At 38.5% G+C, this 141,819-nt stretch overlaps 3 protein-coding genes across 3 annotated transcripts; all 3 read left to right on the top strand.

The window, feature by feature from the left end:
• The first annotated feature begins 22,461 nt into the window (after positions 1–22,461).
• On the top strand, positions 22,462–52,001 carry SRP72 (signal recognition particle 72). The gene is made up of 19 exons (XM_079153770.1): positions 22,462–22,617; positions 24,507–24,627; positions 25,911–26,034; positions 27,519–27,662; positions 27,741–27,852; positions 31,110–31,141; positions 32,901–33,025; positions 33,117–33,174; positions 35,565–35,696; positions 37,974–38,102; positions 38,568–38,640; positions 40,903–40,967; positions 42,222–42,317; positions 43,010–43,113; positions 43,241–43,318; positions 44,237–44,374; positions 47,667–47,704; positions 49,378–49,537; positions 50,344–52,001. Exons 1-19 carry the CDS (start codon positions 22,509–22,511, stop codon positions 50,519–50,521), a joined length of 2,016 nt encoding a protein of 671 aa, XP_079009896.1. The 5' UTR covers positions 22,462–22,508; the 3' UTR covers positions 50,522–52,001.
• A 4,791-nt stretch (positions 52,002–56,792) lies between these two features.
• Positions 56,793–68,552, top strand: ARL9 (ARF like GTPase 9). The gene is made up of 3 exons (XM_079153790.1): positions 56,793–56,916; positions 62,716–62,891; positions 67,785–68,552. The coding sequence occupies exons 1-3, from the start codon at positions 56,901–56,903 to the stop codon at positions 67,962–67,964; spliced, it is 372 nt and encodes a 123-aa protein (XP_079009916.1). The 5' UTR covers positions 56,793–56,900; the 3' UTR covers positions 67,965–68,552.
• Positions 68,553–73,817: 5,265 nt separating this feature from the next.
• Positions 73,818–136,786, top strand: SPMAP2L (sperm microtubule associated protein 2 like). The gene is made up of 11 exons (XM_079153978.1): positions 73,818–74,274; positions 74,335–74,849; positions 82,921–83,170; positions 87,413–87,640; positions 97,869–97,934; positions 100,128–100,256; positions 109,712–109,849; positions 121,675–121,789; positions 132,188–132,319; positions 134,395–134,570; positions 135,653–136,786. The coding sequence occupies exons 1-11, from the start codon at positions 74,138–74,140 to the stop codon at positions 135,765–135,767; spliced, it is 2,001 nt and encodes a 666-aa protein (XP_079010104.1). The 5' UTR covers positions 73,818–74,137; the 3' UTR covers positions 135,768–136,786.
• The last annotated feature ends 5,033 nt before the right edge of the window (positions 136,787–141,819 follow it).

Below are 141,819 nucleotides of genomic sequence, written 5' to 3'. Positions count from 1 at the left end.
TCAGGAGACTGAGGAAGGAAGGTAGCAAATTCAAAGACAGACTCAGCAGGTTAGTGAGGCCCTAAGCAACTTAGTGAGACTCTGTTTAAAAAATAAGGGGGAGCCTGCCTTCCCCCCCAACATTGAGGTTGGACCCTGGCACTGAGCCCCCCTGTACTGAGGTCTGACCTGGCGCTGAGCCCTCCAGTCTGCCCCCACACAGAGGATGGAGGCCGGTAGCTGAGCCTGCCCACCTGCCCCCATACTGCTGAGGGACACTGCAGCTGCCTCTGTGCTGACTCAGTGTACCCTCACTGGGGCTCCCCAGCTTCTTTGGAGGCTGGTGCAGGCATTTTGAATTATTCCTGAGGGCGTGGCCATCATCACTGGAAGGGCGGCTCCCTTCCTGAGACAACTACAGGAGACTGGAGGCCCTTTGACAGGTACATCTATTTACTCACGTACATCCTACACCCTTCCCCATTCTCTTGTTCACAACTAGAAATATTGTAAATAGTAATCAAACTCATCCTGTTCATTACAATAATGTTAAAGTCTTTATAGGGACTATCTGTTTCAGGGCTGCATTTTCTCTATATTGGGTGCTACTGGTATTGATCTCCCCTTCAAAGGAGAGGTAGTGGAAAACTGCAGGATCATAATAAGCCTGCAGGGGAGAAACTTCAGTATCTCTGATCTTCACTGCTAGAGGGGAATATATAGAAACAATATGAAAAAACAGGGGAAGAAAGTGTCCCTAACAAACCAAGATGCTATTGTGATAGAATCCAATGACAGCTTGTTAGTAGAAGTGACAGAAAAAGAGTTTAGAATCTGCATAATTAAAATGATCCATGAAGCAAAAGACAAGATAAGAGAGCAGATGCAGGCAATGCATGACCATTCCAGTAGACAGTTAAAAGAGCAAATGCAAGAAGCAAAAGAACACTTTAATAAAGAGAGAGAGACTTTGAAGGAAAAAAAAAAAAAAACAAATACTTGAAATGAAAGAAATGATAAACAAAATTAAAAACTCAATAGAAAGCATCACCAACAGAATAGATCTCATGGAAGACAAAATCTCAGAAAATAAAGACAAAATATTTAATCTTGAAAATAAAGTTGAACAAACTGAGAAGATGTTAAGAAGTCATGAACAGAACCTCCAAGAATTATGGGATATCATGAAAAGACCGAATTTAAGAATTACTGGGACTGAGGAAGGCACAGAGATAAAACCAAAGGCATGAACAAACTGTTCAACAAAATAAAATCAGAAAATTTCCCAAACCTGAAAAATGAAATGGAAAATCAAATACAAGAGGCTTACAGAACACCAGGTGCACAAAATTACAACAGATCCACATCAAGATACATTATAATGCAAATACCTCACATACAAAATAAAGATAAGATTTTTAAAGGCTGCAAGAGAAAAGCACCAGATTACATATAAGGGGAAACCAAATTGGATATCAGAAGATTTCTCAGCCCAGAATCTAAAAGTAAGAAGGGCCTGGAATAATATATTTCAAGCTCTGAAAGAACATGGATGACAACCAAGAATCCTATACCCAGCAAGACTAACCTTCAGATTTGACAATGAAATAAAATCTTTCCACGATAAACAAAAGTTAAAAGAATTTACAAATATAAAGCCTGCCCTGCAGAACATTCTCAGCAAAATATTTCATGAGGAGGAAGTGAAAAGCAACAATACATGTCAGCATAGGGAGGAACTACACTAAAGGAAAAGTCAATCAAAGGACAAGTAAAAAACCAAAAATAAGCCAAAATGATCAGGAATACAAATCATATCTCAATAACCCTGAATGTCAATGGCCTAAACTCAATAACCAAAAGACATAGACTAGCAGATTGGATTAAAAAGAAAGACCGAACAATATGCTGCCTTCAAGAGACTCATCTCATAGAAAAAGACATCCGCAGACTAAAGGTGAAAGGATGGGGAAAAACATACCATGCACACAGACCCAGTAAAATAGCAGGGGTCTCCATCCTCATATCAGATAACGTGGACTTCAAACCTAAGTTAGTCAGAAGGGATAAAGAAGGACATTTCATATTGCTTAAGGGAAGCATAAAAAAGCAAGACATAACAATTTTAAATATTTATGCCCCAAACAATGGAGCATCTATGTATATCAAACAAACCCTTCTCAATTTTAATAATCAAATAGACCAAAACACATTAATAGTGGGGGACTTTTAACACATCGCTCTCACCACTGGATAGATCCTCCAAACAAAAACTGAACAAAGAAACTATAGAACGGGGCTGGGGATATAGCTCAGTTGGTAGAGTGCTAACCTTGCAAACACAAGGCCCTGGGTTCAATCCCCAGCACCACAAAACAAAACAAAACAAAAACTATAGAACTAAATAATACAATCAATGATATAGACTTAATGGACATTTACAGAGTATTTCATCAATCATCAAATGAATATACTTTCTTCTCAGCAGCTCAGGGATCATTCTCCAAAACAGACCATATACTATGCCAAAAAGAAGCCATTAGTAAATACAAAAAATAGAGATACTACCCTATATCCTATCAGACCATCATGGAATGCAATCAGAAATGAACGATAAAATAACAAAGAAAAACTACTCATATACCTGGAGACTAAATAATATGCTATTGAATGATGCAATGATAACAGAAGACATCAGGGAAGAAATAAAAAAATTCTTAGAGGTAAATGAAAACAATGACACAACATATCAAAATCTCTGGGACACTATGAAAACAGTACTAAGAAGAAAGTTCACTGCATTGAGCTCATACATTAAAAAAACAAAAAGTCAACAACTAAATGATCTAACATTACATCTTAAAGCCCTAGAAAAAGAACAGATCAACACTAAAAATAGTAGAAGACAGGAAATAATTAAAAACCAGAGCTGAAACCAAGGAAACTGAAACAAGAGAAACAATTCAAAAAATTGACAAAACAAAAAGTTGGTTCTTTGAAAAAGTAAACAAAAGTGATAAACCCTTAGCCACACTAAAAAAAAAGGAGAGAGAAAACTCAAATTACTAGAATTCGTGATGAAAAAGAAAAGATCAAGACAGACACCATTGAAATACATAACATAATTAGAAGCTACTTTGAGAATCCATACTCTAACAAAATAGAAAATATTGAAGACATTGACAAAGTTTTAGAGACATATGACCTCCCAAACTGAATCAGGAAGACATACACAATCTAAACAGATCAATTTCAAGCACCAAAATAGAAGAAGCCTATCAACCAAGAAAAGCGGGACCAGATAGATTCTCAGTCAAATTCCACAAGACCTTTAAAGAAGAACTAATACCAATACTCCTTAAAGTAATTCCAGGAAATAGAAAAGGAGGGAACACTTCCAAATTCATTCTATGAGGCTAGTATCACTCTGATACCAAAATCGGACAAAAACACATCAAGGAAAGAAAATTTTAGACCAATATCCCTGATGAACATAGATGCAAAAATCCTTAACAAAATACTGGTAAATTGCATACAAAAAATATATTAAAAAGATAGTGCACCATGATCAAGTGGGGTTTATCTCAGGGATGCAAGGTTGGTTCAACATCCAGAAATCAATAAATATAATTCATCACATCAATAGACTTAAAGAATCACATGATTATTTCAATAGATGCTGAGAAAGCATTTGATAAAATACAGTACCCCTTCATGCTTAAAACACTAGAAAAAATAGGAATAGTAGGAATATACCTCAACATGTAAAGGCTATCTATGCTAAGCCCACATCATTCTTAATGGAGAGAAACTGAAAGCAGTCCCTCTAAAAACTGGAACAAGACAGGGATGTCCTCTTTCACCACTTCTATTCTACATCATCCTTGAAACACTTGCCAGAGCAATTAGACGGACCAAAGAAATTAAAGGGATACAAATAGGAAAAGAAGAACTAAAGCTGTCACTATTTGCTGATGACATGATCCTCTATTTAGAAGATCCAAAAAACTCCACTAGAAAACTTCTAGAACCAATAAACAAATTCAGCAAAGTAGCAGGATATAAAATCAATACACGTAAATCTAATGCATTTCTATTTGTAAGTGATGAATCTCCCATGTTCTTGGATAGGCAGATTTAACACTGTCAAAATGGCCATTCTACCAAAGCCACTATACAGATTCAATGCAATTCCAATTAAAATCCCAATGATATTCCCCATAGAAATAGAGAAATCAACCACGAACTTTATCTGGAAGAACAAGAGACCTCGTATAGCCGAAACAATTCTGAGTAGAAAAAGTGAAACAGGAGATATCACAATACCAGATATTAAACTATACTACAGAGCAGGAGCAACAAAAACAGCATGGTATTGGCACCAAAATAGATAGGCAGACCAACGGTACAGAATAGAAGACACAGAGACAAAACCACATGTGGCAGGCGAAACCCGGGGCCCAGGGTTACGCCACGCATCTAAAGATGGTGACTGGCAGAGAGCAAATGGCGTCCTGATTATGCCTGGAGAAGAGCAGGAAGCGTTTACAATTGGCTGCATGATAATGAGTTCAGCCGCCTAGCACGTGGACAGATATACTTTACATGTATGCTTGAGCGAGTGATCGCTTGACCTTTAACAGGATTGGATGGACATATCTGGTTACAATTGCTTATGCATGAGACTGCTTATATATTGAGGGTGTTATTTGAATAAAGGGAAGCTGCTTCATGAACCTCTGAAGTGTACATGTCTTTCATCCCGCTGGTCGGGTCATAAGAGAAGTGGTTGCGGAGCTGCTTGGAGCAGACGGGCAAAGAAGCGGCGGCTTTCCATAAGTGGTGGCCCGGACCACGATCAAACGAGTATCGGACTGGGAATTGGTGGGCGCTCAGGTATATAAAAGACAGTTTCGCTAGCGTAATTAACGAGAAGGTTCCCCTATTTGATGAAATGGTGACCTTAAGGTTTTAATGGAAGGTCCCCTAGAGAGGGACTATTAACGGAAGATTCTCCTAGACAGAGAATATATTGAAAGGCTGTCCCAAGAGAGAGCAAAGGACATCCCATAATAAATATGTGTAAGTTGCTGTTTGTGTTACCTTTTCTTGTTTGGTTTCTGTTTGTTGTTGTTATAGCGATGTGTACATTAGTTCGTTTTTGTCTGACTTCCAAAAAACCAAAATCTCAAAAACAGTTAAGAGAAGGGGAAAAGATATTAGAAATGTGGAAAAAGAATAATCAATTCAAGCTTCTGAAAGAGAAAGTAGATGTTCAGACTCTGAGGAACAGGAGCAATCTGAGACAGAGCAGGAAAAGAAGTTACCTCAGTGGCATTTAACCCCTACTGCGCCACGCCCTCCGGCGTATAATCCAGATCATCACTCTTTTCCAAGTTGTAAGGGCGCATGTACTTGCTGCACAGGGGAGGCCCCCAGACAGTGGGCTGATGTAGAATCTCGATCAGTGTTCCCAATACTCCCAGTATTTGAAGATCAAAACAATCAGAGATATCATCAAATATTAGATATAAAATTAGTGAAACAATTAAAAGAGGCAGTTATGTCCTATGGAGTACAAGCTGCATTTACCATTTCTTTATTAGAGAATGTTGCAAGTCAAAATCTTACTCTGACTGACTGGGGTAATTTAGCAAAGGCATGTTTATCTGGGGGACAATATCTCATGTGGAAGGTGGCTAACCAGGAGTTATGTTCTGATACTGCCCGCCGCAATGCAGTTGCGGGCAATCCTCAGTGGAATCTAAACATGCTGACAGGCCAAGGACCATATGAAGGGCAAGGTAATCAGATTAATTTCCACCCTGGTGTGTATCAACAAATTAGTGCTGCTGCCACTAAAGCTTGAAGAATGTTTTCAGGTGCTGGCGATCTTCAAGGACAGTTATCTAAAGTTATTCAAGGTCATAATAAGCCCTATGCTGATAATGAGCCCTGTAGACAGATTGATTCAAACAGCAGGACATATATTTGGAGATGTGCACCAGGCAATGCCCTTAGTCAAACAGCTTGCCTATTATGAACAGGCAAATAGATGGTGTAAAGAGGCAATAAGACCTTGGAAAAGCAAAGATCTTGGAGCCTACTTAAAGGCCTGTAGGGATATTAATGAGACTTTTATTCAAGGTCAGGTGATGGCTGCAGCGCTTGCACAGGGTCTTAGAGGTAATACCAATTCCCGCCCAGGCCAACAGTGTTATCAATGTAAACAATTTGGACACATGAAAAAGGACTGCCCCCAAGGTTCTGTGCCAAAACTATGTCCCTGATGTAAAAAGGGGAAACACTGGGCAAGTGACTGTAAATCAACTAGAGACAAAGATGGTAACCCTTTACCTCCAAAAAACGGGAATCAGGGCCCCCGGCCTTGGGGCCCACAAATATATGGGGCTATCCAGTCTGTGCCTTGGACCCATTACCCCTTGACTCCCCAATTAGACAAACAAGAGGAAGCACAGGATTGGACCTCTGTGCTTCTGCCAGAGCAGTATTAACTCCAGAGATGGGAGTACAGCCAATACCTACTTCAGCTGTTGGCCCATTACCTAAAGGAACAGTGGAACTAGTTCTGGGGAAAGAGTTCTGCTTTAAAAGGATTAAGTATTGTCCCTGGAGTTATAGACCCTGATTTTACAGGAGAAATAAAAATCCTTGCTTCTTCACCAAGAGGTGTAGCAATAATAACTCAGGGTGATCACATAGCACAATTGTTGGTCTTACCCAGTTGCTATGATCAATATCCATCAAAAAATATTAGTAGGGGAAATAAAGGGTTAGGTTCTACTGGCCAAAATATGGTCATGTTAACATGGGGTTTAAAAGATAGGCCTATGACAAAGTTAGTGATAGAAGGCAAAAGTTTTGAGGGCTTATTAGATACTGGGGCTGACAAAAGTATTACCAAAATTACAGAATGGCCAAAAGCCTGGCCACTTCAACAGGCAGATCAGACTTTAAGAGGATTGGGTATAGCTTCCAATCCTAACAAGAGTGCAGCCATATTAAAATGGAAGGATAAAGAAGGTCATAGTGGTGTCGTCCAACCTTATGTCCTTGAACATGTCCCAGTAAACTTATGGGGGAGAGATATCATGGAACAGACGGATTTACATCTCACATCCGAGACCCCATTCGGTAATCCAAAAGCTAATCAAATGATGTTAGCCCAAGGACACATATGGGGAAAAGGTCTTGGGAAAAATAGTCAAGGACCTACTTCACCCATTTTAGTTACTCCAAAACAAGATAGAAAGGGATTGGATTTTCATTAGGGGCCACTGAAGCAATTAAAATAACATGGAAATCTGATAAACCTGTCTCGGTCCCTCAGTGGCCCCTCTCAAAAGACAAATTAGAAGCGGCCCAGCAATTGGTTAATGAAAAACTAGAGGCCAGACACATGAAACCATCCACCTCTCCCTTCAACACACCAATATTTATAATAAAAAAGAAATCAGGAAAATGGAGGCTCTTACATGACCTAAGAGCAGTAAATTCTATAATGGAGCCCATGGGACCTATTCAATTAGGATTACCTACTTTATCGACTATCCCAGTTAATTGGCCCTCCATTGTAATTGACATAAAAGATTGTTTCTTTTCCATTCCATTACATCCTTCAGACACCAAAAGGTTCTCATGTTCTGTGCCCTCACTTAATAATAGCTCTCCTAATAAAAGATATGAATGGATAGTTCTCCCGCAAGGCATGGCCAATAGCCCTACCATGTGTCAAATATATGTAGGCAAGGCTTTTGAATCCATATGCCTAGCAAACCCTCAACTTTTAATCTATCATTATATGGATATTTTGCTAGCTCATAAGGAAAAACCTGTCTTAGAGCAATGTTATAATTCCTTACTAAAGTCACTTGAAAGATGGGGCTTACATATTGCCATTAATGAAGTACAAATCACAGACACCAAAAACTTCCTGGGATCTATCATAAATCAAACTATGCTTAAACCCGCAAAAATTACTGTTCAGGTGGATGAGCTCAGAACTTTAAATGATTTTCAAAATCTTTTGGGTGATATTAATTGGATTAGACCTTACCTTCATTTACCCACCTCAAGTTTGGGTCCTCTGTTTGATATTCTTAAAGGTGATTCTGACCCTCTTTGTAAGCGAGTGCTTACCCCTAAGGCTTGAACAGCTCTCAAGCTAGTTCAAACAGCTATGGAAAAGGCTCATCTTGATCGTATTGACCTAACTAAGCCTTTATCATTCATTGTCTTGGCCACAAATAAGTTACCTACAGGAGTGTTTTGGCAAAAGGGTCTTATTCTATGGGTTCATATGAATTATGCCTCTAACAAGGTCTTAGCCTTGCTTACTGAATCTGTGGCAGAATTAATCCTTAAGGCGTTAAAAGTATCCCTTTCCACCTTTGGTATTCAACATGTCACAGGAATTCCCTATAATCCTACTGGACAAAGCATTGTTGAGCGTGCCCATTTAACGCTTAAAAACATGCTTTATAAACAAAAAGGGGGAATAGGGGCATCATACAGATCCCCAAAAGACAAATTGTCTGTTGTCTTGTTCATTTTAAATTTTTAAGATCTTGATTCTGAGGGCCAATCAGCTGCTGACCATCATTCAGAGCCTAACAAAAAGCATCTACCTCAAGTGCTCTGGAAGGACATTCTATCAGGACAATGGAAAGGCCCAGATCTGGTATTAATCTGGACCCGAGGGTCTGTTTGTGTTTTCCCACAGGATGCACAATCGCCAATTTGGGTGCTGGAGAGATTGGTCAAGGCCTCAACAGAGACTGAAAAACAGGAAGGAGATGAGGAGGCTTCTTCTGCTGATGGTGCTGGCGAATTCTCGCCAAATTAATGGAGGAAACTCGCGTGAACTATGGGGGATAGTGAAGATGTGGCCCTATCCTGCACCCCTTACCAACTCCTCTATTCTATATCTTCTTATTTTTACAACATTTGGCCACATTTCTTTTTTTTTTTTTTTATTGTAAACAAATGGGATACATGTTGCCTCTCTGTTTGTACATGGCGCAAAGGCATACCATTTATGTAATCATAAATCCACATACAGTAATGTTGTTTGATTCATTCTGTTATTTTTTCCCTTCCCCCCACCCCTCCCACCCCTCTTTACCCTCTATACAGTACTTTCTTCCTCCATACTTGCCCCCCTCCCTAACCCTAACTCTAACCCTAACATTAACCCTTCCCTCCCCCCTTTATGTGTCATCCTCCACTTATTAGCGATATCATTCGTCCCTTGGCTTTTTGAGATTGGCTTATCTCACTTAGCATGATATTCTCCAATTTCATCCATTTGCCTGCAAATGCCATAATTTTGTCATTCTTTATGACTGAGTAATATTCCATTGTGTATATATACCACAGTTTCTTTATCCACTCATCAATTGAAGGGCATCTAGGTTGGTTCCATAGTCTGGCTATTGTGAATTGAGCAGTTATGAACATTGATGTGGCTGTATCTCTGTAGTATGCTGATTTTAAGTCCTTTGGGTATAGGCCAAGAAGTGGGATAGCTGGGTCAAATGGTGGGTCCATTCCAAGTTTTCTAAGGAATCTCCACACTGCTCTCCAGAGTGGCTGCACTAATTTGCAGCCCCACCAGCAATGTATGAGTGTACCTTTCTCCCCACATCCTCGCCAACACCTGTTGCTTGTATTCTTGATATTCGCCATTCTAATTGGGGTGAGATGGAATCTTAGGGTGGTTTTGATTTGCATTTCTCTTATTACTAGAGATGTTGAACATTTTTTCATATGTTTATTGATTGCTTGCACATCTTCTTCTGTGAAGTGTCTGTTCATTTCCTTAGCCCATTTGTCGATTGGATTATTTGTATTGTTGGTGTAGAGTTTTTTGAGTTCTTTATAGATTCTGGAGATTAGTGCTCTATCTGAAGTATGATTGGCAAAGATATTCTCCCACTCTGTAGGCTCTTTCTTCACATTACTGATAGTTTCCTTTGTTGAGAGAAAGCTTTTTAGTTTGAATCTATCCCAGTTATTGATTCTTGTTTTTATTTCTTGTGCTATGGGAGTCCTGTTGAGGAAGTCTGGTCCTAGGCCGACATGTTGAAGATCGGGACCTACTTTTTCTTCTATAATCTGCAGAGTCTCTGGTCTGATTCTAAGGTCCTTAATCCATTTTGAGTTGAGTTTTTTGCAGGGTGAGAGATATGGGTTTAGTTTCATTCTGTTGCATATGGATTTCCAATTCTCCCAGCACCATTTGTTGAAGAGGCTATCTTTTCTCCATTGCATATTTTTGATTTGGCCACATTTCTGCAGTCCGCTGTTCTATGGGGAAAAGAATGGTTTGGGTTTTTGTCCAGGGGAGGTCTCTTGTGTGTTGTTATCTGTCCTGTGCATATATAAAATGCACATATATCTGTGCAGAAAAACAGCCGTTATTTGCCAAGCTCTCATCGCAATTGATGCTGGCCCATCCCCCCAAGTCTGGTTAAATATGCTGGACCGGTAGCCAATGACGGGTAAGATTAATGGGGAGCTCATACCAACCTAAGACAGGAAATGAGGGCTAGAGCCTCATTGTCCAATGACGGGTAACGATGTTGCTCTGCCGTGGACAACCTAAGACAGGCACGGTCCCTTTTATAAACAGAAAGGGGGAGTTGTGGTGGGTGAAACCCGGAGCCCAGGGTTACGCCACATGCATCTAAAGATGGCGACTGGCAGAGAGCAAATGGCGTCCTGATTATACCTGGAGAACAGCAGGAAGTGTTTACAATTGGCTGTATGATAATGAGTTCAGCCGCCTAGCACATGGACAGATACTTTACATGTGTGCTTGAGCGAGTTATCGCTTAACCTTTAACAGGATTGGATGGACATATCTGGTTACAATTGCTTATGTATGAGACTGCTTATATATTGAGGGTGTTATTTGAATAAAGGGAAGCTGCTTCATGAACCTCTGAAGTGTACGTGTCTCTCATCCCGCTGGTTGGGCTGTAAGAGAAGTGGCTGCGGAGCCGCTTGGAGCAGCCGGGCAAAGAAGCCGTGGTTTTCCGTAAGAGAAGTGGCTGTGGAGCTGCTTGGAGCAGCTGGGCAAAGAAGCGGCACTTTCCATAACCACATAAATACAGTCATTTCATACTAAACAAAGAAGCCAAAAACATACAATGGAGAAAAGATAGCCTGTTCAACAAATGGTGCTGGCAAAACTGGAAATCCATATGCAGTAAAATGAAATTAAACCTATATTTCTCGCCCTGCACAAAACTCAACTCAAAATGGTTCAAAGACATAGGAATTAGACCAGAGACCCTGCATTTAATAGAGGACAAAGTAGGCCCAAATCTTCATCATGTTGGCTTAGGATCAAACTTCCTCAACAAGACTTCCAAACCACAAGAAATCAAAGCAAGAATCAATACATGGGATGGACTCAAACTAAGAAGCTTTTTCTCAGCAAAGGATACAAACAAGAATATCAAGAGACAGCTTATGGAGGAGGAGAAAATCTTTTCTACATGCACTTCAAATAGAGCACGTATCTCCAAAATTTATAAAGAGCTTAACAAAACATTACACCAAAAATACGAAGAACCCAATCAATACATGGGCCAAGGAACTGGACAGACACTTTATAGAAGAAGATATACAGGAATTAATAAATATATGAAAAAGTGTTCAATATCTCTAGTAATTAGAGAAATGCAAATTAAAACAACTCTAAGATTTCATCTTACTCCAATTAGAATGGCTATTATCAGAGATCCAAGATGGCGGACTAGAGGGAGGCTGCGTTCCTTGTTGCTCCACAACGCCGGATTCAAGCAGAGGATATCTGTTTCTCGGTGAGGCAGTTTTTGCTGCTTATCGATCCCCTGCTCTTTACCCCATTTGTCTGCTGTGATCACCTGCAATCTGCCAGCATATCAATGCCTTCTTTGAGAGCAGATTGCTCACTGTCAGGCGTCTATCATCCGCCATTTTCCTGCCTCTCGCCTGTCCATCGACTGACTTACCCCTATCCATCACCCAACACTCGAGGTTCACCTCCCAATCATCCGACAGCTGCCAGCAGATTGACCGCAGACCGCCAGTGGAGAACCAGCTGCCTGCTGCTGCCTGGAAGTTCACTGTTACAGTACCTGCAGGTTTGATTACACATGGCTGCCACCATTTTGAGACAACAGCCAGGCCCTGTAGGACCCCTAGCCGGACTGACTGAATCCCGTCTCCAGGATCCCTCAGCCCGACCAATCACTCCTTGCCTCTGGGGCCCTCACATCAACTGACTGCTCCCTGCCGCCAGGACCCCCAGATCAACTGACTGTGCCCTATCACCGGGAACCCAGACCGACTGATTGCACCCGGCCTCCTGGATCCCACAACCACACCATACACACCTGACTGCCAGGACCACTGCCGGACCAACTGCATCCTGTCTCCAGGACCTCCAGCTGACCACGTCCATCCCTGAGCTGCAGCTCCCATTTGCCAACACATTTGGGAGCCAGAGCAGCCATCTTGGATAATCCTGGAAGCCATAGCTCCGATCTTCGGGTGGGACAAATCCCATCCTGAGACGCCTGCTGGAGGCTTGAAGCTCATTCTCAGGTACCTCTCATACATCAGGCTACTGAACACTGGGAAGTTTCATTAGTATATGACTGTTATACAGTAGATTTTCTTTTTTCTCCTTTTTAAAAAAAAATATTTGTTTTTATTTCTTTACGTTTCTTGCTTTCTTTTCCTTTGATTTACCTGTTCCCTCAGAGTCGCTTTCTCCCTTATTTACATGCTAACATCCGATTTCTTTTGAGTACACTCTCACCCTTCCTATTCTCTAGAACTTCTGTATATTCTTTTATTTTCCCATTAATAGCCATATTCTTCATCCCTCTGCATTCTCTTTGTCTTCCATTAGAAACTGCAGACATTATTGTAAACCTGTTTGTTCTACCAAAGATACCATTTGAACTCATTCTGTTTATTACAACAATTTTGTTATTGTCCCCATAGGGGCTATTTGGTCTAGGATTGCATAGTGTCTAATCTGGACACTGCTAATATTGATCTCCCCTTAAAGAAAGGGTTTTGTAAACCTATAGGGCCACTATAAGCCTATAGGGGGAAATCTGCAATACCCCAGATCTGCACCCCTAGAGGGGAAGATACATGAACAACATGAAAAAACAAGGGAAGAAAATGATCAAACAAATCTAGATTCTATAGTAATAGAATCTAATGACAGTATGGTAGAAGAAATGTTAGGAAAGGACTTCAGATTATACATGATTAAGATGATTCGCAAAGCAAAGGATGAGATAAGAGAGCAAATGCAGGCAATGAATGATAATACCAATAAGCTGACAGAGCACCTGCAGGAAGCAAAAGATCATTTCAACAAAGAGATAGAGATTCTCAAAAAAAAAAAAAAAAAAAAAAACAGAAATCCTTGAAATGAAGGAGACAATAAACCAAATAAAAAACTCAATGGAAAGCATCACCAACACACTAGACCACTTGGAAGACAGAACCTCAGGCAATGAAGACAAAATATTTAATCTTGAAAATAAAGTCGCCCAAACAGAGAAGATAGTAAGAAATCATGAACAGAATCTCCAAGAACTATGGGACATCATGAAAAGACCAAATTTAAGAATTATTCGGATTGAGGAAGGCACAGAGATACAAACCAAAGGAATGAACAACCTATTCAATGAAATAATATCAGAAAATTTCCCAAATCTGAAGTATGAAATGGAAAATCAAATACAAGAGGCTTACAGAAAACCAAATGCACAGAATCACAACAGATCCACACCAAGGCACATTATAATGAAAATGCCTAACATTCAAAATAAAGATAGGATTTTGAAGGCCGCAAGAGAAAAGCATCAGATTACATATAGGGGGAGACCAATACAGATAGCAGCCGACTTCTCAACCCAGACTCTAAAAGCTAGAAGGGCCTGGAACAACATATTTCAAGCTCTGAAAGAACATGGTTGCCAACCAAGAATCCTATACCCAGCAAAACTAACCTTCAGATTTTAAGATGAAATAAAATCCTTCCGTGATAAACAAAAGTTAAAAGAATTTACAAACAGAAAGCCTGCACTACAGAATGTTCTCAACAAAATATTCCATGAGGAGGAAATGAAAAACAACAACGGAGGTCAGCAAAGGGAGGAACTACCCTAGAGAAAAACCACTCAAAGGAGAAACCAAGCCAACTTAAAAACCAAAAATAAGCCAAATGACTGGGAATACAAATCATTTCTCAATAATAACCCTGAACATTAATGGCCTAAACTCCTCAATCAAAAGACATAGACTGGCAGAATGGATTAAAAAGAAAGACCCAACAATATGCTGCCTGCAAGAGACTCATCTCATAGAAAAAGACATCCACAGACTAAAGGTGAAAGGATGGGAAAAAACCTACCACGCACATCGACTCAGTAAAAAAGCGGGGGTTTCCATCCTTATATCAGATAAAGTGGACTTCAAGCCAAAGTTAGTCAGAAGGGATAAAGAAGGACATTTCATACTGCTTAAGGGAACCATAAATCAGGAAGACATAACAATAGTAAATATTTATGCCCCAAACAATGGTGCATCCCTGTACATCAAACAAATCCTTCTCAATTTCAAGAATCACATAGACCACAACACAATAATTCTGGGCGACTTCAATGCACCGCTGTCACCACTAGATAGATCTTCCAAACAAAATCCAACCAAAGAAACCATAGAACTCAATAACACAATCAATAACCTAGACTTAATAGACATATATAGAATATTCCATCCATCAACGAGCGGATACACTTTCTTCTCAGCAGCACATGGAACCTTCTCGAAAATAGACGATATGTTATGCCACAAAGCAGCCCTCAGGAAATGCAAAAAATTAGAGATATTGCCTTGTGTTCTATCAGATCATAATGGACTGAGAGTAGAAATCAATGACAAAGTAAAAAAAGGAAATTACTCCAACACTTGGAGACTAAATAATATGCTATTGAATGAAACATGGATAACAAAAAACATCAGGGAGGAGATTAAAAAATTCTTAGAGGTCAATGAGAATGATGATACAACATATCACAATCTCTGGGACACTATGAAAGCGGTACTAAGAGGAAAATTCATTGCATGGAGCGCATTCCAGAAAAGAATGAAAAGTCAACAATTAAATGACCTAACATTACAGCTCAAAGGCCTAGAAAAAGAAGAACAGAATAACAGCAAAAGTAGTAGAAGACAGGAAATAATTAAAATCAGAGCTGAAATCAATGAAATTGAAACAAAAGAAACTATTCAAAAAATTGACATAACAAAAAGTTGGTTCTTTGAGAAAGTAAACAAAATAGATAAACCCTTAGCCACACTGACAAAGAGAAGGAGAGAGAAGACTTAAATTACTAAAATACATGATGCAAAAGGAAATATCACAACAGACACCTCTGAGATACAGAACATAAGAAGAAGCTACATTGAAAATCTGTATTCCAACAAAATAGAAAGTACCAAAGACATTGACAAATTTCTAGAGACATATGCTCCTCCCAAACTGAACCAGGAGGACATACACAATTTAAACAGATCAATATCAAGCAATGAAATAGAAGAAGCCATTAAAAATCTACCATCCAAGAAAAGCCCAGGACCAGACGGATTCTCAGCCAAGTTCTACAAGACCTTCAAAGAAGAACTCATTCCAATACTTCTCAAAGTATTCCAGGAAATAGAAAAGGAGGGTACCCTACCGAACTCATTCTATGAAGCTAATATCACCCTCCTACCCAAACCAGGAAAAGACACATCAAGGAAAGAAAATTTTAGACCAATATCCTTGATGAATATAGATGCAAAGATCCTTAACAAAATATTGGCAAACCGTATCAAAAAACATATTAAGAAAATTGTGCACCACGATCAAGTGGGGTTCATTCCTGGAAGGCAAGGATGGTTCAACATTCGTAAATCAATAAATGTAATCCATCATATCAATGGACTTAAGGATAAGAATCATATGGTTATTTCAATTGACGCAGAAAAAAGCATTTGACAAAATACAAAACACTAGAAAAAATAGGGATAGTAGGAACATACCTGAACATTGTAAAGGCTATTTATGCTAAGCCCATGGCCAACATCATTCTTAATGGAGAAAAACTGAAACCATTCCCTTTAAAAATGGGAACAAGACAGGGATGCCCTCTCTCACCACTTCTATTCAACATTGTCCTCGAAACTCTAGCCAGAGCAACTAGGCAGACTAAAGAAATTAAAGGGATACGAATAGGAAAAGAGGAACTAAAGCTGTCACTATTTGTGGATGACATGATTCTATACTTAGAGGATCCAAAAACCTCCTCCAGAAAACTTCTAGACCTCATCAATGAATTCAGCAAAATATCAGGCTATAAAATCAACACGCATAAATCTACAGCATTTTTATATGCAAGCAATGAAACAGCTGAAAGGGAAATGAGAAAAACAACCCCATTTGCAATAGCCTCAAAAAAAAAATAAAATAAAATACTTGGGTATCAATCTAACCAAAGAGGTAAAAGATCTCTACAATGAAAACTACAAAACACTGAAGAAAGAAATTAAGGAAGATCTTAGAAGATGGAAAGATCTCCCATGTTCTTGGATAGGCAGAATTAATATTGTCAAAATGGCCATACTACCAAAAGTGCTATACAGATTCAATGCAATTCCAATTAAAATCCCAGTGACGTACCTCATAGAAATAGAGCAAGCGATCATGAAATTCATCTGGAAGAATAAGAAACCCAGAATAGCTAAAGCAATCCTTAGCAGGAAGAATGAAACAGGGGGTATGGCAATACCAGAACTTCAACTATACTACAAAGCAATAGTAACAAAAACGGCATGGTATTGGCACCAAAATAGACAGGTAGATCAATGGTACAGAATAGAGGACACGGACATAAACCCAAATAAATACAATTTTCTCATACTAGACAAAGCTGCCAAAAATATGCAATGGAGAAAAGATAGCCTCTTCAACAAATGGTGCTAGGAAAACTGGAAATCCATATGCAACAGAATGAAACTAAACCCCTACCTCTCACCCTACACAAAACTCAACTCACAATGGATCAAGGACCTTGAAATCAGACCAGAGACCCTGCATCTTATAGAAGAAAAAGTAGGTCCACATCTTCACCTTGTTGGCTTAGGATCAGACTTCCTTAACAGGACTCCCATAGCACAAGAAATAAAAGCAAGAATCAATAACTGGGATAGATTCTAACTAAATAGCTTTCTCTCAGCAAAGGAAACTATCAGCAATGTGAAGAGAGAGCCTACAGAGTGGGAGAATATCTTTACCACTCATACTTCAGATAGAGCACTAATTTCCAGAATATATAAAGAACTCAAAAAACTCTACACCAAGAATACAAATACCCCAATCAACAAATGGGCTAAGGAAATGAACAGACACTTCACAGAAGATGATGTACAAGCAATCAACAGATATATGAAAAAATGTTCAACATCTTTAGTAATAAGAGAAATGCAAATCAAAATTACACTGAGATTCCATCTCACCCCAATTAGAATGGCGAGTATCAAGAACACAAGCAACAATAGGTGTTGGCGAGGATGTGGGGAAAAAGGTACACTCATACATTGCTGATGAGACTGCAAATTAGTGCAGCCACTCTGGAAAGCAGTGTGGAGATTACTTAGAAAACTTGGAATGGACCCACCATTTGACCCAGCTATCCCACTCCTCGGCCTATACCCAAAGGACTTAAAATCAGCATACTACAGAGATACAGCCACATCAATGTTCATAGCGGCTCAATTCACAATAGCCAGACTATGGAACCAACCTAGATGCCCTTCAATTGATGAATGGATAAAGAAACTGTGGTAGATATATACAATGGAATATTACTCAGCTATAAAGAATAATAACATTATGGCATTTGCAGGGAAATGGATGAAATTGGAGAATATCATGTTAAGTGAGATAAGCTAATCTCAAAAATCCAAAAGAGGAATGATCTCACTGATAAGCGGATGATGACACTTAATGGGGGGTGGGAGGGGGATAAGAATGGAGGAAGGAGGGACTGTATAGAGGGAAAAGAGAGGTGGGAGGGGTGGGGGGGAAGGAAAAAAAATAATGGAATGAATCAAACATCATTATGTAAATATATGAATATGCAAATGGTATGCTGTTACTCCATGTACAAACTGAAACAACATGTATCCCATTTGTTTACAATAAAAATAAATTAAAAAAAAAGAATGGCTATTATCAAGAACACAAAGAATAATAGATGTTCGCGTAGATGTGGGGAAAAAGGTAAACTTTTACATTGCTGGTGGAGTTGCAGTTGGTGCAGCCACTCTGGAAAGAATCCTCAAGAAACTTGGAATGGACCCACCTTTTGACCCAGTTATCCCACTCCTTGGTTTATACCTAAAGGACTTAAAATCAGCAAACTTTAGTAACACAGTCACATCAATGTTTATAGCAGCTCAGTTCACAATAGGTAGATTTTGGAACCAACCTAGATACCCTTCAACAGGTGAATGGATAAAGACATTCTGGTATATGTACACAATGGAATACTATTCAGCCATAAAGAATGATAATATTATGGCATTTGCAAATAAATGGATGGAATTGGAGAATATCATGCTAACTGAAAAAGGCCAAGCCCCAAAAACCAAAGGCTGAATGTTTTCCCTGATTAGTGGAGAATGATATATAATGGGGTGGAGGGGTGAGGAGTGAGAGAAGAATGGGGGAACTTTGGATTATATAGAAGGATATCAGAGGGAGCGGGGTATGAAAAACGGTAGAATGAGACAGACATCATTACCCTATGTACATGTATGATTACATGAATGGTGTGAATCTACATCGTGTACAACCATAGAAATGAAATGATGTACCCCATTTGTGTACAATGAATCAAAATGCAGTCTGTAAAAAATTAAAAGATAAATAAAAAATAATTAAAAATAAATAAATTAATTAAAAGGGCTAGGCTGGGGCTCAGTTGATAAAACATTTCTGGAAGAGATTAACATTTGAATAAGTAAACTAAGTAAAAAAGCAACTACTGTTATCAATGTGGATAAGAATAGTCCAAGTCATTGAGGGCCTTAAAAGGAGGAAAGGGAATTTGGTATTGGAGTTGGAAAACTAAGAAATCTAAAATACTGGCTCTTCCCTGGGTCTCTAGTATTCAGGCAGATGGCAGATTATGGGACTTCTCAGCCTCTACAGTTGCTGAGCTAATCCCTTATAATTAATGTATTTCTAAACATCTCCCATATCTGTTTCTGTGGAGAACCCCAACCCTATAACATGGTCAAGACCCTGGAAATGCAACGTTGAACAAGATTTGATTTCTGCCCACAATGAGTCCAGGAGTCTTCCAGGGACAGATAATTTCAAAACATTCTATGAAATACTCAACATGGAATAAGGATAGGGTACTATGAATACACAAAGGAAGATGAACTATCTTGAGTGCAAAAGAAAAAAAGGATACACTGTGAATGAAAAAGAGGGACTCACATTCCTCACAATCTAGTCCCACTTTCTCTTGCTTTTTTCTTCATTTTCTTCATAGAACTTATTACCACCAAGTACAGTATATTTTTGTTTATTTCCTATATTTCCCAACTGGAAAATACATTCTGTCAGTACACTGGGTTGTCTTCTTAATTGATAATTGTATACCTAGCAACTAAAGTAATACATAGCAGTTGCTATATATACAAAAGATACTGAAATACTCAAGTATATAAAAGTGTAAATTCCCAGAGGTATGGAACAGAGACCTACAAATTACCTAATATTAGAGGAGAATAGCATATAAGCAGTGCACAAAATATGCTATAGTTTAGATCTTGGATGTCCTCAAAGGCTCCCATAATAAAGTTATGGCTACCAGCCAACTACTGAAAGGTGGTGGAACCTTCTGAAGGTGGTTCGTGGAAGGAATTAAGGTCCCTGGGGCATGTCCTTGAAGGATGTTGAGACCCTGGTTTTCTCTTTCACTCTCCTCCTCTTCTTCCAGCTACTATGAGGTAAGCAACTTTGCTCCACCCACACATTCCACACTATGAAGTACTGCCTTGCCACAGGCCTAAAAGCAACAGACAACAAAGGGCCAAAATAAATCTTTACTCCTTGTAAGTTGATTATTTCAGGTATTTTGTCACCATGATGGAAAATTGACTAACAGAAAGTAACAAGAGACCTTTGTGGGTTGGACAGATGTTAAGCAGAAGCCAGATCACAAAGGATCATATATGTTAGGCTTCATAGTTTGCAGTTTATCAAGAAGTTAGGAGAGTGGCATCAGATATATTCTAAAAGATATTTCCTTTCTACTGTAACAATGGTGTACTTTGTGCTTTGGATATATCCCTAGTTGCTCTGCCACTGCAACTTATTTTAAAATGGACATGTTTATTTTCCTCTCTTCCTGCTTCTCCCTAATAGCAGGGGAAACATGATTACCTTTCTTCCCCATCCTAGACAGAGTTAATCTGTCCTTGAGTACACACCCATATAGGAATGATGTAATCCAGACTTTGGGGATGGTACAAGAAGATCTCAGAAATGACTATCTCCTAAATTAACAAGTGAATTATAACTCCAACAGAGAACACATGGAAATGCAGCCTTTGAATCACCTCTTTAAAAGTCCTCAGTTCCTGCTGATAAGCGGAATCACAGCCTCTGGGACAGGAGTCCACTGTGTTTTTCCTTTGCTAGCAAAACAATAAACCTTTTTCCTTTTTCTCAAAACCAAGTCCTTGTTATTGGATTGACATCAGAAATAAGAATCAAGCTTTTGGCAACACTACCATGCGAGGAAGACACAACTCAACAGGATAGTTTTGTACCCAAGAGAAAGGGCCTTACCAGCCTCATCAGACACCAAATCTCTTGGTATTTTTAGCTTGGACCTCCCAGCCTCCACAATGAAAGACATAAAGTCATATTTTTGATCACTCTGGTTTAGAAGACTGTCTAAAAAATAGCAAATTAAGCCCACATATGTATACTTTTTGTCACAAAACTCCATTAAAGTAAGAGAAGAAATAGAAATCCAGGACTTCTCAGCCATTTCTAGCATCTACAAGGTGAATCAGATCAGACTTATACTGCTCATTCTTAGATAAAGTCAGTAAGTTATAAAAGCACTACTAAACAGTGACATATGAGAGGGGCATAAACACCTTTGGAGAATCCAATGTAATCTACATTTTCTCTAAAAAATTAACACACAATTTGAGTATATCAAATATCATTTGGGACAAACATCCCTGAAATCTAGATATAATTGGCTTGAAACCTATAATAATTCCAGAGTCAGTGACAGTCCCAAACTCTACTCATAGTTTTTACTAACCCATGAAGATTATACCCACCTATGCCTAGAGCTCACTCTGCTTTTAATGCTACCTTTGCATTGTTACACTGAGCAGACATGAAATGTGTCAGACACCATACAACATAGCCAGTTGCTGTACATACTTGCCCTTAAAACATTCACAGACTAGGTAAGAAATATGAAGCAAATCTCGTTCAGTTTAAAAACTGATTAATCATGTAATCCCAACCTCAGGAGGCTGAAGCAGGAGGGTCACAAGTTCAAAAAGGGCCTCAGTAACTTAGGGAGACCCTGTCTCAAAATAAAAAAGGTTGGGGATGTGGCTCACTGGTTAAGCGCCCCTGGGTTCAATCTTTGGTACAAAATAAAAGTAAGAATACCAAGCAGATAAGGTACTCATAAAAAGTAAGGCGGTGTGTCAGATCCTACCGATACAGTAGTAGAAGCAAAGTAAATAAGGTCTCTATAGACCTTTCAGTGTGAGAGGCCTTAATGATCAGGGCTGGTAAAAGAGCCTGGAGCTGGGGGTGTAGCTCGGTGGTCGAGCAGGCTGAATCCGCACCATACAAAGTCATAGAGACAACAGCTAGAACGTTGCCCAGTCCGCAAGCCCGAAAGCTTCCTCACAGAAGCAACTTTTAACCCAGATACAGTAGGACAAACGAGTTCGCTAGGTTGTCGGAGGAAGAGTGACAGGAATCGTGAAGGACGTGACAGGATGAATGTCTGCAGAGTAGGCCATTCAATCCAATGTTCCTATTATTTACCACTTTATAGACTAATCTCCGGCAGACCGTCGCCGGGCCACACACTCGGCCCACATCTGTCGCCCTATAAATGCACGCGGCTTCGACATGAAACGATTTGGTGAACCCCTTCGAAACCTCCTCGCGGCTCCTGATCTCCTCACTCCAGGTTTACCGAGCCTATGTAGGCGAAATTCTTGCCACGAGACCGGAAGATTACGGTTTCGATCCCTAACACAGGGGTAGCAACACTCCCGACCGAGCGACGCTTAGCAACCACCAACTTCCCCTCTGCTCTGCCCACTGGGGGAGCCTCTTCCGGGGCAGAGGTCACCCCGCCCTTCCCCGCGTCTCCTCCAAGATGGCGAGCGGCGGCAGCGGGGGGGTTTCGGTGCCTGCGCTGTGGAGTGAGGTGAACCGCTTCGGGCAGAACGGCGACTTCACACGCGCTCTCAAGACCGTCAACAAGAGTAAGCGTTGGGGCGGAGGCCGGGGCGGGCCGGAGCCGCCGGGAGGATGCCGCCTGTTTCCGGCGCGCGCGACCACCTCTGGGTAGACGCGCGCAGCCAGAGACCCTGGCGTTCTTCTGGCTCTGACCCAACGACTGGGGGGTGCGGGTCGCAGCCTCTTTGCGGCAACTGGGCAACACGGGGGTCCGGGGTTGCTTAGAGCCACGTGTACTTCCCCCTGCGCGACTCGAGGGAGGGATTTAAAGAGACCGCCGCTCCTGGAGCCTCTTTCGAACTGTTTTATTTGACTCCTCTGTTGCCTTATTTCGAAAACACTCCACTTTTCATTTTGCTCTTCCTCTTGAACTGAGGAATCAAGTGTTGTTCAGGGAGCTTGATCTCTTGGGTCTGGGCCGGGGAAGGAACCTGCCTGGGACACGTAATTGACAAGCTGGTGCTGACAAGGTGGAAGCTGTACGGATTCGACAGGAGTAGGGCTGCTCTTCAGGTCATTCCCACATAGAATCTCACCAGTGTCATTTGACCAGAAAATGGGTATGCGAAAGCACCAACATTTGAAATAATCTCGGAAGAAAAGTTTGGCTTCCCCGCACCCCGCCCCCCACCTCCACCAAAGTGATCATTTCAAATTTTTCAGCCTTCATTGTGAGTGACTCATTACATTTTATCCTCTACTACTTAACTATAGTATAGTATTGAAAGTATATTTTAATGCTTTCAGTCGTCCTCTCTTATCTGCCGAAGCTGCAACTTGTATATGTTAGGTTTTGAAATGTAGTTACAAAAACCATTTAGCTGTGCAGAGCAGGGGTAACAAAAGGTGTGGGAGTTAACATAATTTAATAACAAATAATTTGCCACAGCCTATTGCTGAGTTGTTGTGAAAAGTAATGATAAATGCCCACTATGCACTTTTGGTGATTTCAGATATTGAAGAAAATATCTACCTAGTTATTTGATTCCTAAACTTAATTAACCTTTGGCTAGGCTCACTACTAATACTGTACACTAAGTAGCAGTGTAGTAAGTGTTTTGCAGAAATTCTTTAATCACAAAGGCTGTTTGCAGAATATATTAACTACTAGAAATTCCTTTGATCTTAGATTGAAAATTGGACTCCTCTAGTTGCCCAGGAATGAGGGCAATTACCATCCTGGCTGTTTTGACACTGAACACTGGCATTAAATCTTGGTCACCTGAGTCCTTCTTTCTATTTCTTTTTGGTCACCTAGGTTGAAAAGGAAAATCTTGAATGTTTTTCAGAAATTTTGCCAACAAGATAAATTGTGTTCATGTAGTACTTTATAATTTGTAAGATTTTTCCAGACTATCGTCATTTCATGTTTTTTTGTTTGTTTTGTTTTGTTTGTATTGGGGATTGGACCCAGGGGTGCTTTACCACTGAACTACATTCCCAGCCCTTTTTATTTTTTATTTTGAGTCAGGGTCTTCCTAACTTGTTGAGACTGGCCTTGAACTTACCATCCTCCTGCCTCATCCTCCAAAATCACTGGAATTTAGAGGCATGAGCCATCATGCTGGGCTCATTTCATGTTCTTGATAACCTTGTAAAATAAGTTATGTTCTCATGCTTATTCTGTATATCAGAAAACCAGATTTGGTTATTAAATTATTTTTCCAAGACTTCAAGACACCTAGGGTTAGCAGGCCCAGTGGCTCATGCCTGTAATACCAACAGCTCAGGAGACTTAGGCAGGAGGATCAAAAGTTCAAAGCCAGCTCCAACTTAGTGAGGCCCTAAGCAACTTAGCGAGACCCTGCTTCAAAATAAAAAAGGGCTAGGGATGTTGCTCAGTAGTTAAGTGCTCCTGAGTTTAATCTGCGGTAACCCCCATCCCCAAAATGACTTTCTTTAAATTGTTCTCCAGTACTGCAGATCAATAAGGATGATGTAACTGCTTTGCACTGTAAAGTCGTCTGCCTTATCCAGAATGGAAGTTTCAAAGAAGCCTTGAATGTCATCAATACTCATACCAAAGTGTTAGCCAAGTAAGTGATTCAGTTAGTTGTATAGTTATTAGAAACACTTTTAATAGACATTTAATCTCTTCCTTTTGAATCAGTAAGAAAGAGGTAAACTGTAGAAGGATGTGGAACATAAACATAAAATAGGAACAACAACTTAGAAGTTAAAAAAAAAATGATACAGAAGACAGAATATGTAGGATAAGGATGTTTAACTCTAGAGTAGATAAGCATCAGAGTTGACAGAGGTTGTTAGGATGGTATGACAGTCTTAGCCAGACCTCTGTGCCTAACTTTGTTGAGAATTATTTAGTAGCATATGTTTTTAGGTTAAGATCTTTTAGTGTCATAGTTCTTTAATAGTGTTTAGACTGTGTAGCAGGGGTGGTTTTTTGTTGTTGTTGTTTTTGTCTTTTCCTTTATTTCATTTATTGTTTCACAAAATGTGAATTTATATTATGAATTGTTACTGTAATTTGACTTTTATTAGTCATGCTTAGCTCTCAAAAGAAGTATGTATTGAAATTAAGTTTGTAGCATATTTATTCATTAATGGAATAATGGTTTCTGAGATGCAGAATTGTATTTAGTACACCTCCTTTTATAGGAGGAGGGGGGTAAGAATTTATTTATATATTTGCTGTATTCGTGAAAACAAATACTAGAAGGAGAAACAATGAATAATAATCACTTATAGAGGATAAGAAGGAATAGGTTACATTTGGATAACAGTGGAAGTAAAACCTCAATGTATACTTTTTGTTTTTGTACTTGTGCCATATAAATGCATTGCAGATTAAAAACTAGTTCTAACAGTTTTTTAAAAATAAAAGGGGTTCAGTTTTCTACTGGTAAATATGTTTATCCTAAATTCAGAATTTTGAATATTGACTATTTTTGTGAGATAGAGAAATTTTCCAAAAAGTTTGTTGGTAAGTAAGTAAAAGATACTGCCATTTGCTTTGATAAATAATATTTGAGAAATTTCTTAAGTATCCCATTTAAATATTAACAATTGTCTTTGTGTCTAAGACATTTGGTTTTTTAGCTGGTTCATGATTAGCTTCTTAATTGTTAGTGTCAGGAGGCCAACAACACTGTTAATATCAGAAAAGAAAGAGGCTAGGGAAATGGATGTAATATTTTCATAGCCTATGATTTTTTGAACAAGTCACTAATCTTTAAAATTTCTTATCTTTTGCTGTTGGGATTAAATAAATTAACATATATCAAGGGTTTAGAGCAGTGTCTGGCATATAAGGAGTGCTTTTCATTGTTAGGTAATAATCAGATTTTTTTTTCTTTAGTAACTCTCTGTCCTTTGAGAAGGCATACTGTGAGTACAGGCTGAACAGAATTGAGAATGCCTTGAAGACAATAGAAAGTGCCAACCAGCAGACAGACAAATTAAAGGAGCTTTATGGACAAGTGGTAATTACTGCTTTAAAACACCTGTTGACAGTCATTCTGGGTGAGCATGACTACCTGTAGCATGGAGCAAGGATGAGGAAACCCAGCCCATCCTGATGCTCCACAAAACTGGCCACCAAACCAGTTCTTGAGGTTTGAACATATTCCCTCTTCTTGATCTTTGTTTGAATAGTTATATGTAGTGTTCAGTGAACAAAGGACTCCCCCTGGGTAATTAGAAAATTCAGGAAAATGAAAGAACTATTTCATGAAAATTGAACTTCTTAGTTAGAAGAATAAAGGCCAGTGAGCTTGTATGCTCACACAAATTTGAAACAATATTTCTTGCAAGTATTTAATTGGCATTTTATTCTAAAAAGAAAATAATGATAGAGAAGAATTTAGGTGACTATATCTCCCCTCCTAAAAAATATTTTATTCATGAAAATATTTTCCCAGAATTTTGAGACATTGAGTCTTTTTTATTTTAAGATAAGGTTTCTTTCTTTCTTTCTTTCTTCATTCATTCATTTATATGTGGTGCTGAGGATCAAACCCAGGGCCTCACACTTATCAGGCAAGTGCTCTACCACTGAGCCACAACCCCAGCTCAAGACATTATGTCTTAATATAAAATAGGGCTACTAATGATGAGAGGGCTTCATAAACTGAATAAATGGTAAATTCTAATGATAGATGAAGGGCACTAATCTCTGTTACACATGGTGAACTGATTGACCCAGAGTGACATTTGTTATTGTCCTTTAAAAAAAACTTGAACTGGATGCAGAGGCAGGTGTAATCCCACCTGCTTGGGAGGCTGAAGCAGGAAGATTGTAAGTTTTAGGCCAGCCTGGGTAACTTGGTGAAACCCTGTCTCAAAAAGAGCTGGGGTTGTAGCTTAGTGATAGTGTGTTGTCCTTCCATGTGGGAGGCCCTAATGTGCAAAAACAAAACAAAACAAAACAAAACAAAAACTTGAGTGAAATAGGCAAGGAATTATGTTTTGGATATTTGAGACAACTGTATAATAACTAGTTTCTGAGAAACAGAAAATGAAGATTGTACATAGTGAATTCTAGGAAATTCTAAGTCTTTCTGTTAACATTTTATTTTGTTTACAGGGACTTAGCAATCATTTTGTATTGTGGAAAAATGTTTTCATTGTAGTTCAGATTCAGGTAACAGGATAGACTTCTATAGAAAGATTTCCTTTCACAACCCATTTAGACCCTTAACTAATTTCAAAAAGAAAAGTAAAGAAAATTACTTTTCTAAATTTTAATCATGCCTATTAATCTAATATAGTAAAGGTTCATTGCTAGTAGTTTTTTGAAAGTGTTAACAGTAGACAAAACTGATATAAAAATTATAAGAGATGATTGATTGCCTTATTATACTTAATTAGGTTTCCTACTTAGTGGTTCCAAAAAGCATTAGTATGTTGTTAAAGATATGATGTTATATTAGTTTCCTCTGACGTTTTCCCTTTTTTTTTCCTTCAGCTATACCGTTTGGAACGTTATGATGAATGCTTAGCTGTGTATAGAGATCTTGTCCGAAACTCTCAAGATGACTATGATGAGGAGAGGAAAACAAACCTTTCAGCAGTGGTTGCAGCTCAAAGCAATTGGGAAAAAGTGGTTCCAGTGAGTTCCCTTGTATACTCATATAGCCATAAATAGCATTCATGTCTAGTGTTTGACTGGTATTTTGCTCCACAACAGGAGAACTTGGGCCTCCAAGAAGGCACACATGAACTGTGCTACAATGCTGCATGTGCCCTGATAGGACAAGGCCAACTGAACCAGGCAATGAAAATCCTACAAAAAGCTGAAGGTTGGAAGTTTCTTAATGTTATCTGTAAATATAATGTGAATCTAACTTTGTAGAGTGTTAACAAAATGTTGTGTTTGTTGTTTGTGAAATTATTAAATGGAAGTTACTGAGGCATCAGCATTTTAAGATCTTCTGACCTTTTGGTAGTTGTTTTTTTTTTTTTTTTTTTTTTTTTTTGCGGTGCTGGGGATTAAATCCAGGGCAAGCACTCTACCAACTGAGCTATGTCCCCAGCCCTGTTTTTTTTTTTTTTTAATTGTTAAGGTACCAATTTTCCCCAAGTCAGTCTTCAGGTTTAATGCAATTTCAGTCAAAATGCAAACAGTGGAGATTCACAGGCTAATTATAAAATTTACATAGAAATGCAAAGGGCAAAGTATAGCCTGGGAAAAGAGGGAAGAAGAAAAAAGCTGATTGACTTGAACTGCCAGAAGACTGTTCAGTGTAATTATAAAAAACTGTAAATTAGGGAAATATTTGTATTTGTATAAATAAATGGACTAATAGACAAGAATACAGAGTCCAAAAACAAAACCAAACATAACACCATCTGATTCATGACAAAGGAGACAAAACAGTATCATTTGAAAAGATTACTATTTTCTATAAAAAGTGGTGGATATAGGGGAAAGGACTATGATTAGACTCCACACTATTTTACCAACATGAAAACATACTCTTATCAAATTTCCCCTTCTCTATTAGTGACCATCGTGAAAATCATGAATCTTGACCTTTACTTTAGTCCATACCTGTTTTTGTTTTTTATTTACTAGTGATTGAACCCAGGAATGCTCTACCATTGAGCTATATCCTCAGCCCTTTTTAGTTTTTATTGAGACATGTTCTTGTAAAGTTATCACGGCTGGTCTCAAATTTGCTATCCTCCTGACTCAGCCACCGGAATAGCTAGAATTATTAAGTAGGCATGTGCAACCACATCCAGCTGGCTGCCTCTTTTTGACCATGTTTCTGTTTCTGTCTAATCCTTAAATCAGTCCACTCATTCATTTTTCTTCCAATTTCCCTCCCTACCTCCTCCTCTCTCTGTCTTTCTTTCCCTCTGTACTGGAGATTGAACCTAAGGCCTCACTCATGCTAGGCAAGCACTCTACCTCTGAGCAACATCCCCAGTCCTTTTTAATTTGAAGCAGGGTCTTTCTTGCTAAATTGTTCATACTAGCTTTGCATTTGTCCTGCCTCACCCTCCCAAGTACCTGGGATTGTAGGCATGTATCACTGTGCCTGGCTCCATTTACCTAGTTTCTGTTTTGTTTTATTACTAGGAATTGAACCTGGAACGCTTTACCACTGAGTGATATCCCCAGCCCTTTTTTTTTTTTTTTTTTTTAAACCAGGTCTCGCTAAGTGGCTGAGACTGACCTCTAATTTGATAATTTGATATCATCTTTACTCAGCCTCTCAAGTTGCTGTGTTATAGGAGCGTGCCACCATAACTGGCCATTTGTCCATTTTTAGTCATACTAGACCTTAAAGTCTCAACTTTGAGGAGTAGGATTTTAAGCAAATTTCTGTGGATATTAAATGTAAACTAACTGACTTAATTTCAAGCATTTACAACAGTACATGGCATTTGATAAAAACTAGATACTGGTTATTATTGTTATACTAGTAATACTAGTTATTATTTCTACTCAAGTAGGTAGTAATATGGTCTGCTTTTGTGTGTGCATGCACATACATATATTACATTTACGTATTACAGCACCACTGAAGCATATTTTAACTCCATTTACTGTGTTTATGTATATGATATTTATGTATTTTGAAGCTTTTTTATATATATTAATGCATCATAATTATATATAACAGTGGGGTTCATTTTGACATATTCACAAATGTATGTAACATGGTTTGCTCCATTTCAATCCCCAGTACTTCCTCTTTCCCCATTCTCCTCCCTCCCCATTACCTGCTCTTTCTCCTTTATTGGTCTTCCATTTATTTATTTTTTTAATTAAAATTTTTTTTAAATTTTTCATTTATTTATTTTCTTTGGTACTGAGGTTTGAACCCAGAGGTGCTTAACCACTGAGCCACATTCGCAGCCCATTTTTACATTTTATTTAGGAACAGGGTCTCATTAAGTTGCTGAGTGCCTTGCTATGTTGCTGAGGCTGGCTTTGAACTCACCATCCTCCTGCCTCAGCCTCCCAAGCCACTGGGATTATAGGCATGCAACCACTGTACAATGGCCTATTTTTTACTTTTTTAAATTGATGCATTATAGTTATATATAAAATTGAAATGAATTATGATATATATTAATTCCTGCACATACCATAATTTGCTTTACTACTGAGCTACATCTCCATCCCCCCCCCCTTTTTTTTTTTTTTGAGACAGAATCCTGCTAAGTTACTTAGGGGCTCACTAAGTTGCTGAGGCTGTCCTCAGACTTGGAATCCTCCTGCCTCTCCCTCCCAAGTTGCTGGGCATGCCCACTGTGCCTGCCTCATGAAGATTTTAATTAAGAAAAATAGGCTGGGGGAGTAAGTCAGAAGTAGAACATGAACTTAGCATGCACAGAACCCTATGTTGAGTTTCTAGCACCAAAACAAAAATAAAAGAGGAAAAAAAATTTTATTATAATAGAGCTATGTCTGATCTCAATTCCTGAAACATTTAGATTTTTCTTCTGTACACATTTTGCCTAAAAGCCAGAAAATTGATGTTATGGGGACTTCAGTGAATGGGGAAAAGGAAGAAAAGGTAAAATGGAGTCTGTTTTTACTATTAAATGTTAAAGGCTAAAATAAGAGCAGCTGGGCATGGTGACACACACACCTGTAATCCAGAGCCTCAGAAGGCTGAGGTAGGAGGATTGCAAGTTCAAGGCCAGCCTTGGCCACTTAGTGAGACCTGGTCTCAAAACAAAAAATAAAAAGGACTGGGGATGTAGGTCAGTGGTAGAACACCCTTGGGTTCAACCCCCAGTAGGATTATTGTCTTCATTTTTATGCTTTCCTATAATCGATGTTTTGCAATTAATATTTATTACATTTACATGTTTTTAAAATACCCTTTAAAAACCTTTTAGTGTAGATACTACAGAGGAAAAACAGTGCCAAAGAACTAATCAAGGATCAATAACACTTACATAGAATATTTGATGATTTTACATTTGCTTGTTATTATATTGAAATATTCTGCTCAGTAATTTAGTTCTTTTTGAAATGGTAAAGGAAATGGGAATTACCCAGCAAGACTAATTTTAAAACAATTTTTTCCTATAGATCTTTGCCGACGTTCTTTTTCAGAAGACTCTGTAAGTATTCTGTTAAACCCAAATTTTACACTTCTGACATAATTACTAGAATGTTTCATTGTATTATTTACCAACTTTTTGAAATAGATGATGAATTTATTAGTCACTTGATCAGTTATTTGACAGTCTAGAGCGATAAATTACAATACAAAAATTTGTACTTACCATAGCATTTTATTTTAAATTCATATAAATATAAAATAAAATTCATTCTCTTAGTTGAGGATATGGGACTAAAGTTTTTTGAATATAGATTTGCTCATAGCAATTTGATGCATATTTCTTACATAATCCAATATTCCTTGTTCCACTTTTTTTCTTTTTTAAATGCAACAATATCATTTTTTTCCCCACTTTTTTCTTTTCAGGGCCTAGGACCAAACCCAGGGTCTTGTGCATGCTAGCAAGTGCTCTGTCATTGAACTAAATCCCCAGCCCCAAGTGCAACAATGTCTTAATCCATTAAGTCCCAAGTTTCAATTTTGCAGATATTTCAATGAAATTGTCACAGGGGCATTGAAGTAGGTTGGAAATCATAATCTAGAGATTATACACATTAGTATTGCTAATAATATAATTTATTACAATATAAAGTAATTATAGCATAGTCATCATGATATAATTTCCCATAATAAAAGTTCATTATATATTTTTAACCTGATTATATAATTGTATCATAATTTACATGCTATATTTAAATTTTTATAGGTGTCCTACTTATTGGATGGTGAATGAAATAGGTTAAGGAGAGTTGAGAAGCAGTTTCATTACAGAGATATTATAGATGTTAAACTTTTTTTTTATATACATATTTTGTTTTAGTTGTAGGTGGACACATACCTTTATTTTATTTATTGTGGTGCTGAGGATTGAACCCAGGGCCTCACACATGCTAGGTGAGCGCTCTACCACTGAGCCACAGCCTCAGCCCAAGTTTTTTTTTTTAATCTCTGATTTTGACTCATAACTAATCAGAAAGTAATTTCTTTAGGAACTACCTTTAGCAGATCTTTCTGAGCTTTCTACACAGTTTACATTTTTGAAGCAAGCCTCTTTTTTTATTCATAGTTTTTATTTTAATATTTGTTTTATCATTTTCTTATCAAGTACAACTGACAAAATGTGCTTGGGCTCACCAGGTTACAACCACAGTGCTAGGTTGGCAAAGTAGAGTAGCTTTTTTCTTAGCTTTCAGTATTGGTTATTCATGAATACCAGTCAGCATTTCTGGAAGGATTGGATTATATGGGTTAATCAAGAGCATCAGTTAAGAGAACTACCTACATTTTTATAGAATTAGTTCAATTACAGAATTATGTTAAATACATAATTGGTTTCAGCTTTTGAAGTTCTTTATAGAGTATTAATTAGAATTTTGTAATTTTTGGCTTAGAGTTATAAAAGAATTGACAGCATTTTTTAAATTATATTTTTAAACTTTAGGAATATTGTATAAAGTTTGTATAATCTACATGCTGCTTTTTACATTGTTTTTTAAATCTTGGACTTCAGAGGAAAATAAGAATCAATACATGGTACTCCTGTTTGTTGTCATTTTCTTTCAGAATCTTTTTGCCATGTTTCCTTAAAAACTTTTAGTGACAATTCTATATTTTAGAAAACTGACCCTCAGGGAAAATTCCTGAAATCATGTCATCTTGAGGATTGTAAATCTTTCATATGTTTGAGTTGGTTGGTAAAATATGTGGATCAGTTTGCAAAATTTACAGAAAAAAAAGAAGTTTCTTCTCCTGCTTAGGATGGGACTGAGGAAGACCCACAGGCAGAACTGGCCATTATTCATGGTCAGATGGCCTATATTCTGCAGCTTCAGGGTCGTACAGAGGAGGCTTTGCAACTTTACAATCAGATAATAAAACTAAAGTAAGTGAGTTAAAAATGAATTATCCTTTATAGGGGATAAGGCTTCTCTTTAAAGGTTTGTTCAGTTTTAACTATTGCTTATCGTTCACAGGCCAACTGATGTGGGATTGTTAGCTGTAATTGCAAATAACATCATTACCATTAATAAGGTATGGAATATCCATGATTTTCCTACATATTTATTTTACACTGAGAGCAGATTACACTAGCTTTATTCTAGGATAAGTGTTATTTCTTCCATGACAGAAAAAATTCCAGGTGTAGCAGATCACAGCCAAGTGTATTTAACCCTTATAATGTTAATGTTTCTGTAGTGTATGACTTTCAGCTCCCCTTCTCCCAATTTATGATAATCTGGAAAATCTCTTTTTGTTAGAGATATAAATTATTTGGACTTTTAACTTTAAGTACATGCATGTTTTATGTGATTTCTTCATATACTGAGGTATACTGAGTTTTAGTGCATAAGTCGTCTCCTAGCCGTCATTCTGGAAGGGGATAAGGTGTGGGCATATGCTTCGTCTTTTCACCCTCCCATCCTGTGCAAAATATTACAAGTGCATTTGAATATATGTAGTCTTAAGAGTACTGTGCTAATGAAATGAATCACCACTTGGAACATTATTTTAATGGGAAACCATTCAAGTTCAGATTTCAAATCCAAGTCAGTAGAAAAATAGGAGTATCTAACATTTGGTTTCCCTTGCTATGTGATTTTCCAAAGGGCATCTTATTTCATCATCATAGTGGTGTTTTTAGGTGGTAGTCCTTATCTCCAATTTATAGGATTTTAAGCTGGAGCCAATAAAAATTTTAAAAGAACATGGCCAGTAAGAGGTAGAATTTGGTTTTAGATTCCAGTCTCTGATCCCAAGCCTTGTCTCTTCTGCTCCTTTATGGTACCTCTCTCCTCAGCAAAATTACTGAGCGTCCCTAAATGTGAGATGGTGGCATTAAAGGGAGTTATTGACATGGCTTAGGTTTCCAAACATTGGTGCTGGCATTTGAATCTTGGCAGAAATACATAACTGCCTATGTTTATGAATTTTGAAATGCTTCTCAGGTTTTATCTGACATATATGATTTTGGAGAGAAAAGTATGTGAAATACTAAATACATATTCTCCATCTAAATGTAATTTATACATTGAACTTTTTTCAGTTTTCAGATACTTATTTGATTTTTTTTCCCGAAATAATAAGTCTTAATCATTTTGTACATCATTCTGATGTTTTTAAAAAGTTATGCATGTTTGCATGTTTGAATTCCTGGGTTTTTTTTTTTTTTTTTTTTGGTACTATGGATAACTGAACCCAGGGATGTTTCATCGCTGAGCTACATCATGCCCATACCTTTGGTTTTTTTTTTTTTTGAGACAGGGTCTAATTTGCTAAGGATTTTGGAAGTTGCTAAGGCTGGATGCTGGGACCAAGTTGCTCCCACCACACTATGCCTTGACTATATACTTTATAACTGCCATATTTGGTGAAAGGAAAGATCTCTGGGTTGGCAAATTTGAGTTGACTCTAAAGAAGGAATGTAGTTTAAAGATTAAGCAACAGAATAAGCTTATTACTTGTAAAGAAAATTTATGATTTGTGGGTAAAAAGAAAACAGAAGAGGATAGATATGTGTTGGGTAGTAAAAAACAAATAGGTTAGATTAACTGTTAAGGTATGGGAGGCCTTGACAATTCAGGTGTTTGAATAATTAAGTGAATACTGTGACAGTGTTTAAGGAAAGTCTAGCAGTGGCATGCATGAGGAATTGCATTATAAACATAGTAATACAAGAGAACCAACTAGAAAATATGGTTTATTTGGGGGGTGGTGGTGTTTTGCTATGTTGCTTAGACTAGCCTCAAACTCCTGGACTGAAGTGATCCTACTTCAGGCTCCTAAATAGTGGGACTAGATGTGCACTAATGCGCATTTTGAAACTTCATCATGAGAAAGAGTAAAATTTGTTTTGGATTTATTCTTTGCTTTTAGTCTTTATCGTATAATAACTTAGTTTTAAAAGCACAGTTGTATCACCAACTTGCAAGTAAATACACTTACTTACAAAGCACTATTTGCAGATAAATACATTGTGTTACAAAGCTGGAATAGTACACACTCAGGTGCTCAGTTCAATTTAATTTTTTTACTCAAAACAAGCACATAATAGTGGAGGGGAAAAAAACAATCTTATTCTTCCCATCAAAGCAGTTCACTTCCTACTTAGAACCATTTATGTGTAAATAAGAATCTTCCTCTTTGAAGGCTCTAAAAGGAATGGAGCTAGATTGTGGAATAAATACATGTTTACTGGTAAGTTTGAATTGTAGAGATTTTTTTATCTTGGGTTCTTGGTTCACAGATGTAGACAAAATCTCTGAACCAAGAACCCAAGATAAATTTGGCTGCCCAACCAGATAACTACTTCTAAGCTTTCTTAGTGTATTTATATAAAACAATGAAAGAGGAGTAAGGCCTTGAAGTGTTAAAAGACTTGAAGTTGGAGATTCTATTAATGGTGGATATACTTTTTTTGTCAGGACCAAAATGTCTTTGACTCCAAGAAGAAGGTGAAATTAACCAATGCAGAAGGAGTAGAGTTTAAGCTTTCTAAGAAACAACTGCAGGCTATAGAATTTAACAAAGCTTTACTTGCTATGTACACAAACCAGGTAGGTTTCTGGTTCCCTAATTGAACCTTTTGTAATGTAGTATGTGAGGTATACAGGTATATTAGTCTAAACTGTTTATATTTTTGTTTATATTTTTTACTTATTTTCTTCTTCACTATGTCATATGTCCTAGATTTGTTTCTTAAGTCATTTACCCAGTTCTTTTTAAGGATGTGGGGTTAATAGCTTTTAAGGGGAAAACAGCATTAACACCTTTAAATGAGGTGACTTTCTCATTATTTTATTGCTAAGTTCTCTGAATTAAAACACTCATCAAAGATGCCAGTCATGATTACAGATTTTAGATTCATCTTTCATTTTAATTTTGCATAATCATAGATTATAAATCTAACTTTTAATTTTTTTCTTTTTTTGTACATTATAGTTGTACATAATGATGGAATTTGTTGATATATATTTGTACATGCATGCAATCTACAATATAATTTGACCAACATCCTCCTCCTTCACAGCCTCTCTAGCATTTATTATTATTTGTATTCTTGACTGCCATTCTAATTGAAGTGAGATGAAATCTCAGTAGTTTCAATTTGCATTGCTAATGATGTTGAATGTTTTTTCATATATTTGTTGGCCATTCGTGGGGTTTTTTTTTTTTTGAAGAAGTGTCTTTAATTCATTTGCTCATTTATTCAATGGGTTGACACTTTTGATGTTTTTTGAGTTCTTTATATATTCTAGATGTTAATCCCCTGTCAGATGAATAGCTAGCAAAGGTTTTCTCCCATTCTGTAGGTTCTCTTTTCACATTCTTAGTCATTTCCTTTGCTGTGCAGAAGCATTTTAACTTGACACCATCCCATTTATTAACTCTTGGCATTATTTCTTTAGGGGATTCTATTGAGAAAATAGTTGCCTCTGCCTATATACTACATTTTCTTTTAGGAGTTATATAGTTTCTGGACTAATTCTTGGGTCTTTGGTCCATTTTGAGTTGATTTTTGTGCAGGATGAGAGATAAGGGTCTATCTTGTTTCATTCTTCTGTATATGGATAACCAGTTTTCCCAGCACCATTTGTTTAGAAGGCTGTCTTTCTCCATTGTATATTCTTGGCACCTTTGTCAAGAAATAAATGACTATACATGTGTGGTTTTGTTTCTGGTGGTGTCTTCTATTCTGTACCATTGTTCTAAGTGCCTGTTTTTATGCAGTGTTACTATAGCACTGTGGTATAATTTTTGAAGTTTGGTATTGTAATGCCTTAAGCATTGCTCTTTTGGCTTAGAATTGCTTTGACTATTCTGGGTCTTTTGTTCTTCCAAACGAATTTAAGGACTATTTTATCTTGTTCTGTGGAGAATGTCATTGGTATTTTGATGCATTTTGCATTGACTCTCTATATTGCTTTTGGTGGTATGACCACTTTAACAATATTAATTCTGCCTATCCATTAACGTGGGAGTCTTTCCATCTTTTGAGGTTTTCAGTTTCTTTCTTCAGTGTTCTGTAGTTTTCATTGTGGAAGTCTTTCACTTCCTTGGTTAGATGTATTCTTAGGGTTTTTTGTTGTCGTTTGTTTTTGTTTTTGAGGCTATTGTATATAGTATTGTCCTGTTTTCTCAGCAGATTCATTGTTGGTATATGGGAAAGCTATTGATTTTTGTATGTTGATTTTGTCTCCTGATACTTTGCTGAATTTATTAGCTCTAAAATTTATTCGATGGAGTTTTTTGAATCTTCTAAGTATAGGCCATTCTAACTGTAATATGCATTCTAACTAAATTTTGAGTTCATACTCCTAGAGCACAAGGTTTTGGTGGGACAGTGAAAGGCAGTAATAACAACTGAATCAAGTTATTCTTAATACTTTAGTAAGAAATACTTGTGTTTTGTGGTTTTGAAGCAAATACTTACACTTGAGACGTTGTTTTAAATGAAATTTTGGAATTTATGCATTCAAATGAATGTGTAGAAGTTTTGCTTTACAGGCTTTTTGGAACACAAATTCAGTAAATGGAAACCTCTTTTTCTTACAATAGAAAATTGAGAATAGATGCTATAAATTTATTTTTTTTACCTTACAGTTCTTCACCCTAATTTTTATTTGTTCTTTTTAGATACGCATGACAGTAGAGTATATTTTGACATTATACATATGCGGAGTATATTGTGTTCTAATTAGGATCCCATTTGTGGTTGTACATGATGTGGAGATTCACTGTGGTATATTCTTATCTTCCTCTTTTCTTTTTGGTTCTTTAGTACTTCTTTTACCATATTGTTTTTTGTGGGGGGTGGGTGGCATGTCTTCTAGGCAGAACAATGTCGCAAAATATCTGCTAGTTTACAGTCCCAAAGTCCTGCACATCTCCTGCCTGTGTTAATCCAAGCTGCCCAGCTCTGCCGTGAAAAGCAGCATACAAAAGCAATAGAGCTACTTCAGGTAAAGACATCATACTTGAATTTCTAAAGAGGTATCAGACAGTTACAGCCTTGTTTCGTAATAACAGTAATAACCTACAAGCTTTTAAGTTTGTTGGGAAAACTAATAGAAAATGTACCACCAGATAAATTCCATGGCCACCTTGATTAATTATGTTACAGCTTTGTTTTATATAAGTTTGCAGAACATGGGTAACTCTGTTTTAGTAATATATTCTTGTTTTAGTAATATATTCTTCAGTGAATTCTATTCTAAACTTCAATCGTTAGTTTTGTTTTTGAGACAGAGACTTGCTAACATGCCCATGCTAACCTCAGCCTCCTGAATAGCTGGGATTACATGCATTCACCACTATGCGTGGCTTCCAGATTTAAAAATCTTAAGTAGCTGAGATAAGTAATTGTAGTATCTGCAGTTGTATAAAATAAATGTGATTTTTTTCCCTCCCAATTAAAATAATTTTAGGAATTTTCAGATCAGCATCCAGAAAATGCAGCTGAAATTAAGCTGACCATGGCACAATTGAAAATTTCCCAAGGTATTAATATTTGATTTATATTTTTTACATAGTAGTAAAGTATAATTATTGTTTCAAACATGAGGCTAGATTTGTGATCACTAACAGATTTAGTAGTGAGGAAGTTGGCCCTTTCAGTTATTCCTCAGTTGTTAGAATGAGTCTCAGTCTGGGCCTTGAAGGTCAGTAGAAGCAAAGTATACCTTTGTTCCAAAGATTTTAATACTTACTCATATTTTCTGATTATACTTATTCATATTTATATCTATAACTGGTAATACTGTGTGAAATGAGAAAGGGATTATTTTGCATTGTTCTTTCCAGTATTATTTAGTTTCGCCCTTTATCATTCATTTATATTTTGTCACTCATAGGATTTAATGAGAACTGATGTGTTTGATTCTTAACAGAAATTATCAGTGTTTTTGTCTTGTGATTTTGGTCCAACCTTGAGTGATTAAATAGAATTACGTTGGCTAGCATTCTAGCCACTGGCCACATGAAGCTATTACCTTTAGAGCAATCAAAATTATGTGAAATTTAAGATTTAGTTCCTCAGTTGGGCTAACCACACTTGGGAAAACTTAGTAGCCACATGCAACTAGTAACTGCTGTGTTGGATAGCACAAATGAAAGAATTTTCTTTTCTTTCTTTCTTTTTTTGGTACCAGGGATTGAGCCCAGAGGCATTTAACCACTGAGCCACATTCCCAGCCCTTTTTTATATTTTATTTAGAGACAGGGTCTCAATGAGTTGCTTAGGTCCTTGCTAAGTTGCTGAGGCTGGCTTTGAACTTGAGATCCTCCCAAGCCACTGCGATTACAGGCGTGTGCCACTGTACTTGGCTTGAAAGGACATTTTCATCATTATAAAAAACTTCCACCCACCCAAAAAAAAAAGAATGGGGCTTTGGGCTGGGGTTGTGGCAAATGGTAGAGCACTTGCCTAGCATACGTGAGGCTCTGGGTTCGACCTCAGCACCACATAAAAATAAAATAAAGGTGTCCACCTACAACTAAACAAAATATTTAAAAAAAAAATTGTACAGCTCTGGTTCTCAACAAGGGTGGTAAATGGTCAAAAAAAAAAATCTTATATATTACAATGACTGAAATGAAAATTTCATGAATTGGGGAGTTGGCAATTAAGAAAAAAATGTTCAGAAAGTCTTTTAAATGAGGCAGTAATGAAAATAGGATTGAGAAATATTGCTTATTTTCCTGTTAACCCTCACATTTCCTTATTTTCCCACTGTCTTTTTTTTTCTTTCTTTCTTTCTTTTTCTCACTCTTTTATTCTTTTCCTTGACACCCCCACCCCCCTTTTTTTGGTACCAGATATTGAACCTGGGGCACTTAACACTGAGCCACATCCCCAGCCCTTTAGAATTTTTTAAAATTTGTGATAGGTCTCAGTTACTTAGGTCCTTACCAAGTTGCTGAGGCTGACTTTGAACTCAGCAATCCTCCTAACTCAGCCTCCCGTGTTACTAGGATTACAGGTGCGCGCCATCACACCTGTCTCCTTGCCCTCCCTTTATCTTTTTTCCTTATCTGTTTTAGTGTCTGTGGGGGGGTTGGTTTGGTTTGGGTTTGGATTTCTTTTTTGGAGACAAGGTCTTGCTATGTTGCCTAAGCTGACCTTAAACTCTTAGATTCAAGAAATCTTCCTGCTATAGCTGCCTCAGCCTTCTTGAGTAGCTGGAACTACAGGTGCACCTGCCACCACTCCTGACTGCCTGGTTTTTGTTGATTTTTACAAAGATTGTTTATTATTCTGAAATTACCAGGCAAGGGTCTGTTGTGATTTTTTGTTTTGTTTCGTTTTTTGTTTTTATTTAAAATGGTTGAAGTTAGCAATGAGTGGAAAATCAGAATTTTATCACCACAGATTTTTCACTGCATTTACATCTATATTAACATAGCAAGGCCTTTAGGGAAGGATTCATCTACTACCACCTTCAAGTTACAGAGTGATAAAGGAGAAGTAGAACTGAAACAGACTGGGAGTTAAGACTTCTTTTCTGGTAGCAACTCTGCCATTAACTTTGTAAGCTTAAGCAAGTGTATTATTTCTTTGAAAGTCAGTTTCCTTATCTGTAAAATTAACAGAGATAGTGTACTAACCCCAAGACTCTAAAGCTTGTATACTTAGAAATATTACAAAATAAGATTATGATTTTTTTCCTAAGTAAAAGTGATGGTAGGAAGTAACATTTCTTTTATTTTTTCCACAATATGCTTTCTTCACTGCAATACTGATTTTGTTTTTAATCTTCTAAGGTAATATTTCCAAAGCATGTTTAATATTGAGAAGCATAGAGGAGTTAAAGCATAAACCAGGCATGGTGAGTTTGTAATTAAAATATTCTAAGACTGAGAAGTTAGTGAAATCAGTAGTCCATTTGTATGTTTGATGTTTATTTGTATTTACTTTAATTTCTACTAATTTTCTCATGTATATTTATAAGGTAGGAATAGTAGAATAATAACAGTTATTTATTTGGTATACATTTAATTTCATTTTTTTGTTCTGCATTTTGTTAGTTTACTATTCAGTCAAATGTGCTAGGCACTATTAGGCCTTACATTATTGATGAAAGCCAACCTCAGATAATCTCAGACCTATTATAGGGAATTGTTTATCATATCACTTTGAGTTAAGATAATTTAGTAATAGTGGCCAACAAATTTAGCTTTTAGTTTTTTTGTTATTCAACAGCACAGGTTTAGATCAATAATATAGCTGGGAAAGCATCTGTTTCATAGTAAAGACGTTTTGTGGTGATAGGATGCACAATGTACTATTGAACAGACTGTTTTACTCATGTTTGTATTTTCTGTTTTCAGTTAGTTCTTGATAAATATGTAGTAATAACAGTGTCTTGATTCATATTTTAAGAATTACTCTGCATTTCATATTAGAATCAAATAGAGATATGGCTGGAAATAAAATGTTTCTAATATTTAATATCTGATCTTCTTTTACTTTTCCTGAAATTTGTCCATTTCATTTAGGTTGTTCAATTTATTGCCATAGAAGTTATGTATAATATTTATTTTCCTCTTAATATCTGTAGTACCTTCCTCATTCCTGAAACTGGCTATTCATGTCTTTTTTCTGGCCAGTTTATCATTTCTTTCTTTCTTTTTTTTTTTTTTTTCTTTATTTTACTTATTTGTTTTTATGTGGTGCTGAGCATTGAACCCAATGCCTTTTACATGCTAGGCAAGCGCTCTACCACTGAACTACAACTTCACAGCACCTGATGTTTCTTAAAGATACAACTTTTTGTCTCTGTTTCTTTTCTTATCTATCTTTATTTCCTACTGCTCCTCCTCTTGCCCCTCCCCTTCTACTCTAGCCATGTGGGCCTCCTTCCTGTCCCTTAAGCATACTGGACAAGCTTTTCACTAGCTTTATGCACCTGGGGGTTCAGCCACACTAATGTATACCTGGCTGATCACACTTGAATGTCTAGTGGTGTCTTGCGTGTAAATGTGTCTAAACACTTCTCACCTTCTGAACTTAGCAAATTATTTGTGAGCTGGCACTGCTTTAGAAGAAAGGTATTCATTAATTTATACCTTTGACTATATAGGTATCTGCATTAGTGACCATGTACAGCCATGAGGAAGATATTGATAGTGCCATTGAGGTCTTCACCCAAGCCATCCAGTGGTATCAAAACCATCAGGTAACTAAGGAATAAATGACATGTTTTAGATAAATAATCGTTTGTATTTTTTTGAAGCTTCTTCTTGTGTGTGTAGGTGTCGTTTTTTTTTCTTTTTTTTTTTTTCATAATCCAAAGAAATAAGAATTTTAGAAGCACGTGGTTGCATATAGTAGAGCTCATTTTAAGTGACTAGAGAGCCCATGGATGGTAGAAATTACTGGAGCAATAGTATGTGGAATAATCGTTTATCATGGGTCCTTCTAATACAAGCATCTTGAGTTTTTCCAATATGGGTCTCTGCATGGGCAGTATCACACTAATGCCATTTATATTGTTATCGCTATTAGTGGTGGAGAAACATCAGTATTCTGGGAAATATTACATTAATGGTTGAGAACTATGGTGGCATATCTTTAGGATTTGATTTTAAGAGAATGTTTTTAGTCATAGACAACCTAAATAGAACTGGATTTTGTAATTGCTTCATGCATGGTGATTACTTATGCTGATTTGTCTACCCTCGTGTGTGTGTGTGTATGCGTGTGTGTGAGTGTGTGAGATATTGTTGTTTCAGGCATTCAGTAAAATTTAGGGTGAGGAATTTAATGGATAGGTCCATTTTAAAGGTTTAATAAATATAACTTCATTGACTTACTAGATATTTGGCTTAACTTTTTTTTTTTTTTTTTTTTTTTAAATTGAATCTGTAGCCCAAATCTCCTGCTCATTTGTCATTGATAAGAGAAGCTGCAAACTTCAAACTCAAATATGGGCGGAAGAAGGAGGCAATTAGTGACCTAGAACAGCTATGGAAGTAAGCTCTAAAAGGTGGAGATGTAGAAATCCACATTTTGTTTCTGTTATTGATAAGAGGGAGTTATTTTCCATCTTTGTGTACTTTCTTAGTTTATAAACTGTTCAGTGACTATTTCTTCTTTCAGACAAAATCCAAAAGATATTCATACGCTGGCGCAGCTTATTTCTGCTTACTCACTTGTAGATCCAGAGAAAGCTAAAGTGTATCCTTTTGATTGTTGTTCCAGACAGCTCCCCATAGAGCACTAGAGCCAGAGTTTTGCCCAGGTATTTTTCTGTTGTAAATTTCAACTAATAATCAGAACTCTCTTCTAAGTGATAAAGGGAAAAATTAGAATTATTGATCAGTGTGATTGGAAAATGCAGTGGTGGATCCACCTTGGGATCATGAGCTCCAAAAGCAGAAATGAAGTCAACAAGGTGCAACCCTATATTTCTCTAGGTTTAAGTGCAGCTGCACATAATAGTGAGTGAGTGAATGAATGAATAATGAAAAGATAGTATATTTTATGTGGATAGTTGAGCATGAATTGTGAACTATTAGTCTGAAACAATTACTATTGATAAGAGGATTTTATGTCCTGATTAAGTTTAGATCATACATACTACACTAATCAGGGTGTGTTCCAAAAACTGACGTAGGGTGGTAGATATTAAGTCAAAGCCTTTGCAGTGAAAAAAACCTATGTTTTATAAGCTTGACTTTTTTTTTTTAATTTATACATGACAGTAGAATGTATTTTGACATATTATACATATATGGAGTATAGCCTCCCATTTTTGTGGTTGTACATGATGTGGAGTTTCACTGGTTATGTATTCATATATGAACATAGGAAAGTTATGTCTGATTCATTCTACTATCTGACTTGATAGTTGTCTTGAAATTACCTTGGACTTCATCTCCATGTTAAGGAATAGATGATTAGATCTTGATTCTTCTTTCAGAACACATACTTTATAATTGACATAACTTGCTGATTTGTTACTCTGTAGAAGATTTTAGAACATTTTTGCTTCTGATAAGGGCATCAGGAAAAGACAGTCTCTTTTTCTAGTGGCAGAAATATATTGATAGACATGTGTGCATGTTTTGTTCCTGAACTCCTATACCATCCCAGTCTTAGTAAACACTTGCCCTCATCAGATAGTATGTCTCTAAAAGTAGATGTCGAGGCTCTTGAAAATTCTCCTGGTGCTACGTATATTCGGAAGAAAGGTGGAAAAGTTACTGGAGATAGTCAACCAAAGGAACAAGGGTAATGTTTTTCTAATTAAAAACATTTCTAAAAATATTCTGTAATGCTGATTTTAAATTCTTTATAAAGAATGAAAACTATATCATAAAAATGCCATGTAAATAAAGCTTAAATCCCCTTTATTTCTTTTCTTTCTCTTCCCTTGTGCCCAGCTCTTACTCCTTATTTCCACCCTGGTTCCTCCATCTCAGAACTGATCACTGATACCTTTTTGTGTATCTTTCCAAATATTTTTCTTTGTGTTTATACATACAGGTGGATTACAAGTATTTTCTTTAAATTGGTTTACTTTTTTGTTTTTTCCAGAATTATTTTGTTTTCAGATTTTCTTACATTTAATTTAAAAAGCCTTAGAAGATCTTTTGATGTATTAAATGTAGACATATTTTATTCTTTTTACTTAAAATATTCCACTGGAGGCTGGATTTGTGGCTGAGTGGCAGAGCACTTGCCTAGCATATGTGAGGCACTGGGTTTGAGTCTCAGCACCATGTATAAATAAATAAAATACAGATCCACTGACAACTAAAAAAAAATATTTAAAAAAAATTCCATTGACTGGACACAATCTACTTTATTTACGTGTAAATTACTGATGTGCATTTAGTACATCATTTAGCATACTGAACCAAAATTCAGATTTTCTGGGTGGTGGGGTACCAGGGATTGAACTCAGGGACACTTAACCACTGAGCCACATCTCCAGCCCTGTTTTGTATTTATTTAGAGACAGGGTCTTACTGAGTTGGTTAGTACCTCGCTTTTGCTGAGGCTGGTGGTGAACTTGTGATCCTCCTGTGTCAGCTTTCCCAGCTGCTGGGATTACAGGCGTGTGCTACCATACTCGGCCAGATGGTTTATTTTACTGATTGGGAGGAAAGATGGCCAACTTCATTTACTTAAAGGAATTCACGGGCTGGGGAGATAGCTCAGCTGGTAAAGTGCTTGCCTCGCAAGCACAGGACCCTGAGTTCGATCCCCAGTACCGCAAAAAAAAAAAAAAAAAAAAAGGAACTCACAGTCTAATTCTCCTTTGTTACCATCTTAACACAGGTAGTAGAAACAGAGTAAAATGTTTGATTCAGAATGAATAAAGCATGAAAGATACCAAACACTTCTCCAATTTTGTGACTTTCATAATTTTTTATTATCTTCCCTCTTTTAAAATGCCTTTTGAAATTTTTTCCTCATAAAAAACAAATTCAGGGCTGGGGATAAACGTTAGTGGTAGAGCAGTTGTCTAGTATGCATCGGTTTGATCCCCACCACTGCACACACACACACACACACACACACAAGAAAAAGCAAGAATATATGATTAATATGATTGACTTCTTTCATTATAAAACTGTATTAAAAAAAGCATTATCATCCTTATAATAATTTTTTAAAACTGAAATAGGAATTAAAGCCTCAAAAATGTTACATTATTCCGAGTTCCATTTCATCCTATTTTTAAGATTTACCAGAAACCCCAAAATAAAATAAATTGAAACTAGGTCTTAAGTGGATTTTCAAATAACATGTTTAAATATTTTCAATATTTTTTTCGCTATGCAAACAGAGTTGGGTAATTACTACTAAGAATACACAGTTTTTATCTAAAACTTTAGTTTTATTTTCTCAAATAATCGGGATATACATTGACTTTTAAACTTTAAAATTTCAGCATAGTATTTTCATTAGGCATTACATTATTTATCTTACGCTCAACTTTTGAATGCAAAAGTGTAGTTTTTTTTGAAGCTACACTATGAATGTATATGCTAAGCATTGAACAAAAATAAAGTCAGACCAAATATATTTAAACAATAATTGCAATCAAAAGTTGTGTGTGCTATGATGTATGGGATTTAAAGGAGCATGCCACAGGGAGTAGCTCTTCCTTGGGATGATGGCGAGTTAGGAGCAGCTTCATGAAGGCACCATTTGTGCTGATTCCAAGGATGATAAGATGGGCAGAGTGTGAGCAAAGGCAGAGGTGTAAGAAATGAAAGAGAACCTTTGAGAAACGGTATGTATGCCCTTGCAGAATTTAGGATATTATTTCAGTCAGGGTGAGAGGTGAAATATTAAAGTATGGTACTACACATTGCATTTATTATTATTTATACTGAAAAGACTTCCATAATTGAATGACTCATAGAATGAATTGGCAGGAATTGTTGCTGTCTCATCTTTTCAGTTTACTGTTTCATAGTTCTCACAGAAATATATCACTTGTGAATACATACAGGTTTTTTAATTTCATCTTCCTCTTTTCATTGTAGCTTTCAGTTTTAATTATTTTGAAGTGTGCTTAACAGAGGTTTTATTTACTTTTTTAAAGTTAATAGATTCACATGGTTCAAAAGATAGGACTTGGGGTGTAGCTCAGTGGTAGAACACTTGCTTGGCATGCAGCAGGCCCTGGGTTCAATCACTAACACTGGAAAAAAAAAAAGGGGTGGGGGGAGAGAAAGCAATGAAGATTAAGAAAGTGCAGAGTGAGTAAAAATCTTCCTTCTGTCCCTGTTCATCCTTCTCCTTCCCAGGGCCATGACCAGGGTAACTTGTTTTGAATATCCTTCCAGAGATAGTCTCTGCAGGTATTTAAATGTTCTGGCAAAGAGCTTATTGATTCTCTAAGTCTTCCCAAATGTAAGGTTACTTACCAAGAGGTGTTGCAGATTTTCATGTTTGTGCAAATTTTTACCTGTTACATTTTTGGTACTACTCAGATACTATTTAGAAGATAGTACAGAAAAGAAAGGTAAAGCCAGATGCTGTGGTACATGCCTATAATCCTAGTGACTTGGGAGGCTGAGGCAGGAGGATTTCAAGTTCGAGATCAGCCTCAGCAACTTCGTGAGACCCTGTCTCAAAAAATAAGAAGGAATGGGAATGTGGCTCAATGTTTAAGCACTCCTGGGTTTAATCCCTGGCATACACACACAAAAAAATTATTTCAACATAATTGGTGTCTGTTTTCTGAAAACATTTATTATCTGTCTTTTCTAAACTATCTTCCAGAAGTTATACTGTCTGAAATGTGATTGAATTTAACCTGAATTAATATTCCAGCTTGTTTGTTAGTTTTCGTGAACTGGTACCAAGTCTTAAAAATTATGAGGGCTGGGGTGTAGCTCAGTGATACTCAGAGCCCTTGTCTAGTATGCCTAAGGCTCTGGGTTCAATCCCCAGCACTGCAAATAAATAAATATGATTAAGTGCCCAGCTTCCTCTTTTGCACATACTTATGTCCATAAATATTTTAGCACAGTGATGGTAATGATTTTTCTTCTCATTTTAGACAGGGAGATTTGAAAAAGAAGAAGAAGAAAAAGAAGGGTAAGCTTTTCAAGAATAAAAAACAAAACAAAACAAAAAAACCTTTAGATTCTTTTCTACAAGATAAAAAAATTTGAGTTTATCCCTAAATAGAACTTTGTGGACAAACGTGCTGCCCTCACCTCTGGTATTTTTGAATACTGACTTTTGTCTCAACTATATCTACAGTTTAATTTTATTAATTTAAAAGAGTATAACTGAAGTTGGATTGTCTAAACTCAGATTGTTGCCATAGTCTTTTTTCATTGTGACTGGGAACTTAACTGCCTGAGTTTTTTGTTTATTTTTTATAAGAAGCAAAACTGTTTTGCCAGGTTCCAAAATTTTTTGATAGTATTTTTTTCACCTATTTTTCCTTCTAATGTTTTTATGACCATTTTAGTAGAAAGGGTACACAAGCTAATGTTTGCATTCAGTCTACTATCTTTAATTTGAAGTTTTATTTATTTATTTTTTTTGTCATAGTACTTGGAAATGGATAAAATTCAGTAATTACTTCTTTTATGTATTATTACCAAAAGGAAACAACTGATAACATAGGTAGAAATAATATGCAATATCACTTTCTTTTCTATTTTTGTGATTTCCAGATGAACATTTTTTGAAACTTGCAAAATGGTAGTACTTATTCTAAAAACAAAGTGAACAAACAACAAAAAAAGCCAGTGATGATATATTTGTCTAATATTATAGAGTGTCATAAAGAGTGGAAAATTCTCTGCTACAAATGTGTAATCCCAGAGATGATTACTTAACTTTTTTTGTATACTGAAATATACATATAATTACACACTTACATGCTTAATGAACAGTTTTATAAAAGGAGTATGAACATAATATTATGATAATTTGTTTCATTTCTCTACACCAAATTGTGAAGAATGTTTTTCCAAATTATTAAATACATTTGTGCCTCATTTTTAACTCTTTTGTATAGCTTACTATAGTATAGATATGATTTATTTAATCTTTCTCACTGATCAACAATTAAGTTATTTTGCTATATTAACATTAAAGAGAGTATTCTTGTATAACTTTGTGGCTCATGGACTTGTGCAGGATAAATTTCTTGGAGTCTATAAATGATGGGTGTTGTCAAATTAAATTGTTCTCCATAAAGGCTAAACCATTATATACTTCTGCCAGTAGTGGGTGAGTGTTTGTGATCATTTCACCAAAACCAGGTGTTACTGCCTTTAACATGTTAGTCCAATAAGTTTTGTTACCCTTCCCATTTTTAATTAGTAAGATTGAGCATCTCTTTATATGATTAATGATTTTCATTTTCCTGGCCTACCCTAATGATAACTACCCATTTTTTCTTGAGTGATTTGCCTATTGATTAGCAAGAGCTCTTTCTATATAAAGGATGTTAATATACTGTTTTATAGAATATAAATTTTTTCTATTTTTCTTAAAAAATATATTCTTACCAAACTTTAAAAACTTTATATAGATAAAGCTGTGAAATCTCTTTTTTTAATAGCCTCTGGATTTTATATTATGCTTAGAAATGAGGCCTTTTCCTTTGCTAGATCATACAAATAAAACTTTCTCAGACCAATTTCAGTTGTAGTGTTATTTATTCCCAGGCATAGATATACATTGTATAAACACACTGTCTTGAAACTATTATGGGCATATCCCTCATTTCTTTATTACTTGTTACACAGGAAAACTACCTAAGAATTATGACCCAAAAGTTACCCCAGATCCAGAAAGATGGCTACCAATGCGAGAACGTTCTTACTATAGAGGAAGAAAAAAGGGTAAAAAGAAGGATCAGATTGGAAAAGGGACCCAGGGAGCAACTGCAGGGGCCTCATCTGAACTGTAAGTCATGGCTCCATAGTAGAAGTCACTCTGAACATAGGCTGTTGGGCTGGGGATATAGCTCAGTTGTTACAGTGCTTGGCTCCCTTTGTACAAGGCTCTGGGTTCAATCCCCAGCACCACAAAAAAAAAAAAAAAAAAAAAAGTAAGGAAATAAAGAACATAGGTTGTTTTTAGATTGATTCAAAGATATTAGTGAGAGTTCTTTAGTATATTTTAAGTATGAGAAGTATACAGTCATATATCCTTGATAAATGTTTACAATATATAAAAGAAAATATAGTTCTGGTTTGAATATGTTATGAATACTAAGACTTTGATTATATTATAAAAATTAAATATTTCTTGTTTCAAAAGGAAACTATACTGAATCATTTAACTCTATAGATAAACTAGAAAGATTAAAGATCAAAAATGTTATTTATACGTAGAATTGTAGGTTATTTTTTAAGTTTATGAAAATGGGCAGGTATGATATATTTTTCTTTAGTTATGTGACAGTAAAAATGTTGTTTAAAGCCAGGTATGGGGGTGCCTATCTGTAATCCCAGCTACTTGGGAGGCTGAGGCAGGAGAATTGTAAGTTCAAGGTCAGGCTGGACTATTTAGTGAGAATCTGTTCCAAAAGGTTGGGTAGTTAGACCATCAGTGGGTTCAATCCCTAGTACTTCTAAAAAGAAAAGAAAAAGGATAAACAAGTGGAAAATGTGTGGAAAATTGTTAGATATAGAAAGTAAAACACTTGTATATACCCTTTTCCTTTGTTGAATTTATGAATGACCAAAATATTTCTGGTCTGATTTCAGGGATGCCAGTAAAACTGTGAGCAGCCCACCCACCTCCCCAAGACCTGGCAGTGCAGCAACAGTCTCTGCCTCTACAAGTAACATCATACCCCCAAGACACCAGAAACCTGCAGGGGCTCCGGCAACAAAAAAGAAACAGCAACAGAAAAAGAAGAAAGGAGGAAAAGGTGGCTGGTGATAGAATGTCCTTGTTGCAGGCTGTTTTTAAATCAGTCTCAGTGATATATACTAGGAACATAATAAAGGTAACACAGCAAGAAGCACAGAACTGCTCCCTCTTATATCTACATATTTTCATAAAATAATTTCTTCTGCATCAAATAGGAAAACACCTTTCTCAAACTGCCTAGTCAGGTTTGGCCATTTGTACTGCCTATGTTTGCACAGGTTATAAGGACTGGAGATGATCGGGCATTTACCACCTTGATATCTGTTGCACCCTTTATCTTTGCTGATTTGACCTTTTTTCCATTTCACAAATAAGTCATGTTATCTAAGGTTTCCCAGGATTTAAACAGAAACTGTTTCTTCTGTTTCTACTAGAGTATGAAGGCACTTATTGCTATTCAGGTCCCACTTTAAATTATGTCTTAGGTGGCCTTAGGAGGCCGAAAGTGGAATCTTCTGAGCATTCCAGGTATTCAGTTAGAAATATCATGTGATAAGAAAGGGACCTTAGCAAAACACTAGTGTTCTTCACTTAATTAAATGAGTGACCACAGAGAGTAAATGTTTTAAATAATTTTAACCATAAATTCTGTCATGTGATACTGGAATATGGGATAGTTTTCATATATGTATATGGCTCCTTCGTGCCCCTTATTTCCATTCTCAGATTATGTTAATGTTGATTTAGCACCACTTGGTCGTATCTCAAGAATATATCAGTGTTGCAAGAAACGTGTCTTTGTGTTCTGAGGTCAGATGGGTTTGGACTTTCTTAATCAGGAAGATTAATAGCCCCTATCAAGAACATAAAACATTGACTTCATTACGTAGACAGGAAATCAATACCAAGCAGTATTAAGATCTAACAGGACTGTTTGGCCCAATTAGTAGATACTCTGTGATGACTTCGCTTTCGTTAGAGGTTTTGACCATTCATTACCTTTCTCTAAGTAATGAAGTATTTTATAATCAGTTTGTGGTGTGAATGTTGCTCTTGTCTTTCCTTGCTCACAAGCCACTTTCACGTTCAACAGCTGTGAGACACTCGTTGGGGTGCCTCCCCTTGTTTAATTTTTTTTTTATGCTGCCCAAGTATCATTTATTTTAGCCTTGTATTTCCTTGTGATCAGATTACTCTGTCCTTGTTAATAAAAGTGCTGGTGTGTTAGACTGAACATATCTACTGAAACTTCCTTGAAGAATTTCTAAAAAGGCTTTCCGTCTTTGAAAGATAAGAAATGGAGTGCTGCCTTTCTCTTTAACATCAGAATCTGCAGTGATATCTAAACATGAGGTCTTAAAATAAGAATGATTTACTGTGTTATACTTTTGAGCTAAACGGAGAATATTTTCTTGGTAAGACTGCCAGATATTTATTCCTTCTGAATATATACCACATTGTAGGAATGATTGTTAGTAAATCTCTTAATTAGCATTCCATTAAATTTCTGTGGTTAAAGATAATCATTTTTTTTTTTTTTTTTTTTTTTGGTTAACTAAGCAACAGAATCTTGGTGAAAATTATCCATCTTTGAAAATTTTGACCTAAGGCACAACAGTGAAATTTACAGTTCTCTTCTTTAGTCATTGTTATTGGCAGCCATTGGTATTAGTCATTGCTAAGCAACTGAAATTTCAGTTCAAATAAATAAGTTATTGTCAAATGAAGTGTAAACACCATCTACCTTGACTTCTTGGTAATTATTTCCTCTTTTGGACAGGCCTTTATCCAGTGACATATATACTTTGTATATACATGTGTGTATGTGTACATTTATAAAAACCAATGTGGATACATCCATTCACTGTGGCACATTTTAAAATAAAATATTCTAGCAGTGACCATTCTCGCATCTAAGAATTTTCTTTTCAAACAAAGTATCTAAAATTATCTCCTGCCCCTGCCAGCAAAGCCAGAAAACAAATCTAATGGGATTGAGGGAACCTAGTTTAAACTCCACTGAATATTTATCATGTTGGGTATGGGTATAAACCCACAGCATTTGAAGTTTTTAATCCTCTTTTTAAAGAAAACTCTGAACAGCTAACCTTAAAAATCATTGCATCACTCAAGCGTTTTGGAACTTGCTATTTATTCATTGTTCCTTACAAGCCTATCTGAAATTGATCTGATGAAGAAAAATCAGTTAATGGCATGTGTAAACTAATTTTTAACTAATCAGTTGGTAGTGCTGGGGATGGAATCCAAGGCCTCCTACATACTAAGCAGTTGCCTTACAGCCCCCACATCATCTCTGAAAGTTCCATCGGAGTAGATTAAACTATTTTGCCGAGATCGGGCTTTGATACCTGGACCTTGCAAGCAGCCCGGGTCCTGGCAGGGTACTTAATTTCCGGAGATTTTTTCTTTTTCTTTTTTTAATCTAAACGCAACCGAAATTTGAGACACACTGCTGTCTTTAACCAACAACCCTGGGTAGCAAGCAGCCTTTAGACTTGATTAGTGGAGTTTACTCGGACTGGGGGTGGGGGCGGGGGGATACACAACTAGCTTTCCTGGCTTTGGTTGTGATCTGAGGGAGGACGATGTCGCTGCAGACGTCCTCAGGGTTGAGGATGCAGGCTTGGGGTTGAAGCTGGAGATGTCAGCGGCTAAGATCGCTCTGGATCCTACTTACGTGGAGAAGTTTCTGAGGCACCCTGCCCAGCCCCGGGAAATCGCGCCATTGTGCACCCTCCCGGGCAAGTGGCACTTAGGTACGTTTTTCTGGCAGCGACGATTCGCCCCATCGCTCTCCCAACTCTTGGTTGGTATCTCTGGGTTCCTCTGGGCTGGGCTCGATCCACCGGCTAGAACCCCGGCCCTTTTCAACTCCATTCCGGGTCCCTCCTCTGGACCCCCGGGCTAGGCGAATCAACTGCCAGCCGCCCTGGGCAGGCCCACTAGTGCTAAGTGCCAGGCCGCAGGCTGTGCGCGTTGGGACTAGCTGCGGCCACGGTGACCACGCGTGTGGCCTACGCCTTGTGGACCTACGTCTCCGCCCTGCACCCCCTGAGGGGGCCACACCTGCCGGGATCAGAGGCTGCAACTCCTGCGCGCGGGCGCGCAGACGAAAGGAAGCGAATAGACAGGGAGGGTGGAAATGGAGAACATGAAGAAAGGGAAGGCTAAGGAGGTGGCGAAGGAGAAAATTAAGGGGAAAGGTAAAGAAGAGAGAAGGAAAGTGGTGGAGAAGGGGAAAGAGAAAGGAAAGGAAGACTGTAGAAGAAAAGATAAAGAGCAGGAAAAGAAGAAAGTTCAAGGGAAAGAGACAGCGAGCGAGAAGAAGCAATTTAAAGGAAAACCAGAGATAGAGAAGAGCAGCAGCACCTCGACAGCCATCCCTCTGGAGCCACCGGTTGAAAACCAGGTACTTGGGACCCTGGCCTCCAAGGCCATTGTCGGCTCTCAGACCCCGGCACAGGCTCTGTTACGTCCGAGCCCCGCAGACCTGCGCAGCAGGGAACTGGGTCTCAACAGGGTTTGAAGATGGGAGGGATCGTGCCAAGTGACAAACGTCCCATTGCCCTCCCCTTCTCCCCTGCCCATCTTCACCCCTGTGCCCTGCCCTGTGTCTTAATCGATTCTAGTGTTAAGGGACCAGAGATCTTGACTGGTCTTCACGACGACACAGGGAAGGACCTTTTGCTTCTGTTAGGCATTCAACACTGAGCTCCCAGACCATCTGCCGACACAGATACCAGTCCCGGACCCTTCGTGTGCTCAGGCTCTTTAAGCTGAATATATTATTTGTCTGGAGCGGCAGGGTTCCTGAATTTATGCAGGATGTGTTTGGGGGCTCCCTGGCTGTTTTCTGTAAGGCACTGTGGTTACTGCTTGCAGACCACCAGCGCTCAGAATGGAAGGTCACAAATTTTTAACTGAGAGGTGTGGGAACCCAGGTATTGTGAGAGTCAGCTTGATGGCCTCTATGTTTCTGGGTCTCCTTGGGTCCAGAGCCACTTTTTGGTTCTGAACAGTTTTAATTATTAACGGAAATTTGATATTTTGGTAAAACACAGACTACATATATCTATATACATGGCTAAAGGATTAACTTTTGTCCAAGAACGATGGTGTTTGGGATCACAATTTGCATCTGAACTCTTGATTTATAACTATCTCAGCTTTCCCTAGATGGTGATAAACACAAGGAAGCCTACGATTTATTTTTTAAAATTAATTTCTTTTCGGTGCTGAAGATTGAACCTCAAACTTCAGTTATATGCTCTTGTCACTGAGCTATATCCCCAACCCAAAGTTTGTATTTTAGGCTGAAAATATAAACAAAATTTGTAAAACATTAGTGAGTGCAGAATTTCTAGATAGAATGGGCCTAGGGGTAGCAATGTGGTTGGAAAAGGAGTAGGGAACTATTTTTAACTCCCAATGTTTCAAGGACCTAGTATGCCATTATTTTAGGAATTACTAAGAAAGAAAACAATGCTGCCAACCAAAATATGACATACCATAGATTTTAAAGACATCCTATTTTCAGAGATGTTAAAATGTGGGTGGGGGAATGTGCCTCTTAGAATTAATAAAGTATGTTGGGGTAACGTGAGTGAGGCCCCCAGTGGAGATGGTGGGGGAACACAATCCATGTCCTGCAGCCATTTCTTGGTGCTGCTATTGCTTTAAAGCATGCAATTTTAAAACATTTAATGAAGACTCCTTTGTGCATTGTCCCTCTTCCTTACCCTAGCACTTTCTCAGAATGGCATTTTAACATGTGAATGTAGATGGAGAGAATAGGAAAGGACATATGTAAGAATGGAGATAGGAGAGATCCATGAAATTACCATTCATATTTGGAGCCATCAAGAATTCACTCTAGGGGCTGGGGCTGTAGCTCAGTGGTAGCCTAGCTGGTGAGAGGCACTGGGTTCCATCCTCAGCACCACATAAAAATAAGTAACTAAAATACTGTGTCTATATATATATATATATATATATATATATATGTATAATTTTTTTTTTTTTTTTAAGAATTCACTTTACCAAAAATGTATGGCCTTTAAAAATCATACCCTTTACTCAAATACCTATTGGGGCAGAACTTAAAATGTCTTACTTTCACATAGATCTTTTTTTTAAAAATAGAGGTGGCTACAGACATTCTAATACTGTTTAAGATCACTTTTTTTTTCCTTCTAGAAATTTAGTCTAAGTCTAATGTCAACATTTGGTGTTCAAGCAGAATGAACATAAGATTATTGTTATTTCTAAACCAGTGTCATTAACAACAATCGCTAGTATTTTATGTATTAAGCTGTTTAGAAATAGAATGGAATTCCTCTGAGCATTCTGGCTGCATTGTTGCTCATTTATTACTCTTTAGTGTTTGCACAGTAGAGTCTGTATCTCTGAGCACTCTTTTTTTTTTTTTTTTTTTTTTTTTCCTGAGCACTCTTAACTCTTAACAGCTTGTCCTTCTGATCCCTCAGTCAAGGGCAATGAAAATTAAGGCTGGCATGTTTATAGAATGCTTCCAGTAGTTTACTTCCAGTTCACCAGGTTTTAACATTGGGTTTTAAAATACTCATTTATTATTGGAAATGTTTTAACAATTTCTATAATCTTAGCCTTTTCATTTAATCATGAGACTTAAAAAATATACATTAAAAATATAAGAGGGGGAAACTTACCCTAACATTTTATAATCAATATCTACTTGTGAAGAAAACATAGATTAATAATAATATGAGACCTTAAATGCTTGCATGCTGAGTGGTACAGTAGTTGTGTAGTAGTTGTGTGCACCATGGAAGTCCCAAGACCCCGAAAAACAAACCAAATTCCGGTACAGTTTCCAAAGGACGTGAACAAGAATTCTGGAAATCAACCTGTAGCACCTTCCATAAATACTAGGGTGTGTGTGTGTGTGTGTGTGTGTGTGTGTGTGTGTGTGTCTATGTGTCTGTGTGTCTGTGTATGAGAGAGAGAGAGAGAGAGAGAGAGAGAGAGAGAGAGAGAGAGAGAGAGAGAGAGAGAGAGAGAGAGACTGACCAGGAGCTGGGGGATGGAGAAAGTGTATGAGATTAATAGTCACATAAGTAGTAATGGCTAATTAGAAAACTTTAGGTGATTGGTGGTTTGGTTTAGACCTATAAAATGTGAAGTTTGCTCTTTGGTGATGCCATGATTATTATTAGGTCCTAACACAGGCAGGCACATTATCAGAAGTCTGAAAACAAGGTCCTGGTGGAGTAGGTTTATTGATTTATCTTTTGTTTCACAGGAGAAAAATAAGCAGATCCTAGTGCTAGGACTGGATGGCGCAGGGAAAACCAGCATCCTCCACTCTCTAGCTTTAAACAGAGTCCAGCATAGCAAAGAACCCACCCAAGGTTTCAATGCAGTTTGCATCGACACTGAAGACAACCAAATGGAGTTCCTGGAGAGTAAGCTCTGTTTCCTCATTAGTTATCAGATAGCATTTTCTTTTATCTTAAGCCAGATGTGGTGTTAATGACTGGATTTTTGTGATGCTGGATCAGATTTACACAAACTTTTGGATGCATGCGTGGTTTAATACTGAGGTGCCCTGGGGAAGGAGTTAGGAATCACTTTCTGCTTTTTAAAATTTTCTTCTTTTACTCAGTGATGCAGACAAAGGGGAGTTTAAGGAAGGCTTTAGCATGACCTCCTAAAATCTATAATCAGCCTCCCTCTTCCCACACTACTGCAAATAAACATGCAGCCTAAGTAAGTACAGTGTGCTTCTTTCTCTGCAAGTGCAATTATAGACAATCCCCAAACCTCTTCTTCCAACTAGATGGCAGTCCCAAAGTCCCTACTGTGTACCAATTCTGGAGTCATCACCTTGCTAAATGTTGCTGTGCCCCAAAGTTGGGTCAGGTCCCTTGTCTTCTTTCTCTCCCTGTTTTACCACTGAGCTATATTCCAAGACCTTTTTATTTTGAGATAGGATTTTCTTAAGTAGCTGAGGGCCTTGTGGTCTTCCTGCCTTAGCCTCCCGAGTTGCTGGGATTACAGGCATGCACCACTAACTATGCCTGGCCCTCTTGTCTTTTCTTACGCTCTCTCCTTTGGATGACTTGATCCATCTTCATGGCACTTAATACTATCTATATGCTAATGACCCTCAAAATTGACCTGTCTAGCCCAAACATATCCAATTGTCTCCTGACATCTCTATTTGAACATCTAATTTACCTCTCAAACAATGTGGTTAAAAAAAAAAAAAAATGCTTGATTTATCCCCTATCTGTTCCTTTACCTAGAATCTACTGACCAATAAGTGACTCCTCAACCATCAAGTTTCTCAAGGCAGAACCTGGGAGTCACCCTTGATTCCTCCTTCTCTATCTTTGCCTTCAGTCCACAAGTGAAACATTTTGAGTTTTTCTATCTCCAAAGCATAACTAGAATTTATCAGTGACATCTTTTCCCACTGCCTACATGAGTCAAAACCTCTCTCACAGATTCCTCAGATTCCTGCAGTCATCTTTTTATTTTTGCTTTCGTCCATTTGTGAAGAGCAATATTTTAACACATGTATTTAAGAAAACACTTGCTAACTTAAAACTCTTCATTGAATTATCTGGGTGCAGTGGTGCATACCTGTAATCCTAGGAACTGGGGAGACAGAGGCAGGAAGATTGCAAATTCCAGGTCAGCCTCAGCAACTTAATGAGGCCCTAAGCAAGTTAGTGAAACACTCTCAAAATAAGAAACACACACACACACACACACACACACACACACACAATGGGTTGTGGGGCAGAGCTGAGGATGTAGGTGACTAAGTGGTCCTGGGTTCATTCTTTTTTTTTTTTTTTTTTGCGGTGCTGGGGATTGAACCCAGGGCCTAGTGCTTGCAAGGCAAGCACTCTACTGACTGAGCTATCTCCCCAGCCCCCTGGGTTCATTCTTGAATGTCAACAACAACAAAACAAACCAGAAAACAAAAAACAACCAAAAACACCCCAAACCTTCAAACGATAGATCCATCCATTTTTAAATAACTCATGGTTCAGAGATAAATCATTATGGAAATTTAAAAATAATCAGAACAAGTGATTGCTAAAAAGAACAATGACAAAATCTATTGGTTAAAACTTTCATGCCAAGAAAATGATGCATTTAAAGAAATTTATTATCTTAAATGCTTATAGCTGAAAAAATACAACTTAAAACTTATAAGTTAAATATACAATGTAGATTAGATAAGAACAACAGACTAAAATCAAAGAGGATAGAAGGAAAGAGATTATAAAGAAACCAATTAATTACAAAGATACAGTAGTAAAGAGAAGAAAGGTCAGAAGTTAGTTCTTTGAAAGATAAACAAAATAGACACTCTTCTGATGAAATTTATCAAGGAAAAACTAGAAAGCACAACTGATGTCTTATATGAAAAAAAGATGTCAAGAGTATATTTGCATTAGTGCTAATAAACGTATATATTTCAAAAACAGATTCAAGAAGAAATAAAACTATTGGCCAAATTATATTGCTATATTGTATACATGTATGAATATGTAAAAATAAATCACACCATTATGTACAACTACAGAGCATCAATAAAAATGTGGAAGATAAGAAAAAATAAGATGCCGAATAATTTCAAAAATTTAAAGATATGAAATCACTAGCTGAAACTCACTCTATAATGAAAACACCAGATCAGTTGATTTTATAGGTGAGCTCTACCAATCTTAATCTTCCATAAATTCTCCTACCCAATAGGAAAAAAAAACAGTAGTCTTTCCTACAGTGAAGTCACTATAACCAAAGCCAGGCTAAGAAGTATAAGAAAAGGAAATTCATTAGCATAGATGCAGAAATTTGGGGAAAAAAAATGTAGTAAACCAAAATCCAGTTAGTATATGAAAGAAACAATGTATCATGACCAAGCCCTGCTTTTTCAGAAACAAAAAGTAACTTTAACCTTTGAAAAAAATCTATGAATGTCATTTGCTACATTGTTAACTAGATAAATATATATGATCACCTCAATAAAAGAAAAAAATTACAAAATTCAATTGTTTATGATTTTAAAATTCTTTTTTAAAATTAAAAAAAATTTTAATTAAAAAAATTTTTATTTTATTTGTTCTAATTAGTTGTACATGGCACTAGAATGCATTTATCCATTTTGATAGATCATACATAAATGGAGTATAATCTCTCATTACTGATTATACATATTGCAGGATCACATTGGTCAAGCAGTCATACATGTACATGAGGTAATAATGTCTGTTTCACTCTACTATGGTTCTTTCCCCCATACCCCTACCCCTCCCTTCACTCCCCTCTACCTAATTTAAAGTAACTATTCTTCCCTATCCGCTGGCCACTCTTATTGTGAATTAGCTTCCACATATCAGAGAAAACATTCAGCCTTTGGTTTTGGGGGCTTGGCTTAAAAATTCTTAATAAGCTAAAAATAAATGACAATTCCTTAAACCACCAAAACTTCAGAACACAGGATTCCTCAACATAAAGTATTAGAAGTATTGCCCCTTGAAAATCAGGTCAAAGGAGCATTTTCATTCAACATAACAGAAGGTCCAAGTCAGTTCAACAAAAAGAAAAGGCATTAGGATGAGAAAGGAAGAAATAAAATAGATCTTGTTTATGAATGATGTAATTTTCTTTAAAGGAAACCTAAAAGACCCTTCAAATTACTTTAAAAAGTCAATTACGTTTCTGTTAGCTAGCAACATGAAGAAAATATGATTTTTCTTTTTTCTGGTTGAACCTAGGGGTGCTTTACCAAAGAGCTACATCCCCAGTCTTATTTATTTATTTTTATTTTGAGACAGGGTCTTGTTTAGTTGCTTAGGGCCTTGCTAAGTGGTTGAGACTGACCTCAAACTTGCCTCCTCCTGCTGGGAGGATTCCCCAGTTGCTGGGATTGTAGGCATGTCCTACTGTGTATGGCTTAGAAAATATGATTTTAAAGAAGATACATTTTCAATAGCAACAAACATAATTTATGTATATATATATAAAGAGAGAGAGACACTTTGCAGATGTCATTTTAAAACATTGAAAGAAGATCTAAATAAATGAAGACATAGTTTTCATTGATAGGAAGTCAGTACATAAAAAAGATGTTAATTCTTCCCCAAATTGATGTTTAGAAATAATTCAATTCCAATCAGAATCCCAGTAAGACTTTTTAAGAGTTTGAAAAGCTACAACTAAAACTTACATGGAAGTATAAAGGTACAAGAAAAGCTGGGCACTCTTGAAGAAGTGAGTAAGAAGGGTAGCCTTCTTCTGTCAAATATCAAATCTTACTATAAAACTTTAAAATTAACATTGTGTGGTATTGGCATAGGAATGAGCAAAGTGACCAAATGTACAGAGCAGAGTCCTCTGGGGAAAAGAGAGGCTGTTTTACAAGTGGTGCTGGGACAACACGGGGGGAAAAAGTGAAACTGGTTTCCAGCCTCTTTATATACATATGTATACATCAAGTTCAGATGGATAAAATTCCAGTGTAAAAAGCTTTGTGAAGAAAATAGAGAATATCTATGTCTCCATGGTAAAGATGCAGAATACAAAACAGGATATAAAAAGCAATAACAATGAAGAAAGAAGAGTAAATTAAACTACATTAAAATTGAGAACTTCTGCTCAACTTTTTTAAGATGCCACAAAATGAGAGAAATACATGCAACACATATAACCAATAAATGAACAGTATCCAAAAAATATTAAGAACTCTTATGAAAAAATTAAGACAAATAAAAAACATTTCATATGAAACAAATTAGAAGTAAACATGAAAAAAAGGTTTAATGATCATTAAGCAAAGGAATTTAAATTTGGCGCACACACACACACACACACACACACACACACAATCTGATAAAACCAGGTTTTGAAGAGAATGTAGATCCAAAGGAAATTTACTGATTATTGGTGGAATATAAATCATAACCAGCCACTTTAGAAAACAGTGTCACATAGTTGGCCTTCCTTTCACATAAACCCATACCAGGAGACAAATACTAAAGTGTTTACAGCAGCATTGTTTATGGTAACAAGAAGTGAGGAATAATCCTAGGGTCCATGGACATTTAAATTGTGTTAAAGTCATATGAATTGCTTAGAAGTTTCAAAATTTTAACAAATGAAAACCACAAAATACTTAGAAGAATGACTAGCCTAGATAGATGCAAAAGAAAACAAGTGAAAGGCAAATCCTTTCCTAGTAGTGTTTAAAATGACTTTTGTTACGTTCCTGTTACAGATATCTGGAATAGTTTTCTATCAAGGGCTACATAGTAAATAATTTGGGCTCTGTGGACCACATGGTCTCTGTTGTAACCACTAAACTGCCATTGTGGTGTAAGAGTTGCCACAGACAATATGTAAACTAAAACATGTTGTGTTCTAATAAAATTATTTGTGGGTATTAGAATCTAAATTTGATAGAATATTCATAGTCATAATATTTTTTCAAAAGTTTGCATTTTTTTCAAACTTTTTTTTTTTTACATTTTAATGTGTTAAAAAAAAAAAAAAAACCTTTTTAACTTGTGAGCTTTACAAAAATAGGTGGTTGGCTAGATTTGTACATCCAGCCATAGTTTGCCAGCCCCTATCCTAGGAGAAATATAAAAGCTAAATTCATTATGTATATTATCATTACCAAAAAGTTTCCTATAGGAAGAATCAGTAGACTGAAATTCTCTAATCTAAAGGCATTTTTATCCTAAGAAAAGTATTCCTGAATACCTTAAGATCATATTCCCTAACAATGCAGTATTAAAAAGAGAAATTAGTTCTGGGATTCTGACAAAGGAAGAGAATTATGCAAGTTGAGGGTAGCCAACGAATTCAGTCCATTTAAAAATTATTTTAGAGTGACATGAGCTTTAACCTACCACCTTTAACTATTTTGGTAGTGTACTCCCATTGATGAACTTAGTGGCTGGTGAGTCTGCTATGTATATCAGGATCAGGAGACATTCCCTGTAATATTTACTATCTGCACACTGATCCTTTCTGATTCCAGAATGAATGATCCTCTTATGAAGGGTAGTCATTCCTAATGACTAACTGTTTCCTGGTAGTATCTCTCTGATTGCACTCAGAATTGGGTACCCTCTTACAAGTGGAATTTTATTAGAACACCTATCCAGGGTGCCCTGCCTGCCTCTTGGTGGATGCTCATGTGATTTGTTGGTGCTTTCTTCCTCTACTGTTCTCTGTAGTTGGCGGCAGTGAGCCTTTCCGTTCCTCCTGGGAAATGTACCTGTCCAAGGGATTGTTGCTGATCTTTGTGGTGGATTCAGCAGATCACAATCGCTTACCTGAAGCCAAAAAATACCTTCACCAACTAACAGAAGCAAATCCAATCCTTCCTCTGGTTGTGTTTGCACACAAACAGGTAAAAATCTGTGCAAATATAAATCATGCTCAATACATTTCTTATTAACATGAGAAATGTCCATTTTTAATAGCTAGATATTCAGCAACATGCTGTATATTCAACTTGATTTATTAGATCTCCTGGTTTATAAACTGCTTGAGGTAATGAGTGTTATTAATCTTTGTGAGACTTGAAGTACCTAAGTATACTGCTTTGTGCATAGTAGGAATTTAACAAAGGTATATTGAACTTATTTCAATAACCATATTAATGGTTGAATTGAGCACAATATTTGAATGGCTTCTATGTATAAAGAAATAGTTTTGTTTCAGAACAATTAAATTGACCTGAATTTATTTCACATGCACATTCAAAATATTCCATGGGGAAATTGGAATGTAAAATGGTGTAGCTGCTTTGGAAAATAATATTGTGGCTCCTCAAAAAATAGAGTTCCCATATGATGTGGCAATCCCACTTCTGGGCATATACCCCAAATAATTGAAATGGGTACTCAAATAGCTATTTACATACCCATCTTCATAGCAGCATTCTTTACAGTAACAAGAAGGAGGAAGCAACCCCAGAGCCCATCCAATGATGAATGGATAAACAAAAGGTGGTACACACATACAATGGAATATTATTTGGCCTAAAAAGGGAAGGCAATTCTGACATATCACAACACAAAGATGAACCTTTAGGACATCATGCTACATGAAATAAGCCAGGCACAGAAGGACAAGTATTGAAAATTCGGCTTATTGAGGCTCCTAGTAAAGTCAGATCCACTAAGATACAAGGTAGAATGGTGGTTGCTCAAAGCTATGAGAGGGAGGAATGGGGAATTATTTGGTACTCACAGAGTTTCAGTTTAGCAAGATTAAGAGTTTGGGCGATGGATGGTGGCGATGGTCACACACCAATGTGAATGTCTGGTTGACCTTTCCTTTAGTGTAGTTCCTCCCTTTGCTGATTTTCATTGTTTTCTTTTTCATTTTCTCCTCATGGAATATTTTTCTGAGAATGTTCTGTAGTGCAAGCTTTCTAGTTGTGAATTCTTTAACTTTTGCTTATCATGGAAGGTTTTTATTTCATCTTCAAGTCTGAAGTTTAATTTTGCTGGGTATAAAATTTTTGGTTAGCATCCATTTTCTTTCAGAACTTGATATGTGTTATTCCAGGACCTCCTGGCATTGAGGGTCTGGGTTGAGAAATCAGCTGAGATTCGAATTGGTTTCTCCCTATATGTAATTTGAGTTTTTTCTCTTATAGTCTTTAAAATTCTATCCTTATTCTGTATGCTGGTAATTCTCTTTATAATGTGTCTTGGTGTGGGTCTGCTGTAATTTTGTAATTTAGGGTCCTGTAAGCCTCTTGTAGTTGATTTTCCATTTCATTCTTTAGATTTGGGAAGTTTTTTGATATTACATCATTGAAAAGACTGCGCATTCCTTTGGTTTGTATCTCCATGCCTTTGTCTATTCTGATAAATCTTAAATTTGATCTTTTCATGTTATCCCATATTTCTTGGAAGTTCCGTTCATGACTTCTTACAATCTTCTCTGTGTGGTCAACTTCATTTTCAAGAGTATATATTTTGTCTTCATTGTAAGAGGTTCTGTCTTCCAAGTGGTCTAGTCTGTTGGTCATACTTTCCATTGAATTTTTAATTTGGTTTATTGTTTTCTTCATTTTGAGAATTTCTGCTTGATTTCTTTTTATAATCTCTACCTCTTTATTGAAGTATTCTTTCACTTTCCCTATTTTCTCTTCAATACCATCCTTTATTTTGAAGATCAATCTAACTATGTATTTTCTAAACTCCTTCTCTGACATTTCTTCTACTGTGTTGTCTATGGATTCTGTTGTTGGAATATCTTGGCTTGTTCAAGACACTTTGTTCCCTTGCTTTTTGGTTGTGTGTCTTCTCATTTAACTGTATGGAGCTGAGGCAATACAGATTCTACCCTGTAGTCTTTTAGTGTCCCCAGTACCTCAGGCTTCCAGTACCTCACAATTCGGAGATTGGGAGGTCCTAGGTCAAGGCGTTGTTCCTGTTGAGGACCCTCTTCCTGGTTTGTATATGGTCACCTTCTTGCTGTATCTTCACATGGCAGAGAGTGAAGACTTCTATTTTTAATTTATTAATACTTTCTTCTGTGATTTGTGTCTCTTCATCAAATTAAATAAACAAAGTCATTCATTGTCACATTTATAATTTTTGTTGGGTCTTAATTAGAAAAGGCTTGTATATTCTAGTTTGTGTTAGTTAGCTTTTCATCATTGTGACCAAAACACCTAACATGAACAATTAGATGAGGAAAAGTTTATTTTGGGCTTTAAGTTTCAGAGGTTCAGTTCATGGTCATCTGAGCTCTGGAATCAAGGAAAAGTAACACCTCACAGTAGAAGGGCACGGCTGAGGAATGCTGCTCAGTTCATGACAACCAAGAAGTAGAGGGAGCAAGTGAGGAGCCAGGGGCAAGATATAGTCCAAGGTCACCCCTCCAGTGACCTATTTCCATAGCCACCCCCACCAGCCTACAGTTACCAACCAGTAGTCCATTTAAATTATTAATAAATCAAATGGATTAATCCATTAATGAGGTTACAGCTCTCATAAGCTAATTATTTCATCTCTAAACATTCCTGCATTGCCTAACACATGAGCTTTTTGAGGGACACTTCGTATCCAAATCATAACAAGTTCAATTTATCTTTTTTTATATTCTTTGGCCAAAATATTTAGTCTATTATTTTAGCTGACTAAGATCAAGTTATTATGTAAAGGTTTTCAAAGAAATCATCTTTATCTTTACTCTGTACATTATTAGCTCTATTAAGGCCCAATTATATAAGTGTGGAATAAACCCTGTATTTTTATACCTTATGTGTTATATCATGATAAGGAGCCCCTCCTCCCACCCACCACCCTTCTCTTCCTATTTTTTCTACTCCAATTCCATTAGTGAACTTATTTAATCTGGGACATCACCCACATGTTACTGGAGTCATTAAAACCGTTACAAAAATTATTATAAGATGATGGACCAAATAAATTCAGGTTTCAAACAAGTCAATGATATATTGTGACTACCAGCACTCAGAGGGTAACCACTTCCAACCAGTTACTAATTGCAGCACATCATGGAAAGCCTTCCAGCCTCCCTGTGGTGGAATTTGATAGGTTTATATTGGTATAGGAAGAAAGAGACTCAGTAGTGGATTATTTTTAGAGCTGTAAAACTGTTCTCCTGGTCAGGTGCAGTGGCACCCACTGTCATTCCAGCTCCTCAGGAGGCTGAGGCAGGAGGATTGCTTGAACCCAGGAATTTGAGACCAGTCTGGGCAACATAGTGAGACCCCCATCTCAAACAAACAAACAAACAAACAAACAAACAAACAAACAAACAAACAAGCAAACAAATAAAACAATACTCTGAAGCTTAAGAAAATGCTGTGAAATAGCAAAAAGCCAATTGCAAATGCAGTTTTAGAAGTGAAAATGCCAAAATTTTTGCAAAATACTGAAAAACAATAGGTGATCCAATATTTATTAAAGGAAAAATCAGAGGCCTTTTGTCTAAATACTTCTGGATGCATGAGAGGCAGAGGAGTATGTTTGGGTCTTGCCATTTTGACTCTAGAAGTTTGATTCTGGCATGCAGCATAAGTCCAGGTGGCTCTCCCTAAGGGTTTCTGTCCCTGCTGCATCTCTTCGCCTCTCTGCCTGCTCTTGGCCTCCCTCTCCTACCATTCTTGTTCTCAATCCGCTCCCACCCTGGTCTCTTGTCTGTCTCCCTCTACCTCCCAAAGTTTGATCCAAAATTATTGTTCAGTGGAAATATTGACCAGAAAAGAAAGTTCACAATGGCTAAAATCAGAAATATATGATATGAACAAGAAATAACTAATGAATCAAATTCCTTTTGATAAATGTAAATTTGTTTTAACTGATCTTGTTGAAAGTAATCTTTTTTTTTTAAATTGTAAACAAATGGGGTACAACTTCTTTCTCTGGTTGTACATGAAGTAGAGGTATACCACTTGTGTAGTCATACATTTACATAGGGTAATGGTATTTGATTCATTCTGTTATTTTTTCCTTCCCCCATACTCCTCCCACCCCTCTTTTCCCTCTATACAGTTCCTCCTTCCTTCATTCTTGCCTCTCTCCCACCCCGCAGAAAGTAATCTTGAATTAAAAATAGTGATGGGGCTGGGGATATAGCTCAGTTGGTAGAGTGCTTGCCTCACATGCACAAGGCCCTGGGTTCAATTCCTAGCATCATTAAAAAAAAAAAAAATAGCAATGGCTCTGTTTAGAAAATAAAGTATTAGGTATTAGATTGGCTTAGCTTCATTCCAGAAAATACTTTGATAACACATAAATGCTGGCATAATCTGGGCACAGCAGTGTACATCTGAAATCCCAGCAACTCAAGAGGCTGAGGCAGGAGGATCTCAAGTTCGAGGCTAGCCTCAGCACCTTGGTGAGGTCATAAGCAACTGAATCAGATCCTGTCTCAAAATAAAATAAAAAGGGCTGGGAATATGACTCAGTGGTAAAGTGCCTCTGGGTTCAATCCCCAGTACCACTCCGCACACCCAGCACTGACATAATTCTGGTGAAAATATTTATATTCAAACATCTACTGGTATCATCACAATTAGGGCCACAATATCCTCTGTATTAAAATGGGGAAGTTGGGGTTGGGGATATAGCTCAGTTGGTAGAGTGCTTCCCTTGCAAGAATGAGGCCCTGGGTTCAACCCCCAGCACCGCAAAAGGAAAAAAAAAAAAAAATGGGGAAGTCATTGAGAGCAATAAATAAAAATAAGTCTATATATTCCAAAGGATTACAAAATAACTGACTTTTTCCTATTCTTTTTCCATTCTGGCTGAAGGATCTCGAAGCAGCCTATCACATTACAGATATCCACGAAGCTTTAGGGTTATCTGAGGTGGGAAATGACAGAAAGCTGTTCTTGTTTGGAACTCAAGTGACCACGAATGGCTCAGAGATACCGTCTACCATGCAAGATGCCAAAGACCTGATTGCACATCTGGCTGCAGACGTGCCATAGCAGGACGAGGCCCACTGTGTGACTCCACGTTAAATGTCATCAGGGAATGTTGAATGGCAGGCTTGAAGTCAAAGGTTTCCACTTTCAATTAAAAAATAAGACATTTCCTGTTTTCTCAATGCATGGCATATATACAAAGATAATGCTAATTCATTACAGAGTATCTAAGTATTTAGACTTTGAACTTTAAACACATTTGTAGCTGGGTGTGGTGGTGCACAACTGTAATCCCAGTAACTTGGGAGGATGAAAGAGAGGATCTCAAGTTTGAGGCCAGTCTGCCTGTCTCAAAATAAAAAATAAAAAAGGGCTGGAGTTCAGTGGTAAAACACCCCTGGATTCAACCCACAATACTGAAAACAGCCAACCAAACAAAAAATGTATTTTATTTTATTTTTTGGAACCAAGGATTGAACCCAGGGGTGATTAACCACTGAGTTACATCCCCAGTCCTTTTTATTTCTTATTTTGAGACAGGGTCTCACTAAGTTGCTTAGGACCTTGCTAAGTTGCTGAGGCTTCCTTTGAATTTGTGATCCTCTTACCTCAGCCTCCTGAGCTGCTGGAATTACAGGCGTGCGCCACTGCACCCAGCTAATTGCTGGGGATCGAACCCAGGGCCCTGTGCTTACAAGGCAAGTACTTTACCAACTGAGCTATCTCCCCAGCCCTGAATGTATTTTAAAAACAGTGTATTTGAAATGAATTAGAATTTATTTTTGCAGTGCTGGGGTTTGAACCCAGGGCCTTGGATATGCTAAGTACATGATCTTCCACTGAGCTCCACCCCCACTCCTGGAATTAGGATATTTAATCAACAAAAGTAAAGTGAATGTTAGTACATTTTCATCCCACTTGTGATTTTTAGTGATATTGTTTCTATTAAAAGATTTTAACAAGCTTCCTGTTCTCAAGTAAAAATCAATGTGTCTTTCTTTTAAGTGGATCCATTAACACTGTGGGATAGAATTACAGGATAGTAGAATGAGGAAAGTGAGCACTTTCAAATCCACAGAGAAATAGAAATCAACCACTTTTAGAAAGTTACGGAACACTTGTCTCTAGGAGCCGTCATACTAAGTGAGGAATATTGTAGGGATTTGCTTTTAAAATTCTTGACATTTTGCTTTTGTACATAGATACACTTCACTAGAAATGTTTATATACTGATAATGATATTTACCTACAGACATAATGTAAATTCAACTTTCAACTATAGTGCTTTGCCTTGATTTAAAAAAAAAATTTTTTTTGAAAGTGGACTTGTGTAAATTCTACATTTTACATTTTTGGAATCTGAGCCAAAGAACCAAATATGATGAAGATGATTAACCCCTCTCAATGTTAGCACAAAACTGTCTCTATCAAACTTGAGGTTACAATGGAACGTAACCCAACCTAGGCATTTGTGTACAAACATGAGTGCACAATGATTGCCTATGAGGGGCGAGGAGTGGGTGTGGGCGACTTCAAGGTGTCTTGCCTTCTTCACCGTCAGTGCTGCCACGTCCTGTTTGTCCTGATCCCATCACCACTGCCACTCAGATAGCTAATGAGGAAACTTTTGTTTGGCCTATGGAAGTGGGACCACACATTGATTTAGGATTTGGGAATTTTAGCTTCTTTTCCAAGGCTTTTTTTTTTAACAAATGGACTCCTGACACATCCCTTAATCATCTTGGTCTTCTCCCTGTAAACAGATGTAGCCCAGTGTAGACGACTTCCAGCCCTGAGCTCGCATTCTGTGCTATGCTCTTCCCTGTGCGTTCTAATGGGGTCAGGGGCCTACATGGTTCCTTGATGCCTTTTTCAAAGGTGATTCCAAAAGCCTTCAGGATGAGGGATAATAGGTCTGTTCTTCCTTGTTCAGTCTTGTTTTTTGTTTTTCTCACATTCTGATCTTATTTTCTGCATTTTTTTTTTTTTTTTTTTTGGGGTGGTGCTGGGGATTGAACACAGGACCTCACACATGCTAGACAAGTGCTTTACCACTGAGCCACATCCCCAGCCCCTTATTTTCTGCATTTTGACAACAAATGCTATTGCTAAAAAACAAAAAACAAAAAACAAAAAGCAAACAAACAAACAAAAAACCTGGGATTTTCCTCTCAGGGAACAGTTAAGTACTAATGTGGCGGTCATTGCATGATGCTAGGGATGAGTAAAGCAGGGACCCTGCACTTGAGATGCTCTCAGGCTAGCAATGCAGGTACATGTCACAGGAGTTTTTGATGGAAATGCCACTCATCCAGGACAGATAGGTGTGATGTCAAAGAGGCTGCCTGGCCTCTTGAGGCCTCATGAGGGGGCAGTTAATACTTTGGAGTACTTAAGACATCTGGTGTTTGTTGTCTATCTTCTGGACTTAGATGCCATAGGTTTAGTTACTGCATCAAAAGTGACTTGCTGGGCTGGGGTTGTGGCTTGGTGGAAGAGCACTTGCCTAGCATGTGTGAGGTGCTGGGTTCAATTCTCAGTATCACATAAATAAGTAAATAAACATATTGTGTCCACCTACAACTAAAAATATTTTTTTAAGAAGTGATTTGGCCTTTTCATTTATTTAGACTGTCAATATTTATTAAGCACCAACTAAATGCCAGGACACTCTCAGTTAAAAAAGATGGAAATTCAACTCAAATTTGTGTGTGCCCCAAAGAGGGGGAGATTTGGGGAGATTGTTCATACTGAGAAACCTGAGCATGGGTAGATTAAGGGCTTCAGAGATAGCAAGAGTGTCTTTCCATCTCCTAGTCCTGCTAACCTCTGCCTGGATTAATTCTCAGACTCTCGTTACCCTCACCAAGGTAGCAAGATGGTTGTTGTTGACACCAAGCCTACACTATTCTTATAGACCATGATCTCAGGGTAGTATGGACCCTCTTTCAACAACCCTACAGCAAATCTCATGGAGGGGCACTGATTGACTCTGCTGAGGTCACATCTTTATACTCGAACCAATTCCTGTGGCCAGATTGGCAGAGTAGGAAGGAAGATTTGTCCCCTCAAACCATATGGAATCAGTGTCCCCATAGAAAGGAGGTGTTCTGCTTTTAGAAGAAGAGGGAAGGGAGGCTAGGCAGGAAAATAACAGACATAATGACAGTTGTCCATAGTCATTCACTGTACCTGGTACTAGAGTACTTTAATATGGGCTGGACATGTTCTTGAATAGACAGAATTAATATTGTCAAAATGGCCATAGTATCAAAAGCAATATACAGATTTAATGCAATTCCCATCAAAATACCAAAGACATTCTTCACATAACTGTATAATTTTATCAAAACAAACCCAAATATTATATATAATTATAATGCTCTAATAAAAATTAGTAGTTAAATTTTAATTTTTAAAATCCTAACAGCTGAAATCTGTGTTATTGAAAATATTTTATTATGTTCACTAATAAGATTGTACACATACAAAAAATTAATAAGAGCTGGAAAGACTCTTTGAGTGGGTAATATTTAAACTGAACCTTACAGGATAGAAAACAGCCAGTATGTGAAGAGTGGTGAGACGTGAACTCCAGACAGCAGAACAGGTATAGGAAGAGACTAAAATGGAAAAAAGTTTGATGATTAGGAGAAGAACAGGGAGGTTGGAATGTACAGAGCAAGGGCATAATGGCCTGAAGTAGACTAGAGAGAAAAAAGGACCAGACTGTGGGACCACTTATAGTACAAACATGTCTTTTCTCTTTCTCTAAATGGTTTGGAATGTCATGATCGGAACTGGGCAAAGTAGAAGTCAGAAGACAAATTGGGAGGCTATTGGAGAATTCAGACATGAGGGTGGGCTGGACTGGGATAGTAACTGAATATGGAGAGAAAGGGATGCATTAAAGACATGTATTCGCAGAATTAACTAGAGTTGCTGGTATATGGGGAGAAGGTGATAGAAAAGGAGAATCAAGACTGATTTCTGAATTTTTCTCAGGAAAGACATTAGTCAGATTCATGTGATTCATGTGTATAAAATCAGAGTGCCAATATATAACTGTGAAGTGGACCAGATTTCCTTCTGTGTGATCATTACTAATCTCTCTCAGTAAACAGACTCCCTTGGAAGCTGGGTGATGCCAGAAAGTTGACTTTGAAGGAATCTTTTGATGTATAGTGGTGTCAGACCACACATCCATCTCAAGAAGACCTGAAGTACAGGATGTAACAGTTTCTGTCTGTTGGCTTAGGTCCATTCCCCTCTGCATTTTTTCTGGGGAGGGGGTTGTTGAAGGAGGTGCTGGGATTTGAACACAGGACCTCCACATGAACAAGCCCTCTGCTACTAAGCTATAACCCCAGGCCCTATCCTCTGCAATTTTTTTTTTCTTTCTTTTTTTTTTTTTTTTTTTTTTTTGCGGTGCTGGGGATCGAACCCAGGGCTTTGGACTTGCAATGCAAGCACTCTACCGACTGAGCTATCTCCCCAGCCCGCCTCTGCAGTTTTTGATGGGTACAGTATCTTTGACTCTCTTCTTGTACATTCATGTTTGACTGAAACCCCTTTTCAAAATGTTTCTGATTTATATGTTCTTTGGCTATTTAAAGACATTTTTTTTTTTAGTGGTGAACAACTTTTACTGATTTAGGGGCCATCAAGCTTTTAAAAAAAATTTGGTTTTAGTTGTCAATGAAGCTTTATTTTACTTATTTATTTATATGTGGTACCATTCTGCTTTTAAAGGTGAGTTTATATAATTCTTTCCTGACCATTTACAGGTTGAGTTAAAAACTCCCTGATGATAGCTTTAATTCTCTTTTTTTTTCCCCCCAAAGTTTCAGGGGGTATTTCTCAAATTTCATACAATTCTGCACTGTATCAAAATGTGTCTGAAGGAGCAGATTTCCTGATTTGCATATGCAAGACTATAATGAATCTCCTAGTTCCAGTCTAGATAACATTCTCAATCCAAACTGTGAATCTAGATGCGTTTCACAAGTATAAGACAAAGTCTACCCAAAGAGTATCTAGTAATGTACAAAACAGAATCCTTAGTTTACTATGTATTTTGGCAGATTATTTGTTCCTTAACACCTCTAATCCCTTCCCTTGAAAATAAACACATTACTGAATCTCCACCGTTTCCACTCTTCTTTCCTACACCATCATGAAATTGAAGACTAAAAGCAGTCCTCAAAATTAAGACAAGCCCAGGCCACTGCCTCCCCGGCCCCCCAGGGGCAGGGGCAGTGCCAAAAACAAGATTACAAAAATTGTGGTGTACTGGATTTAAAGGATGTCATACTTGCTGGGCACAGTGGCACACACCCTATAATCTCAGCAGCACCAAAGGCTGATGCATGAGGATAGCAAGTTCAAAGCCAGCCTCAAGGAATTTGGTGGAGGCCCTAAGCAGCATAGCAAGACCCTGTTTCAAAATAAAAAAAAAAGGCTGAAGGTGTGGCTCAATGGTTAAGTGGCCCTGGGTTCAATCCCTGGTACGTATATATGTGTGTACACACACACACACACTATATATATATATATATATATTTTAAGTCATATATATCACACTTAACAAATTAATGTACACACAGAGCACACAGTTGTGTTCTTCACAAGATAATTTAAAAAATAATGATTTGTAGCACCCATAAATAGATCGTGTGCCCTATAATGGGACACAAGTTGCAGGATTTTTAAACCTGTCAGTGTTTCCTGGCGACGGCTTGTAGAAATTCGTCTGGAGATAAAATGAAAAATCTTTCTCGAATGTTAGGCAAATGTCATACTCCCATCTCCCTCTCCCCACAATCCTTATTCTGACTGATGCGCATTTACCAGAAACTGTCTTAGTGATTGAGGGTCTTAAATATTGCCACTTTCTTGCCTCTTTGTACAGAGGAACCTCTGAAATCTACCGATCCCCCCCTGCTGAGTAGCGCCGCAACTAGACTGGCAGCCGACAGTCCTACGCCAGGGCCTGTGCAAGCGAGAGCATCAGCTCGGGATCTGGCCTGGGTCCCTGAGAACAATTCCTCTGGATGCTCTGGCTGCGCGACGCGAGGCCGGAGGTCCCCATGGCAACCCGAGCACGCGTGGGGAGTCCGGGAGGGGCGGGGCTAAATCGGTCTGGGGCGGGGCGCGGGCGGCCCTCCTTCCAGCTCAGTCTCCGCCAAGACCTTGAACTTGGCTTGGGCCGCCCGCGGCGAGGGGGTTTCTGAACAATGGAGGGCCAAGAGTTTTCAGGTTCATCCGTGTTGTCTGAGGTGACGCAGGACACGACGGAAATGTCCGCTTGCTCCGAAGCCTTCCAGAAACCCTTAGTGCTCAGGATTCTCGATTTGCAGAGCGATATTAAGGAGTCAGAGGAGGAGACCAGGGAGGAGGAGGAGGAGAACAGGGAGGAGGAGGAGGAGAACAGGGAGGAGGAGGAGGAGGAGCCGGAGGAGGCTCATCAGCAAAACCAGCAAGACTGGGACGATGGAGACGCCGAGGACGAGGACGGCGGGGACGCCGAGGAGTACAGGGACGACGAGGACGACGAATATGAGGAGGACGACGAGTATGAGGAGGACGACGAGTATGAGGAATCCGAAGAACCCTTTGAGCCTATCGAACCAAACAAGTACCGCAAAGCCTCCGGGCCCCACAAATCTTACGGACTCCGCAAACTCTATGAGGACGACACACTCCTCGGGGGCCAGGAATCCTACACATCCTCCGAGCCCCAGGAGCGGGGTGCACGTCACAAGCTCCTTGGGTCACCTGAACAGCACAAGATCCGCAAGGCCAGTGAACCCCAGCCCCACCAGCGCAGCCAACCCCGCAAGCCCCACGGGGCCAAGGAGTTAAGGTTGCTTCCCAAAAGCTCGGTGATGTTCTCCCCATCTGTGATCACCAGATGCCCGCCACGGTTTCGGGCCTTATCCCAGAATGGTAGGTGTTGTCCCCCACAACCCTGCAACCTCGCCCATCTAGAACTGGAAGTATAGGGTCAAGGTTTGCATGTGACGATTTGCAGTGTTTTAAAGGTACTTAACTCTTGTGTCATCTGCTGTTCTGCAGTCACCTCTGTACACTTCAAGGGATTCTGATGGGAAATTGACATCTTGACAATGACAAACTCTCTTCTTCCTCCCCTTCCACCTGACGAACCTTTAGCTCTTCTTGAAGACCTGCTGTTACCCTCTTTTGAAGCCCTTCTTAATGCTCTTCTGCAGTTAGTCATTCCATCCCTTTGGTTTGTCCTTTGAACATTCCCTTTTATTGCACTTAAGACCTTAGATTACATCATGTCTGTTACTGTCCAACTAAAGGTAGGGACCTTGGAAGGGAGGATATTTTTGTCAGTGTTTGGCACAGGCTGCCAGTGAAGAAATAAAATATTCTCAGAGCAAATATTCCAAGAGTGCGCCGAAGGGCCCACTAACTCTTCACTCTTCCCCAAGTTCCAAAGGTATTGGGGCTGATGGGATTGGGACAAACATCCTTGCTCAGGAGCTGGTTTTGGTTGTGCATGCTTGTAATCCCAGCAACACAGAAGACTAAGGCAGGAGGTATGGCAAATTAGAGGCCAGTCTCAGCAAGGTGAAGAGATCCTGTCTCAAAATAAAAAGGGCTGGGGACGTTGTTCTATGATAGAGCGCCTCTGGGTTTAATCCCCAGTACCGCCCTCCCAAATCCTTGCTCTGACCACATCAGTTCACTTATAATCCTTCACAGATGATTCATCCCAAATAATTTCTCATCCACATTGGACCTCCAATTCCTTGACTGACCTTTTTTTTTTTTTTTTTTTTTGTTGGGGTTTGTGGGGGAAAGATACTGGGGATTTAAACCCAGGGATAATTTACCACTGAGCTACATCCCCAGCCCTTTTTATTTGCATGCAAGACATGCAAATAAATATTTTGAGACAGGGTCTCACGAAGTTGCTTAGGGTCTTGCTACAATGCTGAGGCTGACTTTGAATGTGTGATCTTTCTGTCTCAGCTCCCAAATCATTGGGACTGCAGGTGTGCACCATCATGCCCAGCTAACTAACCAGTTTTTATCCCATATTCTCTTTGATTCCTCCTTACCCAGCCTCAATTTTACGGTCCATTACTGCAGTTGCTCTTGCAACTCTTCTACCACTCCATGGGCTCTTCTGCGGTCTGCCATATTTCTCAACCCTGGTTAAACCAGCCATCCATCTACTCTCTTCCTACACCTTGTAGTTACTCTTACTATACAAATTTGCATAATCATGCTGATTGGTTTTATTTCAACTTCATTACCACAAGTCTCAACTGGTCATATGGTACTTCCTAGCAAACTCCATTTACCTAGTAAGTTAGTTTTCCCAGTCTCTGAGATGATGACTAAATACCTTTTTTACTCTCCTTTGACCTTCACTCCTTTGACCCTCATCCAGTTACAGACTTTGCCTCATATTTTATCAAGAAAATAGAAGCAGGGCTGGGGAGATAGCTCAGTTGGTAGAGTGCTTGCATTGCAAGCACAAGGCCCTGGGTTCGATCCCCAGCACTGAAAAAAAAAAAAAAAAAAAAAATAGAAGCAATCAATTGTGAACTTATTTTCTTACCATTAATCTATTGCCTTACCCACATCTGATTAATGGAATCTGCTTTTTCATTTTTTGTGCCTTTTGTTTGTTGCTTGTTTTGGGACTGGGGATTCAATCCATGGTGCTTTACCACTGAGCAACATCCCCAGTCCTTTCTTGTTTTTTATTTTGAAACAGGTTCTCTCTAAATTGCTGAGGCCAGCCTCAAACTAGGGCTTCTCCTGTCTCAGCCCCCTGAGTTGCTGGGATTACAGGCTGTGCTCCCAAACCAGCCTTGTGCCTTGTTTTATGAGAAGCAAAGTCCTCTATTTGTGCTTTAGGTTTCACTCTTGTCTCCTGAAGAACTTTGTTCCTACAATTATCCCCTCTCCCTGCAGCATCACTTTGTACCTTTTTAATGAGTCTGTCTTATGAACATACTCATGTACTATAGAATCTCTTATCTTCAAATAACTCCTGACCCCATGTCGTCCTCAGACCTCTTCTTCCCCCACCATCACCATCGTTTTCCTCTTCTTCCTGCAGAACTTGTCAAAGGAGTTGTCTGTGTTCACCGACTCCCTTTCCTCACCTCCCGTTCTCTCCTCAGCTGTCACCTGGTTGGGCCTCTTTCTTCTCTACTTTACTGAAACTGCTCTGGTTTACTGCCACCCCTGCCATTGCACATGGAGATTTCAGGATCCCCACAGATGATCCACTTGGCGCCTCCATTCTGACATCCTCACGTGGAATGATCTTGGCTCTCTGCCCATCTCAGCACCCCCCACTCTATCCCTTGTCAATTGCTGTACCATTTCCAGAACCTCTATCATGAGCACTGTAACCTCCAACCATGTCCTGTCTTTCCAGCTCAGTGGTTGGAGGTCTAACGTATTGATTCTACTCCTCTCTATCTATCACTGCCTTGCATTCTCCTGTCTCTCCTCACCTTCTCTTCGGTGGCTCACCAGTGCAGTTACCCACTTGTCCTTAACTCCTTCACCTGTCTCTCTGTCATTTGTGCTTGGTTAAGTTTAACTCGTGCCTACACTTGCAAAACAGACCAAGACAAGAGAAAGGCAAACAACTATGTGGACTGATCTTTAAATTCATGACCTTGAACTTCAAGTGGGCTCTCACTGCTGCCTGACAATCATATTTCACTTCCTCTGTCAATTCATTTTCAAATGTCCCAGAAATCATGGTCAGTGGTGATGTCCCTCAAACTTCCTATATCCCTTACTCTTCTTAATCTTAGCTGATGACTTTGCTTCCCCCACCCCATTGAGAATAGAAGAAATCACCATATCTTTTCACCTTGCAATCTACTAAACTACCAGCACCAATATACATAATCTACCTTTTCTCCTGTTAATCATGGATGAATTGTCCTTTCTTCTATTAAAGGCCATTCCCTCATCTCAGATGTTGAATCTTGTCCCATCTAACTTCTTTAAGTTCTTTGCTTTTAAAACTAGCTCCTTTCTCTCTCCTACATCACTATATCCTCTTCTCTCCTAGATTATTTCCATCACAAACATGCACAATAATTACTTAAAAAAAAAGAAATAGGAACTGGGGCCCAGTGGTTAAGCACTTGCCTAGCAGGTACCTAGTGCTGTGTTCAATCCTTAGCATGGCAGAAAAGCAAAACAAAAGGTAAACACACGCACACATCCCTTCCATTAACCCCGTGCCCCTTCAGGTACCACTCTGTTTCTTTACTTTCCTTTACAGGAAAAATTACTCAAAATAATTGCAGTAGTCATTATCTCCACACCCTCTTTTTCCATACCCTTGAGAGTCACTTAAATTAAACTTTCTAAATTCTACAACTTTTCCCCAGTTCTGGGGTGTTGAATTCAGGGACACTTTACTACTGAACTACATCCCCAGCCTTTTTTATTTTTTCTTTTGAGACAAGGTCTAAGTTGCTGAGGCTGGCTTTGAACTTTCGATCCTCCTTCCTTAGCCTCCCAAGTCAGTGGGATCACAGTTGTGTGCCACTGTACCCAGCTTAAATTAAGCTTTCATCCCCTCCACTTATCTGAAGTTGCTTTTATTGAGGTCACAATGACCTCTGCCTTGTCAGAGCTAAAGACTCATTCTTCATCCTCATCATCCTCATTTGGCAGCTTCTTGTCTCAGAACTCTGATGATCTCCTGGGATATCCTGGGGTATCCCAGGAGATACCAGAACTTCCATTCTCCTACCACATGGATTGTTTCTGACTCATTTTCTTTTGCTGAATTCTTCTTTTCCTGGTCTTTAGGTTGAATGACTGATGGCTTAATCTACTCAGATTCTTCTAGAACTTTTCTTTATTCTATGGGTGATGTCATTAGTTCCATAACCTTAATTATATTCTGGTAACTTCCCATATTATCTCTAACCTCAGTTTCTTCTCTGAACTCCAGAGTTTTCTAATCAATTTATCTATTTAGCATCTCTGCCCAAATATCTACTAGGAGCATAAAACTTAATGTTTTCAAAACTTTGACCCATATTTTCTCTTATTCCCTGCTTCCAAACCATTAGCAAATCCTAACTTTGAGTTATATTCTGATTCTATTTCTTTTTCTTTTTTGTACTCTGTATTGAACCCAGGGTGCTTAATCACTGAGCCATGTTCCCAGTCCTTTAAATTTTTTTTAGTGGTAGATGGACACAATACCTTTATTTTATTTACTTGTTTTTACGTGGTGCTGAGGATCGAACCCAGTGCCCCACACATGCTAGGTGAGCACCCTACCACTGAGCCACAACCCCAGCCCCAGTCCCCATGTTGCTTAGGGCCTTGCTAGGTTGCTTAGGCTCGGTTTGAATTTGTCATCTTCCTGCCTCAGCCTCCTGAGCCACTGGGGCTCTCTGACTGCTTCTTAACATTGAAAATGTCATCATCGTTACAGGCCTTCATCGCTTGCCTAATCCACTGCAGCCGGGCTCTTGCTTCTTCTCTTGCCCACCCTTCAGTTCATTGTACAGGAGTCACTTAGAAATGTAGATTAAAAGCAGCCGTGCTACTCTCAGCCCTCCAGATAGGGTTCCCCTATCATGTAGTATGTAATCAGAAGTCCTTAGCAAGGCCACACTGCAGTGGTTTCCCTCCTGAAGTTTTTTACCGACAAGATCGAGATGGAGACTGTTTAGTCTTAAGTATACAGAACCTAGAGTATTAAATCTGGATTCATAAGAAATCAGGGAAATGATTTGAAAGAATCTCAGGTAAGAATGTAAAGAAAAAAAATCAAACCAAGTTTTTTTTTTAATTTAAAACTTAATTTATTTATTTATTTATTTTTTTCACATTAAATGTTTATTTGAGGTCAAGGGAACATGATAATACCTTTTTGCCCGTGTGAATTTGGACAAATTGAGAGATAGATACACACACACAATGAATGAATAAATGCATTTGCTATTACTTGTACCTTGTTACCATGAACCTAGGCACTGGGACAATGCAGTCATAAAATTTGACCTTTTAGAAAAGATGAATTTATCCTTAATTGCTGTCTTTCCATGGTCCAACATGGAGAGTAATGTTTTGTTACTTACACATTTATAGAAGATAAGCACCACCCAGTTCATGAATTAATGATTGGTACTATTGTCACTACCTGTCCAGAAAGACAAGGAATGAGATCAATGTCACCATATTGGAGGTCTCTTCACGTGGAAATGTAAAGCAAAATAAATGCCATTTGTCCTCTAAATCTGTAGTTCAGTCAGGATTTCTCATTTTATTTCATGCAAATACTTTACAAATCTTAGTGGAAAAATCTTATTTTTTTATAAACAAAAAAATTGGTAAATTTGAACATGTTAAAGTCAAGAACCTTTTCATCAAAAGATAACCTCAATTTTGTCATTTTAAAAATGAGTTTAATAATACCTAACTTCTAGAGTTCTGGTAAAATGAAATAAAAACAGTACAGATCCTAGCACTTAGAAATAATGAATGATAACTACTATTCTCAAATAACAAGGGTACTATTTATCAAACATCCTGAGTAATATGACAAGATATACTTAAACCAGGCAAGGCATATGATATATTTAATATCATGGTAAGAATTTCAAGAGAAAGATGATAATGGATGCACACAATCAGAGACCTGTGGTCAGACATTTAACTTACTGAGTATCCACACCAGTCTTCATGGTAGGGGCTGATTAATTTGCATCAACAGTCACGACATTTTAGCCACAATTGAATCACGCGAAATCCTCATAAATTTATCTGTATAAAACTTTAAAAAATTTGTAAGACATGCACAGTGTTCAAATGCTAAAACAACATAAAAAGACATGCAAGGAAATGTCTCACCCCTGCTCTGTGCCCTCTGAAGCCCTTCCTCGTCTTTTACAGTAACCCCTAGTTTCTGTGTTTCTTTATAAATATGCAAGAAAATACCCGGCTGGGCTCAGTGGTGATGTAATCCCAGCAACTCGAGAGGCTGAGGCAGGAGGATCATGAGTTCAAAGCCAACTTCAGTAACTTAGCAACTCAGTGAGACCCTGTCTCTAAATAAAATACAGAAAGAGCTGGGAATGTGGCCCAGTGGTTAAACACCCCGGGGTTCAATCTTCAGTACCAAAAGACAAACCCCAAAAAAACTGTACCAGCATGCGCGTCGCTCCTTTTCTTAGTGAGGGTGCTGTGCCTCACTCTTCCACTGGACAATACATCTTTCCTCTCCAGGACATATGGGGGTTTCCTTGTTTGTTTAAAACCACAGATGCATCGTGTTCCATTATTTAACCTCTTGTTGGTTGCTTTTAGGACCTTATTATTACAATGTCAACAGAGAAACTTGTGCATGTCATTTAGTGCACATGCAGGTGTACCTGTAGAATTCCCAGAAGTGGGTGCTGGGGGTAAATGTGGTTCCAAGTTTGGTTTAGGGAAATTGCCCTCTGTGGGAGTTGATTCTCCTTGTCTGCCCAATAGCAAATGGAAGTGTCTTTGTCCCGATAGCCTCAACATTGTAGAATATGGTTCAACTTTTGACTTTTTGAAAGTATGATAGATGAAAATCCGGTATGTCAATTAAGTTGTAATTTGCATTTATCTTATAGGAGTAATATTCAGCATCTTTTTTTGATGTATATTTTCATGTCCTTTGCTTGTTTTTCTTTTGGCTTAATAGTTTTTATTTTTTTTTAAATCTTATTTACAGGGAGATTAGCCCTTTGGGAAATGTGTGACAAAATTTTTCAGTTTGCTGATGTTCTCTTTGTTTTTTGATTGTTTATTTTGTTTCACCATAAAAACATTTTTGTAATAAAATTTGTCCATCATATCTTTAATGGCTTCTGTACTGAATCATAATTAAGAAGCGTTTTTTTTTTTTCTACCTCTAGGTTATGAAGGACTTGATCCATGTGTTTTCTTTTGTAATCCTTTAAAAAACTATTATTTAAATCTTTGGTCCATTTGGAGTGTATCCGGTGTATGGTGTGAATTATAAATCCTGTGTTCTCAGGGGCTGTCCAGTGGCCTGAGCCATCTTCCCACAGATGAACCAGATGAAAGTGAACATGAAAAATAGATTTGAAGTTAAAGGACAAAAAGTGACATCTGTGGAAAGTTAGGGGTGTGAGAGGAGGCATAACAGCCTTTTTCATAATAGGTAGTGTGGCAATATGGTGTTTTCGAGCACTAGTTGTACAGAAGGCTCAGTCTTGTTGCTTAACGATGTGAAAGGGCTCATCCTCTTTCTACCTCTGCCGTCTCACCCCTCTCCCATACTCTCTTTTTCACATGACCCTGAGCTAAGGTGCTAAAGCAGCAGCACCAGGTAGGGAGCTGTGCCTAGGAGAGGAGCACGCAAGAGTGAACGGTGGCAACAGACCCTGCCCTGCCATTTCAAAGAAAGTCCCATTGTTGGTTTGTAAGGTGATGCCTACTATATAACAGGACTGCACAACAGTGCACCTAGAACCTAGTAAGTGCAGGAATCTTACTTCAGAGCCTTTAAAAAGTAATCTAAGGCTGGGCGCTGCACACACCTGTAATCCCAGCATCTCCGGAGACCGAGGCAGGATGATTGCTAGTTCATAGCCAGACTCAGCAATTTAGCGAGGTCCTAGGCAACTTAGTGAGACCCTGTCTCAGATAGATGATAGGTAGATAGATAGATAGAGCTGGGGATTGGCTCACTGGTTAAACGCATCTGGATTTAATCTTGGGTACCAAAAAAAAAAAAAAAAAAAAAAAAAAAGAAAAAGAAAAAAAAAGTAATGTAGATTTTATTGACGTATCTTCAAGGTAATTAATACCTTCCATCACAGAACCAAACCTGCTAAAATCTTAAGATACTTCACTTCCCAAGTTTCTCGTCATCATGACAGCTACTCCCCCTTTCAAATACCTGCCTGATTTCTATCAAGCCGCAACCTACCTCTCCCTAAGCTCTTTGGCCTCCTGGCCCAGATGTGTTCTTTTTTTCTAGAGGTCCTCTTGCCTTTTCTCTGTGGCCCAGCTGTGCCCCGTTCGGCACTCAGACGCAGCCTTCTTAGAGGCAGGGAGGAGAGCAGGCTGGAGAATCGCTTTGATATTTCGCCCTCGGGTGGTGGAATGGTTTGCTTTGCAACGCAGAGCAAGGTCCCCATCCGGGAAGGACAGCTTTTGAATCCTGCTTTCGTCCAGCAGAGGGCAGCCTTCTCCACAGGTGACTCGGAGCCCGGGGTGGCCAGCCTACCGTTAGGCGCAGAAGGCAGGGGGCCCAACAGGGTTTGGGTGATACAGAATAAAATTCAAACACTGAAAAGAAAATCAGACAGCCATAATGTTCTGGTGGTCTCTGTAGGGCGATGCTCTTAATCATCTTGCTCCAAATTCTTCAGTGACTTCTTCCTATTGCTTGATGCTGTTGGAAAGAGCATGGAGCCAGGAGGCAGGACGCTTGGAATTTACTTTTTGTTTTGTCCTAGCTGGTTGTCTGTTTCCTTCTAAGAACTGAGGTGGGTAGACTAGCCAATCGCTCTGGATACCTTTAGTTTTAAGAGTGTGTACGTTGATACCACTACCCACTTTGACACAGTGAGATAATACGGAAGTGGGATTAGTGTATATTCTTGTGCATAAGGAGATTACATTTTTTTTTTTTTTTTTTGCCAATTCATCTATAACTGTTGTGGTTTGGATATGAGGTGTTCCCCATCAATTCCTGTGTTAATGCAGGAATATTCGGGGGTGAAATGATTAGATTATGGGAACTGTAACCTAATTAGCGCATCCTATTTGAATGGACTGGGTGGTAACTGTAGGCAGGTGGGCATGGCTGGAGGAGGTGGTCACTGGGGGCGAACCCAGATGGTTGTCCTGCCCTGCAGGCCCTTCCCCCACCTTGTTTCCTCGCCATTAGGAGGGAGGGAGCAGCACCCCTCAGGACTGTCCCTTTCACCATGATATTCTGAAATCATGAGCCAGAATAAATTCTAAATTGTTCTTGTAGGGTATTTCAGTCGCAGTGAGGAAAAGCTGTCTAACACAAATATATACATGTTTAGGAATAAAGCCCAAATAGGCAAATGTGTATTTTTATAGTTGCATTAATCTAGTTATACATATAAAATTAAGATGACATGTTAAGTGGTTAAATCTAGAAATATTTTTTATTTCTAATGTCATCTCATGAAAAAGTTTTTTTACCTCATATTTGATATCATTAGTGTCAGTATTTGAATAATTTAACACTATTTTTTGGGGGGGGTACCAGGGATTGAACTCAGGGGCACTCAACGACTGAGTCACATCCCCAGACCTATTTTGTATTTTATTTAGAGACAGGGTCTCATTGAGTTGCTTAGCACCTCACTGTTGGTGAGGCTGGCTTTGAATATGCTATCCTCCTGCCTCAGCCTCCCAAGCCACTGGGATTACAGGCGTGTGTCACCATGTCTGGCAGTTTAACACATTTTTTTCAGGGCACATCATTTTTATTTCTAAGTTATTTGAAGCAGAAAACGTAAAAAAAAATTATTATGGAAAATGTCAAACATATACAAAGTCGAGACTGTCATAACAAACCTCTGTGTACTCATCACCAGTTTCAATGATTATTACATTTTTTTGAATCTTGTTTTATCTAGGTAATTCCCTGCACCCATCCTTCCAGACTTTGGGGACAATCCTATAGGATAAATTTATTTTAAAGAGGATGATGACACATAATGGGGGGTGGGAGGGGGGCAAGAATGGAGGAAGGAGGGACTGTATAGAGGAGAAAGAGGGGTGGGAGGGGTGGGAGGAAGGAAAAAATAACAGAATGAATCAAACACCATTACCCTATGTAAATGTATGATTACACTAATGGTATGCCTTTACTTCATGTACAAACAGAAAAAACATGTATCCCATTTATTTACAATAAAAATAAATTAAAAAAAATAAAAAAATAAAAATCACTATGGGAGAAAAGGAAGTAAATATCAGAATGAAGAACCATAGGAAATAAATATCATAAATTTTCCATAACATGCAACTCAGGATAGGTTAAAGCAAAGGACTGGGGGCAATAGTTGGGCATTTTAACACTCACTGGAGAAAAGTATGTAGTGGTGCCTACCTCACTAACTCCTACTAGCTCAGAATGTGAAGTAGCACCCAAGGCATGGAAAAAAAAAAAAAAAAAAGAAAAACCGAAAATTAAGATGATGCTGTAGAGACTATACCTACATCCATTTATCAATTCAAATCTTGATAGATCTATATGTATTCCTCTATATCTATTTGTTCCTTTTTTAAGGAAAATATTTCTGAAATAAATATCATTATAAATTCATATTGTAAGGGCGAGCTCTAAACAGAATGCTCTTGCCAAAATACTTTGCAAACTTTGCTTGCTTTCATTTCCTATCAATAATAATAGGTTATCATTCTGTACTTTTGCATAAAATATCTTTATCATTTGTTTAGTTTTGTTCTGTTTGCTTCCATTTGAAGTCCCAATATAATAAAAATGAAAGCGAATAAGCATTTACCTGATGATCAGGAAATAACTCAATCAGTTAGGTATTTTTCATATTTATTGGCTATTGGCATGTCTGGTGTATTTGTGACTTTGCTCTTCAGGAAATAACTAGAATACTACTCATTCTTGTTTATATGTGAATTGTTTTATTAAAATGTATGTCATAAAACATGACAAATTAAGAATGGTCACTCATCTAATGTAACAATTTTTTTTGCAATATAAGAATGTTATTGATTGCTTTTTGGTTAATTCATGGATTTTTAATATTATACTTTAAAGTCTCTTACTTAAACCTGTGATTAAATACAGACGCACACACACAAAAACAAAAAGAAAAATATTTTAAAGAAAATAATAGGGTCTGGGATTGTGGCTCAGTGGTAGATTGCTTGCCTAGCATGTGTGAGGCACTGGGTTCAATCCTCAGTACCACATAAAAATAAATAAAGGTATTAAAAAAGTAAGCCTGATCTGTTGCATTAAAAAAAAAAAAGAAAATAATAGACACCATGTCATTTCACCCATAAATACCTCAGTGTGCATCTCTAACTGCTTAACATTTCAGAAAAATGATTACTATGACATTATTACACTGAACAAAATTTACAAATTTTCTCTAAAACCAGGTAATACTTACTAAATAATTAAGCTTCCCTAAATGTATCACAGTTGATTTGTTTGAAGAGGACTCAAACAAGAGCCACACAGTGCACTTGAGAGTTAGGGTCTTCATCTGTTATTCTTTATCACTCACCCTTACACTCTCTTTTCAAAGTGCTATTTCTTAGAAAAATTGGATAAAATATCCTATATTCTGAATTTTTTTTGTGATGTCTTGAACTTTCCAATTTCTTGCAAACCATGGTTATAGATGAAGAGGCTTGCTTGGATTCAGAGTAAATTATTTTTTTCAAGAATTTTTGGTGGTTGGTTGTGTGTGCTTCTTCCAGCCTTGTCTTGGGAGTTAGGCACACGAAGTCTGGTTCTCTTCCTGCTGGGGAATCTAAGACGATAAGTGGGTTCAGGTGAGATCAGCCTGATCCCGCCATCCACCTTTCCCCTGGCAGTTTCAGTCGTGGTTCATTGCCTAGATACTGCTATTTTCTTAGGAGCAACTCAGGGCCCTTTTGCACCTGTGCTTGATGCTGTTACTGGAAATCATGCTGCAAGTCACCCATTCACATAATGCCACCGTAGGAGCTTAAAGAAAAAAATTGCCCTGGAGGTGCCCTAGAGTAAAGGTTTACTATGTATCATCTCATGTTCTTGATTGATTTGTGTTCACATTTTGCTTTTAATAATAGTGTTTAAAGCTTGTTTAGAGTAGCACCCAACATGATTATAAGACCATATCCCCAAGAATAATGAAAAAATCTATTTTAAAATTTTCACCTCTTCCCCTCCACTTTATTTCATTTTATTTTTTCATTTTTTATATTCCTCCTCCATTTTACAATGCTGATTTTGACAGGGAGAACACTGTAATGACCCCATTCCTGCATTGATTGAAATTGTTTCAGGCTAATGTATTTTCCTTGACCAGTTTTTACTGGAAAAATAAAAAATTGAGAAAGTGCCTCATAGATGGGTTCTTATTAGAACTTGCACTTAAGGTAACCTCTGCTTTTTCTGAAGAATAATTGTTTGGAGGGAAATCTTGCCTTATTTTCAGTCACTTATGTAAGTTACTGGAAACAGTCTTGTTTTAACTTGGTTTCATGAAACACATACCAAGAGCAAATTTTGAAATAGGAAACAAAGACGTTTCTGTTCTCCTTTCCTTGATCAAGTCTTATAATTTATTTTATGCCTTGTGTAACATCTGTAAGAGCTCAGGAGAAATTTCTTTAAGATTTCAATGTTTGACACAGTGCATGGTGCTGGCCTCTGGCCTGGCCCAGCCTCGCTGCCACCCTCGCCCTCAGCCCTTCGCAGGCTCCTCACCTCTCTGGATCTGCTCCTGCAGAGCCGTCCCAGTGGCAGGGAGCCGGGACCTCCATCACCCGGAGATGTTAGCAGAGATTGTGAAGCATCTGCACCCCTGGCTCCTGGACCTGCACAGCCACATGCCCACCTGCAACAGGGATCAGACACTCAGCGCCCAAACTGCGCCTGTGTGTGTCCAAGACACACACAAGGTGGTGGCCAACATGCCTGAGGTCCGAGACCTGTCCTGTGCACACTCCAGGAAAAGGTGGAGGACTTGGGAGGTGGCCACACAGACTTAGGCCGCACGGTGGGCAAATCGTACACTCTGAGAGTCTTCTGGTCTCACGTTTGCAAGAGGTCAGATAATCTACAAGAGACAAAAACCAAGAAATAAATGGTGACGAATCCCCTGTTCCTTCTCCTTGCTCCAAACCCCATCGTCTTATTACAGTGGTCCCCATTTTATCTGTGGGGATATGTTCCAAGTCGGTCCCGGACACCTGAAACCATTCACTGTACCGAACCCTATGTACATTGTTTTTTCCTAAGTGTTAATATCTATGATAGTTTTTTAAAAAATATAGGGGCTGGGGAGATAGCTCAGTCGGTCGAGTGCTTGCCTTGTAAGCATAAGGCCCTGGGTTCGATCCTCAGCACCCCCCCCCAAAAAAAAAAATTAGGCACAGTAAGAGATTATGAACAACAGTGAATATTAACAATGTTCTTAATTGTTACATTGATCAATCATAACATTACTGTAATGAAAATTATTTGAAACTTATAATTTGTTACTTGCAGATGTTCCATTCAATGGTTTGGGGGCTTTAGTTGACCAGACCCCCTGAAAAACAGAGTGGAGACTACTGAATTAAGAAAAGTATTTCTGCTTTCAGTGGTTGAATGCTCAGATCAATGGTGCTGGGTTTTGTTACACATTCCTCATTTTATTTCATCTTCCATTCCCTTCTATTTTTCTGCTTCTCTCCTTGAATTTTTCATCTTAGAGTTTTCCTACTGTAGTATAATTGTGTGTGTTTATGTAAGCAACATCAAATGGGGTGTGGGTATAAACAAAGAACCCAATGAAAATGCATTTGAGTACCATGGAGAGCTGGCCAGTCCCTGCTCTGAATCACACCATGATGTATAGTCTTCAGGCTGTGCTTAGCTAGTCCTGAGCAGAAGTTTGCCATGAGTTACTACATTTTGAGAACAAATGCTGAGGTCGAACGACTCTACACCTTGTTTGTACAAGTAAACAATCACCACCTGAACAGCACAAACTGATAAATTAATTGTGCTAATGGAAATGACCACCGGGCTGCGGATATAGCTCAGTTGGTAGAGTGCTTGCCTTGCATGCACAAGGCCCTGGGTTGAATCCCCAGCACCGCAAAAAAAAAAAAAAAAAAAAAAAAAAAAAAAGGAAAATGGCCACCTATGAACTTACTGAATTACTCAGAAGCACATGGATGCATGGGTGTATGAAATTTGTATCTGAAATAACCAGGTCCATCAGTTTATCAGACACACCAAACCTGAAAAAACAGTGACCCCTTCACCCAAGGCCCTTAAAAAGAGGAGCACCCCGAGACTGGGCATGGTGGCACTCTGCCCTGTCACTTGGTCACTCCCAGGAAAATTGTTACCTGGACAAACTTCTGAATCTCCGTCCTCAGGCTTCAGTAGAGCCCGGTTTCTCCTCCCTGTGATGACCGTGCAGAGCCAATCCAAGCTGACATCTCAAGTCCACACTCTGAAACTGCCTTCCAGAACCTGCCTAGAATAAGCTCCTGTTCTTCAGTTCCTAATCTTATCTGACCACCTATGGTGACTCTTCACATTGTATCTGCTCTCTGCCTTTGAACTCCCTTAGTTCAAATTCCTAGCCTTTCTGTAACCTGTGTATGTAATTGTGTAAAGTGTGATGTGCGACTTGAGTGTTAGAGATAGTAGTAGTTAAGATTGGAATAAAAGAAACTTGTTTGCCTGGCTTATGACTATAGGGTGACCTACTAATATTCAGTGAACTGCTATCACCAAAAGTGGTGTAACCTGTGAATTCATTGTTATTCAATAAATTCTGACATGGTGGAAAGACAGAAACACATTTGATCTATGTTAATGGCATAGCTCATGCACATGACAAGTATGTTTATAATTGGTTTTACATTTCAATGATATTTATCTTTATCTTTGGAAACCTTAGGGGAAATGCTTCCTAAGCAATTATTTTATGGTCAATTTAAATGTGTTTTTTTAATCTGCAGAAATTTAAACAGAATCTTCTAATTTTTAGAATTATTAATAGCTACCCTTTATTGTATATTTATCACATTTGGGGAACTATGCAGAGTGCTTTACATTTATTATTTATTATTTTCACATAACAACCTTGTGAGGCAAGAACCTACTTTATACATGAATTACAGAGAATGGGAGAAAAGTTGCTCAGGATCAGAGGTTAGAGCTAGGATTTGGTTTTAGGTAGTCTGATTCCAGAGACAGTGATTTAGCCATTAAGTAACATGATGATGGTCCCCAAACTTTTCTGCTTCAAAAAACGCTGATGCCTGCATCCCACCTCCAGACATTGCAATTTAACTGGTCTTGGATGTGGCTTAGGACCTGACCTTTCAGATGATTCTAATCCAGAGATAAGTTTGGAAACAATATAACATGGCTCTGCTTAGGACATTAGCTAACATTGGCCATCTGAGATCTATTCAATCCTACCACTTAGTGAGACACCAGAAAAAAGTCTTTTCTAAAGAGTGAAAGCTATAGGGGAGACGTTCTGTCAAGAAAGGCCAATAGGAGGGAGTGTTATTCATTCATATTTTCAGCATTTTTTTTTTTAATAATAGAGATTGAACCCCAGGGTGCTTTACCTCTGAGCTACATTCCCACTCTTTTAATTTATTTGAGACCCGGTCTTGCTAAATTGCTGAGTCTGGCCTCTAATTTGCAATCCTCCCACCTCAGCCTTCTGAGTTGCTGGGATTACAGACATGTGCCACCATGCTCAGTTATTATTGTTGGTATTTATAGATAGTATCATACTGACTCTTACTTGTGTATATAAAGCTGAAAACCAGAGTTAATTCATCCATGAAAAATCCATGGAACAAATGCTGTAACTTTCACGGACGTCAGCATAACAGCACAGACTATTCCCTCTTTTTCTGAGCCAATTTAGACTTAAAAAGTAGAGTGATAGAAAACACTTTTTTTGTCCCAAGTTTTTCACCTATCTCCTGTAAGTTGCAAACTCCCTGACAAGATGGGCATATCTTTTTCTTTTGTCTCCTGTCCACACTCACTTCAAGCTTGCACATAGGGGTCAAATCCACAGTTGGTTGAACAGTTGTTTTCTACAGCACTCTATGAAAGCCACTGATGCACTGAGGTTCTAACTAATACTTGCAACTACCATTCACCAGCTATACATAAGGTGCTTAGGTGTGGATGTCTATGTGTGTGTGCATTTGTATATGTATATGTAATTTATATGTGTGTGTGTGTGTGTATGTAATTTTTACAGACTTATCATCCTCCAATCTGAGAGAGGGAAACTGAATCTCTGAGAAATTAATCTGATCAGATTGTACAATTGAGTAAGTAACAAAACTGGGGTTTGATCCATGTCTATCTGATGCTGTAGAGCACCTGTTTAGCCGGTCAGTGTCACAAACTGTAATCCCAGCTGCTCGGGAGACTGAGGCAGGAGGATCAGAAGTTCCAGGCCAGCCTGCAGCTTTGTGAGACGCTGAGTCAAAATAAAAATTTAAAAAGGGGGCTGAGGATATCGCGAAGTGGTTGAGCACTCCTGGGTTCACTCCCCAGTACCATAAAAAAATAGAACTGCATGCCTGTAATCCCTGCTGCTTGGGAAGCTGAGGCAGGGGGATCATGAATTGAAAGCCAGCCTCAGCAACTCAGTGAGGCCCTAAGCAACTCATCAAGACCCTGTCTCTAAAATATATATATAAAATAAATACATATAATATATATATATATATATATATATATATATATCTCTATAAATGGTAAAGTACCCTGGGTTCAATCCCTGGTACAAAAAAAAAAAAAAAGAATCTGAAAGCACCTGCTTTACTTTACCCAAAACACTCCAGCAAGTACAAAATGTTATTTCAGAATTCTCAGATGTGATGAAAAACTCCCAAATTCTAGGTGGGACAATCTGTCATTTTGTGATGAAAAACTCCTAAATTCTAGGTGGGACAATCTGTCATTTTGAAGCCTATTATGATAAGACTTTGGGTACCTTGGCCTTATGATGGCCTCACATTAAAACAAACAAACGAACAAACAGACCTTCTAAACATGAATTTCTATTTGCTTAACCATTTCTTTGACTTTGGACCTCTCAGGTTTGCCCATTTCCCACTGTCAAAGACACCATGCTGAACAGTTTTGTGCATGAATCTTTGCTCACACATGAAATTACTTCCTTAGGGTACATTTCCAGAAATAAAATTAGGGGCTGGGGAGATAGCTCAGTTGGTAGAGTGCTTGCCTTGCAAGCACAAAGCCCTGGGTTCGATCCCCAGCACTGCAAAAAAAAAAAAAAAAAAAATTAGATTAAGAAATACAAATACTGCTGATTCATACTACCAATTTGTTTTTCATGAAGTGTGCTCATTTAAACGTTTACCAGCAGTGTACAAGAGTACTCATATCATCTTACCCTTCCAGAATCATTACCCTTTGCAATGAAATTTTGCTAATTTAAATTTTTTTCATTTTCATTGTTTTGATTATAAGAAATTTTTTTAAATGTTTATTAGCCCTTCATATATCTTCATATGTGTCTTTCAGTTTTGGTAACTCTTTAGTGTTATTAGTCTCTTATTAGTCTATGCTCTCATACTCTTTGAATACTAGTACTACTAAGGCTTTACCATTTTTGCTGCCAAATATTTCCCCAAACTTTTGTTTCCTCTTTAAGTTTAATTTAAAAAATTTTTAGACATTGATTGTTTTATTCATTTATTTATATGTGGTGCTGAGAATTCAACCCAGTGCCTCACACATACTAGGCAAGTGCTATACCACTGAGCCACAACCCCAGCCCCAGTTTTAATTTTTGACACACAGAAGTTTCAAGTTTTAAATATTTTAACGTGTTTTTCTATCTTTTGTCAGTTTTAACCCTAGATGATTAAAACCCAGTGATTAAGTAGATGCTCTCCTGTTTTTTCCCCTCTAGTTTGGCTTTCTAAAGAGTATTTAAAGTCTGATTTATGCAGGATTTATTGTGGTACGTGGTGTGACATATTTAACTTGGCCAATTCCTTAAGAAGTTACTTTTCCTAGCTCCTTCGTCTTTTGATTTGTGATGCTATGTTTATCATATCTTTGATTCCCATTGAACCTAATTTTCGCTTTTATTTCTTTTACCAGACCCTGCTGCCTGTGACTTTGTAAAGAAATGGTAAGAGTGTGGCTCTAGTACTACTCTCACACACCTTGACAGGTGGGTTGGCCAAGCAGGGCCGACTCCTTGGGCATTCCAAGTGGAAGTCTGTCTTGAGGTTCCGGAAAGGAGATTCCTGTGGTGTCCTTTTGTCACAGCCCCTTTCCAACCTCAGCTCCCATGGAACAGGAAAGAAGGATATGAAGTAAGAAGTGAAGTGGGACTGGCAACAGTGTCACACACCTGTGATCTCAGTTACTCTGGAGGCTGAGGCCAGCCTGCGGCTTTGCAAGACCCTGTCTCAATATAAAAATTAAAAAGGGGGGCTGGGAATATGGCTCAGTGGTTGAGCAACCCAGGGCCTTGTGCATGCGAGGCAAGCACTCTACCAACTGTTCTATATCCCCAGCCCACTTTTTAAAAAAATATATATATATATTTTAGTTGCAGGAGGACACAATACCTTTATTTTATTTTTATGTGGTGCTGAGGATTGAACCCAGAGTCTCACATGTGCTAGACCCACACTGACCCACAACTCCAATCCCCGAGTTTTTATACTTAAAAAAAGATTGCAAAAAGAGTGGTTAAGATTTTTTTTTTTTTTTTTTTTTTGCTTTTACTATTTCTAACAGCTTCTTGCTTTTGCTTTATTCATTAATTTGGGGTCAATTATTTGAAGAAATTGTTTTATCTCTGTTATCTGCCCACTTATCCCCTAAGCAATTCTTCTTCCCTATATAAATGTGCTAGGTCTAATTAGTTATAAAGAAGATATTTTCAAAATATAAGCAAGATAGGATAAGAGCATTCTAACTGAGAGAGAGAGAGAGAGAGAGAGAGAGCAAGCTATTAGAGTGCCCCAGTAGCAGAGACCTGAAATCTTTTCTGTAATTGTTGCTCTACAAACAAACCAAAGTAAAAATTAAAACAACAGCAACAACAACAAAAACCCACACAACAATAACAACTTCCTTAGCTATTGGCAAGCCATAGGAGACTAATTATCAGTGAAGAAAGGGGACAGCAATGTAATAATCTTCATTAAAAAACACTGTGAGGTAATGTAGTTCCCAAGAGAGGAGGGAAACCTATGTTAGTGAGATCACTCTCAATTGAAATAACAACCCAATTTAAATGTCTACAGGAACAAACTAGGACACTGTCAATAGTTTTGCACAAAAGGTTGCATTAAAAAAACAAAAAACACAACAACAACAACAACAACAACACAAGTGTTGGGGATATAACTCAGTTGGTAGAATGCTTGCCCATCATGCACAAGACCTTGGGTTCAATGCTGAGCACCACAAAAAACAACAACTCTTATTTTGCTGGTGAAAAGAAGGTGGCAGGGGAAATCTTGGCCCAGGGATGATGACTGAAGTCTGAAGCTAAATTGCTTTAAAAGTTGAATATATAATAAGATGTTTTGTCTGTAACTCTGACTTTCTGCTCCCTTGAGCCTCCCTGGAAAGTTGCCCCAGACTCTCGCAGCAGGGATTATTTGGTACCTGCATGGCAAAACCTCCCTTCTGTTGAATGAGGTCATGAATGTTCTTTCTGGCAATGAACAGTATCTTTGTTGTTTCTAGATAAATATAACCAGGCATGGATAGGAGGTTGCATTCTATCAGTTACATAACAGATGCTAAATTTTTCACAATCAAAGAATCTTTTGGAATAATTGCCCACAACCATGATCACAGGTTTTGAAAGATTTTTTATTGATGTTGCTCACAGAACAAATATTCATTAATTTAAAAAAATTAAGGACACATATAAGTGTTAACAGAGACTGCTGTCTGTATGAAGTAACATGGAGAGGATAAAATTCAGAAACAAATTTGGTATTCTGGATAGCCTTCTGCAGTCTCTTTGTGGATGAGGTGGATTCCTTTTGATTTTTTGAAATAATATGACGATTCTAGACTCCCATTATTCCCTTCATAGATCCCCTAAGGATTTGGGAACTTCAAGCTAAGAAACCTTAAATTGAGGTCCTAAGAGACCTATGTGCAGAAAGGTTAGTTGGAATAGAAAAGGGGGAAGTCAGAAGAGTTCAGAGAATGACATTGGTAAGAAAGGACCCGAGCAACTGGGGTGGAGGTGGTACATCATTTTTACTACCTCCTGATTTGTATTTGATTTAGCAACATCTTGGATCAATAAAACAATGTAAACTATCTTAATTATATCACTTTATATGGTTGAAAGTTCCATGATTTTCCCTTATAGAACACTTAACAAAGTTCATATTTCAAATAATTAAATACCAGTTCACTTCAATCCAATCAGCATTTACTAAATACAAGGTATTGTGCATGTGAGAAGGGAAAAAGAAGCAACATTTATGGTTAGAATATGCAATTTGAGGTGGATAAAATTATTCTCCAATATTTTTTTTTTTTCACACTGACCTCCTTTCGTCTTTTGAACACGTAGGAATGTTTTGCTCCAGGACATTTAAGCTTCCTCTTACCTCTGGGATGGAATAATTTTTCTCTGAAAACTCTGTATAGTCATTCATCACTCAACAGCAATTTCACTCTTCACCCTCTTGGACCACCCTACTGAAACTGCAACCCTCTTCACCACATACTCCCTATCCTCCTAACCAGCTTTATTTTTCCTTGTACTTCTTATTGTCATGCAACATAATAGATATTTACTTTATTTCATGGATTGTCTCTCTGCCCTGACTTGAGGACAAGGATTTTTGTCTATTTTATCACCAGTGTACAACTAGCCCTAGAACACTACTGGGTTCATGGTAAATACTGTAACATTTCTTGAATGAATAAAACTCAAAGAATGAAGTATTCACCCAAGGATAAGAAAATGACATAAGGGGAATCCAAACACAGAGAGGGGGGGGAGTTCCTTCTGGTTTTCTATAACACAGCAGATTAACTATTAGTTAAAACAATCTATGATGTATTTCAAAATGATCACAATATATGAAATTCCCAACACTTAAAATGATTAACATTTGGAGAGATAGAAATATTTAGTACCCTGATTCGATAATTACTCATTTTATGTGTACACCAAAGTACCACAGTATACCCCATAAAGATGTATAGCTATTATGTCAATAAAAAATAATAAAAAAGAAAATGGTACTTTTTGTTTAAATGAAACCCAGAATCTCCAAGGTTTGGGAGAATTGCTGGACTGATCCCATGTCCCTGAGATTTGTCATTGTCACCATCCTGCTGGCCTCTAGGGGATGCTCCACAGTTAAGATTATGGACTGGTTTATACAGTAGTAGCCAAGACAAGGCTGTAAAAGGATGAAATAAGTCTGCTGTCTGCCGAGTAGCACCACAAGTTAAACACTGAGTGATTTGGAAATAGATAATCTAGTTAGCGGAGTTTAGCTTGCTCTGCAGCTGGATGACTCAGTTTTGTGAATGTGCAACCGTGGGAGTTGCTATTACTCCCCCCTTGACTCCTCCCACTTTCTGAAAGGAGGTTGGTGGTATATCAAACGACTTTCAATAAGGAGGCATTTCTTCACGTAAGGGTTTGCATGAGCTATGTCATCAACCAAATCCCATGTGACCGCAAGGCCAGGGTTTATTCTAACATGGAGAGTTTGCAGCCTACGACAGAGCTCAGGCAAGTGTTAGAGATCTTTTTCATCAACTGTCCATCAAAGCTCTTCCCTGGGCTAATTCACCTGGCCTCTTTCCTTACCCACGGATTAAACTTCTCAGGTGTGGGAGTGACATCAATTCGAGAGATTTGGGGAAGAGAACTGAACCCTTCTGAGACCTGTCCCTGTGACCTATTACAGTGGGGATGTCTGTGATCTGCCTTCCATCACACAGCCAGCTTAGCCCCTACAGCAGGTAGCCTGAAGTTCTGGGACACACATTCACTTCAGGGATGTCAGGGATCCAAACTATTCATATAATTTCACGTAATTTTTATCAATAATAGTGATAGTATTTTTATTCTGTGACCAAATCCTGTGCCTATTTTTCATTTAGCTCCTAATTGTGGTGGATAAAAAGGATTTTGTTATTGGGCCCTTCAAACTCTAACCAAGTATATAAATAATTATAATATGAACTTCAGTAACATGGGAGGTATATTAGTCTGTTTTAGTTAGGCAATGCTGCAGTAATGAACAAGATTCAAAACTCTCCATGGCTTAACATTAACACAATAGAAATTTATTTCTCCCTTGGGCTGTGGTCATGGAACTGGTTGGTCCTCCTCTACTTTGCTAACTAGAATACATGGCTTCCAGGGTCACTGTAAGAGGGAAAGAGAGAGTTGAGGAGTCACACTGGCTCCTAAGTGCATTACTCTGGAAGTGATACCCAATACTTCTGCTAAAGTTAGACATGAGTAGTTACATGACCCCAAAAAACTGCACAGCAGGTGGGAAATGTATGGAAACATATAGATACTTGGAGAACCCAAACTTACTCTGCCACAGGTGGAGTAAGAATGATCAGGAAGGTTAAAAGAACAGAGTGGGGGGTTGGGCTGAGGCTCAGTGGTAGAACGCTTGCCTAGCATGTGTGAGGCACTGGTTTCAAACCTCAGCACCGCATAGAAAAATAAAATAAGTTATAAAAAAATTTTTAAAAAGCAGAGTGGGGCTTGAAGAGGGTTGAGTGGCACTGAGTGTATTTTGCCCATTTCATAGTTTTGCCAAAGGCAGACATCCTGTTTATCTATACAATCTCTTCACAATCCAGGGCTACCAAGCCATCTACAAATTAACTTAATATGCTAGTTGCAGTTTTTTTTTTTTTCCATTAACAAGTATGCATTTTACCTAGGGTCTTCTGGAGCCAGTCGGCACTTTGTTATATTGCATATTCATTGTCTTTATTTTATTATGTACTATATTAATGATTCTACAAGTGAGAATCTTGAGCCCACAGTAGTTTGGGGTCCTTCTGCACCCCTCAAATCATCTCAAGTGTAGCATCATTTCCCCTCCCTCCACAGACAGAATTTCTTTGAGTAGGATTCATCTAACGTAACCATATTTCTTAGGTGTTCTCTTTAATCAGCTGGTATTTGTTAGTTTTTTTTCTAGAAAGAGAATCCAAGGTCTTTCTGAGCCTAAAAGACAATGGGGAACCCCAGACAGGTAAGACAATATTCTCTGGTCTGGTTTGCTGTGTTTGAGTTTGTTACATCAAGTAGATAAGAATGATCCTCGTCTGCCATTAGTGGATCCTGCGACTGGATCCATTGAGCCAACACTGTCATCTTGGTTGATTCAGCACATGACATGGCAGGCTAACCCTTGGCTGGTGATTCTCAATTTATCTGAACTTTGGGATCACCTGAGGAGCTTTAATACTGGCTGCTGCTTTGATAGCATCCCCAGAAGTGCTGATTGAATTGGTCAGGGGTAAAGCTTTGGGAGGGTTAAAAGCTCTCCAGGTGATTCTACTAATCAGAACATTTTGAGACCCACTGCCCAGGGTGTGGCTGCATGCTCCTTTGAAACTCTTGTGTCCATCCTGCAGATTCACCTCTGCAGCCTGTACCACCCAGTCCTGCTGTCTCCAAGCCTCTGCCTAGAGCACACCTGTTCTCTGGGTCTCCAGCAGGCTGAACCCTCAGTCCTTCCCTGCTTGGCCTAGGAATCCTCTCTTTCTTCTCTGGCTCCTGAATAAAACCCGAAACAGAAGTTATATTTACAGAAAAATGGAGCAGGTAGTATAGGGAGTACCCAGGTTTACCCCAGCTTCCCCTGTTATTCATATCTCACATTAATGTGGTACAGTTGTTACAATTGATGAGCCAGTATTGATACATTATTGTTAACTAAAATCCATAGTTTCTGTTGGGTTCACTATTGGTGTTGTATGTGTCCATGGGTTTTGACAAACGCATAGTGTCATGGATCCACATTTACAGTATCATACAGAATGTTCCACTGCCCTTAACTCCCCTGGGCCCCGCTCAGTCATTCTTTTTCCTTCCTCCCCAGTCTCAGAACCCCTGGCAACCACTGATCTATTTAGGTCTGTGTAGTTTTCTCTTCTTTCCCACTGCAGCCCCCCTTTGTCTGGCCCTGGCCTCTGAGGTCTGAATTTCTGCCGTTGGCCTCACGCTGTCCCGGTGGTCATTCTCTCCCCTCCAATATCTGCTGCATGTCACCATCAGGTGAATCCCCAGCTTTCACCATGCATTCATTCATCAAACCTTTATTGAGAATCTCTGATGGGTAGCAATCAACTACTCAAGAGAAAAGCTCCAAGACCTGAAGACATGAGCCGGAAGAATAGGTAGGCTGGGGAGGCGGACCTCTTAGCCACAGCCGAGGAGGGCGGTGCATGCCACAGCAGAGTGTAGGGATTGGGGGTATGAATATTTCTAAAATGACTCTGGATAATGTTTCCAAGTCAGAGAAAAAATTATATAAAAAAGTACATAAAGTTTGGGGTGGGGGAGAAACCGTTTCTCTAATACTTTTAAAGGAGTGAATTCAGTTAGTTGGCAAATTCAGATTTTTTGGTTTTTGTTCTTTTTGGTGCTGCTGGCGATTGAAACCAGGGCCTCACATATGCTAGGCAAGCACTCAAATTCTGAGCCACACCCCAGTGCAAATTCAGTTCTGGGCAAAGCCCGATTACTGAGAGACCAGATCATCTAGGCCGCCTTCTGCTGTCCTTACCCAACCTAGCAGTGTTCCTTCCTGGCTTCCCTGCAGGACTTTCCACATGCACCTGAACACTCCTAGTTCAAGACAGGATTATTCCCAATCCCACCACAGAACATGCTTCATTTATGGAAGTCTGTGCCCTTCAGCTTTCTTCTGTGAAGCATTTTCAGCTCAATTCTACACAGATTTCTCTCTCTTCCTCCTTCATGCCTACTTCACAGGCTAAGTGAACTGATGTCTGTACAGCACTCAGTACAGTTCCAGGCCCACAGTAAATATCACACAAATGGTAGCCATTAACATTATTCTGTTACTATTTTCTGCCCACCTTTGTCCAAATGGGAGCACAGTGTAGATGGTTGGCACGTCCCTTTGCTGCCTACCTGATTGTAACTTACACTATTGATTCCCAGGTGGCAGGAACAGAACTATCTTCTCTCTAATAGGTTCCTTTTGGATCACCACTTTCAAGACAGTGGACAAAATTGCCTTATTTTATTCTTATTTCAATGTCCATAGTTTCTTTCTGATGACTGGAAATTGTAAAGCTCTGTTATAGTGATAGTTCTGGAAATGAAGACTTGTCAAGAGCTATGTCTAAGATGTCCATTCTCAGTGAATTATTTATTTATTTTTTTACCATTTTGTCTTTGTATATTTTAACAGAAAACTATTTTGGGGAAATCAAGATCCTATTTGCCCTATTTCCGAGAGTGCTTTGAAGGCTCAGCTAACCAAAAGACTTAAAGACCTTGCTCATCCCAAGCAAGTCTCCCAGCACTATGTACCTAACAGGTGGGTGTTTGTGTTATGAGATTCCTTCGTCAGGACTCCTTCGAGAAAATGAACATAGAACCCAGGCCTTTCACCCCAGAGTCCTAGATTGTTCAATCTACAGTCAAAATTTTTTGAGGCTTAGGGAAGCTCTGTCTGTTCCAATCTCATACAACAGTCAAACTTTACCAGAGCAAGATCCAGACTTGTATTATATTTCATAATGCTTTGGCTTATGAGGATTTTTTAAAATAAAATAAGAATATTATAAATTTTTTTTTTCAGTGGTGGCTATCAAACCCTGGACCTTGCACATGCCAGTCAAGGTCTCTACCACTGAGCTACATCTCCAGCCCCAAGAACGTCAAAGTATCTTGATGAATTCTATAGAAGCCATTGGTTTTTCAAGTTAGGATCCCTAATTTTAGTATTAAAGACATATTAGAAGTTGAAGGTACATCCAAAATCACCTGTTAAGGCTCCCTCAGAAGAGGACAGGCCACTCCCTTCTCTGAGTTCTCACCTTGGCTTGGGAGGTGTGCTCTGTCCACAAAGCACTTCCATCTTCCTGTCCTCTCAACGTCCTTGGTGGGTTCCTCTTTCTCCACTGCCATTTCCCAGTGGGCTTCTTTCTCCTTCTGCTCTAAAGACTCCCCAAGATGAGATTGTCCTGTTATATGGATTTTGTTTCTAATTGTGTGGTGATGACCTCCAAATCTTCAACACCTCTCTCTTATCTCAGATGTCCTGGGTTCCTCTGGGGGACCTCCCACTTAGCATGTTTGATACAGGACGGGACTCCTTTTTTATTTTTATTTTTATTTTTTTTTTAGAGTAGAAAGTAAGAAGCTTTATTAAAGAAAAGTAAAAGCAGACTCTCCCTGGTGGAAGAAGGGGACCCAAAGGCGGAATCCATCGGATTGAGCAAATCTTGTCCTTTTTATAGGTTTTATTCTCCCATTCTTTCCCCCTTATCTCTTTCCTTCCCACCTATGGGATTAGGCCCAGTTTTGCATAAAGTGAGAAGCATGGGCAGGGGGAGGGCCAAGGTGATTCAGGCAGGTAAGGGTCCAGGGGGCATTCATTAGCATCTCCTTGCCTGTAGTCCCCAATCAATAGACTCTGCAGGTCCTTGACATTCCATTCTCCCAGGACGGTTTCCAACATCCAGAGGCAGATGGATTTCATGGCCTCCATTTCCTCGATCTGACCCGATCCCGATTTTTACACTAACTGCCTATCCCCAATTCTGGCTTCATTCCCCACTCTAGTTTTAGGAACTCCTTACTGCTGTAAGGAAAGGGGGTGATGACTGCTCTGGCTGCTTTGAGCTGGAAGCGGGCAGCATGGGACAAGCCATTTGGAGTTCCCATTTAGAAATCAGGTCGATCGAGGGGTCCATGGTTAGAAGTCTGGTTGAGAAGTAATAGGCTGGAGGGTCATTTGAGAGATGGGCAATCTATAAGAGAAACAAGAAGTTATGAATACTGGGATAAGATTAATGCAACAGTAAATGCCACAGCATAGGAACATGCCAATGAGTATGATGGTGATGACAGAGACTAATAATGTTTTTCACCAGGAGGTACCAGAGAACCAGGAGCTAAGAATTTGTTCCCATGATAAGTCTAGGGAGGATATGGCCTCTATCTGAGTTGTGGGTCCTTCCAAAAGTAAAGCCTGATATTTTAGAAGGCAACTGTCTGAAAGCCATAGTCTTCCTTTTGTGTTTAAAATTCCTGAGAGATCATGGGAAGTGTAGACAATAAGGTCTCTTCCAGGGTGATTTTGATTGCCTCACTGACTAGTAGAGCTACCGCTGCAATTACTCTCAAACAGTGGGGCCATCTCGAGACACCACGTCAAGTTCCGTGCTGAGATAGGATAGTGGCTGTTGAACAGGTCCATTCTTTTGTGTTATCACTCCTAAGGCTATTCTTCCTCTTTCAATGAAAAACAGGTTAAATTTCCCTTCAGTAGGTAAACTAAGGGCAGGGTCTCTCTTAATGTCTTAAAGGCTTTAATATGTTCTGGTTCCCGTATTAGGGTGGTTGCTCCTTGATGTAAAGTTTCTTTCAGAAGGCTGTAAAGAGGCTTAGCTAATTCCAGGATTCCTTTTTTAATGGAATCTTGGTTGAATTAGATACTTGTTTCAGAATGACATTTATAGGGTGCAATCATTGGTGTAATTGTTTGCTTTCAAAAGTTTTATTCAAGAATATGAACTCAAGGTAGGTGTGGTGGGGCACGCCTGTAATCCTGGCGACTCAGGAAGCTGAGGCAGGAGGATGGCAAGTTTGAGGTTAGCCTGGTCATCTTAGTGAGATCCTGATTCAAGATAATGTTACAGAGGGTTCAGGATGTAGTTCAATGGTGGAACACTCACCTAACTTGTATAAGACCCTGGGTTCAATTCTGAGTGCTGCAAAAAAAAATTTTTTTTCAAGTTTATTCAAATTTTTTAATGGAAATTACTTTGTCTGAACAAGAGAATTCCAGTTGTACATTTTAAATTTCATCTTCCTTCTTGAAAATAATGAATAATCCTTGCCTGTATGATGATGTCTTAACCATAGTTTTGTATTATTTATTTTTAAAATTTTGTTTATTTTTTTATCATTACTTTTGGTGATGATACAATTTAATTCAGCACATGTGTGTATCATGTTTTGCTTCATATTGTTTTGTACCTTTGTTATACTTAATCTCCTGTTATATGAATAGATACATTTTTTAAAAGGCAACAAAAATCTCCTTTAGGCCTATAATTCAGATAAATTGTTTATATTTTGTTATATTTTCTTCTAGTCTTTTTTGCTATGCATATATGTGCATTTTATAAATAGTCTGTAAAAGTTTTTGAGAAAATCAATGTATAATTTATATAGTGATTTTTTAATACTTAATTTTTTTTTTTGCTGATCATTTGGGTTAGAGGTTGATCTATTTTTGGTTTCATAGATTTTTCTCTATTATTTTACTGTTTTCTATTTCATTTATTTCTTCTCTGCTCTTTATTATTTTCTTCTGCTTACTTTAGATTTCATTTGCTTTTCTTTTCCCAGTTTCTTAAACTGGAAACTGAAATCATTAACTTGAGACATTTCCTTCTTTCTAATAGTTATTTAGTCTATGTATTTTCCTCTGGTAAGTGTTGCCTTAGCTGAATTTCATAAATGTTGATATGTTGTGTCTTCATTTTCATTAAGTTTAAAATACTTTTTTTTTTTTTTTGGTACCAGGGATTGAACTCAAGGGCATTTATCACTGAGCCACATCCCTGGCCCATTTTGTATTTTATTTAGAGACAGGGTCTCACTGAGTTGCTTAAGGCACACTAAGTTGCTGAAGCTGACTTTCTCAAAGTTCTTTAAATTTTAAAATTTTAGGTTTTTTATTGAAGATTATATTTCCCATCCCCACTCCACCCCTCCCCTCACTCCCCTCTGCACAATCCAAAGTTCCTTCATTCTTCCCTACCCACTCCCCACTATGGATCAGCATCTACTTATCAGAGAAAATATTTGGCCTTTGGTTTTTTAGGACTAACTTATTTTGCTTAGCATGATATTCTCTAGTTCCATCCGTTTACCCGCAAATGCCACAATTTCATTCTTCTTTCGGGCTGAGTAATACTCCATTGTGTATATATACATTTTCTTTATCCATTCATCTGTTGAAGGGCATCTAAGTTGGTTCCATAGTTTAGCTATTGTGAATTGAGCTGCTATAAACATTGATGTGGCTGTGTCACTGTAGTATGCTGATTTTAAGTTCGTTGGTTATAAACCAAGGAGTGGGATAGCTAGGTCAAATGGTGGTTCCATTCTAAGTTTTCTGAGGAATCACCACACTGCTTTCCAAAGTGGTTGCACCAATCTGCAGTCCCACCAACAATGTATGAGTGTACATTTTTCCCCACATCCTTGCCAATGTTTATTATTGCTTGTATTCTTGATAATAGTCATTCTGACTGGAGTGAGATGAAATCTTAGAATAATTTTGATTTGCATTTCTCTGATTGTAAGAGATGACGAACATTTTTTCATGTTTGTTGATTGTATTTCTTTTTCTGTGAGGTGTCTGTTCAGTTCTTTAGCCCATTTATTGGTTAGGTTATTTGTTTTTTTGGTATTAAGTTTTTTGAGTTCTTTATATATCTAAGACTGGCTTTGAACTTGTGATCCTCCTGCCTTAGCCTCCTGAGCTGCTATGATTATAAGCATGTGCACCCTGCCCAGCTTCAAAATACATTTTAATACCTCTTTTGATGTCATGTTTGAATCACAAATATTAAATATATATTGTTTAATTTCCAAAATATGTGGGGAATTCTACAAATTTTTTTGTTATTGATTTTTAATGTAATTCCATTGGGATTAGAGAACATACTCTGGATAATTTCAATCTTTCACAATTATGGAGACTGTTTCATGTCCCAGAATGTGCTCTAAAATAGTTTGAGTACACTTGAAATGGTTTTCCTGTTATTGGGTGAAGTGTTCTATAAATATTACTCAGCTCAACTGAGTTGATAATGTTGTTCAAGACTATATCCTTACTGATCTTCTGTTTATTTAATTATTCGATCAATATTTCAGGTGGTGTTTTAAAACCTGTGATCATAACTGTGGATTGTCTCTCCTTGCAGTTCTAAAAGTTTTTACTTTATTACTAGAAGAATAAAAATTTAAACCTATGTCCTCTTGATGAATTGACTTCTTTATTGTTATGAGTTGAACCTCTTTATCATTGGCAAAGTACGCTTTGCTCTGAAATCTATTTTGGTATTAATATAATTATGCCAGCTTTCTTTTTTTCTTTTTTTCTTTTTACAGACTGCATTTTGATTCATTGTACACAAATGGGGTACATCTTTTCGTTTCTATGGTTGTGCATGATGTAGATTTCACACCATTCATGTAATCATACATGTACATAGGGTAATGATGTCTGTCTCAGTCCACCATTTTTCATATCCCCGCCCCCTCCTCCCTCTCATTTCCCCTCTACGTAATCTAACGTTTTCACGAGTGTTAGCATGACATATTTTTAAATCCTTTTACTTTTAACTTATTTGTATCTTTATATTAAAAGTGCATTTATTATAGGTAGCCTATAGTTGAGTCTTGTTTTTTTTTTTATCCAATTTAATAATCTGTCTTTTAATTGAGGTGTTTAGATCTTTTACATTTAATGTGATTATTGACATATTTAGAGTCACTAGCATTTATTTTCTATTTATTTCACCTGTTTTTTTCCCTTTTCCCTCTTTCTTGTTGTCTTATGAATTAATTGTTATGTTTATTCCATTTTATCTTCTTTTTGGCTTATTCACTAACTTTTAAAATTTTTATTTTGGAGACAGGGTCTTGTCGGTTGCCCAGGCTGTTCTTGAACTCCTGGGCTCAAGTCATCCTCCCGTCTGTCTTCTTAGGAGCTGGGAGCACACAGTCACAGTTTCATACTCAGCTCACAGCTTTCAATTTTTGTTTTATAGGTGACTTCAGGATTTACAGTACACATCTTTAACTTTGCGTGGGACTTGCCGTACACATCTTCGTGTTACACCACTTTGTGTAGTATGGTATATCTCCACTTCCTCATTTCTGGCTTTTGTGCTATTTGCATCATGTATTTTACTCTACTTTGTCTTATAAATCCCACAATGCATTTTTATTATTTTTTCTTTAAACAAGCAATTCTCTTTTAAAGATATTTTGAAAAATAAGAAAAGGTATTTTATATTTACCCACATTCTTACCATTTCCCATACTCTACGTTCTTTTGTGTGAATCTAGATTTTATCTGGTATCATTTATGTGCTTTAGAAAACTTCCCTTAATGTTTCTTATAGGGCAAATCAGCTACTGATGAATTCTTTCAGCTTTTGAATGTCTGAAAAATTCTTTATTTCACTTTCATTTTGAGCTGAATTTCTACTGGTCATAAAATTGTATATTAATAGATTCTGCCTCACTGTCTCCAGTTGTTTTTGTTGAGACATCGTTATTCTTCTTTATTTTTTTATTTTTTTAATTCATTGTACACAAATGGGGTACAGCTATTGTTCCTCTGGTTGTACATGGAGTAGAGTCACACCATTTACATAATCATACATAGGGTAATGATGTTTGTCTCATTCTATTATTTTTCCTTCCCCCAACCCCCTCTCCACCCCTCATTTTCCTTAATACAATCCATCTTTCCTCCATTCTTGTCTCCCTCCCACCCCATTATGCATCATCTTCCACTTATCAGAGAAATCATTTGGCCTTTTTTTTTTTTTTTTTGAGATTGGCTTATTTCACTTAGCATGATATTCTCTAACTCCATCCATTTACCTGCAAATGCCATACATAATGGAATATTATTCAGTCATAAAGAAGAATAAAATTATGCCATTTTCAGGTAAATGGATGGGATTATTCTTCTTTTGTCTGTTTGTTTCTTTGCCTGTATGGAAGTCTTTACCTACAAGTGGTTTGATGCACTGATATGGATTAATTGGGTGGTAACTGTAGGCAGGTAGGGAGTGGCTGGAGAAGGTAGGTCACTGGGGGTGTGCCTCGGGGTATGTATTTTGTCCTTGGTTGCCATTTTCCTTTGTCATGTCCCTCTGCCATGATGTTCTGCCTCATCTTGGGTCCAGAGCTATGGAATTGGCTAACCATGGACTGAACCTCGGCAGCAAATAGCCAAAATACAATTGTTCTCATCAGGTATTTTGGTCACAGTGATGCAGAGCTGACTAACACACTAAGTCTCCACTCCTCACACACCTTCCTGGGAAGCCTCTATATCTATTGCATGACTGATGCTTTCAGAGCTCTTGCAACAGTGTCTCTCACCACCCCAGCCTCAAGCTCCAAGAGAACTGTGATTGTCACAGTCTTTACTCTTTCCCTAGCACCTAACACCATGACGGGTGATCAATGAGAACTTTCTGAATATGTAAACAAGGGGAAAAAGACAAAAATTATTCTAAAATATTACCCATTACCATCTCTGAATGTGTGTACTCTTTCTTTCAAGAAATAAAAAAATTTTATTTTAAAAAATTCTATTTAAAAAATTTTGAAATTTGTTCTTTTTAGTTATACATGTTAGTAGAATGTATTTTGACATATTATACATACATGGAGTATAACTTCCCATTCTTGTGGTTGTACATGATGTGGAGTTATGTGGAGTTATGCTGACCATGTATTCATATATGAACATAGGAAAATTATGTCAAATTCATTCTGTTTCCTTTTCCCATCCTTCTCCCTTCCCTTCATTTGCTTTTGTCTAACCCAATGAACTTTTACTCTTTCCTCCCCTCCCTTACTGTGTGTTAGCATCTGCATATCAGAGAGAACATTCAGCTTTTGGAATTAGGTTATTTTACTTAGCATGATAGTCTTCAGTTCATCCTTTTACCAGCAAATGTCATAATTTCATTCTTCTTTATGGCTGAGTAATATTCCACTGTGTATATATACCACATTAAAATTTTCTGTTATAAAACAAACATGGTGGCACTTGCTTGTAATCCAAGCAACTTGGAAAGTGGAGGCAGGAGGAGTCCAAGTTCTAGCTCAGCCTGGGAAACTCAGTGAGGCCCTCTCTCAAAATGAAAAAAAAGATGAAACTTTTTGGTAGTTTTTTGGTAGAGATGAAATTCAGTGGTAGTAGCCCTGGGTTTAATCCCCAGTATCTATCTATCTATCTATCTATCTATCTATCTATCTATCTATCTATCTATCTATATCTATTTATCTATCTATCTATCTATCTATCTATCTATCTATCTATCTATGTGAATATATTTATATGATATAATTATATACAAGTATTATTTATTTCTTTTTTCAATGAGAAAAATACAGCATATTTTATATTAAAATAATATTTGAGTACCTGCTACATTGATGGCATCGTAAGACCTGGGCTTGTGGAAAATTATAGGAGGAGGACAAATACACAAACTGCACTTTATTAATATGCAATAATATAATAATTGGAGAAAAGATATTAATATTAAAATCAATCACAATTTGATTAATGAAGTCATGTTTGAATAGTGCTTATAAATGATCAGATGAGTTTACTGATCTAATCTCCACAGTGGCATAACGTGTGTTATTTCCCCCGTTTCCTAAGGCACCCTGCACTTCTAGTTGTTGGCAGCATAAGGCATAAGTAACATGATCAGTGGCATCTGGTGTTTGCCATTCCCCACGGGCAGAATGTTGAGTGATTGAGTTTGTGTCTCTTTTTATTTTACTATATTTTTTTTCTCTCTCACCCACTGTCTGGACTTCTACCCTTTGCCCTGCTCTCCAAGAGCATCTTGCCTCTGTGCTGCTCATTGGCCGCCTACTCACCTCTTCTTTCTAATCGCTGCGGTCCCCTTACCCGAATCTAGTCTGTTGGAGGTGACCCATTTTTCAAAACCACCTCTTCCTTCTGTTTCTCTGATTCCCAAACTGAACTGTTATTTCTGCCCCCAGATAACCCAGGTCAGGGCTGGAAGCTCCTTGCCTGCTTGAGCTCACCCGTGTGTGTGGCCTGGGGGCTGGGAGTCCAGACAGATGCATGGTGGGGTGGGCCCACCTCAAGCCTGGAGAGTCACCAGAAAGGAGATACAGGCTGACAGAGACTGAGGCTCACAGCAGCAACCGGCATGTTAACTCATGTTAACACACCTCTGCAGTGCCACCTCTGCTTCTTTGAGACACTCACAGAAACAGGTCCTTGTCCCTCTGCCCACTCTTCTGTCTGCCAGTTGCTGCTGTGAGCCTCAGTCTCTGTCAGCCTGTATCTCCTTTCTGGTGACTCTCCAGGCTTGAGGTGGGCCCACCCCACCATGCATCTGTCTGGACTCCCAGCCCCCAGGCCACACACACGGGTGAGCTCAAGCAGGCAAGGAGCTTCCAGCCCTGACCTGGGTTATCTGGGGGCAGAAATAACAGTTCAGTTTGGGAATCAGAGAAACAGAAGGAAGAGGTGGTTTTGAAAAATGGGTCACCTCCAACAGACTAGATTCGGGTAAGGGGACCGCAGCGATTAGAAAGAAGAGGTGAGTAGGCGGCCAATGAGCAGCACAGAGGCAAGATGCTCTTGGAGAGCAGGGCAAAGGGTAGAAGTCCAGACAGTGGGTGAGAGAGAAAAAAAATATAGTAAAATAAAATGAGACACAAACTCAATCACTCAACATTCTGCCCGTGGGGAATGGCAAACACCAGATGCTACTGATCATGTTAACATGAGTTAACACACGGTCGGAAAGAGTCAGGACCACTTCCTTTTTCACTGGTGATATATTTTGATTAAGAAAAGACAAAATGTCAGGGATAATAAGAATGATATTATTATTTATCCTAACTAATGTCATACCTGCTCTTCTAGGTCTGGGGATCAAAGTTGGAAAATCCTGTGATGATTTGAATTCATGCCTGTTTCACTCATTTCTCTTCTACAACTTGCAGGGCCCAGTATTACTACAGTTGTGGAAGAGAGTCTGTAATTTGGACGATACCTCATTCTGCATTGTTAATCCAGCCGTCTAAAAGGATCCAGAGTCTGGCACAGCCCAACAGATTCAAAAGACTGCCTCTACTAAGTCGGTAGAGTATCTTGAGAATCTCCATAAATCCCGATCTAATCTGGTTAAGTGTCACAATACTGTTGTTCTAATTTTAGCATGTGCAATTTCATGAGCTAAAAGTCCATTTGTTTTCCGGAGTGTCAGGTAAAAAAGCCAAATATTTGCAAAAACTATAGCTAATCAGAAGATCATTATCAATAATTACATTTGACTCAAATTGTGGTGAAGCTAAAATTCACATTAGACCTTATCATTGTTTTAATTTTCTTTAAATTGTTAGCCAATTAAAAGGAAATTTCTCAGTGCTTGTGTGTTTGCCTAGCATTCATGAGGCCCTGGGTTTTGTCCTCCAGCACCACACAATCAGAAAAAAAACAAAAGGGAAATCAGCAAATGAACATCACAGGCTTTTGCAATTTGTAGAACTTGATGTTCTTTTATATCTCACCTCTTCCTTCTTTTTCTCTGATTCCCAAACTGAACTGTTATTTCTGCCCCCAGATAACCCAGTGACTTGGCAGATGCTTTTGCTTTGAATGCTGAATTTCTCCTTCTCCTTAAAAGACAGCTTAGGTGCTGCCTTCCCCAGGCAAGCTGATTGTGATATAGTTGTTGGAAAAGTGACTTTGACATGAGGTTGTGTTAGTGAATAGGTTCAGTGTACAGATGTGGGGAGGCAACATTGCTACTGGGTGGTTAGGACACACTGGGTCTATGTAACCAGTGTGAACACTATGCCTTAAGAAGGTGGCAATCCATTTGAGACTGTTCAGAAGGAGGTAAATGAAACGTTCAGGTTTCTGGAAATTGTTACATGAAAAATAGTTAAGAAAAATGACATGTTTAGCTTAGAGAAGAGACCAAGGAAGCAGTGACAGCTCTGTTCAAATGTGTAAAAGGTTGGCATCTGAAAGAAGAAGAATAGGAAGAAGGGGAGGAAGGAAAATTAATTTAATCAATCCTAGTACAAGAAGTAAAAGAAGGCATTTACTGCAGATGTCAGCTAAGTATAGAAAAATCTTTCTGAATAGCTTTCCAGGAATGGAAATTGGAGTGGGGCAGGGTGGGGGAAGAGTGTTCTCTAGCCAGCCTCTTACTATATCTTCAAGTTTGTTAGAATTGTATGAAAGGAATCAAAGTAAGTACTTAGTGAAGATACAGGGATATCCAAAAATAAAGGTACTGCTACACAATCGTAGGCTCTGGGCACTAGAGAGGCTGATTGGCTAGAATGCTCACCAGCAGACTTGAGTAGGCAGAAGAAATAATCAGCAAATTTGAAGAGAGTTCATTTGAGGTGATCAGTTCTGAGCAACAGAGAAGAATGGAGTAAAATGAATAGAGGCTCAGAGACTTCTCACCCAGACTTGCACGGGGAGGGAATAAGTAAACCACACGGAGATGTGGGTCGGCTGGAAATAAAAGACTGAAAAAATAGTATTGAGATACAACTAGAGAAGTGAAAAGTTGTACCCCATTTGTGTACAGCAAATCCAAATGCATTCTATAAAAATAAAGGTTAAATAAATAAATAAATTTATAAAAAAATTGAGAAATAAATACAAAGACACTAGAAATATAGTTAAAGCGAGGGCTCGACAGGTGGAAAAGACCTGATGGGTCTGATCCTAACAAAGAGAAGAGGCAAATGCTTTATTTATCATGAAACACATCAAGGGGGATTTATTGTGAGAAAAACTTTTTCAAGAAAAACAAGAAGCCAGAGGCTGTGGGGAACTTGGCCTGATCGAGACTTATCACTTGTGCAGTGATTCTTCCTCCCCCAGGCAGCCGGTGCCTCAAGGCTATTTGGGTGCACTGGTATCTCTTTCCACCCCCAGGGAGTTGCATTTGAACCTAGGGCTGTCTGAGCCGATAAATTCCATGGTAGCACAGAATTCTCTTTGAGCAGGAGGTTGCCAAGGCAATGGAGCAGTCTCAGATCGGTGAGATGACACCGAGAGTTCTCAGAGGGGCTCACCTCTGTTTAGAGATGGCTCAGACAAGCACACAATTCATCATGGCTCTCAACAGAGACTTGTGGGACACCATCATGAGGATCAACAGACAAACAAGGGGACTCTTACAAAGAGAGGAGAGGAATAAAGGGCCAGAATGAATATACGAAGAAATAATGGCCCCAGACACACCAAATTTGAAGAAAAACTTTTACCACCCAAGAAATTCAACAAACTCCAAAGAGGAAAAACTTGAGAGCCACAGCTTGCCACATCATAACCAAACTCAAAAGGCAAAGAAAGCCAGAGTCTTGAAACCAGCCAGAGAGAAGCAAGTCATCACATACAAAGGATCTACAATAAGGTTAACGAATGATTTCTCATCAGAAATGATGGTGGCTGGAAGGCAGTGGGTGGCAGTTAAAGCAGTGAATGAAAAAGACTATCAGCCAAGGATGCTCTGTCCAGCAGAACTACCTTCAAAAACGAAGGAGAAATGAATGAAAACTTAATTGATTGGGAATTAATTACCAGTAGACTTGCTACATAAGAAATATTAGAGTCCCCGAAGTATCTTTTCAGACACTAGACAATAACTTGAATTTACATGAAGAAATAAGAGGTGCCAATAAAATTAATTATGTAGGTAAATATAAAAGACAAAATAATATACTTTTTGTTTGTAACTTCTTATTTTCCTCCATGATTTAAAAGAGAGCTGCTTAGAACAATAATTATAGTCCTATGTTGGTAGACATACAGTATATTTTAGAAAAACACAAAGGAGCAGGTGGAGGATAAGCAGACTTGGTCAGGAAGCAAAACATTTTTTATATGTTGTTGGATTTGGTTTGTTAGTATTTTTTTGTGTGTATTCTTTTTTTTTTTCCCCCCTGCAGTGCTGGGAATTGAACCCAGGGCCTTGTGTTTGTGAAGCAAGCACTCTACCAACTGAGCTATATCCCCAGCCTGGTTTGTTAGTATTTTGACGTGAACTGCTGCATGTAGATTTGAATTTGGTTTGCTGGTGTTTTGATGTGGATCTCTGTGTGTATATTCACAAGAGATATAACAAAAAAGATCTCAAATCATAATCTCACCTTTTCACCTTAAGAAATTACAAAAAAACCCAAGTTAACTCAAAACACAAAGAAGGAAGGAAATAGGAGACAACAGCCAGGCCCTGTAGGACCCCTGGCCGGACTGACTGACCGAGTCCCGTCTCCAAGATCCCTCAGCCCGACCGATCACTCCCTGCCTCTGGGGCCCTCACATCAACTGACTGCTCCCTGCCGCCAGGACCCCCAGACCAACTGACTGTGCCCTATCACCAGGAACCCAGACCAACTGATTGCACCTGGCCTCCTGGATCCCCAAACCACACCAAACACACCCGACCTCCAGAACCACTGCCAGACCAATTGCATCCTGTCTCCAGGACCTCCAGCTGACCACGTCCATCCCTGAGCTGCAGCTCCCCATTTGCCAACACATTTGGGAGCCAGAGCAGCCATCTTGGATAATCCTGGAAGCCGTAGCTCCGATCTTCGGGTGGGGCAAATCCCATCCTGAGATGCCTGCTGGAGGCTTGAAACTCATTGTCAGGTACCTCTCATACATCAGGCTGCTGAACATTGGGAGGTTTCATTAGTATATGACTGTTATACAGTAGATTTTCTTTTTTCTCCTTTTTTAAAAAAATTTTAAGTTTTTATTTCTTTACGTTTCTTGCTTTCTTTTCCTTCTGTTCCCTCAGAGTCGCTTTCTCCCTTATTTACATGCTAACATCCGATTTCTTTTTTTTTTTTTTTTTAAAACAAATTTTTAAAATTTAATCAGCTTATAAGACAAGGTCTAAAAATTAAAGAGTACTATCTGGATGGATGGTTAGGTTTCTTAATGCAGTTTTCAAAATTGCTGTTTTTTTTTTTTTTTTTCCTTCCTCTTTCTGTTGCAGGCCTTCTGTCCTACCTTATGTGCACCAGAATTCAGGACAAATAGCATAGCGTTACATGGTAAAGCTTCTGGCTTTGCTGAGGAGAGGGAAAATCAGGAGCAGCAGAAAGAGCCTGGTTCCCCCCCCCCCCCTTTCTTCCATTATATCACAAGGATGCATGCAGAGTCAGGGCTCTGCTGGATGCACAGTGTGGGTTTGCATTTCCATGCAGGTCCTTGAAGCATGACAGCCTGCATTCTTCACTGGGCCCACATGACAAAGTACCCTGGTCAGTATGGAAGAGCAAGGGATGCTTGCCCCACAGTCTGTTTGAAATGCAGCCCTTCATAGGTCTTGTCTGGAAACATCAGTGGCTCAGCTTCTGGAGACATTGGGATACATGAGATGTTGTCATGCAGTGCTGGAGAATGGAAGTCCATATTTCCATAGGAAGCAGGGTTTGGCACAGTCCCACTGCCATCCAACACTGAGGAAAGGGCTCCTTCAGGTCCTATCCAGGCCATACTAAGTGAGCCTGAGATTCACATGCTGTCTCTTCTGGAATGGAGGTCAGAGTTTGGTGTTGGCTCACGTGCTGCTGCCTGCGCCTGGCAGGACCAGAGGTGGTTTACAGCTGCATACACGGTGGTAAATGGACATTCATCAGTCAGAGCAAGGTGTGTCCCATAATGGCAATCCACCTGTCAAGGGCTTGCATCCTTCCGACTGCTCGCCACTTCACCTTCCCCTTGACAAAGCTGGCCATGTTGTCTTTATTATCAAACACAAACAGAGTACGGAGGAGATTCCATCCCAGCCAGTTCCAGTGCTGGTTGATTTCCTCTAATGTAGCACCGCTGAGGCCGCCGTCCCCTTGCTGTGCCCGCAGCACCGCCCTAGAGCTTCAGGGCGTCCTTCAGCAGCACCTCGTCAGGCTTGTTTCCCTTTCTTCTGGGGCCCCGCTTCACGTCGCCGGGGCCAAGGCCGCACGTGACCCAGCTCGCCCGGGAGGAGGCGGCGACAGCGGCTGCGCAGGAAACGCAGACCCGCGGTGCCCAGCCCCGATTTCTTTTGATTACACTCTCACCCTTTCTATTTTCTAGAACTTCTGTATATTCTTTTATTATCCCATTAACAGCCATATTCTTCATCCCTCTGCATCCTCTTTGTCCTCCATTAGAAACTGCAGACACTATTGTAAACCTGTTTGTTTTACCGAAGATAACATTTGAACACATTTTGTTTATTACAACAATTTTGTTATTGTCCCCATAGGGGCTATTTGGTCTAGGATTGCATAGTGTCTGATTTGGGCACTGCTAATATTGATCTCCCCTTAAAGAAAGGGTTTTGTAAACCTATAGGGCCACTATAAGCCTATAGGGGGAAATCTGCAATACCCCAGATCTGCAGCGCTAGAGGGGAAGATACATGAACAACATGAAAAAACAAGGGAAGAAAATGATCCAAACAAATCTAGATTCAATAGTAATAGAATCCAATGACAGTATGGTAGAAGAAATGTCAGAAAAGGACTTCAGATTATACATGATTAAGATGATTCGTGAAGCAAAGGATGAGATAAGAGAGCAAATGCAGGCAATGAATGATAATACCAATAAGCTGAAAGAGCACCAGGAAGCAAAAGATCATTTCAACAAAGAGATAGAGATTCTCAAAAAAACCAAACAGAAATCCTTGAAATGAAGGAGACAATAAACCAAATTAAAAACTCAATGGAAAGCATCACCAACAGACTAGACCACTTGGAAGACAAAACCTCAGACAATGAAGACAAAATATTTAATCTTGAAAATAAAGTTGCCCAAACAGAGAAGATGGTAAGAAATCATGAACAGAATCTCCAAGAATTATGGGACATCATGAAAAGACCAAATTTAAGAACTACTGGGATTGAGGAAGGCACAGAGATACAAACCAAAGGAATGAACAACCTATTCAATGAAATAATATCAGAAAATTTCCCAAACCTGAAGGATGAAATGGAAAATCAAATACAAGAGGCTTACAGAACACCAAATGCACAGAATCACAACTGATCCACACCAAGGCACTTTATAATGAAAATGCCTAACATTCAAAATAAAGATAGGATTTTGAAGGCCGCGAAAGAAAAGCATCAGATTATATATAGGGGGAGACCAATACAGATAGCAGCAGACTTCTCAACCCAGACTCTAAAAGCTAGAAGGGCCTGGAACAACATATTTCAAGCTCTGAAAGAACATGGCTGCCAACCAAGAATCCTATACCCAGCAAAACTAACCTTCAGATTTGAAGATGAAATAAAATCCTTCCATGATAAACAAAAGTTAAAAGAATTTACAAATAGAAAGCCTGCACTACAGAATGTTCTCAACAAAATATTCCAAGAGGAGGAAATGAAAAACAACAACGGAGGTCAGCAAAGGGAGGAACTACCCTAGAGAAAAATCACTCAAAGGAGAAACCAAGCCAACTTAAAAACCAAAAACAAGCCAAATGACTGGGAATACAAATCATTTCTCAATAATAACCCTGAACATTAGTGGCCTAAACTCATCAATCAAAAGACATAGACTGGCAGAATGGATTAAAAAGAAAGATCCAACAATATGCTGCCTGCAAGGCTCATCTCATAGAAAAAGACACCCATAGACTAAAGGTGAAAGGATGGGAAAAAACCTACCACGCACATGGACTCAGTAAAAAAGCGGGGGTTTCCATCTTTATATCAGATAAAGTGGACTTCAAGCCAAAGTTAGTCAGAAGGGATAAAGAAGGACATTTCATACTGCTTAAGGGAACCATAAATCAGGAAGACATAACGATAGTAAATATTTATGCCCCAAACAATGGTGCATCCCTGTATATCAAACAAATCCTTCTCAATTTCAAGAATCACATAGACCACAACACAATAATTCTGGGTGACTTTAATGCACCGCTGTCACCACTAGATAGATCTTCCAAACAAAATCCAACAAAGAAACCATAGAACTCAATAACACAATCAATAACCTAGACTTAATAGACATATACAGAATATTCCATCCATCAACGAGCAGATACACTTTCTTCTCAGCAGCACATAGAACCTTCTCAAAAATAGACCATGTGTTATGCCACAAAGCAGCCCTTAGGAAATGCAAAAAAATAGAGATACTGCCTTGTGTTCTATCTGATCATAATGGACTGAGAGTAGAAATCAATGACAAAGTAAAAAAAGGAAATTACTCCAACACTTGGAGACTAAATAATATGGTATTGAATGAAACATGGATAACAAAAAACATCAGGGAGGAGATTAAAAAATTCTTAGAGGTCAATGAGAATGATGATACAACATATCACAATCTCTGGGACACTATGAAAGCGGTACTAAGAGGAAAATTCATTGCATGGAGCGCATTCCAGAAAAGAATGAAAAGTCAACAATTAAATGACCTAACATTACAGCTCAAAGGCCTAGAAAAAGAAGAACAGAATAACAGCAAAAGTAGTAGAAGACAGGAAATAATTAAAATCAGAGCTGAAATCAATGAAATTGAAACAAAAGAAACTATTCAAAAAATTGACATAACAAAAAGTTGGTTCTTTGAGAAAGTAAACAAAATAGATAAACCCTTAGCCCACTGACAAAGAGAAGGAGAGAGAAGACTCAAATTACTAAAATACATGATGCAAAAGGAAATATCACAACAGACACCACTGAGATACAGAACATAATGAGAAGCTACTTTGAAAATCTGTATTCCAACAAAATATAAAGTACCAAAGACATGGACAAATTTCTAGAGACATATGCTCCTCCCAAACTGAACCAGGAGGACATACACGATTTAAACAGATCAATATCAAGCAATGAAATAGAAGAAGCCATTAAAAATCTACCATCCAAGAAAAGCCCAGGACCAGACGGATTCTCAGCCAAGTTCTACAAGACCTTCAAAGAAGAACTCATTCCAATACTTCTCAAAGTATTCCAGGAAATAGAAAAGGAGGGTACCCTACCGAACTCATTCTATGAAGCTAATATCACCCTCATACCCAAACCAGGAAAAGACACATCAAGGAAAGAAAATTTTAGACCAATATCCTTGATGAATATAGATGCAAAGATCCTTAACAAAATATTGGCAAACTGTATCCAAAAACATATTAAGAAAATTGTGCACCACGATCAAGTGGGGTTCATTCCTGGAAGGCAAGGATGGTTCAACATTCGTAAATCAATAAACGTAATCCATCATATCAATACACTTAAGGATAAGAATCATATAGTTATTTCAATTGATGCAGAAAAAGCATTTGACAATATACAACACCCCTTCATGCTGAAAACACTAGAAAAAATAGGGATAGTAGGAACATACCTGAACATTGTAATGGCTGTTTATGCTAAGCCCATGGCCAACATCATTCTTAATGGAGAAAAACTGAAACCATTCCCTTTAAAAACAGGAACAAGACAGGGATGTCCTCTTTCACGACTTCTATTCAACATTGTCCTCGAAACTCTAGCCAGAGCAATTAGGCAGACTAAAGAAAGGGATACAAATAGGAAAAGAGGAACTAAAGCTGTCACTATTTGTGGATGACATGATTCTATACTTAGAGGATCCAAAAACCTCCTCCAGAAAACTTCTAGACCTCATCAATGAATTCAGCAAACTAGCAGGCTATAAAATCAACACGCATAAATCTACAGCATTTTTATACACAAGCGATGAAACAGCTGAAAGGGAAATGAGGAAAACAACTCCATTTGCAATAGCCTCAAAAAAAAAAATAAAATAAAATACTTGGGTATCAATCTAACCAAAGAGGTAAAAGATCTCTACAATGAAAACTACAAAACACTGAAGAAAGAAATTAAGGAAGACCTTAGAAGATGGAAAGATCTCCCATGTTCTTGGATAGGCAGAATTAATATTGTCAAAATGGCCATACTACCAAAAGAGCTATACAGATTCAATGCAATTCCAATTAAAATCCCAATGACGTACCTCACAGAAATAGAGCAAGCAATCATGAAATTCATCTGGAAGAATAAGAAACCCAGAATAGCTAAAGCAATCCTTAGCAGGAAGAATGAAACAGGGGGTATGGCAATACCAGAACTTCAACTATACTACAAAGCAATAGTAACAAAAACAGCATGGTATTGGCACCAAAATAGACAGGTAGATCAATGGTACAGAATAGAGGACACAGACACAAACCCAAATAAATACAATTTTCTCATACTAGACAAAGGTGCCAAAAATATGCAATGGAGAAAAGATAGCCTCTTCAACAAATGGTGCTGGGAAAACTGGAAATCCATATGCAACAGAATGAAACTAAACCCCTATCTCTCACCCTGCACAAAACTCAACTCACAATGGATCAAGGACCTTGAAATCAGACCAGAGACCCTGCATCTTATAGAAGAAAAGTAGGGTCCACATCTTCACCTTGTTGGCTTAGGATCAGACTTCCTTAACAGGACTCCCATAGCACAAGAAATAAAAGCAAGAATCAATAACTGGGATAGATTCAAACTAAATAGCTTTCTCTCAGCAAAGGAAACTATCAGCAATGTGAAGAGAGAGCCTACAGAGTGGGAGAATATCTTTACCACTCATACTTCAGATAGAGCACTAATTTCCAGAATATATAAAGAACTCAAAAAACTCTACACCAAGAATACAAATAACCCAATCAACAAATGGGCTAAGGAAATGAACAGACACTTCACAGAAGAAGATGTACAAGCAATCAACAGATATATGAAAAAATGTTCAACATCTCTAGTAATAAGAGAAATGCAAATCAAAACTACACTAAAATTCCATCTCACCCCAATTAGAATGGCAATTATCAAGAATGCAAGCAACAATAGGTATTGGAGAGGATGTGGGGAAAAAGGTACACTCATACATTGCTGGTGGGACTGCAAATTAGTGCAGCCACTCTGGAAAGCAGTGTGGAGATTCCTTAGAAAACTTGGAATGGGCCTACCATTTGACCCAGCTATCCCACTCCTTGGCCTATACCCAAAGGTCTTAAAATCAGCATACTACAGAGATACAGCCACATCAATGTTCATAGCGGCTCAATTCACAATAGCCAGACTATGGAACCAACTTAGATGCCCTTCAATTGATGAATGGATAAAGAAACTGTGGTATATATATACAATGGAATATTACTCAGCTATAAAGAATAATAAAATTATGGCATTTGAAGGGAAATGGATGAAATTGGAGAATATCATGTTAAGTGAGACAAGCCAATCTCAAAAATCCGAAAGAGGAATGATCTCACTGATAAGCGGATGATGACACTTAATGGGGGGTGGGAGGGGGATAGGAATGGAGGAAGGAGGGACTGTATAGAGGGAAAAGAGAGGTGGGAGGGGTGGGGGGGGAAGGAAAAAAAATAATGGAATGAATCAACATCATTACTCTATTAAATATATGAATATGCAAACGGTATGCTGTTACTCCATGTACAAACTGAAACAACATGTATCCCATTTGTTTACAATAAAAATAAATAAAAAAAAAACAAAAAAAAGGGAGGGAAATAATAAAGGTGGAAATCAATGAAACAGAGATTAGAAAACCAGAAAATGACAAACCCTCCAAAGTTGATTCTTTGGAAACTGACAAAATTGACAAGCCCTTGGCTAGGTTAATCAACACAAAAAAGAGAGAACCAAGTTAGTAAATCAGGGGAAAAAATAGGAAACCTTTCTAAGGGGTCATTTATAAGGAGTTATTACTCCTGACCTTATAGAAATAAAGATTATAAGGGATTACTATGAACAATTAAGGCCAACAATTAGTCTAGATGAAATGACATATTCCTAGAAAGACAAACTATTAAAAATGTTTCAAGAAAAAATAGGAAATCTCAAGAGACCCATAATAAGTAAAGGGAATCCAATTAATAGTTTCAAAAAACCTCCCTATAAAGAACAGCTCAGGAAGAGTAATTTCATTACATGCAAGTGAATCATTGGTGAATTTTATTACATGTTTGAGAAGAATTAACCTCAAATTCTTCTGCTAATTCCAAAAAGAAGGATACTTCCCACTCATTCTATTTGATTTGTATCATCCTGATACAAAAAGCAGAAAAGAGCTTTTTATATTTTAAAAACCAATATTTCTTGTGAATATACACACACAGATCCACACCAAAACACCAGCAAACCAAATCCAAATGTACATGCAATAATTCACATCAATATATTAGCAAATCAAATCCAATAATATATAAAAATATTGTACTTCCTGACTGAGATGGTTAACAATGATAAAACCAATAAAATCAATGTAATACACCTAATTAGTAGAAGAAAAAAAATCTGCATGATCATCTCAGTACACCCAGCAGAAGTGTTTGACAGCATTTTACACACTTTCATAATAAAAATGCTCTATAAACTAGGCACAGAAGGGAACTTACTCAACTTGATAAAGGGCATCTACAAAAATACCTCAGGAAACACAATTGATGGTGAAATACTTTCTCCCTAAGATTAGAACAATACAAGATTGTGAGTTTTCACTATTTCTATTTAATATCATAACAGAAATTCAGATTTTGTTTTATATACACAAACCCACTCACATATTACATATCACAAGATAAAATGTACTTATTGTGGATTATAGTAAATAAATTTTGATAAACACCAATCTGTTTGAAAAAGCACTAATGATTATAGGAAAAGATCTTCCTAAGATGGAAATAGTATGCATAATTGATTGGAAGTTGATTGTAGCAATGACAAATTCAATTATTGTCCCCCATATTCAATATATATGACTTTTTGTGTGTGTGTGTGGTGCTAGGATTAAACCCAGGACCTTGTACATGCAAAACAAGCACTGTACCAACTAAGTTATATCCCCAGCCCTGTATATGACATTTTATATTTCCATTTGCATATAGGCCTCTCAGTGATAATGTAGTAAGAAGTTCTCTTCAAGTGCCTGATCCTTCACCCCGGATTTTACGACTGTCAATTGCCAAAAGCGTAGATCCTAATTATGTTCCTCCAAAAAATGTAAGTGGCCTATGTGAAAGAACCAGTTCTTGATTGACTTTATAACGTAGTACTCTTTTAAGTCTGGGTGTGTATTTTTCTTTTCTTCCTTTTTACTGCTCCTCTCAATAAGTGAATGTTTCTAACCCTCCTATACTTAATATATTGGTCAGGAGTGGATCAGAGAAGCAGAACCATGAGTGATGTGGATAAGGGGTTTATTACAGAGATGAAGCATTAGACAATTGTGGAGCCAGTGGCAAAGTCTATGGAAGGCTGATATGGCATCTAGGACTTGGTCCTGGTAATAGATCTAGAAGCAATGAGAGGTGGTAGAGATAGGTATGTGGCTCCCTGGAAGGTATCTGGGCAATGGGAGTCTAACCTCCTCAGGGGTGGAAGGGCTGATTCTAAAGGTAAGGAAGGTTCAACAGCATTTAGGGGCTTAAAGTCTCCAGCTTCCTTGGAAACTACTCCTATGTCCCCATTTCAATTTTCAAGCTCCTAGTCCCTCCCAATCACTGACCCAACTTTAACATAGGATCTGTGCAGGATTTGCATTTGAACTCATCTCCCCACAGAATTAGATTTTTGCTTTTCAGAATTTTCTGCCCTCTGACAATAGAAGATAAGGGTTTTTATTTTTTTTTTTTTAGGGAAAACACAGCAACTTTCTGCTCCCTTATCAGAACTTTCAGGTGGGAATTCAAAGGCCTGAGCTGATCTTATCTTTTCTCAATTTCTCCAGTGTACTTACAAACAACCAGCCAACCTCATTGTTCTTCTTTATTCCATGACAGTGTTCTTTGACAGCAACTGCTGATCATCCAAAGCCTTTGTTTCTGTTTTGCTACTGCATGTCATGAGCTACCTGTGGGGATTTTTTTAGACCACTAACAATGGGCTCATTAATGCCTCTAAATCTAATCAGCTCAGAAAACAAATCTCAGATAATCTTGAACCCATATAGATAATCTTTCCTTTGGTATGAAGCAGCAACCATTTCAGGTTGTTGACCATACCAAACACCCTAAACTTAGTGGCATAAAAGCATCAATTTTATTATGCTCAAGGATTTTATGAATGAGAGATTCTAACAGGGAAATAAGTAATGTTTGTCTCAGCTTCTCAACTGGAAATCTTGGAAAATTACTTAGGTGTCTGAAGAAGTAAGGGGCTGGTATCATCTGGAGGTTCCTTCATGTTTTCGTCAATTTAAGGCTCTATAACCTAATACCATAGTCTGGGTACTTGAACAGAAGATATTTATTTCTCACAGTTATGGTGGTTGGGAAGCCCAACCAGCAGATTCTGTTCTTGGTGAGGGCCTATTTCCTAGCTTGTAGATGGCTGCCATATTGTTGTGTGCTCACACGACCCCTTTGAAAATTGGGGTGTGTGTGGCAGGGGAGAGGTAAAAAGATAGAGAATACTCTGGTCTCTTTTCTTGTAAGAACACTAATCCCTTTATGTAGGTTCCCTGCTCATGACCTCATCTTACCTTAATTACCTTCCAAAGACCCCAGCTGCTAATTTCAACACAGTAGAGATCAGGCCTTCAACATAAGAATTTTGGAGAGGCATGAACATTCAGTCTATAACCACACGCATGAGTGCTGTCTAGGCTGGTAATGACTTGAGTCTAGACTCAGTTGATAATGTGTACAGAGCACCTTCCCAAGCCCTCTCCACGTGGCAAAGACCTCTCTGGACTTGGCAGCCATGTTCTGAGAAATATGCTAAATTGGAGTGCCCTGAAGGTGAGCATTCCAAGAGAATAGGAGGCAGCTATCTGGTTTTTGATGACTTGCCTTTGGAAGTCATGTGTCACCACAATTATACTCTGTTGATTGATGCAGGTATGTGTGGTCTGGCTGGTTTCAGGGGGTGGGAATGCAAACCCTACTTCCCAATGAGAGAAGTGTCAAAGAATTTATAGGCACTAAAAAAAAAGCCCCTGCCACACCCAATGATGTGAGTCTTTTGGTATCCTTGAGCATATTCCTAGTGAATAGTCTTATGTTTTAAATTTCAAATTTAAAAATCAAATTTTCTTAGACTTTCAGGTTTTGCTTATATATTTTATTATATTTATAATTCAAGCAGTTTCAATAATTAATTTTAAGATCCCAAAAAAATGTTTGGTTATGTTTCCAAACCTAGTTAATAAAATCCTTCAAACAATTTAAACTACACTTATAAATATATTACATTTGATTGATTTTCAGGTACTTCACTCATCTACATTAGCAAACAAAATCTTCTGAAATACTAAAGCAATACTTTAAAATTTATCCTATTAAGTTTATAAACATGGCAAAGCTCAAGTTATTTTTTAATATTTTAAGAATAAACAAAGTTAAGATTTTAATTTAATGTCACAATTCTAAATTGATTAGTCAGTTATACATTTCTAATGGCAGTTATAAATTTTTCACTCTCTTAAACATCCACCTGGTTTTTATTTTATATACATATAGTTTTATTGTAATAATATTAAACTTATTGAAAAGTTGTAAAAATTCACATTTTGTTCCCTTTCCTTTATCATTCTCTCTCCTCCATGTGTGTTGTGAATAATTTTTCCCCTGAATAATTTTTGAGACAAGCTAGTTCATAAGGGTATATGATATCCCCTTTTCCCTAAATATATCAGTGCTAAGTTTCTAAAAACAAGGACATTGTATTATTTAACCACAGAATAAAAGCTTTATCAAAATCAGGAAATTTAGTATTGATACAAAAGTACTGTATCTACCCTATGATCCATGTTCAAATTCATCATCTGTCACACATACTTATTCTTAACAAAGTGTTAATTTCATGATTTGATTCCCTTAGGGTTTTTTTTTTTTTTTTTTTACAGTTAATTATTAATCTTCCTCAAGTTTAACAATAATACATGCTCACAAGGGAAGTCAAGGTACTTTCACAGGTGCCTGAGGTCACTTGCCACCAGAGACTTTGGATGGATGAACTGGAGGAAGTCTTCCTACTTCAATGGCTGGTCATGTTGAGTCCCTTCTTATAGTACATTTTTTGGAGCCTGCACAACTTAAAAACCAGCTATAGCTCAGTGGTAGAGTGCTCGCCATGTGTTCAATCCCAGTACTACAAAACAAACAAAACAAAAACCAATCAAAACTTAAAAATGAGTCACTCTCACGGCTCACTTAGTCCACATGTGTGATTCTCTGACTGCTTTCTGAGGTCTGCAGCTCCTACCTAGATGCATCAACCTGTTGGGAATTTTTAGATTTTTAACTTTTGAGAGACTTTGACTCTTCAGACTCATATTTCCTATCTGGCAGATGCCTTTGAGTACAATGCACTTGAACTCTGGCTATCCCACTTGGCTTTGTCTTACTTGCTGTCCTAGTTCATAAGGTCATTCTACTTCCCATTCTCCCCATCTTCCTCAGTCTCTGTTTTCCTAGAATAAAAATTCTAGAACTAAAATCACTGGGTCAAGAAAGTGCATGAACGTTTTGAAGGTGATGTATGTAAAATTTCAAAACATGGTCCCTAAAAGTGGCTTTGATTTGCATTTTTGCTTGCATTCTTTGTCTGCCTTTCCACTGTACTCCAGCCAACATGAAATACTACTTATTTTGCAAAATGTTAATTGTGTAGTAAAGCAGTACGTCTTTACTTTTTTTACAGTTTTGAATTTCTTTGATAATAATAAAGTCAAGTAGATCCCCTCATTTATTTACCATGCATACTTTTTTTCTGAAAAATTTATCTCTTCATGGTTTTAATTGTTTTTCTACTGGCCTGTAAGTTTTTTAATTGGTTTATTAAGGTTTTTTACATATTAAGGATATTAATTCTTCATCTGTTATATATGGTACTCTCCTCAGCTTATAATTTTAAATTCTTGAATTTTAATTTATATAAAACACATAGATCTTAAGTGTGTAGTTTAATAAGCTTTTAACAAATGTATATATCTATTCAATAACTACTCAAATCAAGATACACAACATATCCGCTCTTCCAGAATGTTTCCTTCTGATTATTTCCAGTCAATTCCTAATCTAATCCTTGCCCTAGAGGCAACTACTGTTCATATTCCTATCAACACTCACTAGTTTTGGCTGCTCTTGAACTTGATTTATATGAAATCATGCAGTCGGGTGTGGTGGCTCATGCTTGTAATCCCAATGGCTCAGGAGACTGAGGTAGGAGGATCTCAGGCTTAAAGCTAAACTCTGCAAAAACAAGGCACTAAGTGACTCAGTGACACCCTGTTTCTAAAGGAAATGCAAAATAGGGCTGGGGATGTGGCTCAGTCCCCCAGTGCCCCTAAGTTTAATCCCCAGTCTCCCCTGACCTCAAAACAAACAAACAAACAAACAAACAAAAACCCTAAATGAAATCATACAATATATACTCTTTAGTATCTGGCTTTTTTTACTCAGTCAACATAGTGTTTTTAAGGTTCATGCATACTATTGAGTGTATCAGAACATTGTGTTCTTTTTTTATTAATGGTTATTTCATTGTAAAACTACATCAATTCTTTTTTATTCCTTTGATGGACATTTGGGATATTTCCAAATGGGCTATCAAGAATAAAGTTGCAAGAGGGGTGGGAAGGGTGGGGGTGGGGGTAGAAAAAAAATAACAGAATGAATCAAACACCATTCCCCTATGTAAATGTATGATTACACAAATCGTATGCCTCTACTTCATGAACAGAGAAACAAGTTGTACCCCATTTGTTTACAATAAAAAAATAAATTAAAAAAAAAGAATAAAGTTGCTATGAACATTCATATTACAGATATTTTTGTGAACACATGCTTTCATTTCTTTAGGATAAATACATAACAGTAGAATTGTCGAGTCACAGGGTAGGTGTAGATTTAACTTTATAATACACCATTATTTTCCAGGTGAATGTATCATCCCCCCCACCACCCAACGCACACCCCGGACCTTGGGGGTTGAACTTAAGGCCTCACACCTGCTAGGAAAGCACTCTATAGCTGAGCCACACCCTCTTATTTTCGTTCAGCTGTGTATAAGTGGTCCAGAGGCTTCAGATTGGCCTGCATTTGTCATCGTCCCTCTTTAGGAGTTTGGACATTTCAGCGAGACAGTGGTGTCTCATAATGATTTTTGCTTGCTTCTCCAGGCCACGCATGGACGTTCAGCAATTGCCCTGTGCTTCTTGGCATCTGTAGCTTCTTCTGTCATTGAGTAGTAGTTGTATCTTGGTTTGGTTTGGTTTGTTTTTTTATCACATTCTTCAGGGTTTTCCACATCAAATAATTTGTGTTTGAACAGAGTTGTTTGTTTTTATTAGGCTTAAAAAATCAGGTGGTAATACTTCCACTTTATGGATGTTTTCAAATTTTATTTAGTTTTGAGTATATGTCTTTTCCTCAGGGCTATGAATTTGCAAATATTTTCTATGGCTAACCTATTAATTTTATTAAAGGTATCATTTGATGAGAAAAAAATGTTTCAAATTTGATAACATTTAATTTGTCAATCTTTACTTTTATGGTTAATGCTTTTGGTGTCCTGGCTAAGAAATATTTGTTTATTATATGCTCATGAAGGTATTCTGTGTTTTCCTATAGATGCCTTAGTATTTTTACTTTTGTGTTTTTATATATATGATCCACTTTGAATTATTTTTTTCTGCATGTGTGAGGTACAGGTTGAAGCCCCCCCTGCCCCAATATGGATATTCAGTTTTTCAATCACAATAGGATGAATTTCTTTTTCTTACTGAATTACTTTGGGTCTATTTCTGGACTCCCAATTCTGTCCTTATTGTTTATTGTTTTTCCTTACACCAATGCCTTTCTCTCTTGATTATTATAGTTTTAAAATAACTCTTGAATATATATACAATGGAATATTACTCAGCCATAAAGAATGATAAAATTATGGCATTTGCAGGCAAATAGATGAAATTGGAGACTATCATGCTAAGTGAGATAAGCCAATCTCAAAAAACCAAAGGATGAATGATCTCCCTGATAAGTGGATGATGGCACATAATGAGGGGTGGGAGGGGTTAGTGTTAGGGTTAGAGTTAGGTTTAGGGAGGGGGCCAAGAATGGAGGAAGGACTGTATAGAGGGAAAAGAGGGGTGGGAGGGGTGGGGGGAAGGGAAAAAATAACAGAATGAATCAAACAACATTACCCTATGTAAATTTATGATTACACAAATGGTATGCCTTTACTCCATGTACAGAGAAACAACATGTATCCCATTTGCTTACAATTAAAAAAAAAAAAAAAAACTCTTGAAATAAGATATTCTAAATCCTCCATTTTGTTCTCCTTTTTCAATGTATTTTTGGCTATTTTAGGTCTTATGCAGTTTCATATAAATTTTGGAATCGCCTTGTTAGTTCCTACAAAAATGCTTTGTAGCTGGGCACAGTGGCACATGCCTATAATTTCAGCAACTCAGCAGGCTGAGGCAGGAGGATCCCAAGTTCGAGACTAGCCTTAGCAGCTTAGTAAGGCCCTCAGCAACTTAGTGAGACCCTGTCTCAAAATAAAAAAAAATAAAAAGGCCTGGGGATGTAGCTCAGTGGTAAAATGCCCCTGGGTTAATGGTTCAATCCCTAGTACTAAAAAAAAAAAAAAAAAAAAAAAAAAAAAGAGATAAAATAGATAAAAATAAAAGCTTTGTGAGAATTTTGAGTAGAATTACATTAACTATGTAAAATAATTTAAGAAAAAATTACATCTTAATGATAGTAAGTATTCTAATCCACATTTTTTATCTCCCCTATTTATTTAGGGCATCTTTAATTCTTTCAATGATGTTTTGTAGTTCTCAATATAGAGTTCTTGCACATTTTTTGTTATTTTTTTCCCTACTATTCTACGAGGTTTTTGTTTGTTTTATTTGAGATTGGGGTATCACCATGTTGCTCCGACTGGGCTCCAACTTGTGTACCCAAGTCTTCCTCCTATCTCAGCAGCCCAAGTAGCTAGGACCATAATTATAAGCCACCCTATCCACCGTAGTATTTTATGTTTTTGATGCCATCGTAAGTGGTATTTTTTTTTTAATTTTCCAGTTTACTGATAGTATAGACTTTGTAGCCTTGTTAAATTATCAAAATCTATTAGTTTTTTCATAGGTTCCTTTATATTTTCTATATATGTAATTATGTTATTTGTGAATGAATTTTTTTCTAATTCGTGTGGCTTTTAATAATTTTTCTTGCCTTTTGTATTGACTAGAAGGGTAATTCATGGGACACAGACTGGTGAGTGTGGGAATTCTTGCCTTGTTCCTCAGTTTAGTGAAGAAGTGTTCAATATTTACCGTAAAGCAGCTGTGAAGCTAGCTGCAGGGTTTGTAGATTTCCTTTATCAAGTTGGACAAGTTCTCTTCTACTCTCAGTTTTCCAAAGAGTTGTTTTTTTTTTCCCCCTCTTCTTAAAATCACAATTTAAAAACATTAGGGTTTAATTTCCCCAAATGTTTTCCCGGATTTCTTGAGGGAATCCTATGATTTTGTCCTTGTTACTTTTTAATGTGGGGGCTTCCATACATAGTTGCTTTGAGTGCTTTTCAAACCAGAAATTTTATCAAATAATAAAAGATCTAGCTATTAAAATGGCTGAATGGCTGGGTGTGGTGTCATGTGCCTGTAGTCCCAGCAAGTTCGAGGCCAACCCGGGCAACTTAGCAAGACCCTGTCTCACAAAAAAAGTACAGGGGATGCAGCTCAGTGGTGGGATGCAACTCAGTGGTAGAGTACAACTCAGTGTTAGCCAGCACAAAGCCCTGGGTTTAATCTCCAGTACTGAAAAACAAACAAAAACAGAAACAAAATAAAAACAGTATCTTCTTCAGTCAGATATTAAAAATATTTGCAAAAGTACAAAACCTATGACCCCGCTCACTATTTTTTTGTTTTGAAAAAATAGAGTTATTTGTCATAGAAGTATTTTTTATTATCATGTAATGTGCTTATTATTGTTATTTATTTATTTTCAGTGCTGGGAATTGAACCTAGCGCCTCCTGCATGCCAAGAAGGGCTCTCCGACCAAGCAAAACCCATGCCTTCTTATTAGTTTTAGATGGAAATAATTTTTAAAAACTGTCTTCATGTTTGGAAGCTCTCATTTACTTTTTTAAAGAATTTTATTTTATTGGTTCTTCTTAGTTATACGTGACAGTAGGATTTCATTTTGGCAAAATTATACAAGCATAGGATATTACTTTTAAGAGTGTGAATGGACCCTAAATTAAAAGAAAAAAAAAGTTGAAAGCCACTGTATTAGCTTCTATTTCTGGGTTCTCTATCTGGTTACACTGATCTCTTGTTATGCAGGTATTATTTTCTTTAAATTATTATAACTTCAAAAAATATTTTAAGAGCCAGGTGTAGTGGGGGCACACAACTGTCATCCCTGTGACTTGAGAGACTGAGGCAGGAGGATAGAAAGCAGGAGGCCAGCCTGGGCAACTTAGCAAGACCCTCTCTCAAAATAAAAATAAAAAGGGGCTGAGGATATAGCTCAATGGTATAACTCCCCTGGTCCAAACCCCCAGTAGCCCCCCCACCAGCCCGAACACCACTTTAGAATGGGAAAAGGCATTCTTCTTTGGGCCCATAGCTTGCTTTGTCCCCTGCTTCCTGTGGTTCTGCATGTCTTTCTCATCCATTGCCGACAGGGTAGTCTCCAGCTTTGATCATGCTTCCTGTCTAGTGAAGGTTAATGGTTCTTTCCTGCAAGGTACCCCAATCCGCCAAAAAAAGAGCATCCTTCCTGGTTTTCTCCCACCTTTCCTCTGATAGCTCTTCATTTTTTTTTTTAACCTTTTCTTTTGAGTACCAAATAATCTTAATTATTTGCCTATAGGTCTATGGTTCTTTATAAATTAAAAATTGCATTAAGGAAAAGAACTGCATTTTATTATTTATTATGTCTTACATAACATACTTGATTAAGAAATATTTGTTTAATGAATTGAATTAATGAATGATTGTTTTATTTCCTTTTAGATTGGAAGGCTTAATTGAAGGCGATGGTTGCCATATACTTCAATATGCCAGAGTCTGATAGGAGACAAAAGCTTTATTCATAGAAAATGCTTAAGTGCTTAATTAGTCCTTCACAGTGTTGTACAGACATGCAGGACCTTTGGTTGGAATTCCATATTTGCCATTTACTAACTACATAAACCTAAATAAACTATGGAACCTCAAGTGCCTTAGTTACTCAATTAGTGAAATAGAAATAAAAATGATACTCCAGGAAAGAAATAAACTAATTACATGTAAAACAGTCAGTGTTAATATCATCATGATTCTCATTTAAATAAAATAAGAAAGAATTTGGGAAATACTTTATGTATACCATATTTATCTGTTTTTTGGGGAGGTACTGGGGATTGAACTCAGGGGTACTCGACCACTGAGTCACATCCCCAGCCCTATTTTGTATTTTATTTAGAGACAGGATCTCACTGAGTTGCTTAGCACCTCACTTTTGCTGAGGCTGGCTTTGAACTCATTATCCTACTGAGTCGACCATATTTTTTCCACCCATAGTTAAAGACTTATTTTATTTTCAGTTGTTGATTATATTCCCTTTCAAAGTCTTGTATAAGAAGTTACTTAAATACAAGTAATTTAATTAGAAGACCATGTAATTTGATCTCATTTTCATAATCACAAATGAGGAGGCCAGGCATGGTGTTGCATACCTGTAATCCCAGCGGCTCAGGAGGCTGACGCAGGAGAATCATGAGTTCGAAACCAGCCTCAGCAAAAGCTAGGTCCTAAGCAACTCGGTGGGACCTTGTCTCTAAATACAAAAATACAAAATAGAGCTGGGGATGTGGCTCAATGGTCAAGTGCCCCTGAGTTCAATTCTGGGTACCTGAAAAAAAAAAAGAATGATTTGGGGGTCCAAAGGAGGTTTACGGTTTTGCTTTCTTCTTGTTGTCTTCAGTTTTTTTCTTTTCTTATTTATTCCAATGAGAAGAGAACCTCTTAAATTCTTTTTGGCATGGTGATAATATAAGACCCAGTTTCCAAAGGGCAAAAATAATCAAGAACAAAGCAGACTCTTACCTGGTAAAGCATTCTCATGTGATAGGGTTGAACATTCCCTGAGTTTATCAGTCTACAAATCAATATTACCATTTAATTTTGAGTCAGTGTGTAACATTGTCTGTTGTTTCCTCTACCTCTGTAGTTTAACAGTTAAGTTCCTGAAAAGTTGGTTTGGAACCCACGTAGTTTGAGAAAGATGGCAATTGATCTTTCCAGGTGTGACCAGGGGTTATTGTAAGAGTCTGATCATTTCTACTGGTTACTGGGAAGCCTGGTCCAGAGATCAGACACTACTTTGTAATCTTGAACTAGATGTTGTTTATTATTTAATACTTACAGGTACTGTTTTATTTTTCTCCTCTAGATTGAAACTAAGATTTCAGCGTCTGCCCTGAGTGCTATCGCAACTCCAAGAATCTTAGACCTTGCCCACCCAAAGATCAAGTTAGAGGGTCTATACTATGAAAGACAAAAAAGTGAAATGCCCATCCGTCCTGTAAGCCATCACTGCCTTGCCGTCCTTCTGCTCTCTTTCTGGTCGATCCTTAGGTGGTTTTTTTGTGGTTGTTGAGGTTGGTTTGTTTGCTTCTACAGGACATAGCCCAAAATCACTGGAAGAAAGAATCTTGGAACAGTGGTCTGTGTCAGGAAGGAAAACCTAGCTACCTGATACAGAGGGATGCAGAGCAGTTGGGTGCAAAGGGCATGGGCTTTGGAGTCACAGGAGCTGGATTCCAATTCCCGCCTCACCACTGCTAGCTTTATCATGCTCAGAGAAACTTCCTGAGCCTTGGTCATTCCACCAGTGTTTGCATGTGTATTTTGTGCCAAGTACTCTTCCAAGTGAACAAATGCAGCTAAGGCGGGGGGACAAGCAATGAATAAGTAAAAAGACAGTGCCAGAGAGTGATAAATGTCATGGAGAAAATGAAATAGGAAGTGAGTGACGGGCATGTGGCATGTAGTAGTTGGGCCGACCCTGGGAGTGAGAAGGGGTCAGTTGAGTAAAGATCTGGGAGGAGGATGTCCCAGCACAGGAAAGAGCACATGCCCAAGCCCTCAGTCTGGGATGAGCTTGGAGCTGGGTGGAGCTCGGTGAGCCAGGAGAGGGCAGGTGTTGGACTTCCCACTTAGAGGTCTGCTGGGATGTGGTAGCAGGAAGGCATGTGCCCAGCCTGGAGCCTGGCACACTCAGCGGCTTCCCTCCCTCTTCCTCCTTGACGTTCTGCTTCTTTAATTATACTGCTGACTTGGTGTCCTGTCTCAGTTGGGTTTTCAGTAAATATCATGTTGCTGAAGAAGTGGGAGCAATTTCACCCTCTCTCTGGGAACCTCAGGATTTAATATGGAAAACCATCCTGGGAACCAAAAACTCTCAGGAGAGTGTCTTGAATTTGCAGGAAAATGACTTAATGCTGTTTTTGTTATAGAAATGGGAATTATAGGCATCTTTCCTTTATTGCTAGAATTGTTTGAGTTTTTTTTTTTTTTTTTTTTTAAGGCTTTAATTAAAAAGGGGGGATACCGCTGTGGAAAATCATATAGTTAGAATCCAAAACTAACTGGACTCATGCAACACAGAACACTTCCGGGGTTGCTGAGAAGTATTGATTGTTCATCCTATGTGTTTTGAATGAGCACTTAACAGAGAGAACAGTAGCCACGTGTCATCCTTATTTTACCAATAAAGTCACATAACAAAGGGCAATCAGGCAGATGTGGTTTTTAAAGTAAGATCAAAAGGGGACTGTCAGATGACATATTTATTAGCACCAGTTACGAGCCAGAGTCTGTTCTAGGTATTGCCAAACGGGTGAGGCCCCTCCAGTGGTGTATATTCTAGTGGGGAGAAGTAGACAATAGGCCAAGCCTTACACAAACTAGTGCAGGTGTGGACAGTGCTCTGCAAGAGCGTAGATGAGAACCACGGAGGCGCTTCATCAGAGAGGCTGGTTTATTTTGGCGGGTTGGGAAGCCCTGTTTGAGGACTCGATGTGTGAGTCCAGGCACTTGAACAAGGAAGAGGTAGCCGAGCAGAGATGGAGGAAAGATGTTTTCAAGCAAAACGAGCAGGTACAAGGGTCCCGAGCAGGAGGACTGGACCAGAGGGGCCTCCTGTGGCCAGGGTCATAGGGTTTGGGGGGGGGGGTATTGGGGGGGGCAGATAAGATCAGAGGAGTGGCAGGAGCCCAATCCTACCAGGTATCTTAGACATAGGAAGGAGCTATTGTTAGCAAAATGGGCAGCCGCAGGAAGGGTTTAAAGCCTGGAGAGCCATGGTCCGATTGGGCTTTAGAAAGTGCTTCCTTATGGGGTTGTCACGATGATGAAGTGGGAGTGATTTGGGAAAATCACTTGTCATGTGACATGCTACCTACTTGTCGGTTCCCCAGTAACTGTCATGGGGAGGCTGCACTGCGCAGGCCAGGGTGGAAGCAGGGACACCTGTTAGGAGTCTGTTGCAGCAGCCCAGGAGAGAAACGGGAGCAACTCAAGTAGAGGATAGCTGTAGAGACAGGAAGCCTGGTGAAAGCTGGGACATATTTTTGTGTCTCTTTGTTTCCCCTGCAGGTATCCCCGGCAGCCATGATCGCCACACCTAGCTCCCGAACGATAGATCTAGCTAAGTCCAAGCCTGTCCATCAAGATTACCTACCTGCCCGTGATGCCCGATGGCCAGTGTCTTATGCTGCCACCCATTCTGAAATATCTCCTAGAATTCAGGAACTAGCTAATCCAAGTTCAAGGTATGCCAACTTAAGACTAAAATGGAACAGGACAGGTTGGGTTTTGGGGGACAGGGAGAAGGTTGATTGACTTTATTAGTCAATGAAAAGAGTTGTAGAAATTTAAAAAAAAATTTTTTTAGTTGTAGATGGGCACAATACCTTTTATTTTTTACTTATTTATATGTGGTGCTGAGGATTGAACCCAAAGCCTCATACATGCTAGGCAAGTGCTCTACCACTGAGCTACAACCCCAGCCCAAAATTTTTTTAAAAATGCAATAACATCTCACTAGTTACTTTTTTGTTTGTTTTGGTACCAGGGATTTTACCCAGGGATGCTTATCCTCTGAGCTACATCCCAGCCCTTTTTTATATTTTTAATTTAGAGATGGGGTCTTGCTGAATTACTTAGGGCCTCACTAAGTTGCTGAGGCTGGCTTTGAACTTTTGATCCTCCTGCCTCAGCCTCCTGAGCTGCTGGGATTACAGGTGTGTGCCACTGTGCCCTGCTCACTAGTTACATTTATTGTGACAAATATGTGGTCTTCTTCCAATAAATCTAAAGCTATCAGTAGGGTTAATAGACTAGGCACTGAAACTTAGATCTAGGAGACAGCTCTGAAAGTATGCAGATGAAATATTTATCCAATGTACATCGTTAATTGAAATGTGTTGCAAAACAGCACAGTTTTAATTTGTGTAAGAAAAAATACATTTGTTTACAGATGCTCAAGGTAGAACACTTGAACACACACACACACACACACACAAAAGAATTAGATATTTTTCAAGACTGATAGAGGACTATAGAGGACTTTCTGGCTTGTTTTAACATTACCAACTTCTTGAAAATTTTCTAGAATTTACTTTCTGTGAAAAGAGCAAAGGCTTTGGAATCTGACAGATATACAAATCTGGATTTGGTCATAGATCATTCTTACAACCTCTTTGAGCCTTCCTTTTTGTGTCAGTAAATAGAGGTCATGAAAATCTAAATGAGATAATGTCCTAGTGATTGACACATAGTGGGTGCTTGAGAAACATTAGTTTCCTTTGTTTGTACATCTTACTCAGGTTGATTTCTTTTCCTTCTGTTTTAGGGTGCCTATGCATATTCTATTCTATGATCCAAATGTCTTTAAAGTCAAGCCGGCAGCTTTGAAAGCACAGTGTTCTTCAAGGATCCAGGAGTTGGCAGAACCTATTGTACGCTAAACATAAAAAGTCACCGCCGTCAGACACTAGTTATGTATCTATAACATGTGTTAGACGACTTAGTTCCCTACTCTGGTGCTGTCCATTACAACTTCCCCAACCGCCCCCCACATACGAGACCTCCAGGGAACACCAACCATGAGCATGAAGTAGCAGTTGCTGCAGGTGCCAGTAATTGCTTCTTGGTTTTGAAGGTTTTGGGACTTCAGTATGCAATAAAAGAAAGACCGAGAGCCCGTCTTGCTATCCTTACTACCTCATCACAAGCATTGGGGCTGCTCATTACTGTGGCAGACCCCAGGACACTTCCTTAGAGGGTTTTGCTTTTCCTTTCTTGGCAAGTTCCATATTCCTCGTAGCTGATGCTTCCTCTGTCCTTTCTCTGGTAAGTCCTGGGAATTGATAGCATTCTTTAGGGCACTTTGCCAACCTCCCCTCATTACATAGAAAACACACTGACACAGCAAGGAACTTTCAGTCAAATTGAACTGCTTTACTAGAGGACACAGCCATATATAGCAGCTCAGTTCACAAGAGCTAAGCTGTAGAACAACCTAGGTGCCCTTCAACAGATGAATGGATAAAGAAAATGTGGTACATATACACAATGGAGTATTACTCAGCCCATAGAGAAGAACGACTTTATGACATTTTCTGGTAAATGGTAGATCCAGTGACTATCACGCTGAGTGAAATAAGCCAATCCCCAAAGACTAACGGTCAAATATTTTCTCTGATGAGCAGAAGCTAACTCACAGTAAGTGTGGGGGTAGTGGTAGAAGTTCAGTAGATTAGACAAAAGGAAATGAAGGGAAGGGAGTGGGGAGAGGAAAAGGAAAGACAGTGGAATAAATCTGACCTAACTTTCCTACGTACGTATATAAATACACACAGTGAATCTCACCATTGTGTACATCCACAAGAAATTAATTTTAAAAAAGTAACGATGGGCAAATGGCAGGAAGATCAATAGAGGGAAGGGAGGAGGGGGAGGGGAAAACAAAGGGGAAGGAGAGGTAGTGGTGTCTAAATTAGAATGAGATATATATCCCTTGCTTATACAAGATGTCAAAATGGATTCTATTGTTAGGTATAACTAAAAAGAATCAATAAAAATATTTTAAAAATTGAAATACTTTTCATAATCTGCTAGCTGATATTTAGGAAATGGATTGCCTTAAATGATCTCATCTCCACCACCAATCTATTCCTTCACTCTTGCTCAGAGCGACTTACCACAAATGGCAGAGAAAGCAAGATATCACTTTTACTAGCAGACCTGAAAAATGCTCTAATTGTATCTGTCCATAGTTTTTATTTTATTTTATATTCTCTTTACACATCATATTTTATAAATTAAACTTACTTTTATGGGACAAACCTAGATTTGCATCCAAAGGAATTGTTATGGTTTGGATATGAGGTATCCCCCAAAACTTTCTATATTAAGGTAGGAGGTGAAATCTTAGATTATGAGAGTTGTAACCTAACTAATGGATTAATTCATATGATAGATTTATATTTTGAATGGATCAACTGGGAGGTAACTATAGGCAGGTAGGGTGTGGCTGGAGGAGGGGGTCACTGGGATAATGCCTTGGGGATTGTATATTTTGTGCCTAGCTCCTGCCATCACTTTCCACTTCCTGACTTACAGGAAATGAGCAACTTTCCTCCACAGTGCCCTTCCACCATGATCTGCCCTGCATTAGGCCTTGAGCAATGGCGTCAATCCCATTGACAACAATCCCATGGACTAAACCTTGGAAACCATGAGCCCAAAATAAGCTTTTCCTCCTCAAAGGTGTTCTTGTTGGGTGTTTTGTTCACAGAGACAAAAAGCTGACCAACACAGAAACTTTACTTGAAAAACTATTTTACCATGGATGAGTTCTATCTTTATGATCTTTGCAGTTTTGAACTTGAATTTTGGAATCAGAGTGATCTGGGTTTTTATCTCCCACTGGTTATTTATCGGGCGTGTGATCTTCAACAAATTTCCTATCTTCTGTGCCTCAGTTTATGTATAAAGTGAGTTCCTACCATATTATCATAAAGATTAGATGAGAAGATGTATATAATAAAGTATGAATTGAAGAAAAATTGTTTATATAACTATTTGCCTTCTACGTGGGGAGTGGCATAATTCATAGAAATGTGTGAAAAAATGGCTTAGTCCTTCCATTTATGAATGTCTGTTGACTGCTTTGCCAGGCACTGTGCAAGCACTAGAGATGCCACAAGTGTCACACAGATACAGGCTCTGCTCTCAGGGACTATTAAGCTGGTTAGGAGAGCTGGATCTAATTCACACACTCATAAACAAATGTAAAATCACAACAATACCAAATGTTATGAAAGAGTATTTTATAGTCTTCACCTTATAGTCTTCATGGAAAGCTATTAAAACAACTTAAGCATAGGGAAGACATAATTAGGGTTGTCTTTTGAAAAGATTACTCTGACAAATTTGGGAGGGGACAGTAGAGGTAGGCAGACCAAGTAAGGAGGCTATTAGGTAGATCAGAAAAAAGATGAAAATAGTTTCCTGGCACTATGGGAGATGGAAAGAAATGATAGATTTAAGAGAGACTCGAGGAGATAGATTTGATTGGATTTGGGGAGGGAGAGAAGGAAGCATTCAAGATAATTCCTGGATTTCTAGTTTATGAAACAGGAGAGTGCTAGGGTCCGAACGTTTGTGTCCCTCAAAAATTCAGGTTGATGTTATTGTTGGGATGTCCAGTCAAAATCCAGGTCCTTGGTGTCCTGAACAAAGAACTGAGAGACACACACAGAAGTAACAGATGAGTACAGACTTTATTGAAGGTGAAGTTATTACTCTGTTAGGTAGAATGGAGTAGACTGAGCGAGAGGGGCTCAGGCACAAGTGTGAACCTGTGGCTGGAGTTGTCATGGTGATAAATCCTCAGTGGAGGGAGTTGTCATGGCAATGGGATTTATTGTAAACAGGGACAGGACTCATCTCCTTGTCTTGTCCTCCAGTGACTTCTTTTTAATACCCTGTCTCCACCATCTTGGTGTCCCTGAACTCCTACTGAAAGAATGGACATTTTTTTAAAGCTGTCTGTTTTATCTCAACTCCCTAAGGTCTCCCTCCCAGTGACAGGAACAAAGCCCTTAAAGCTGTTCCAGGAAACAGCCCCAAACAGAGAGTAAAAGAGTAATTGGAGCAAGATAGTATTCAGGCAGTTAAGACACCAGAATCTACGCCCTGTTGTAAAGCATTGTGAAACATGTTGTATGTTATCAGCAAACCCAGACCCCCTTTGAAATTTCCCGGCAGCTTTGTTCCCCTTTTCCCTTTCATGTGCGACCCCTCCTGAATGTGGTCTCTGCCTTTATAAACCTACAAGATTTTTTGCTCGGGACTCGACTCCTGCATGAGTCACGAGTTGGGTCCCAGTGCGCTGGAATAAAAGCCTCTTGCGGTTTGCATCAAGTGACGCCTCCTGCAGTTGATTGGGGTTGCCGTTGATCCGTGGGACAGAGTTGGGGTCTCCTTTTTGGGGGTCCTACATTTGGGGGCTCGTCCGGGATAAGACGGCCCCCCCCTCATCTGCGGAGTCGACCTTGGAGGTAAGAAGGGGTACCCCGAAGTTGTCTGTCTTTGTCTTGTGTTTTGTTAGTTGGTCTGGTCCTGTGAGCGTGCTTTTGGTTTCGGTTTCGCAGCCGTTCGGTGACTCGTGAGAGTGGCCAAACAGTGGTCGGTAGATGTGCCTGGAGGGCCACAGGTTGCAGCCTGGGGGACGCCCCAAGGGTGGAGGAGAGCCAGGGGCGCCTGGTAGTCTCCGTCGGTAAGGGCGCCGATTGGGTTCAATTGTTGGATCAGAGATTGGCGCCCGTCTGATTCTGTTGCATGTTTGCGGCGGACAAGGTGGAGTAAGTGGGTCCTTGTGTCTGTAGCATTTTTGTTGTTTGTGTTTCTAACGACGGACGAACTGACGATGGGACAAACTAGGACAACCCCTCTTAGTCTGACATTAGACCATTATGCTGAAGTTAAGGGAAGAGGTCTCGACCTATCAGTTGAGATCAAGAAAGGCCCATGGCGGACCTTCTGCTCCTCAGAATGGCCTGCTTTTAATGTAGGGTGGCCAGCAGAAGGGACCTTTAATCTATCTGTCATTCTTGCTGTTAAAGAGATTGTTTTTCAGAAGGAACCTGTAGCCCATCTGAATAAGGAGCCCTACATTGTGGTCTGGCAGGATCTGGTGCAAAATCCACCCCCCTGGATTCGACCTTAGGTTGCAAAACCCAAGCCCCGGCCAGCCGCACAAATCCTAGCGGCCCAATCTCCCAGTTCTGGGGGGAAATTCAGTCACTCAGACCCCTCCAAGAAGATTTATCCCAAAACCCAGGCTGATCACCTTCTCCTTGACTCACCTCCCCCATACCCTCCCGCCTCGGTCCCCGTAGGGGGTCAGGAAGAGCCAGAAGAACTGCCGGCCCCTGCAGTCGCCCCCTCTGCTCCCCCTAACAAGTCTCTGCCGGGGCCCATGCAGGGCACCACAGGGCCTGCACGGGGTATCAGGAGCCGCCGCGGGATAACTCCCGACACCACCGTTGCCCTTCCCCTAAGGGCTTATGGGCCCCCGCTGGTGTCAACGGATGGTGGACCGGCTCCTCTTCAGCCCCTCCAGTACTGGCCTTTCTCCTCCGCAGACTTGTATAACTGGAAAACTAATCATCCTCCCTTTTCAGAGGACTCCACCGGGCTGGTGGAGTCTTTAATGTTCTCTCATCAGCCCACATGGGATGATTGCCAGCAGCTACTGCAGACCCTTTTCACTACTGAGGAGAGGGAGAGGATTTTATTGGAGGCAAGGAAGAATGTACCAGGAGCAGATGGACGACCCACCCAGCTCCCCAACATCATTGAGACTGCCTTCCCCCTCTCCAGGCCTGACTGGGATTTCAACACGGCAGAAGGTAGGGAGCAACTGACAGTCTATCGCCAGACTCTAGTGGCCGGCCTCCGCGGGGCAGCGAGATGCCCCACTAATTTGGCTAAGGTAAGAGAGGTTATCCAGGGGGCCACGGAACCCCCATCAGTATTTCTCGAGCGCCTAATGGAAGCTTTCAGGCGCTACACCCCGTTTGACCCTACCTCTGAGGGGCAAAGGGCTTCCGTGGCCATGGCTTTTATAGGGCAGTCAGCAATAGATATTAAGAGAAAGTTGCAGAGAATAGAAGGGTTACAAGATTATACCCTACTGCATTTAGTTAAGGAGGCAGAGAAAGTGTATCATAAGAGGGAAACTGAGGAAGAGAAGGAGCAAAGAAAAGAAAAGGAGAGAGAGTAAAGAGAAAACAAAAGGGACCGTAAGCAGGAGAAGAACCTAACATGGATTTTGGCCGCAGTAGTAGGTGAGAAAGGCCAGGAACAAACACAAGGCAGGGCTAAAAAAGGGTCAGGCAACCTGGGCAACCGCTCTCCATTAGACAAGGATCAGTGTGCCTACTGCAAGGAGAGAGGTCACTGGGCTAGAGAGTGTCCTAAGAAGAAGACCGGGCCCTCCAAGAAAGCATTAGCCCTAGAAGAAGAAGAAGATTAGTGGGGACGGGGCTCGGAACCCCTCCCCAAGCCTAGGGTAACACTAGAGGTGGAGGGGAAGCCAGTTGAGTTCTTAGAAGATACTGGGGCTCAACACTCGGTCCTACTCGAACCGACTGGGCCCATCTCCCACAAGAAATTGTGGGTCATAGGAGCTACAGGGCATCAGCAGTACTCATGGACTACCCAAAGAACGGTAGACTTAGGAATGGGATGGGTAACCCACTCGTTTCTAATCATCCCTGAGTGCCCTGCACCTCTACTTGGGAGAGATCTCCTAACCAAAATGGGAGCGCAGATTACCTTCACCCCTGATGGCCCAGAGGTGACCCGAAGCAAGAGAATAACTACTGCCCTGACTATGCGCCTGGATGATGAACATAGACTTTTTGAGAGACAGGGAGCAAAAATATGTCACATAAATAACTGATTGAATAGGTATCCAGGGACGTGGGCTGAAACGGCTGGAACAGG

This window comes from Sciurus vulgaris (genome assembly GCF_902686455.1).
Source record: "Sciurus vulgaris genome assembly, chromosome: 9".
In the NCBI taxonomy this organism is placed as follows: Eukaryota; Metazoa; Chordata; class Mammalia; order Rodentia; family Sciuridae; genus Sciurus; species Sciurus vulgaris.
This window is presented reverse-complemented; position numbering and strand designations above follow the sequence as displayed.

Excerpts from the sequence above, each read along its gene's own strand:
- SRP72 (XM_079153770.1), top strand. The coding sequence starts at position 22,509 with ATGGCGAGCGGCGGCAGCGGGGGGGTTTCGGTGCCTGCGCTGTGGAGT. Across the intron at positions 24,628-25,910 it reads CATACCAAAGTGTTAGCCAA|TAACTCTCTGTCCTTTGAGA; the intron begins GTAAGTGATTCA and ends TTTTTTCTTTAG. Across the intron at positions 43,319-44,236 it reads GATCCAGAGAAAGCTAAAGT|TCTTAGTAAACACTTGCCCT; the intron begins GTATCCTTTTGA and ends ATACCATCCCAG.
- ARL9 (XM_079153790.1), top strand. Across the intron at positions 62,892-67,784 it reads TTGTGTTTGCACACAAACAG|GATCTCGAAGCAGCCTATCA; the intron begins GTAAAAATCTGT and ends TTCTGGCTGAAG.
- SPMAP2L (XM_079153978.1), top strand. The coding sequence starts at position 74,138 with ATGGAGGGCCAAGAGTTTTCAGGTTCATCCGTGTTGTCTGAGGTGACG. Across the intron at positions 87,641-97,868 it reads TGTGCACACTCCAGGAAAAG|TTTTTTTTCTAGAAAGAGAA; the intron begins GTGGAGGACTTG and ends GGTATTTGTTAG. Across the intron at positions 134,571-135,652 it reads CTAGCTAATCCAAGTTCAAG|GGTGCCTATGCATATTCTAT; the intron begins GTATGCCAACTT and ends CTTCTGTTTTAG.